The sequence below is a fragment of the Thamnophis elegans genome, chromosome 3 (genome assembly GCF_009769535.1).
Source record: "Thamnophis elegans isolate rThaEle1 chromosome 3, rThaEle1.pri, whole genome shotgun sequence".
Taxonomy (NCBI): Eukaryota; Metazoa; Chordata; class Lepidosauria; order Squamata; family Colubridae; genus Thamnophis; species Thamnophis elegans.
The window spans coordinates 1,627,224-1,771,402 of NC_045543.1; the positions used below are offsets into that span (position 1 = coordinate 1,627,224).

A 144,179-nucleotide genomic window follows, 5' to 3' on the forward strand; every position below is an offset into this window, starting at 1 on the left:
ACTGAAAACACAACGCAACGGTACAGAATGGACTTTACCCGTTATGAATCCCCACCCTAGTTCTGCTCTTAGCCAACCTTGAACGAAACTTGGACATCCTTGAATCGCCGCACAGCCCGTTTTTGTTACAACTAGGAGTTCTTCGACATTTTCAGGGAGGGAGATTTATTTTGGGCATCCACAGTAGGAAATAAACTCTGCTTCGCTCTGTGGGGCTTTCTTTTGAGTGAGCTGGCCCACTATACTCCCCGTTCCCCAATATTTACATACAATGGAAGCGAAGGTCTGCAACCTTTAAGTGCCAGAAGCTTTTGCAGTGAAAGCGAAGGCGGAGGGTGGAAACTGGCCGAGAGACAGGGACCGGGTAGCTGTGATGCCAGAGGACGGGATCAGATCGCATGGCTTCGCCTAGGACAAGAGTGGTTAAAGAGTGGCGCAGTGGTTAAATGCAGCACTGCAGGCTACTTCAGCTGACTGCAGTTCTGCAGTTCGGCTGTTCAAATCTCACCGGCTCAAGGTTGACTCAGCCTTCCATCCTTCCGAGGTGGGTGAAATGAGGACCCGGATTGTTGTTGGGGGCGATATGCTGACTCTGTAAACCGCTTAGAGAGGGCTGAAAGCCCTATGAAGCGCTATATAAGTCTAACTGCTATTGCTATTGCTAACAACAGTGGTTCCCAAACTTGGCAACTTTAAGACTTGTGGACTTTAACTCCCAGGATTCTCCAGCCAGCTCAAACTTGGCAACTTTAAGACTTGTGGACTTCAACTCCCAGAATTCTCCAGCCAGCAGAGCTGGCTGGAGAATTCTGGAAGTTGAAGTCCAACAAGTCTTAAAGTTGCCAAGTTTGGGAACCACTGGCCTAGGAGAACGGTGTATGCCGATGTTTGTGTCTGTTTGATTCCACTTCAGATAAGCAGCCAAGCAGAAAGCTTGTTGTCATCTTGGGTCCCTTTGCGGAGGAAAACGTGGGTAGTATTATTGCCTTTTCGCCTAGGAGATGAGAAATGGACCATGTGCAGAACCCCAAGAATTTATTGTGCTTAAGGCTCAAGCTATAGATAGAGGCTTCGCCTTGAACATTAAATTCCAGACAGACCCCGCTCACAGCTGGAGCCTTAGGAAGTACCAAATGTTGCATCTTCGTTGCGTTCGCTTCTTTCTCAATTATTTTTAATTTAGCTCCCCTCTTGCTTGTGGATTTCCAAGCATATGCCAAGCACAGCTTGCCACGCATCAAATGGTTTTCACTTTGCCGGTGCCTCCAAAAAACTGACACAGGGCAGGATCAGAAGCAATCAGCAGGGTTTTTTCTAAACTTGCCTGCTCTCATGGATGCCTCCAGGCCAGCATTTTCTCCAGCTCCCAGGACTGCAGGAAATGCACCTCAAATCAATTCTTGAGTCAGATGCTGCTCTCAATACCCCCCATTAGTCCCTCTAGGCGAAACTGAAGGAATTTCTTCTAAGCTAAGCAGGCCAGGAGGCTGTCTGGGAAAGACAGATAGGCAGAGAGGAAATGAGTTCTAAAGGGGCAGGTAATGGAAGACTTTGTTAAATGGTTCAGCTCTTGCTACAAGGCGAAGGGATTGAGTAGCTGTGCAACAGCTGTCAGCACTGGGCTATCTGATTCTTCTTCTAGCCTCGTAGCTCAAGTGAAGGAAGTTAAATAGTGCCGAAATAAGGCTTTTAGGTCGAGAGTTTTGGAAACATAAATATTAGTTGAAATTTAGCTTTCAGACAAGCCAGAATCTTACAGCCCTTTGAAAATTGATGCATTTATCATGGCACCAGCATTTTAGCTCTAAAGCCCATGATATAAATGCAGTGTTTCTCAACCGTGGCAACTTGAAGATGTCCGGACTTCAACTCCCAGAATTCCCCAGCCAGCAAATGGCCAGTGTAAGCAATCTGCATTTTTAAATAGTCCCCCAAGTAGAATTCCTATTCATCCCGATAATGAAAGACAAGTGGACTTTTCAGACAAGATAGAGAGGGGATGTAATTCTAATTCAGTAGCATCAGTCTCTTTGCGATCAGAATATCCATTTTTTGAAACTTTCTATTGGTTCCCAAACTGTAGGAACTGTTGCATTTGGAATGCTGAATTATCTGAACATGTTGATTTCGTCCCGAAAAGAAGGATAGGCTTGCAATTTTTGCAAACTATATTTTTTTTGGGCCATTTAATCACGGTTGAATCTAGATCAGTGTTTCTCAACCTTGGCAACTTGAAGATGTCCGGACTTCAACTCCCAGAGTTCCCCAGCCAGCGTTCGCTGGCTGGGGAACTCTGGGAGTTGAAGTCCGGACATCTTCAAGTTGCCACGGTTGAGAAACACTGATATAATGTGCCTGAGAGTTAACAGGAGAATAGATGATGGCCAATGATGCCTATTTTGGAATGAAATGGAGATTTTGGTGGAACGAATTCCCTTCTTTTCCCTACAGCTCCCACATATTTCTCCAAATACGGCTCCAAACTACAAGGTAAATAGTTGGAACGGATACAGGTTCAAGATAAAGAGAAGTAATCCTTCCTTTCTAGTCTGTGTTGATCAGATTTCACTTAAAATACAGGTAATTCTCGACTTACGACTATGAATTGAGGCCAAACTTTTCTGTGGTTAAATGAGACGTTTGTTGTGCGTTTTGCCCCATTTTAAGATCTTTTTTTTTTGTCACACTTGCTTAGTGAATCCCTGCAGTTCATGGTTGTTAAGTGATTCTGGCTTCCCTCTCGATTTTGCTTATCATAAGGTTGCAAAAGGTGATCACATGACCTTGGAGACCAGCAACGGTCGTAAATGTGAACCAGTTGCCGAGCATCTGAATTTTGGTCACATGATGATGGGGAGGCTGGAAAAGTTGTAAGTGGAAAGTGGTCATGTCACTTTTGTCAGACTGTTGTAACTTTGAACAGTCACTGTTGTAAGTTGAGGACTACCTGTATTATTCCACTCCTGGCCAGTGAACAGGAACCAAATTAATAAGCCATTGAAGGAAAAAATGTATGAGGAAAAATGGGTCATGTTTGATATGGGGAAAAGAAGACTGCAGGGAGATAGGATGACTATCTTCAATCGTGTAGATAGAAGCCATGTATTCTTCTAGAACAGTGTTTCTCAACCTTGGCAACTTGAAGATGTCCGGATTATTTGGGCCAGGATCTGGCATCTTTCACAATAATGAGGTTGCTGTTGTAATTAGGGTGAAGTCTGCTCAGAAACTCTAGGTCATTTTGGGCTGCTGTTAGCTTGTCCACTCCCTAACCGCCCCCCGCCCCCACCCCCAAATTGCTGGTTACACTTTCCTAATTCAGGGCACCTAAAGAGGAGGAACAGATCTAAATATTTCAATATTTTGTGTTTTCCATTACAAACTCAATATCAACACAATATACAGTAATTCTCAAATAAAACATTCCACGTGCATGCTAGTTTTAATAGATCAAAAACGTAAGATTAAGTTTAATTAGGTACAAACCTATATATGCAACTGTGACATTAAGACAGTGTTTCTCAACCTTGGCAACTTGAAGATGTCTGGACTTCAACTCCCAGAATTCCCCAGCCAGCGAATGCCAAGTTGCCAAGGTTGAGAAACACTGTTCTAGAAGACAGAAACAATGGTCAGAATCAAAATGGAATATTTGCTTGGGCAGCAATAACAATTTCGTACTGATAATTCCTGAACAACGATGCAGCAAGTTGTCTGAAGAGACGGCGGACTCTACTTGACTGGAGGCTCAAGTAGGCTGGGTGGCCACCATCCATTGGTGATTCCAAAGAAGTGGATCCCTGAAGTGCAGGGATATCAAACTCGAGGCTCGTGGGCTGGATTTGGCCCAACGGATGTTTAGATCAGGTCCGCACGCCCCGGCTGGAAATATCAAAAGGACTGGCCCGTTTTCAGCCTCCTGCAGCCCTCTGCCAGCCGAAAATGGGCCGCGGGGGTGGGTGGGAGAGATCATGCGGTCCTTCCATGGCCCGTTTTCAGCCGGCGCTGCAGGAGGTCAGCCGTCCTGCTGGCCCACAGAGGAGAACTACAGTGCTGATCCGGCTCTTGAGGAAATTTAATTTGATACCTCTGCTGTAGTGGAACTGGAATAGATTGCATTCAAAATCCATTCTTATATATGCAGATCTTTACTCCAAAATAAGTTCTATGGAAATATAATTTAATCCCCCATTTGTTTTTCATTTACAGCATTAATATACAGTTTATTTCAAATGCAACATCTAGAGATCTGCGCATAAAATAATAAAACACTATCCTCAAAATTTATAACCGCACTCTAAAACAAGGTCCACTTATTCTCCAGTCCCAATGGTGACAATGCTGTGCTGAATAAACAGCAGTGGCTTTCCGAAGTGGCAACAAGATGGGCATCGACCCAACCCTTTATCTTTCCTGCAGAACTTCCCATCACCTATCATCCAAAATAGGAAGAGGATATGTTCGTTCATCTTGAGTTATTTGTGAAAATGATAAAGGTGGGATACAAATAAAAATAAGTAAACAATCTGTTCTTCCATTCGTAGAAGCACACTTAGCAGCCAAGCTATTACTAATTTAGCTGTTGTAGGGACTTGATGGAACTAGTCTTGTGCAGATTATGCAAAATGTTGTAAATCTATAGCTATTTCCATATGCATTCTCTGCTTCTTTCATACCTCTTGTAGTTACTTATGCTTATCCCATGAGACTCCAGCCTCTCTTACTACTTCCCAGGTACTTCAATCATTGGTAGTCAACATCAGTTGTTGTTAAAATAGATTGTGTTTTACAATTATTTATATTTTTCCCGTGTGAAGGAAACCAGAAATCACTCAAAAATTCTGGGCTTTTAAAAAATGTAAACCTTTGAATGAATCCCTAAGAATGTAAATATGCCCACTGTTTCTAGAACTTTCCAGGGCTCCGTTTGCTGAGTTATTTAGAGATATGGATGGTATGTGATAACAGTAAAATATTTTTTCTTTTATTGGGAAAAAGAAAACTGAAGGTTTTATGCATGCTAAAAAAAGTGAGCGCTGTCTCATCTGAAAGATTAAAGCAGCTTTGCTTCTGCTAAAACACATTAAAAGTATGAAGACATTGTAATGCATCCATCCTGATCACATAGCACATTGAGTTGGAAGTGAGTCCAAATATTTATTCATTTATTTAAAAGGTTTGCATAGCTGCTTATCTCAAAACAGCTCTGAGCAACTCACAACAAACAAACATTTTTTTTTTATTTTGATCAATAGCCAGTTATATATGCAATGATTTTGCCAAGCTTGGAGGTACATAAAGAATTCTTATTAAATTAGGAATAAAATAAGAAAGAAATGCAAGTGCTAGTTAGATTATACAGTATTTCTATTATAAACTAAAATTGTATAATCTGAGGGGAAATTAACTTTTGCTTAGTAGAGTGAAGCAAAGAGAATTAAGCATGGTCTATTCACAATCAGCATATCTTGCCCCTAAAAGCCTGGTCTTGCTCTTTGGTTTAGGAATCCAGAAATGCCACAAGTGGCACTAAAGCAACCACGTGGCAATCAGTGGAACAACTTCCCTCCAGAGGTTGTAAATGCTCCAACACTGGAAGTTTTTAAGAAGAGATTGGATAACCATTTGCCTGAAGTGGTGTAGGGTTTCCTGCCTAGGCAGGGGGTTGGACTAGAAGACCTCCAAGGTCCCTTCCAAGTATTCTATTCTATTCAAAAGGGAGTGGGTGAGGGAGGGGAGTTGTCAATATTTACATACAAAATCTACTTTGATGATCTTGTTAAGGCACCAGGCTAAAAAAAACGGGAGTTCTAGTTCTGTCTTAGACATGAAAGCTGGCTGGGTGACCTTGGGCCAGTCATTCTCTCACAGTCCAACTCACCTCACAGCAGGGGTGAAATCCAGCAGGTTCTGGAGAACCGGTAGCGGAAATTTGGAATAGTTTGGAGAACCGGCCAATGCCACCTCTGGCTGGCCCCAGAGTGGGGAGGGAATGGGGATTTTGCAGCATCCTTCCCCTGCCACGCCCACCAAGCCACAACCAGAGAACTGGTAGTAAAAAAAATCTGAATTTCACCACTGCCTCAGAGGGTTATTGTGGTGGGGAAAATAGGAGAACGAATGTGTGTTGGATATGTTCACCACTTCGAGCCGCACCGTGGAGGACCAGGTGAACTGAATTTGGAAACAGAAGCCCAGATGGCATTGATAAAAGAAGACAAATTAATTGACTGCAGACACCTGATTGAAACGCCACCTCTTTTAATGGGTATTGGGAATAGAAGGGAGCTGAGCTCAAATCAGTTACACCTACCATTTTATTGATTTATTTCTCCACTTATATGGCTATCCATCTCAAAATCATGGTTACCAAGTATTTCAAAATAGCAGCATGAAACATTCAAAAAAAGGAAACACACACATAAACTTGGGCAAAAACAAAAATGCTCAGCTGCATCTTCTGGTAGGCAGACCAGTGGCATTTTGCCTTTTTGGACACCCCCCCCCCCCCCCAAGATAAAGGGGCAACAGAAGGAAGATTTCTAGATTAAGATAAGCAATAACATGGCCTGGGGCTGTATTGGTATAAAACAAGGTGACAAGACTGGAACAAATTGTAAATAATGTGGTTGGATAGAAGGTTAGATAATGTACTAAGTAGACTGAAAGCTAATGGATGAGATTATGTGTTTATACTGGGATTGAATGGCCATAAAGGCTTCACTGCGCTTTAAATGCAAAAACAATATATTTAAAAAAAACATGGCATGGGGGGCTGGATTATTTGAGGGACCGCTTCTCTCCAGGGACATCTACCCATCCCCTCAGGTGCAGCAGAAGAGTCTTGGGGCAGGTACACTTAGAGAGAGTCATCTGATGGAATCCAGAAGGATGGTCTTCTCTGCTGAAACGCCCGTCTCTAGAACATGATATTCACCGGGCCACATGGAAAGCTCCATGACAGACTCAGATGCTTGAGGCAAAGCGGGAACATCGGGGGAATCCAGAAGGAAGCAAACAGCTGGTTGTGCAGTCTGGAGAAGGGGAACACTTGCAGCCAATCAGCACCGTGACCCGACAAATGCGTGCACGACAAAAGCGCACTGACAAAACCGCAGCGCAAAAACCACGATGTCATCAACACGCCCACAACAGCGCACTGACAGAAGTGTGATTTAAGTTAAGGGTTAGGGTCATGGTTAGGTTTAGAGCGCGCTTCTGTCAGCGTGCTGTTGTCGGTGCGCTTCTGCGCTCATTCGTCGGTGCAGTTTCGTCGGGCGTCCTTTTGTCGGTGAACCAGTCAGCACAAACAACCAGCCAGTTGCAAGGTCTGGAGAAAGGGCAGAGCTGCAACCAGTAAGCACAGATGTTGTGACCCCAGGACCACACAGGTCATTGAGCAGGAAGAGATAGGAGTTCCACCACTAGTAGCATTGGGGGGGGGGGGGGGTGTATGCAGATGCTGGAGGGTGAGGTTGCCATAAAGGTTAAAGGTTCCCCTTGCACATATGTGCTATTCATTCCCAACTCTAGGGGGCTCATCTGTTTCAAAGCCGAAGAGACAGCACTGTCCCAAGATGTCTCCGTGGTCATGTGGCCGGCATGACTAAATGCCGAAGGTGCACAGAACGCTGTTACCTTCCCACCAAAGGTGGTTCCTATTTTTCTACTTGCATCTTTACATTCTTTCTAACTGCTAGGTTGGCAGAAGCTGGGACAAGTAACGGGAGCTCACTCTGTTATGCATTAGGGTCTGAACCACCAAACTGCCGAGGTGGCGCAGTGGTTAAATGCAGCACTGCAGGCTACTTCAGCTGACTGTTATCTGCAGTTCAGCGGTTCAAATCTCACCGGCTCAAGGTTGACTCAGCCTTCCATCCTTCCAAGGTGGGTGAAATGAGGACCCGGATTGTTGTTGGGGGCGATATGCTGACTCTGTAAACCGCTTAGAGAGGGCTGAAAGCCCTATGAAGCGGTATATAAGTCTAACTGCTATTGCTATTGCTATAAACTGCCAACCTGTCTAATCGACAAGCTCAGCGTCTTAGCCACTGAGCCACCATGTCCCTTAGGCACTAAAGAGTGCAGGTGGGTGAGCAAGGATCATAGGTAGGCCCTGGGAGACCATGGGCTGGCTGGCAAGGTGGCGTTGGGAAGCGCCTGTGGGCAGGAAGAGTAGCCAGCAGGTGCCGAGGAGTGTACACAGGCAGAGAATGCTGTGGAATATGAGATATTTGTGATTTCATTTTCTATAGTGGGGCTCCTTGGGAGAAAAAAAAATGGCGGGGACAACTTACTGAAGTGAGACTTGCAAGAACCCTGCTGGCTTTCCCATTTGGAAGCTGGCAAGGAGGTTTGCAAACGTTGATGTAACTGTGACTCAGAGCGACGTTGCAATCATGAACCAGGCACCTGGGACGCAAGCATTGACCATGGAGAGGCTGCGATGCTTGCAACTTTGCCCGCCACAAGTTCTCCTTGTTTGCTGCCTTCGTAATTTTGAGCAGCAGCTGAACTGTGCAAAACTGTGTTGGTAGTCCTCATTTAACCACAATTGGGACCGGCAACTCCATCACGTGATGTGGTCATTAAGCGCGATCTGTGCCTGATATGGGCTCACTTCTGCTAGGGCCACTAAAACCATTGAGCAGAGTTGTTAAAACAAAACATCCCACGACCCTGAGTTGTGATTTTTACTGCCAATTTGTCCGTTGACTCCTTGCTAGAAGTGTGCAAATTGTGATCCCGTGTGGGATGCCACGACAATCATAAAACACCCACAACCTCCACCACATGGCCTCAAGGACTCTGCTCCGATTGTATGAGGGCCAGTAGTAAAGTTATTTTTTCCTGCCCCATTGTAACTTTGGACAAAGCTACGTAAGGCAGTTGTTAAGCGAGGACTACCTGTACGGTTCTTGAATAAATGTGCTCTCCTGGTGACCGTATTGTATGGTTTTTAAAAAATGCTTTAAATTGTTTTTAACTTTTGTGTTGTTTGTATGGTTACTTCATTTTCTTGTTTTGGTACTGTTGTTTAATTGTAAGCTATCCAGAGTCATGAAGGTGGGGGGAATGCTTATAGAAATGGAATACCAACATACCTGCCACAATTAAAGCTAGATTTCTAAGTTTTGCACCCTTGTCTGGCCAATTGTCTTAGTTTAGTTTATTGGTCTTGTATGCCGCCCACTCCCGAAGGACTCCGGACGGCTAACAATAAACAGGGGAAGGGGATAAATAGACAAAACATTCATAGCTCAAGTTCTCAAAGTACTATGAGATGCTGATTATGCACTTGAGTTTTCTCAACACTAAGCTTGTGTGATATTAGCTGAAATAAGGACAGAGGTGAATACTTCCCTCCCACCCTTTCCAGTTCCTAAGAAAATAAAGGGCGTTAGGCAAGTGAGTAAAAAGAAGTGGTGTTTTGCAAAGGCCTGAAGAAAATCATCCCTGCAGCCTAGCATAACTCATCTACTTAAGACTATTCCATGAATGGCCGTATTTCTCCTGCTCCCAGTTTGAAAATCCTCCCACCTGGAAAACAAGACCTGTCCTGAGCAGCAGAGGAGGAGCGAGGAGGGAGGGCAGCCATGCATGAAAACATCTGTTGTAAATTCTGTGCTAACCCTTCTCGGGGAGATCAGCCGATGCCTTTTGGCCTTTGAAGTTCAAGGAGAGACCCATCAGCAGAAGTACACGCTGATTGATGAAGGCGATAGGAAAAGAGGGCTGGTTGTGAGGGGTCATTAATAATCTTAACAGAACCAGTTCACCATCAAAGTCAAATTGCTGCTTCAACCTACTTCCAGTCTAGTTTGGCTCTTACTGAATATTTAATTTTTATTGAATTTTCCTTATAAAATCTGCCTATGGCTCAGTTAGCTATGCCTAACAGGTTTCCAAATTCACTTTCTAAACGTTTTACTCAATATTTATGTAACTAAATGCAACTAGAAAACGTCTCCCCATTAGTTTCTCAGATGCTTGAGAAACACGCTGAAACTATTCAGAATAAAATGGCTGTTTGCTATCGCAAGGGAGGTGGGCATTTCAGCTTGTATTTTTTTCACTCCTTTCAGAACAAAATCAATGGGAAATCTATCAAATCTTGACAAATCTGTTTCATAATGAGGTACATAGCTTCTTTTTAAAAGCTATAATCTTGCTCTGTGATGAAATTTATATATATATATGATATTGCCATAATGTCTACGGCATAGCAATGATCTGTTTTGTACAAGCATCGGAGTACAGCAACCTTGTTTTACAATCCTGGAGAATCAATACATATTTAATTTAGAAATGTTGTCTTATTAAAGCCACAAACCTATCCCAGACAAAACTCTATAGTCCCTTACAGCAAGAGATGGATTATGGTTTTAAAAAGGACATGCATTCATCATGCAGTGATAGGCTGAAACGTTTCTTAAATTGATCCCTCTTCTTCTGAAATAAATACATTTTGATGTAAATGTTTTATATTTTTGCATACAAGTATAAAATTTGAATCTCTTTGGGCAGGTCATCAAAAATCTCCATGACAAGAGCTTAAATATATGCACTGAATGAAGGCGGAGGGGTGAAAAGTGGCCATTCTAGTTTTCTAGAATGGTTTAAAGCAGCTAAACTAGAGGACCAAACCTTGTCCTTCCTATCCCAACTCCTCAGAAGGCAAAATAGATGATACATGTTCCAACTCTACAGGCGATAATAATTGATCATTACAAGAAGAGATGCTATCTTCCTATGTAGGTTGCTTCCTGCCAGAAGGAAACAGTGGGAACTTTGGAGGGGAAAAAAAGGATACCCTATTTTTCGGAGTACAAGACACACCTTTTCCCCTTAAAAAAAAAAGGGTGAAAATCTTGGTGCGTCTTATACACTGAATACAGCATTTTTTCCCTCCCGAAACCCCACCCCCTTTGCAAAAATGGCCGTGCAATAGCCCTTAGGAGGCTTCCAGAGTGCTCCTGGAGGCTGGGGAAGGCAAAAATGAGCGAAAAACGGGCTATTTTTTGCTCGTTTTTGCCCCCCTATCCCCGAGGAGCACTCTATAAGCCTCCTAAAGGCTATGCGTGCCCCCCTTTCTTTCTTTCTTTTTTACAAAAAACGGGCTAGTTTTCACAAGAAACAGGCCGTTTTTGGGAGCTCTGTAGAGCAGTGTTTTTCAACCTTTTTTGTGCAAAGGCACACTTTTTTCATGAAAAAAATCACGAGGCACACCACCATTAGAAAATGTTAAAAAAATTTAACTCTGTGCCTATATTGACTATATATAAAGTGTTTTCCCCACGGCACACCTTACACTATGTCACGGCACACTAGTGTGCCGCGGCACAGTGGTTGAAAAACACTGCTGTAGAGTGCAACATTTTTTTAAAAAAAAAATTGCCTCTTCAAAATCTTGGTGTGTCTTATACTCCGAAAAACACGCTAAGTAGCGTAAAACACACCCAGACTTGGACCTGGTTGATTTAAATTAAAATCCATCTTCAGTTACAGAAAGTCATAGTGTGATTGGAGGCCAATCAGTGCCCCCATTTACTTCACTAAGTAGTTTTTTTCAAGGTGGGGATGAAAAGTAGAAATGTCCATGTTAAGTTACTTTAAACCTCTTTATAAATAGAGCATGCATGTAAAAAACGAAACCGTAAGTAGCAAACATGTTTATTGTGACGACATTATATATTAGGTATTTAACACCAATAACAATTTTATTTATATAAACAACAAAGCAATCTGCTCCAAAGATATAAACACCTGAATATACTTCCAACTCTTGGACCCAGATTGAGAAATGGAGATCCTCTGCCAAGAGACAGGTTGCATAAAAAGCATTTACATTCCTCACCATTTAAGCCAAACATTTGTCTCATTTATTCTAACGCATATGGAGACGCAAGAAAAATTAACTCGAAACAAGCTTAATCTTTATTCTTACCGCTAAGGGGAAGTATTTGGGTTATAAAATGCTAACTTAATGATTTTCCAGCTCCTTCTTTTGCTAATCGATCAGCTGCTTCATTTCCAGGAAAGCCAGCATGACCAGGAACGTGCATCTGTTGATAACAAGAGTCCAAGTTAATTACTCCAGACATAGAACAATGTGTGTTCTACAACTTATCTTCCTCTATGCCTTATGGCGCAGCATTCATACCAGAGGGCGTGACCCGTCAAAACCACGCTCGACTAAAGCGCGCCCGATTAAACCGTGTCGCTGATGTCATCAACAGGGCGACAACAGCCAGCGCGGAGAAAGAAGGGCGCTTTAAATAGCGCTTTGAAAGCAAGCCGATTCAACTTAAGGTAAGGGTTAGGTTTAGGGTTAGCTTTAGGGTTAGGTTTAGGGTTAGGGTTTACAGCGTGCTTCTGTCTCCGCGCTGTCGCTGCCCTGTTGATGATGTCAGCGATGCGGTTTAGTCGGGTGCGGTTTTGTGGGTGAACCCCAGAAGGTCCAAAGGAATATACACTGTATAGCTTGGCACAGTATATGAGCCCAGTCGCAGATTTCAAATAAATCTCTTTCATTTGGGTTGACGTAACTCATTTTACACGCTGCCATTTATCACAGCTGCTTTCATCAGCAACCTCTGGATTTCTTTCAAGCTTCAGTCAGTGTTTAGAAGGAGGTCACTCACCCACTGGATGTCCATGCCCTCCGAAAGCTTAGCCAGCCTTTCAAAATCTTCTCTGTTGGTTACATCTTTTCCTGCACTGGTTTTCCAACCGTTCGTCTTCCAGTTTGGGATCCAGTTTGTCACACCTGTCAAAATAAGTGATTGCTGCTGTTAAGACTCTAATTTGAACGCCTGCTTCAGAACGTTTGGAGCTGAAATTCTCCCCTCCCATCTGAAACAATCCCATGCAACTGAGCTGATCCAAGAGGCCAACAATTTGATAAACCAAAGTTGTTCAGTAAATAGTCCCCATTATTGGCTCAAGACAGTTTGTAATTGCAATTCAGACAAATCATTCGCGTTTGACTTGATTTGTTGACCCTCTATCATTTAGTTTGAGGACAATTGCTTTTGCGAGTCAAAACAGAATTGCTAGTATCAAACCTGACCTCTGGACATCTCGCTGCAGTTATTCAACCCTGACTCCAAATCAAAGCTTATTCAGACAACTTCTTCATCAACTCATTACTACCCTCTGCTTCCAAAAGCTGAAGCAATTTATTGATTTACTTAGTTACCATTAGCTACGTTTTCATCCATTTTCTGAGGCTCCAGTGATAATCTGATCTCCAACCTGAGCAATTCTGTATGCTATGGAATGTCGGACCATAGAGAAGGGCTGAATGAAGGCAAATTGAAAGATGCCTGGCAGGTCTCATGCCAGGGTGGTGGTGATGGTGGGAGGTGGGGCAGAAAGAGGAAGGAGAAATAATAACTGTAGCCTCCATTCATTTCCATTCTATTGTCAACAATGAAAACCTTGGCAAAGAGTATTTGCTACTTTTAATTAAATGGAAACACAAAATGCAGATTTATAAATGGTATCTAAAGATGTTATACTTTAGGAAATGGCAAAAGAAGATACGTATATAGTTGAAGACAAAAGTAAAAAAAATCCCTCAAGTCCAGCTTAAAATCTGATAGCCAGATGGAGACGTCCATAAAAAGCTTTAGGATAGAAATATAATTTTTACTTTTATTCACACAATAAACTTAAATTCAAGTGTAACTCCAGTCTGGAAACTATAAATCAATCTCTGAACTCAAGGGCTAATATAAGCATTAATACTGCCAGTCAAATTCCTGAATAATCTTAACTATTGCAAAAAGGAATTTGGGCAGCCTAAAATTGTAAAATGGTAGTAGACTCAATCAAAACCTCTTGATTTTACAATTTGGATTAAAAAAGCAGAAGCACAGCACCTGATTCCTAAATTGCAAACAGTACTTGAGAGTTTGGCTTCGAGTAATAGTTTTTAACAATGATGTTTTTTTTAATAATTTGAAGATAATTCAGCAAAGGATTTTTTTCATATTTATTTCTTAGACACCTCAATAATACTTTAAAACAATTGTCTGTCAAATTCACTATGGAAAAATATTATAGGAAGACAAAGGAGATGCTTGCTCATATGATATAGCAGTGTTTCTCAACCTTGGCAACTTGAAGTCCAGACATCTTCAAGTTGCTAAGGTTGAGAAACAATGTGATATAGGCTTGGTCTATTTTGGAGTAATATTCAGAAATCTATTAATACATTCTTGGATACAGCAGTACACTCTAAAGGTATAGGAATGGTTCTTTTCTACTGTATATATCAAAAATTTGGTATTTGACATTACATGAAGAAATAAATAATGGGGGGTAACCAAAAATGATGATTCTTTTACAATTGTTTTACAATATTGATACCTATTGGTTTTCTGTTTATGAACTAGCTCTTTGATCTCACAATGGGAAGGCTGATAAATTCTACTTTGCATGGTGAAAATTTAATGGCATTTTTACAGAATATGCCGTGTACGTATTTATCGGCATATTCAATGTCTTGGGAAAACTTGCATTAACTATACATTCTGTTTCATCATATTTTACTAGTATCTGCCATCTCGTTTTACTGTTTTCTTTTGTACAGGAAGGAGAGATGCATGTTTAAATACATGTAAAGGGAGGCCACGGGTTGGCAATTGGAACACGCTCAAGGGATTTCAGAAGCTTTGTCCACAACAGGCCACCATCTTTGTCCAAATATAAAGAGACACGCAACAAGAGATCCTCAAGTATGACATCACACAGCAAATTTCATCAGGACAATCGCCATAGAGTATTAAATTTCAGATCTCAACTTCTTGCAGGGATATTACGTATTCTTTCTTTTGGATTTATTGATGTGCTTTAAAAATACCACACTTTGTGGAGTATAAGACACACTTTCCCTCCCCTAAGAGGGTGGAAATGTTGGTGCGTCTTATACACTGAAAATCCTGCCCCACTTTTGTCAAAAACAGGCAGAGGGTTTGGGAGGCTTGCAGAGTGCTCCTGGGGGTTGGGGAGAACAAAAATGGCATTCCTGGGGGATTTGAGAGGCCAAAAATGGGCCTGTTTTTCACCAAAACGGGGCATTTTTGCGCCCCCTTGGGAGCACTCTGCAGGCCTCCCAAACCCTCTGCATGCCCCGTTTTTGCAAAAAACAGGTGAAAAAGAACGTTGGTCCTTCCCTGAACGTTTCTTTTCTGTAGTGAAGGTGGGAGAGGCTACAACAAGGTTTAGTAGAAACTAGGAGCCTAGAGGGAGAGGAGCATACTTAAGAAAAATCCCTCAGTCTCTGGACCAATCAGGCTGTGACTAAACTCTGCTGTAGCCCCTCCCGCCAAAACTACGGGAAAAATGGGCCCGTTTTTGGACTGCTGTTTTTGTTCTCAGGAGAACTCTACAGGCCTCCCACACCCTTGCATGCCCCGTTTTTTGCCAAAAACGGGCAAGTGTTTCATCTGCCAAACTCCCCATGTATCACATTCTTACCCTCCCCAGCCTCTAGGACCACTCTGCAGGCCACCCAAACCCTCTGCGTGCCCCATTTTTGTGAAAAATGGGACACACACAGGGTTTGGGAGGCCTGCAGAATGCCCCTGGGGACCGGGGAGGGCAAAAGCCTTTTTTTTGGGTTGTTGTTGTTTACCTCTTCGGAATTTTGGTACGTCTTACATTCCGGTGCGTCTTATAGTCCGAAAAATACAGTAAATAAAAAGGAGAAAAATAATTTCGAACATTTTTAAGTGCAGAAAAGAAATAGTTTAATGGACGTTGACCGTGTCTGGTGAGACAAGAGAATGCAGAATGCCTTCTGTCATCTGCTATCATTTTAAGCGGCTACTTCATTTCTCCGTGTCTAAAATACTTACCGTTAATGGTGAATTTGCTGTCAGTATAGATTGCCAGTTTTTTGATATTTTGACTCTTTGCTTGTTCTATCGCCTTGCAAGCGGCCTGAAGAAAACATTTGGAGAACATACTTCAGGAGTGAAGAAGATGAATAAACACCGGTTTGTTTTAGGACTGTAACCCACAAAATTGCTGTGATTCAATTGCAGTACAGGACACACACTTTATCAACAGAAATGGGCAAGTTCCCTCTGAAGGATGCAAACCAGTGGTAGTCAACCTGGTCCCTACCGCCCACTAGTGGGCGTTCCTGCTTTCATGGTGGGCGGTAGGGGTTTTGTCCGATACTGAAGCACTTTCCTTTTTTTAATTTAATTGACTTCCCTACTTTATAAATCACCATTACTGTGGAACCGGTGGGCGGTTAGAAAGTTTTACTATTAACAGAGACACAAAAGTGGGCGGTAGGTATAAAAAGGTTGACTACCCCTGATGTAAACCATCCTGATACAAGAGGAAGTTTGTAGCCCAGGGTTGAACTGAGGATGTGAGCCACCTTTGACTATTTACTGAGTTTTCTTATAAATATTTCATCAGCTCTTGCATCCTTAGGTGTGACTTAGGCATGGCTTTTCTTGCTGGAGATGGATGAAATAAATGTTTGTGTGACTATTAAAATTCCTCTGAGTTCAAGAAATTGTAGTTTTGTTTCAATGACAATAAATCCATCAGTGGACTAGATCACGCTCAAAACATTAATACGGATCCACTCCGGTGGTAAAATTCCCATCTTACGGCCCACCTGAATAAAATCATTTTTTTGAACGCATGTGGAAAAAGGAAGCTAACATTTTAGATCTGTTTAGAAGCGAAAAGGGGATTTGAAGCGCTTGTTTGCAACTCAACGTGCATCTTGTTTTAGGAATTGTTTAGGCAGCTGGGAAAGGCCCTGTAGGGCAGTGTTTCTCAACCTTGGCAACTTGAAGATGTCCGGACTTCAACTCCCAGAATTCCCCAGCCAGCATTCGCTGGCTGGGGAATTCTGGGAGTTGAAGTCCGGACATCTTCAAGTGGCCAAGGTTGAGAAACACTGCTGTAGGGGATCCTAGGAAAATATGCCACCGATTTAAGGTGTTGCAAACAAGTGGTTTGTATGTTCACACCCCTTTTTTTCCTTTTGACAATGAAGCATTGCACAATCATGAGGCAGAATCACAGAGACCGATCTAGCCTCTGAGAGAAGCCACTGAAAACGTCTTTTACCCATTCTCATGGCCTTCAGGAAAGCTGTAAAAACCTGGCTATTCCGGCAGGCCTGGGGCTGTTGACCTCATTGTTGAGGTCCAGCCCCGATCAGAACGAATGCATGTGGTTTTATGATTTTAAACTGTCTTTTTTCTTTTTTTCCTTCTTTTTGTAAGCCGCCCGGAGTCCTTGGGAATTGGGCGGCACATAAATTTTGATAATTAAATTAAATTTTATTTACTCTATGTCTTAAGTGGCAGGAGAAAAGGATTTCCAGTACCCTTAAAGCCTGGAATGTGTTCTTTCAAACAGCCCAATCTCAGGCTGTCTTTGTTGTTATAGGACCGTGATGGCAAACCAAAGTGGCACGCGGAGTCATTTCACCTGGCATGCGTGGCACCTCCCGTTCCTCTTTTTGGTTTCTGGCACACATGCGTGCACGACGATCAGCTGGCCTTCGTGTGTGCGGCAGTGCCAGAAGCTGCTATTTTCCAGCGTTAGCATGTCTGCTGGCCAGCTGATGGTTATACACACACGCACAACAGTAACTTAAAAGACTAGCGCATCCCGGAAGCCGAAAGTTCATTTCCCAGCCCTCGTGTGCTCACTGGGCAGCTCTACTTCCAGGTCGCCTCCCAGACGAGCACGTGTGTCCTCCCTTTGGGGCACTCGGTGCTGAAAAGGTTCACCATCGCTATTATAGGAGAAAACCAGCCCTTTTGAAGTGGGCCTTCGAAGATTCCTTGTGCTATTTGGCACCGAGGCCCAGGCTTTTGCCATGACATTCTCAACCAGATGAAATTGCTGGATCAGTGTTTCTCAACCTTGGCGACTTTAAGTCCTGTGGACTTCAACTCCCAGAATTCCCCAGCCAGCATAGCTATGCTGGCTGGGGAATTCTGGGAGTTGAAGTCCACAGGACTTAAAGTCGCCAAGGTTGAGAAACACTGTGCTAGATACATTTCAACGGCCAGTGAAAAATATTTCATTAATCCCATTAAATTCCCTGACCTCAATGCCAGCTCTAACATCTCCAAAGACAACTTCACCGGGCAGACTACTGTATAACCACAACCAAGCTAACACCATGCTGAACTTTTAGCATAAAAAAACCGTAGAGCCTAGCATGGTTTGGGAATATCGCTGAGCAGGAACCTCAGGTGCAGAGATACTGAGGAGTTCACAGGAAATGCCTTTCACAGGCTGATGCTGGTTTCTCAAGAGTTTTAACCGAGTCTGCTTGATGCCCAGGATTCACGCTCAGCGGGTTGGATATAAAAGCTTTCCAAACCTATCCTATGACATGTAAGTGCCATGGCAGAACACTGCATGCATATCTATCCCAGGGAGACTGGCGTGCTTTCTCCTCTAAATATTTGGCCTTTAATCAAGCTTACTATGATCATACATGCTTTCAGCTCCTCTTTCTTGGAAACCTCTCGTGGATTATTAAATAAAGGAGTGAAGGTTTGAGAAATATTCTGAGACTACGAGCTGGAGCTTTTAGCATAAACAGTGAAAGACTGGATACGTATCTCCTGCCTTCAGACCCGACTACAACATGTGAAGAACTGCCAGTCAGTGGGAAACTTAAGATTGAGTTAGGGTCCACAAAAGTTGCATCATACTGCAAAACTCTACTTCAATATTTTGCTTTTTTGCTAATCAGGAGTGTATAGCCCCATTTCAACTCCCAGGGATCTGAATGATGCAGATAACCGTGGCCCGTTTACTCTGGTTTCACAGCACTTTTTGTCAAGAACTAAAACTCAAAGTGAGTGTTTAGATTCCTGGTTAACTTTCAGAAGGTTTAATTATGGCTTATTTCTGAGCTATCTGGCTAAGATCCAAGTTTGGGGTGTTGATCTTGCTTTCAAACTTGTATCTGCTATTGCTGGATAAGATCAACCACTCTGAATAAGAATAGTACGGCAGATCAATCCCTCATAAACAAGAGTAAGACCGGATTCCTCGCAAACTTAAATAATTTGAATGGCCTCGTTGCAGAAGCTGAACATTAATTCAGTTATTGCTTACATTTATTTCAGCCCTTTGATTTGTTTGCCGTCCCTGAAGTCTTTCACTATTGTTTCTGTGGAGGACAGCAAAATCAATAAAAACAGCATGGTCAAAATGGGATTTCATACAAAAACAGTTGCAGTATAAATGTAGTCTTAGGCCAACCTTGGCCACTTGAAGATGTCCGGACTTCAACTCCCAGAATTCCCCAGCCAGCATTCGAATTCTGGGACTTGAAGTCCAGACATCTTCAAGTGGCCAAGGTTGAGAAACACTGTCTTAGACTAATATCTCTATCTCTATCTCTATCTCTATCTCTATCTCTCTATCTCTCTATCTCTCTATCTATCTATCTATCTATCTATCTATCTATCTATCTATCTATCTATCATCTATCTATATAGAATTGAATTTATATGCCGCCCTTTTCCCCAAAGGGGACTCAGGGCGGCTCACAATCCAAGTCAGGGAAAGGGGTACAGATAAGGGATAAAAAAGACGAACAGAACAGTACACAATTTAAAAGCATACAACAACCATACCATTCGAGGGGGGGGGGGGGGAACAGCTCTTTAGCCCCAGGCCTGTCGGAACAGCCAGGTTTTAAGGGCTTTGCGGAAGGTCTGGAGGGTGGTGAGGGTTCGAATCTCCACAGGGAGCTCGTTCCAGAGGGTCGGAGCAGCCACCGAGAAGGCCCTCCTCCGGGTAGTCACCAGCCAGCATTGGCCGGCGGATGGAATTCGGATGAGGCCTAATCTGTGGGATCTAATCGGTCTATTGGAGGTAATTGGCAGCAGGCGGTCTCTCAAGTACACGTACACACGTACACACACACACATATTTACTTCAATACAGACAGTCCTCTCTTAACAATGGGAATCGGGACTGGAAACTTCATTGCTAAGTGATGCATTCATAAATTGGGGGGAAAAAATCATGTGGCTATGCCAACTCATAATGGCAGTTCCAGTGGCTATTGTTAAGTAAATTGAATGCAGTGTTAAGTGAAATGTCACATCACCATGGCTTGCAACCAACAGCGGGTTTGCAGAACTTCTGTTGGTTTGAGGGATGTGTTACGCTTTGCATGGCAAAGTTTGCATTTTAGAAGCAGGTATGAGCCTTGTCTGCTTTGGACAGGGGTCACTTGATTTCCTTCTTCACTCTGAAAACTGCACTGCCAATTTGACTCAAGGTTTCACAATGACCAGCTATGAATCAAGTATTAAAAGGTTGTCCAAACATTTCTTAGCCTCTCCATCTAAACATCACATCCAATTCCTTTTTAGAGTCAATTGTGCATATGTTTGTAAAGCTATCGTGGAGATCGCACAATGCCTGCCAAAACCTCTTCTAGTAGATATAAAGGGGAAAAAAAGGTTTACTCACAGGGGATGACCAGGTCCCCAATATACACCTGTCCCAGCACGGGCCTCCTGGCGTCCGTTACTTGAGCAACATCCATCTGTGTAGACAACTGTATAATCTCCTATAAAGGCAGATTTGCATTAAAACAGCACCAGACAATGTCAAATTTCCTAAACAATTTAAATAGATTGTTTCTGGAAACTGCATTTACGTACAGATGATAAAACTATTTCAGAGTATGATATACATTTAGCCAGTTTTAGCAAAACTCTGTAACTTATCTAAGCATACTATACAATGGAAGCCAGAATTGAAAACTCTAGCTGATAAATTGCCAACACTAAATACACACACACACATATACATAGATATATACACATACACACACATATATACATACATACATATACACACACAGACACATATGCATGCATACATACATACATAAGGAAATAGTTCTATTGGGATTACCATGAATATTGTTTTAAATGTGGAGGAAGGTATCTAAGGCTAGAGCAGTGTTTCTCAACCTTGGCCACTTGAAGATGTCTGGACTTCAACTCCCAGAATTCCCCAGCCAGCATTCAGGAATTCTGGGAGTTGAAGTCCAGACATCTTCAAGTGGCCAAGGTTGAGAAACACTGATAACTTTCATTTTAATAATGATTAAAATTATCCAAACAGGTAGGAGATGAAAAAGTTCAAAAAGTTCAGTGTTTCTCAACCTTGGCAACTTGAAGATGTCCAGACTTCAACTCCCAGAATTCCCCAGCCAGCATTCCCAATCAACCACAGTATTGTAACGAACCACGTCTGCAGCTCTGGCCTCCCATGGGTGCGGCCAGCTGGTCGGGTCAGAGTGTGTCTACTATGCGCAGCTGTCTGTCGAGGGTGGTGGTGCTGGAAAGGGAGACGAGGAAGCCTTCAAAGGGCAACCCCCCGCCCCCCTGCATGAAAGGCAGGCTAAGTGGCAGTCATTGGTAGTTGCCAGATGGCTGGCACTGCCTCTGCTTGGCTCCCCTCTGTGCCCTGGAAACAGTCATGGTCCAGTGCAGCACACTGGAGGAGAGATCTGCACTGGTGAGACTGGCATGGATGGCATCCTCTTGAGAGGCCCGCGGGGGAAAAAGAACAGCTGAATGAGGCTCAGTTGGGATGCCTCCCCGGCAAGCAGGATGTATCTTCCACGTGCGCACTGCAACTGCAGAGAGCTATGCAGAGCAGACACACTCCGACCTGACTGACCAGCCACACCCATGGGAAGCCGGACCTGGATCCGAACATGTGGTCCGTTGCAATGCCGTGGTTGACAGCTGCCTCCTGCGAAGGGACCCCTGTGGGACCCCACAGGAGCGTGGCAAGTTGTCACAGGGTGAGTTTCCTGAGGAGCTGCCCCACACGAAGGTGGCAGGCCGAGATGCCATGGACCTGGTCTAGAAAACTAGCTCAGAGGGTTCCTCTCCCCTGTGGCTTTTGTCCTGCCTGCTGAAGTAGAAGAAATGCGTAATTCAGCTTCGGATAACTTCCCTCCACTACTGGAAAACAATGTGTACATTTACAATTGGATAACGTTTCTTCCCCTCAAGGCATACGCTGAGAAGTTCAACCAAACTATTTAAACTTCATTGCCTCTTGGCCCTCTGGAATGTAGGTCCTCCCTCCTGGGAATCTAGACTACCCCCCATCACACATTCGCAACAGTTTCCCCTTATTTGCTTGTTTGATCGTTTGCTAGAATTATTTTTTTCTATCTTCCCTAGTGTTTATTTTAGATACTTATAGAACTTGCAACATTCAAACCCCAAATTCTTATCTCTTACAGTTATTTCGCATAGAAGCAAGTCACTAGTACCCTGTTTTCCCGAAAATAAGACCTCCCTGGATAATAAGCCCAATCGGGCTTTTGAGAGCCTGCTTTAAAGTAAGCCCTCCCCAAAAATATTGCAGCACAGCAGCAGCCAAGAGGTGAGCACACTCACTGCCTCCTGCACCTCAAAAGAAAATAAGACCAATAAGGCCAAGGGCTTATTTCGGGGCGCAAAAGAAAATAAGACCCTGTCTTATTTTCGGAAACACTGTTCCAAACTTCTATAAGAGTTAAGGATATAAAATTTTTCATCCAGAAAAAAAAATACAAAACAGATTCAAAGGCACTATAACAAGTTGTAGAAAGAGAGGAGTTACCTATGTACTTGAATTCATTCTTATTTGCTGGAGGACTATAAGGAACATCTGTATATTTTACACGCTTATATGTATATTTCTTCTCTGAAGGCTCTTCGTATGATCTTTTGTATGATCTTGTATCACTTGACTCAGATGTATCCTTGTTATGTGTATAATTGTTGTCCCTTTCACCAAACTCTTAAGAGAAAAAAGAAAATTATACAAATATCAAATTGAAACGTTCATATTGAAGAACATCACTGGAGTTCCTCGTGTAAACATTTTAATTGGTTTAATTCTTACATCCATGTGCAAGTCTCATTTTTTTAAAGAAAAAATTCTAAATGTGAAAAATAACTCCCATATACAGTATTAAGAGATAATCCTTTGTCTTTATCAATTTATTAATTCAAAGATGAAAGATAACACAGATAATATTCATAATAGAAATAGAAAAAAATATGCAGAAGTTTCCATGCCTAACTTGTAACTAAAAGATAGGATTTGACTACCAATAATAATTTGAACACTAACATCAGAAAGCAGCATTGCAGCTAGTGCAAACAATTTCATCACTAGAACCATATTTAATTTACCTATTTATTTTGACACTGAATTGATACGATTGCAATTGTCTGATAAAAAAAGTACACATTTTATTCGTTATCCAAGAATATGTTTTTGGGGTGTTTTAGATCAGCTAAACAGAACCTGCTGTAGAAATGGCTGGAAATTCCAATGATTATGAAACCTAAAACGCATTGATGTCTTTAAAGATTACTTATATAAAGTGATTTTTGCTGCTCATAAGAGCCTGGACTCCCTTGGTTTTTGGAGGAGCTTTGAGAGATGAAATGGTGGTAGAAATGCTAAGAGTATTATTGGTGGAAGCCAAAGAGTAAACTTGACCAAGGAAGAGAAAGAAGCTTTGTGAAGGGTTACTTCATGGCAATCCACTCTTCTGCATCAATAGATTACCAGCCTATCGATTCAATCACTGCTGTCTAAGGAGGGACTACTAAGAATATCTGCAAGGCCAATGTAAGCATTATTTTATGCATCTGTTGGAAAAAGTAATTGGAATCACTTTGAGATGAATGGTTAACAGTTTAGATCCCAGGGAGGTGTTTTAAGACATTTTCTACCTCTATTATCTGTGAAGAATTTGATCCCCTCAGTCCTGGTAGAGTAGACATGTCCTTGGGATTGTGTGATCACTTGTGTTTTTCGTCTATGCCTCCTAGCTGGACAAGCTTCCCCCACCAAAGATGACACATGGTTGGGTCCATACAACAGTGATGCATGTGAGAGGGACTGGTTCCACCAACTTTGAAGGAGATTGTGGTCCAGCCTTTCCTCAAGGAACTATTGTTCAATTTAGCAGGATCCAGCACCCATCCATTTTCATCCAATTTTCTTAGGGAGGGCTGCAGATAGGCGATTGCATATCTTTCTTGCTAAAGTTATTTCTCAGCTTCTTTTATGTTGTTCAAATTTTTCATATTACTAACAACCGTAATATAAACTTCATTGGAAAAAGCTCCATATTTTAGAGTAATGGGATATTTGCTCACTACTTGGGACATGGACTGTCACAAGTTCAAAGGCAAAAACCTAGAAGAGGAGGAATTACCCCATTCTTGTTGTCTGTGCCAAATAAAAAAAATCCAAAAATATAGATTTAGCAGATTTGTTATCTCATTATTGTTATCTCAAAAACTGCAGTGTTTGGTGAGCCTACTGTCAGCACTATAAGGTAGACCAGTTTAGGGAACAGGCACCATATGAAACAGGCACCACTTATTGGTATATGGTACAATAACAGAAACTTTAAATCCTGACAAATATTCTTCTTATGCCAAAGACAATAAACACGGGTCAATTTTTCCCCTCCCTCTTCCCTCTAACTGGGTTAAGCTGATCCTTACACAACAGCTGTTACATTTCTTCAATGCCATTGCCATACTTGTCTATTTCTATTCTAACTTCTCCAGCTGCGTGTTTCCTCATTAAGAGAGGGAAATTATCACTACAGCAATACATTTTCCAGACCACTTTTGCTATTAGAAAGTAAGGCGTGATTGGAAACCCCTTAATCTTTCAGCTGTAACTTTTTATTTTTGTCAATTCCATCATTTCTCTTTTGAAAAGCAAGGTAACTTTAAGACTTATTAATGATTGCAATAATAATTTTGATTTAAAACAACAACCAAACTGCTTGTATCAAAAAATAGATAGACTGAAATTATTTTCTGGAGATACCACCTGTTCATTGGAGTTGTGAATGTCATTTGAATATACAGCTCATCCTACTTCACCTAGCATACTGTCTTTAATTATCAAAAAGCTATTTCTATATTTCTGCTATTCAAATTTAGAAAGTTGCATAGTATATACCTCTTGAATAAGTTGATGATCCTGTTGTTTCTTCGTTTATAAAAGCCCAGGCTTCTTTCTTTGTTGCAAACTTCTTGAAGCTGGCACACTGATATTTATGAACTTGTTCGTTACATTCATCCCTGTCAAAATACAGTGAGAAAAGGGCAGCATATTGTTTAGATCAGTGTTTCTCAACCTTGGCAACTTGAAGATGTCCGGACTTCAACTGGAGTTGAAGTCCGGACATCTTCAAGTTGCCAAGGTTGAGAAACACTGGTTTAGATTATAATACCACAAATTTCCTAAATGGAAAATCTTAGCTTCTTTTGAGGTTTCCTTTAGATTTTAAAATTGATTAAGGTGCTTTTTTTTTTGGAGGGGAACTGTGAAACGAAAACAGAATTGGAGAAATTTCTTCTGTAGATTTGCTTGATCTATTTTACAGTTCAAGTTATTTTGTATACCAGAAAGCAACATATTGTTCAGTTGAGAAAAAGGAATATGACAGAGATATGGAAAGCTCTAGAAGGCAATTTCTTACTTTTAAAACTGCGTATCAGCCCAAATCTCTTCTCCCCTTCCACAAATATATATTTGCACAAATAGTCAATATAAATCTATGAGTGTTTTATTGAACTTTTACACTGCCCATCTCACCTACGTGACTTAGGTCTTGCAATCTATACATATGGTGATTTCATGAATTCAACTTGGCTTTTTCTCATCTATAGGATGAAATTTTCGGTGTCACAACATACTGGTATTACCTTGAAACTGAATCTCAGTAAATTTGTTTACTGTAATTTCCATGTAAGTCTTTATCTATATTTCTTTTTAGAAGCCCAAAGTTGGCAACACCATCTTCTTGCGTTATTATAACATCTTTGTACGGTTACTTAAGATTGAAGGATATGACCGACTCCAAATTATCTGGTGAACTTAATAGCTCAGTATTTGAATATGGCACTAAATAATTTCATTGTTTTTTTTAAAAAACTATAAAAATATTGACTGGACAAATTAAGCATGGATGATGTCTTAATAAGCTTGGCAATCTCAAGAAAGTAGTAAAAGATCTATAGTGCCTACATTAACTCTCTCTGCTACTGTTATTAGTCCTGATAGGTATTTTTAATTGTAAAATGTTTGTCAATTTTTTAAATATTGATTTTATTGTACACCACCCAGAAGATCATTGGCAGAGTAGGGACAAAAAATAGCCAAAGAAACAAAGCCTGGGAAATAAGTTTCTTATCAGTCTATAGGAGTGCTGATCTGCCACCAACTTATCAGGTACTTAGAGGAGTCTGTGGCACAAGGAAACAACACTCTCTGACCTGCCAGCTAGCAACACCCCAATTAAATGAAATTACTAAAAACCAAACACAATCAGGCACCATATAAATACTATGCCCAACAGAACAGCCCAGGGACAGAGGAAGTCCCTGAGGATGTGCTCCAGGAGGAGTCTGAAAAAACAATCCTCTGGTCCCAGTGACTGATTTAGATTGCATCCTGCAACATCTGCAGTTCAGCGGTTCAAATCTCACCGGCTCAAAGTTGACTCAGCCTTCCATCCTTCTGAGGTGGGTGAAATGAGGAGCCAGACTGTGGGGGCAATATGCTGACTCTGTAAACCGCTTAGAGAATTCCCTATGAAGCGGTATATAAGTCTAACTGCTATTGCTATTACAGGTAATCCTCAACTTATGATCACAAACTGAGCCCAAAATTTCTCACTTTATAATTTGCTAAATTTGCTCCCTTTTTATGTCTTTTCTTGTTAAGTAAATCACTGCAGCTGTTAAATTAGTAACATGATTGTTAAGTGAATCTGGCTTTCCTATTGAGCTGAGGTGGTGCAGTGGTTAGAGTGCAGCACTGCAGGCCACTTCAGTTGACTGCAGTTCGGCTGTTCAAATCTCACCGGCTCAAGGTTAACTCAGCCTTCCATCCTTCCGAGGTGGGTGAAATGAGGACCCAGACTGTGGGGGCGATATGCTGACTCTGTAAACCGCTTAGAGAGGGCTGAAAGCCCTATGAAGCGGTATATAAGTCTAACTGCTATTGCTAATATGCTGACTCTGTAAACCACTTAGAGAGGGCTGAAAGCCCTATGAAGCGGTATATAAGTCTAACTGCTATTGCTATTGCTACTTGCTCTAAAATTGGTCTAATTTTTACGGTGGTGCAGTGGTTAGAGTGCAGTACTGCAGGCTACTTCAGCTGACTGCAGTTCTGCAGTTCGGCTGTTCAAATCTCACCGGCTCAGGGTTGACTCAGCCTTCCATCCTTCCGAGGTGGGTAAAATGAGGACCCGGATTGTCGTTGGGGGCAATATGCTGACTCTGTAAACCGCTTAGAGAGGGCTGAAAGCCCTATGAAGCGCCTATATAAGCCTAACTGCTATTGCTTGTCAGAAGGGGCGCAAAAGAGGACCACACGACCCCAGGACTCTGCCAACAGTCATAAATGCGAATCAGTTCTCAATCGCGGCCACCTGGCCATGGGGAGGCTGCAACGGCCATAGGTGTGATAAACGGTCCCTGCTCACTTCTTCCTGTGCCGCTGGGATTTCAAATGGTCACTAAGCGAGTGGTTATAAGTGGAGGCGTAAATGTATTCTGGGAGACAAAATATTTGCCTTCTTTCAGGACTATGAAATCTGCCTATTTCTTTCTCTCTCCTTCATCTATCCCAGTGTTTCTCAACCTTGGCCACTTGAAGATGTCCGGGACTTCAACTCCCAGAATTCCCGCCTGCTCTAGCCTTAGATACCTTCCTCCACATTTAAAACAATATTCATGGTAATCCCAATAGAACTGTTTCCTTATGTATGTATGTATTTATGTGTGTGTGTGTGTGTCTGTGTATAAGAGCCAAGGTGGCGCAGTGGTGAGGGTGCAGTACTGCAGGCCACTTCAGCTGACTGCTACCTGCTTCTAAATTGCAAACTTTGCCATGCAAAGCGTAACACATCCCTCAAACCAACAGAAATTCTGCAAACCCGCTCTTGGTTGCAAGCCATGGTGATGTGACATTTCACTTAACAGTGCGTTCAATTTACTTAACAATAGCCACTGGAACTGCCATTATGAGTTGGCATAGCCACATGATTCCCCCCCCCCCCAATTTATGAATGCATCACTTAGCAATGATGTTTCCAGTCCCAATTCCCATTGTTAAGAGAGGACTGTCTGCATTGAAGTAATTATATATATATATATATATATATATGTGTGTGTGTGTGTGTGTGTGTGTGTGTGTGTGTGTGTGTTATATTTATGCTGATAAATAAATAAAGGGAGACTAGTATAGATCTATTTCAAGCTATTTAGCTCTCATCAGCTAGCCATACCCTTACTGGGATTTGAACCTGGGCTATATTGCACACTAGGCATACTAGGCAAAGATCTTAGCCATTAGGCCTGTGCAATATAGCCCAGGTTCAAATCCCAGTAAGGGTATGGCTAGCTGATGAGAGCTAAATAGCTTGAAATAGATCTATACTAGTCTCCCTTTATTTATTTATCAGCATAAATATAACAAATGTAGCAAAAAGGCAACAGTAAAAAATATTGGGTTTCTGTCTGGATGGTCTCTTGTGACGAGCCGAAGGACAGAGAATGGAAGTGTGACCTTCCTCCCATAATTGGGGCTTACCAGGGGTTGTAAAAAATCTAATATATATATATATATATATATATATGCATATATATATGCTGGCTGGGGAATTCTGGGAGTTGAAGTCCAGACATCTTCAAGTGGCCAAGGTTGAGAAACACTGATTTAAAGCCTCAGATACCTTCATCCTCTTCAGTGGAAAGACAGTGGCTAGGACAGTGTTTCTCAACCTTGGCAACTTGAAGATGTCTGGACTTCAACTCCCAGAATTCCCCAGCCAGCATTCGCTCGATCCCATCTATTTACCTATTCTGAGAGATCTGAAACGTTACCGGGTGGGAGGAAGAGGTGCCATAGCTACTCACCAGGTGCCATAAACTCCGACTCTCCTACCTCTCCGCACCGCGTAAAACATACCGCCGTGGAGACCGAGGGCTCCGGAGCTGCTGGGCGAAAAGGGATGAACGATCAGAGCGATGATCCGGCGCCACATAACTACCCTGCCTCCCGCCGCTCCCTCCCATCTGCTCCGACGCCGCCGCCGCCTCCCGGGTCTCCCTCACGAGACCCCGAATCAGAAGCCCAGAATCGGCGCTTCCGGGGAAGGCCTCGAGCCTCCTCAACTGCCGCACCGGGGAACCGGATACGCAAGCCAATAGGCTAGAGCGGAACTTCCGGTTTCCAAGCCGACCTCACGTGACCGGTAGCCGCGCGTCGACCTTTGGCGTCTTGACTCGGAAGTGGGAGCCGGAAGCACGCGCTCCGCCCCGCTCCACCTCTATGATCTTGCCTAAGAAAGCTTTAAGAGCGAAAGCAGCTTGTGCGCATGCTTCGCAGTTGGACTAAGATTTGAATATACCTATAGAAGGACTAGGGGAGACATGATAGCAGTATTCCAGTATCTCAGGAAAGAGATACATGCCACAAAGAGGAGGGAATCAAGCTATTCTCCAAAGCACCTGAGGGCAGGACAAGCAGCAATGGGTGGAAACTAATCAAGGAGAGAAGCAACTTAGAACTAAGGAGAAATTTCCTGAGAGTTAGAACAATTAATCAGTGGAACAACTTGCCTCCAGAAGCTGTGAATGCTTCAACACTGTTTTCAAGGGGATGTTGGATAACCATTTGTTTGAAGTGGTTATAGGGCTTCCTGCCTGAGCAGGGGGTTGGACTAGAAGACCTCCAAGGTCCCTTCCAACTCTGTTATTCTGTTCCACCTGTGCAGATTAAGGCTCCTAGAAACTGGAGAGATGGTGAGTTCGAGTTCTGCCTGAGGCATGAAGCCAATTGGGTGACTTTAGCCCAGTCACTGCCCCCCCCCCCCCCCCAATCTTAGGAAGAAAGCGAGGAGAAACCACTTCTGAAAATCTTGCCAAAAGGACTCCAGGCAGTAATCCAGATCATTTCCAGGCTCCAAGGAAGGGAAAAGACTTTTCTCACATTCTATTTTAGCGTTCCAGTTCCAAACAAATACTCCAATTTCCCCCGTCCTCCAATTTCTCTTTTTATCCCTCCTAGTAAAGAACATAAATGAATAATTCAAGATTGCGTGATACGTTGTGCCTTTAAAGAGGCTAATTCGTTTATTTTAGAAAATTTATATTGCGACTCAGAGAGATATAAAAACCATATAAAAATAAAAAGAATAAAATAGTAAAATAATACACAAACTCTCATACAAAGCATTTAATGCAGTGTTTCTCAACCTTGGTGACTTTTAAGTCCTGTGGACTTCAACTCCCAGAATCCCCCAGCCAGCTCTGCTTCAGCTCTGCTGGCTGGGGGGTTCTGGGAGTTGAAGTCCACAGGACTTAAAAGTCGCCAAGGTTGAGAAACACTGATTTAATGGATTCCATCCCATTCTCTAATAAAGGCACGGCTGCCATATAATATTTGAAAAAGGAACGCCTATGTGGTTTCGCGCATGACAACCACCTTAAAACCGATCCTCGCTTCCCTCCTTTATTTATTTTTAAGCCGGATTTTCCCCGAGGAAGCTCCCAGAGCTTCTGCCCGGAATTGACTCCCGCTTAGCAAAACTTCACGAAGGCGGAGCTCTTCCGCGTTCCGGGCTTTTCCCATTGGCCCTTTCGGAGAGGAAAAGAGGGCGGAGCCAAGCGTTCTCACGCCGGGGGATGAGCAAACTTCACGAAGGCGGAGCTCTTCCGCGTTCCGGGCTCTTCCCATTGGTCCTTTCGGAGAGGAAAAGAGGGCGGAGCCAAGCGTTCTCACGCCGGGGGATGAGCAAACTTCACGAAGGCGGAGCTCTTCCGCGTTCCGGGCTCTTCCCATTGGCCCTTTCGGAGAGAAAAGAGGGCGGAGCCAAGCGTTCTCACGCTTGGGAATGAGCGGAGTTCTCGCGAGAGCTCTTCCTTTTTCTAGGCCGGCGCTGAAAGTGGTGGGTATGAGCGACCGGGGCCTGGCGGGAGGTGATGGCGCGTTTTTCCCTCGGAGGGTCCGCCGATGTGGCGCCCGGTCGGTGGAAACCTGCTTTTCTAGGCCGAGCGTCTGGGGATGCGTCCGATTCGCCCTTTCTTGGCTGCCGATGGCCTGCTGGCGGCAGGGACGGAGCCGTTGGGGAGGGGACGCTGTGGGGGAGGGGGGCGCCCGGGAGGAGGAGGAGGAAGCACAAAATGCCCGATTTCGCATCCTTTATTTTGCACAGTGACAGTGAAGGCTGCTACTTTGGCCTCGGTAGAGCTCAAATTCCCCCCAGGCTTCCAGGTTTGTTTAACGCTCGTGGGCATTCAGCCTCGGCTGTGGTTTCCCCAACGATGTTTATTCAATAGTCCAGTGTTTCTCAACCTTGGGGACTTTGTGGACTTCAACTCCCAGAATTCCCCCAGCCAGCAAAGCTGGCTGGGGGAATTCTGGGAGTTGAAGTCCACAAAGTCCCCAAGGTTGAGAATCACTGCAATTAGTACAATGACTCGTTTTGCTCTCCTGCATGGCACGTGGTGCACGGACTGACTTTGGCGCCCGTGTCTTGGTGGGATGCTGATGCAAATCAGCCTTGCTTAAAAGGCCTTTGGGTTTGACACGAGGTTAATTGTCGTTTCCCCCCCCCCCCCCAGCTTGCATTTCCCATATACTGAATAGCAACCTGGTCACTGTTGGAAGTTCAGATCCCCCCCCCCCCTCCCTACATGGCAGATTCTGTTGCATTCTTTAGAAAGCTTCTGTAGTGGTTATGTGAAATATCACAGAGTCTGTCTATAGAAGTTCTCGGCCGTCCAGGTCTTGGTCCTTCCAAAGGCGTTTCTTGTTAAGGCAAATGGATGTTGTTTTTTCCCCTTGGCATTTTTGCTTCTCATCCAAGGAGCTGCTTCAGTTCTGGAAGGGAAGAAGGAAGGAAAGGAGGGGAGGAAGGAAGTAGAGAATGGAGGGACGAAGGAAAGGAAAGGAGTGGAGGGTGGAAGAGAGAGAAAGAGAAGGAGAGATAGTTGGAGAGGAAGAAGATATGTGGAGGAGAGGTAAGGGAAAAAGAAAGAGGTAAGGGAAGGTGGGTAGAAGGGAGAGAAGAGGAAGAGAAAGAAAGAAGGACAAGAGAGTAGGAAAGAGAAGAAAGAGAGTAGGGGTAGGGAAGATGTAAGGGAAGCAAGAAGGGGATGGAGACAAGGAAGGAAGTAGAGAAGGAAGGGAGGAAGAAAAGAGAGAAAACAAGGTGGTGTCTTAGCAGGTGCGAAGGATGGTAAACAGCATTTTAAATTATACCTTATAACCTTTCAAATGGAATAATAATAATATAAGAATGGCAAAGAAAAATAATTATGTGAATGTATATCTATAATCTGTATGTAAGAGAATAAATGACAGTAAAAATATAAAGCATAATATAGGTAAATAATATTTGGTCATAAGTAGCTAAGTTTAAATAAGTAAAGAAATGTACATAAAAATGGATAACGAATAAGGAGATTTTGAATGAAAGATAGAAATGTATAGGAGGGAAAACACTAACGGCAAAGAAACCGATTACGATGGAACTTATTGTTCCTATGTTGTTTTTAAGTTATGTGTTTTTGTTGATGTGCTTATCTGTTTAAAATAAAATAAAAAATTATCGCAAAACGTCTTCAGGAAAAAACCGAAGTCCACATGCCTTTTTAAGAAGCATCTTTGGGATCATCTAGAATCAAACCTTTTTTTTTTCTTTTTGGTTTTGAGAGGGTGTTTTGGAAAGGATGTTATTGGACCACCTGGTTCGGGTGGAATGTTTCACAGTCACTTCTCTGAGAAGCTGTTCAGCACTGGGATTTAAACGTGTGTGTGAAGGGCTATGTGTCAATAAGGGCATCATGTACTTTGCAACTTGTATTGACCATGTACAATATCTTTATGATGAGGTAGGCTACCCTTGCAAGCTTTTACTTGTATGGAAACAGCACTTCAGAAATTATTATCAAGCAGATGGGTGAACTTACATTTTATTTTTTGTAGATCCTATGTCCTTAACCACATCACTGCTTTGTATAGTACTTCTATACTCATTGATATTGTAGATTACAATGTGCTTTTCCTTAACTTTCGGGAGGGACATTTTTTATTATGTGCTAAGGGTGTTCTGTTTTGTTTTTGATTGTAGAAAGGCCATGTTCAGTTCGAGCGCAAAGATTGTGAAGCCCAATGGCGAAAAGCCAGATGAATTTGAATCTGGCATCTCCCAGGTATGTGCTCTTTTTGTTGAAAATTCTAGGCTGAAAGAAATTAATGCAGTTCTAAAACATGACTAATGAGCTAGTTAATATTTATTTGGAGTTAAATAAATAAATGAACTCCAAACTCCAAAAATAATATTAAGGATTTGTAGTTATTTTATTATTTGTGTAGCCTAAATGAACAAGCAGTTGTACAATTTAGTAAAGTTTGTGTGGTTCAACTATCTTTAATAGAAATAGAAGTTGCCTTATGTATTTCAGTGTATTTAGGAGGAACCTGAGCTAATAGCTTCTAGACATTTCAGGTGAATGTGTAGTTCATCTAAGTATTAATGAAAAATAAAAATATCCAAAGCAGAAAGGCAAGTTATAAATCTAATAATAATATTCTCTTAAGGCCCTCTTGGAGTTGGAGATGAATTCTGACTTAAAGGCCCAGCTGAGAGAACTGAATATTACAGCAGCAAAGGTAATATGTAAACTTTGGTTGGGATTCTATGTCTTGTATGCATGGACCACAAAAGTTCCAGATGGTTGAGTAGGATACAGGACAACAGTAATCTAGTATATCCAAATATAGTGCCTAATGTTTGATTTTATAGTTCCTCCATCCATACCGTTGATTTACTTTTATCATTGAAACCTGGAAATTGCTGTAGCCTTGAATAAACTCCAGTGCAGGTAGTCCTCAAATTATGACCACATTTGAGCCTAAACTTTATGTTGCTAAGTGAGTTTTACTCCATTTTCTTGTCACATTTGTTAAGTGAATCATTAACTATTAAATTAATAACAGTGTTAAGTGGGACTCTGCAGCCATCATAAATGTGAGTCAGTTGTCAAGCATTCAAATGTAAATCCATGTAACCATGGAAATGCTGCAAAGATCATGTGTGAAAAATGGTCATAAGTCACTTTTTTCAGTGCTGTTATAACTTTGAACAGTCAGTAAATGAATTGTTGTAAAGCGAGGACTACCTGTATAGGCATTCTGTGAAGTCATTCTCACATGAGTGAGCCTAATGGAATATAGAGTTTTGTATTTAAAAAAAAAGTCGTGTGAAAATCAGAAATCTTAGCTCAGTGGTTCTCAACCTGTGGCTCGGGACCCCTTTGGGACAGGGGTCGCCTAAGACCATCGGAAAACACATATGTTCAATGGTCTTAGGAACCAAGACCCCAATTTTATGGTTGGGGGTCACCACAACATGAGGACCTATATTAAAAGGTCGCGGCATTGGGAAGGTTGAGAACCACTGCCTTAGCTGAATCAGCTTGTTTTCTTGCTGTGTAATTTTTGCATATTTCAGGTGCGTGTATCAATTTAAATGCTTTAAAAAACTAGATATTTTATACTAGGATAGGTATTGATACAATCTTAGGTAGCAGTATATACTGTGTGTGTGTGTGTGTGAACTCCTTGTGTTGTCAGGAAGTGTATTGAGCCAGTAAACACTCCGCTCCATCCATCTACTCTGAATTAAGGGATTACAGGTTCATAAAAAGGGAGTTAAGTAGGTATTGATAAATGCAATTTCCTTGCTACAAAACCAAGATGTAAAATGATTGTTTTCATTATGTTGGATTTGATCAGTGATGTATTCAAAAAGTTTGTCTAGATCTTTCCATGGGAATTTCTCTGAACTTAGTGTGCAAGAAGAGATGGACTGCCAGGTTACCCTTTTGCCTGTGTCCAAATTAAGATACCTTTGGATCTTTCGTGTTTATGGAAATAAAATTGCTAGTTTCGTACTTTCAAAATGTAAATCGTGTTCATCCCCAGTTCTGTTTTTTACTCAGGAGATTGAAGTGGGTGGTGGTAGAAAAGCAATCATCATTTTCGTACCAGTTCCCCAACTGAAATCGTTTCAGAAGATTCAGGTCCGGCTAGTTCGTGAGCTGGAGAAAAAATTCAGTGGAAAACATGTGGTTTTCATTGCCCAGGTAAGTGTTTGTCATAAATATTTGAACCTTTGGATTTCACAAAGTGAAGTTTGTGAAGATGATCGGTTTACTTATGAAATTTGTAGTCTACAGCAGTGTTTTTCAACCTTTTTTGTGCAAAGGCACACTTTTTTCATGAAAAAAATCACGAGGCACACCACCATTAGAAAATGTTAAAAAAAATTAACTCTGTGCCTATATTGACTATATATAAAGTAATTCTCTTGAATAGGAATCAAATAAACAAAAAGAAATTATTTTATAATTGTTCATATTTCTGTTTACTTACTCAGTGCGAAACCTGGGCCTGTTTTTCTGAACACAAAGCTGATATTCTGGCAGGAATCGAAGAAAGACACACACGTAGCTCTTCATCAACAGCTCTCAGTCTCTCTCTGTCTTTAGTTTTTATAGCAGTCAGGCTTGAAAAGCTCATCTCACACAGATATGTATCTTATCTTGCATATATCTTATTTTCCCCCACATTAGGTTGGCAGTATAGTTTCCCCCACATTAGGTTGTAATTCCCCCACATTAGGTGCAGTATAGTTCCCCCACAGACATACAGCCTTCAGCCATACAGTGTATTACTGAAGGCTGTATCCCTGTGTACTGCCACTTCGGTGCTCGGAACACCGAAGGAGATGCGCCGCTGGTAACACTTACCAAGTTGACAGTGCGCATTCTCCTCGCTGCTCCGGTCCTCCGCGATTGTTGCTATGGGCGCACAAATGGGACGTCAGTGACGTCCCTGCGTGCGCTACCTCCCGGCGGTCCCCGCGTTTTTAAAGTAAACGCGGGGCCGCAGGGACTTAATAGAGGCATCCCTGTGTCCCGAAAGCAACTTTCGGGACACAGAGATGTCCCGAGGCAAAAACACCCAGTGGGTGTTTTTCCCACGGCACACCTTACACTATGTCACGGCACACTAGTGTGCCGCGGCACAGTGGTTGAAAAACACTGGTCTACAGTATACGATTATTCAGTGCTGGGTCTTACTTCCCAGTTACTTGTGCCTTGTATTGTACTGAGAGCCTGATTTAGGCTCCGCAAAAGCTAATTTGCTGTAAAAATTGCCTGTCTCTACTATATGAGAAACACACTTATAGATATGCTGTTACCTTGTTTTAACAGAGGAGAATTTTACCCAAGCCAACAAGAAAAAGCCGCACAAAAAACAAGCAGAAGCGTCCCAGAAGGTATTGTTATCTTCTGAAAAGAAATATAAATATTCTGATACAACTATGTTCAAATCCTTCCATGCTGTTTATAAGTTAACAATGCTTGGAAGTTTGAGACATTTAAAGGGCAAAAGTATGATGTTTATTTGGTCTCAGTATGAATGGTCTGTAACAGATTATAGCACATGGTTTGCATTCAGGGAAATGTTGGGTCTAATCTATAATAATTGGGCAATAAATTACCAAATAATGATAAAGGCATCTGCCTAAGTCAGTAGAAATCGGGTAAAATTTGGAGCAAATAATAATGGATTACAGGTATGTCTCAACTTCCTAACACTTTTGGATCCTCGGCAACTACGTCACATTTACAACCATTTGCCGCATCCAGTGGTCATGTGACTGATTTATGGGGAGGTTTTTTTGCTAGAAACTGACATTTATTTAGTTTCCAACAAAAAAATGATCATTGCAGACAATGGATTTGCTTAATGATGGTGGCATTTGCTTAGTGATTGTGGTAAAAAAAAGTCATAAAATTAGGTAAGTCATATGGATGCTTCGACTTACAACAGTCATGACATACAATGGAAGTCCCAGACCCCATTATAGTTGTAAGTTGAGGATACTGGTAGATGAATGTGTGTAACCAAGCATAACATTATTTTGAAAATGTATCCATTTTTATTGGTCTATTGAAGGAATGGAAACTGCTATTAGAAGCTGCTGTTATATTTTGGTTGAAGCAGGAATGACAAAAAGCAGTTTGTTGTGTGTTTAGTTTTTTACGTTATACCTTAAACTGGGTTGGCAAGCAACATTTGGCAAGTTCCCAGAATAATTTTTTAAACGACTGAAGCCATCTGAAAACTCGGTAGATCTCAGTGGAGAAACATTAAAAACTTGCAGAATTTAGTACTTTGATAATATTTGATCATATAAAAAGCAAAACGTTTTTGTAGTCGGCTTGGAACGCTGTTTGCTGTTACTTAAACATTCTTTTCTTGCACTCTATGCCGGTGTTTCTCAACCGTAGCAGCTTAAATATGTGTGGGCTTCAAGTCCCAGAATTCCCTAGCCAGTATGATTTTTACATAATTTGGAGTAATGCGGAAATGGAGAGGATGTTATGCCTCTTTGACCATCCATTCTGACCAGCTGTAGATGAGCTTCTGCAATCAACTGTTCTCAACCTAATTGACGTGAGGTTGGGGACAATAAAAATAGTAATCAAGTAAATTCTGTAATTTACTCGATTGCTTAATTTGTTGAAATGGCCAGCTATATACATTAGATGGACAGACAGACCTGGAGATTGCACATCTGTCTGCAACAAGTTCAATTCATTGGCTGTTCTGGGAAATTATTATTTTGGCTTATATGTACCATTTCTGCCTTTTACATTGATAACACAGTACGAATACTACAGAAAACGGCAAACTTCCCAAGAACATTGTATTGAAAAGGCTGACTTGAACATTATGTCTAACCAAACAAGGATGTGTATTACATTTTGCTCTTTAGAGCCTTCTGTTTAGTAGCAGGGCAAATATGTATTCTCCGTCTGGTTCTTTCCAATAATAATCTTTCGTCTGAACTGAGGTTAATGGCTTATTGCATTGCTTATAAGCCAAGTTTATTAATAAGATATTTAGTCTTGAGTCAAAAGCTCAGTTTTAGCAACATGATACTTAAGGCTTCTTTTAGACCCTCCAAATGGAAATATTTGATCCAAGAGACTTCATGCATTTTAAGCTAACATTTAAGCTGAGGGTTGTAGTTTTATTACTCTAAATTTATTTACTCTAAATTAACCATTTGGATTCTGATCCTGGAGACTCCATTTGTAATTTCATTTGAATTTCTTTGAACGCAGACATCAAGACTAGTTGAAATAAAAATATAATTTTCTTCCACGCTCTGCTTAGTACAGTCTACTTCCCTTGTTACAGTGGTAAATGGGCAAGAATAGCCAATTGTTTCACTACAATTTAATTGCTACTTAAAAAATTGAATTTAATCTTACTGTTTAGGTCAGTGTTTCTCAACCTTGGCAATTTGAAGATGTCCGGACTTCAAGTCCCAGAATTCCCCAGCCAGCGAATGCTGGCTGGGGAATTCTGGGACTTGAAGTCCGGACATCTTCAAGTTGCCAAGGTTGAGAAACACTGGTTTAGGTAATGGAGTGTTGCTTTGGAACCAGAATGTCTGATTTAAAACATTCCCCATAAATAACCGGTTGTAATTTAAAAACTGAATAAATGTACAGGGGTATCCAAACCCCAGGCCATGCCTGTTTCAAACTGGGCTGTGTGAGCGATGAGCAAGTGTGTGAGAAGCTTCACTTGCCTGAGTGATGGATCCCTCTACCCTCTGCTTCTGCGAGTAGAGCACGCTTGATTGCAAGTGAAACTTCGCACACAAGGGGCCTCTGCTCACGCACAAAGCGCCATTTGAGTGCCTATGAGCCTGGCACTCATGCCACCCCCCAATGCCGGGCCACCAAGGTGGAAAGGTTTGGGGACTGTTGCCTTAGTAGTTGTGTAAAATTTGAAGGCACCGTAGCAAATGTTTCGTTCTCTTCTGTTTAGCCGCACGCTTACTGCAGTGCACGATGCCATTCTTGAAGACTTGGTGTTCCCCAGTGAAATTGTGGGCAAGAGAATCCGTGTAAAACTGGACGGCAGCCGGCTTATAAAGGTCCATTTAGACAAAGCACAGCAGAACAACGTTGAACACAAGGTAAGAGAAAGTTGGGGGAGTTTGCTTTTACGCCAATAAACTGCAGATAAATGCATAAAGCAGACTGTGGCAGATCATTTGATGAAGCCGATATGTTTGAAAATCAAAACTTGGTGGATGATCAAAGGACAGATTAATGTAAAATTGGGCCTGTGGTTGAGCTTTTTTGGAATTGCTAAAATATGGTACCTGCAAGGTTTACAAATGTTGGGTTTTTTTTAATGTTTTCTTTTTGGTTGAAAAGAGGAACATAAATCATTTTTTAGGCTATATAAGGAATGGAGGTGCCTTATGGCCTGTGTTAGAGGCAGTGGTGGGATTCAAATAATTTAACAACCGGTTCTCTGCCCTAATGATTTCTTCCAACAACCAGTTTACCAAACTGCTCAGAAGGTTTTACAACCGGTTCTCCCAAAATGGTGTGAGCTGGCTGAATCCCACCACTGGTTACAGGGATATATGGAATGTGATGATATGGAAACAGATCCTTCTGGAAAATTCTGAAATGTTTTAATTTTCTGCCAAACAATGCCATTAGCTTAGCCTTTAAACAGGCCTACCGTTAGTCTTCAACTTATGACACCAATTGGGACTGGAATTTCTGTTACATGCCAAGTTGGAGCTGATTTTACAAAATTGTTACGACAATTGCTAAACGAATTGTGTTGACCTTAATTGAATTCAGTCATTAAGCAAATCCAGCTTCCCCAATGGGCATGTTGCAAAATGTGATCACATGGATGTTACAGCCAGTCATAAATGCGAGCTCTGTTGCCGAGTGCTGGAAATTGCAATCTCGCGAGTATGGAGGCAATGCTACAGTTACAATTACAGGTTACAAATCATTTTTTTTCAAAGCCATCATAACTTTGAAATTGTCATTAAATGACAGTTACACATTCAAGTATGTCCCAAATTTCATCTCGAATATGTCCAGAATATCTCAAAATGCTTTTGGTTTACACTGTTTACATATTGAATCCCACCCACCCCTCCCGGAATGATAAAATTTGGAAGAAAAAAAATTCTAGAGTTTTCCAGAATCGTCTTCCTGAATTACTCCCAAAAATTAACAGACATAAAGTAAAAACCACAGTTTATTGTATCTCGTTTTGGTAACCTAATTCAGGCTGCTTCCTTTTGAGATTTTTCATATTGGAACTTAGATTAATATAATTAGTGTAAAGGTGACATATAAATTTATGTTTAATTAATGCTACTTGTGTAATGACCCTATCTAAATTACAGTTAATTTGTATTCATGGATTTCATATTTGTGAATTTGCCTACTTGCAAAATTCATCTGTAGCTGCAAAATGTAATACTTGGGGGAACCATATTTGATGCCCACATTTCTAGCTGAGATTTCAGTGTTTGCTAATATATTGTTCAGTGACTTTTTAGAGTGTAACTACCAAAAATAATAAAGATCATCTATAATCTGTCCTATTTGTGTAATGAGGTCTGTGAGTAATCTCTTTTAATGGATAGTCATAATACACACTCCCCCATTTGGATCATATAAACTCTACAACAGTTAATCGTAGGATGAAACTTGAATTGATGGGGGAAACGAAGGGAAATTCTACTTTGTCCGGCTTCAAATTCTGACTTTGTATAATACATTGTTGTTAATACTTTGAGATACAATAAATCAAATATTTTTGGTTATCAGTTGAATTGTCAAGTCTCAATGCTTCTTTATTTGAAAATATTAAATCTAATATAAAAATATTGGAGGCAGAGACAACTTCAAGCTTGATTCTTAGTGAATATCTGGACACTTTATTTTCTTGGCAAATTACAGATATTGTTATTTCTGCTTTGTATTTATTAGCTATTTTATTTCATGGTGTAGCTGACATCCCTGAGGCTTTCTGGTGGTTTATCATTTTAAGTACCAGCCAGATTTGACTATGTGATTCCTATAGTCAACGTTGATTCTGTGCTGCCACCTCCCATGGCTTAACGTTTGTCTTGTGCCAAATGTGTTGTTCCTTTAAATGTTCAGTGATGTATAAATTAATCTTAGAGTATTATGGAGTGTGGCCATCAGCTTTTTAAAAATGTATATGGTAATAACATATATAGTTTTTTAATTTCAGAATTGACATATCCTTTTTTCTAGTTTTCTTTCTTTACTTTCAAGTAACACTAATATTTTATGCTTCTCATTTTTGCTAACGTTTTGTTATTCTGTTTGCAGGTTGAAACATTTTCTGGTGTATACAAGAAGCTGACCGGCAAAGATGTTGTGTTTGAGTTTCCAGAATTTCAGCTGTAAAGTGCAAAAACTATATGTGGATTAATAAAAGTTAATTCTTCATATTTTTTTAATGGTCATGCTTTTTTAAGTATGAAACTTAAATTTCTATATATTTGGTTGTTGATGAAAAGATGCCATAGGTAACAAATTAATAGCTAGTCAAAGTACAGAATTGAAAGTCATTACAATTAATTCTACTGTGCCATCATATTGTGGTGCCTATTGAATAATATAATTCTGGGTTTGATATGTCCTACTGAGTGACAAGAGCCAAAGAACCTTTATGATACTTACCATAAAACATCAGAAACCTATCTTTTTATTTTAAGTATCTTAAAAGTGGAGGTAAGAGGGTTAAATTATACTGATTAAAGTATACATCTAAATATTCAATCCTGAAAATTAATATTCCAGGATTTGTAATGAAAGGAACTGAACGGTTCGGTTTAGTGTAAAACCTAAGGAATGCATCATCTCTTGGTTTGCCACCAATAAATGTCGCCTAAACATATTTCTAAATTACTTGGCTATGCCAAATGTTTTTAAATTGCTGCATTAGAAAAATACTAGAGCAACTTGGACTAAAACAACCTGATACAGTTAATGCTTCAATAATCTTTGGGTTATAGATCAGGTACGTTTTCACAAATTAATCCTATGCGAACGTTCTTAGAGTTGTGAAAGAGTGATTGAACCCAAGCAGGGTGTCATTAAAACAGTTTTTGAATTGATTTTCCTGAAAAGTGTAAAACCTCAATCCTATCCTCGTTTTCCTGCGGAGTTTGGGACTTCTGAGTGGATACCCGTGGGGCTATAATGTAAAGCATTTAGGGTAGCAATCCCCAACCTTTCCAGCTTAGCAGATAGGCAGGGGGGAGAGGATGGTTCCATGTGAGCAGTGGCACACAACTCAATTTGCACAAATAGTGCTTGTGTGTGCCCGCCACTCACAAATGGAGGTGTGTGCTTGCCTATTGCTTGCACAGCCTAAGTCGCAGCCTGGGAATTAGAGACCCCTTATTTAAGGTATGCAAAAAAAAAAGATTTCTCAAACTTTTTGTTTGGAAATACCTAAAAGTTGACTTATAGGTTTTGTTATATATCCTGCACTTAGTGGAAACAAAGCATCCCGTAATATATGCATTCCATCAACTTACAGTGATGTTAGCGAAAATGTCATCGTTCTATTTCTTTAAACAACACACAGAGTTGAACAGAGTTAAGATGTCACCCACATCTAATCTGCACACAACAGGATTCACTGCATCGTCACCAATAATAGATGATGCATTTCAAAACTCCCAGAGATGGGGAAGAAATCACTGTGTGTGGTAAACCTATTCACCTAATTTTCAAAGAGCTTTTTGGAGAATATGTATTGAGATGTTATCTTATATAAATAGGAGACTAGTAGTTTTGAAATATCAAGCAAGCTGAATTCAGGTTCAAAAGATTAGACACTAAAGCTTGGCTCCACCAATCCCTTCTGCACAATTCAGTTGCCTCTTAGATCATGCTTGTTTCTGGATTTATATTTAATGTTTTCGAGAAATCCTCACATATCAATATTAGATTTTTTAGACTAAATTAATCTGGGGTACTGAAAGGTAAAAAAAGGCTTCAGTGCCTGTCATTCACTAGCAAAGTTCACAGAATATGCAGCCCTCGTATAACAAACTTCCACAGTGTTTTAACGAATGCTGACAAGTTTTATTTATAGGGCTTTATTGCAAAGAATAATTGCTATAAAGCTGTGTTTCTCAACCTTGACAACTTGAAGATGTCCGGACTTCAACTCCCAGAATTCCCCAGCCAGCATTCGCTGGCTGGGGAATTCTGGGAGTTGAAGTCCGGACATCTTCCAAGTTGCCAAGGTTGAGAAACACTGCTATAAAATATCTGTCAATTGTGGATAGGAACATTAAAATTGATGCTTGTGACGGCTTTGTTCAGGTTTGAAAGAATTGTGAACTAAACGAACCATTTGAATTCTCATAATTGCAGATTATTTTGGTCTTTTTTTTTGTCATCACCGAGTGATCAAAGAACTACATTTGTGCATGTGGAGGTTTAAAAAGGGAAAGGAAAGATAACACTGCAAAGCGAACTTGTCCTCGTTCCCAGAACCGTTGCCAAGAGAAACTGCGAGCTCAAGTCAGCTGATACGTTTTTAGACTTCATGGGAAACTTCTGGAGCTGTGTGAGCCACGTATAAAAAAGCACCACTGGCTACTTCCCCCCCCCCCCATTAAAATGATTGTTTTGAAACAACAGACATAAAATGGGCAAAATTTGGCCACTTTACTGGATCATTAACAGTGTTAACTATGATTATAGTTTTAATGCAGACAAAATTCTTGATGGCATTGTGGGAAGTCTGTTTTCTGCCTAAGGTTTTAATTACTCTGCTGGGAACAGCGTAGAACCCAAGAGTCTTACATAGTATTCACTTGACCTTACCATTTTTATAAAAACCTCAAGGCATGAAATCAAGAATCTACATAAAAAAATTGAGTTCTTGAGCCATGGAATTTTATACTCGGGTATGCCTTCGTTTGGCTCAATCTATGAAACAAAAATACTCCAAGATCCAGCTCTATCTTGACTACGCTTTTCGTAACAAACCTGTATTTTATCAAATCCTTTGCTTTAATTGCATATTTTAAAAAAAGTTCTTTACTTAGGAATGGAGGATTGAATGCAATGCCTAGTTGCTTTTATACTTTACAGAGGTAGTTGTCGTTGAAGTTTTTCAGAACTGGTACAATTTCATTTTCAATTAGCAGTTTTAAATAATTGAGGTTTCAACATTCTAACCATATCTGTGTTTAAAACATATTCTGAAACAATCGTTTTTAAAGAGGCGTTTTCCTCTATCAAAAATGATGCTGTAGTGCTTCCTTTGATTCGCCCGTTACAATATACTCTATATTTTTTTTTAATCACTGGCCAATGTACGCCATAAACTTTCTAATTATTTTTCACTTAACATTTTTTTCGAACAAAGTCTTAATTTTAATTTGAAGGTTTGTTTCATTACACATTTCATCTACAGTCAATGTGTCCGCAAATGATAATTCTGCATTGTATTTTACAGTGGAAAATTAAAATGCTTGCTTGAACTTGTTCATGTTCTAGGTGTCAAATTCCCTAATCTTTGGCATCTTCCTAATTCATACAGAGTTCCCTGTGACTCTACGGCTGAAGTAGGCCATATGCCTAGAGATTGGGGACTAGCAATTATCATACCAATTTATAAAAAAGGGAATAGAAATGACCCAGGCAACTACAGGCCCATTAGTCTTCTAAGCGTTATTAGTAAACTGTATGCCAAACACCTAAATTATAAACTTCAAGATTGGCTAATTTCAGGGGGGGGGATAATCAAAGACGAACAAGCCGGTTTTAGAGAAGGAAGATCGACGGTGGATCATATCTTGGTACTCCACCATTTAGTACGAAAGAAGAAATTTTTATTAGAAAACCCAAATCATTACCAAAGTGGCTTCTTGAATAGTTCAGGTACAAATGATTAATATAGACATTCATATCCGGTCATTCCTAATGGAAAACCATCTGCAGTAGCAAAATAATTTGTGGACATCATCAGTCCCAATGCGGCTTCTACCTGGTTTGGCTGCAACTTTTCTCCTTAGTCTCCGGAAATAATAGCTGTTGAAAGATGAGGTCCAATATGACCTTTCGTTAAGTATTCAAGAATAATGAAAATCAAGGATTTGCTGAGGACGGGCCAAGTGGGATCTCATTCCTTCATTTTCAGTAGTAGACATTTCTCATCGGCATTGACAGTGTTTCTCAACCTTGGTGACTTTAAGTCCTGTGGATTTCAACTCCCAGAATCCCCCAGCCAGCAGAGCTGGCTGGGGGATTCTGGGAGTTGAAGTCCACAGGACTTAAAGTCACCAAGGTTGAGAAACACTGCTTTATGAAGAGAAAGAGGTGAGCATATGGGGTTGCCAGCAGTGCCTCTATTCATTTACTCTGAGACTATATACCCTTTACAAAAAATAACCCCACTTACTCTGTTTCTTTAAAACATGCATTAAGGCGCGGGTGTCAAACTTGCTACGTCATGATGTCACGTAACGTTTCATGACTTTTTTGCCTTTGCAGAGCTGGGGTGGGTGTGACCTGGCTTTCGTGTGACACATCCGACTTGTGAGCCGCCACTGCATTAAGGGAAATTACAAAACTACATGAACTTATAAGTTTATGTTTGGAAGCCGTGAACTTGAAACAATAGCTATTGACTGTCTTAAACTGTAGTGGGATAGATGAAATTATTAAATGCCAAGATTGAGGGGAACACAAGTCCAGGTGAATGCATGGACACAATTATCAGTTTTCTTCATGGAGAAAATTCCCAATCTTTTCTTTTATAATGTTTTATCAATTTCTCAAGGGTAGATTGTAGCTCTGGAATACCCCTGATGGGCTCCCATCAAAACACTACCCTGGTTTGTCTCTGCTTTTTCAAAATCAGCCAAGGTCAACTTGGTGCTACAAGTCTGATGTGGCATGCCATTCATTGTATACAATTGTATAAGCTATTAAGGGGTTTTTTGCCATGTGGGTTTAAGATAAAAGATAGGGAGGAACAAGGATATCTTCATTTAGATGTTTAATTCAAACATCTTTTTAAATTTTAGATAGGAACTTTGCACCTTATCTCAGTAAATTTAGAAGACACTTGTTTGGGGTAATATTAAGGTAGACTGGCAATCTTTTGGTGGATGTTCCCATAAACAGTTGGGCTTGCAGGATCCACAGGGGAAACAACGATGTTGCTATAGTATGAGTTTGGGACAAAATTCTGGAGGGCTCTTAGTGAGTTTGGCAATTAAAAAATACCTTTTAAGCCTATTTTACAACAGGTAATAGTTGTTGAAATTTTCCTGTTTCAATATTGGAAGAAAGCACATCATATTTTCAGTAACGTTCAGCAGGGGTTCGAGAAAATATGCAGAAACTTCAGATTGCCTACCAAGGAGAAGCATTAAACAAACATCAGGAAAGTGTCTTTCTGTCCCAGGCTGATGTTGCTTTGCAGGGGGGGAAAGTGGGGATTCCGCTCTTCTGTTTTCTAATGTAGTCTATGCCAGACTAGGGGCACTTTACTGAAGCTTTATACTACAGGCCGTTGAGTGAGCTTTTCTGAAATAATCCATAAAATCATCCACATTTCTTGCAGAAAGAGGTCCTGGTATCCAGGACTGTGCCAGTTTAGAATAGGTATGTTACTGGGTTTACAATATCTGCATATAATGTGTTAAAGAAGGAACTGTGCAGAATCTTTCTGTCCATGATGTTATTTTTCCTATGAGCTAAATATTCTGACTCTAGCCAAAATTGCACCAGCTAGAATTTGCCCCTGTGGGAAGTTATCACCCAGCCCTCTCCCAGAAAAATGAAATATCCTAGGAAATATTGAAAAGGCAGAATATTTCTCTGGAAGTGAAAAGAAAGAAACATGTTTTAAAAGACAGAATAGTTGCCTGTAGCTTTCAGTCCATCCCCAGCTAATGGGCCATTAAGAAGGCCAGGCTAGCCCACTTTACATAATAAAGACTTCTCTGCTGCAGCTGTAGGGGGAAGGGATATTATTCAACTCTCCACATGGCATCTGAGAACTCATCACAGCCTAGAGAGTAGCCCCCTGCATGGCACCATGGGAGTCTGACAACCAATCAAAATACATTTTTACACAGGAACCGGAAACAGAGAGGTGGGACTAAACAGGGTATAAAAAGCCTAGCAAGCCCCTCCTTCAGCCCTTCTCTTCTTCTCCACCAACATTGAAGCATGTGATCCCCTTTTCTGTTCAGGGCTCAAGCCATGTGGCCCTGTCCAACAATAAACCATCTTTCCAAGCAGCCTCCATGTCTCCAGTGTCTTTTTCCCCACTTGGAGCTGAACCCAGAAGGACATTTCTTTCAACACCCCTCTTACGTGTAACACTAATGTTTCTGGCATATCTTAGCTCTGGATCCTTATCGTCCTTCTGAATGTCCATGCTCAAAACCCAAGCAAGGCACTAAGGAAGACCTTTGCTCTGCTAGGATCCTATTCACATGGCTGCTATCTGACACTAGACGTGAAAGAGTTAACGAAGGGCTTCTTTCCATGGGAAGGCGAGAGAGAGGCGAAGAGAGAGAAGCCTCCTGCATTCCCAAAAATGCGCCCTGCCAAAAGCAGCCGTTTATATCATGGGTCCTTGCTGCATTCCCACACATTTTGCTCCTAATTAACGTCCTGCTGGACAGCTGAGCTGTTTCAAACAGGAAGCTGTTTACAGATAACGCTTGCAAACGTTGGGCCTGATTTGCTGGATGGTCGAAGAGCAGGAGTGGAGCCCACTTCAAATTAAACCCTATCGGGCTTTTGTAAATAGTAGCAATGAGGTCCATCTGTGGAGCAGTGCCCGTTCAGTCAGCAGCTCAGCCGGAGTGCCTCTTCTCTCAGCAGATCTAAGGTAGGTGAGATGCTAGGATGGTGGTGCCAGCCAAAACCCTGGTTTAAAAGAGAGGAGGCTGTGGAGCGTTTTTTTGATGGAAGCTGGATAAAGAGGAGACGACTGACTTTCAGATCAGGGCTGAGTTGGGGTCAGCCTGGAACTGTTGCAATGTAGGTCATCTAATGCAGTGTTTCTCAACCTTGGCAACTTGAAGATGACCGGACTTCAACTCCCAGAATTCCCCAGCCAGCGAATGCTGGCTGGGGAATTCTGGGAGTTGAAGTCCGGACATCTTCAAGTTGCCAAGGTTGAGAAACACTGATCTAATGTCACAGACCTACAGACAGGCTCATGTCTTTACATTTAAAAAAGTTGTTAAACATCCGAAATTAATTTATATAGTGTTCAGGATTGCACAGGAGTGTATTTTTTATCTTACGCCCTGCTATTATAAATGAGTTGTTTTCTTGGTGCAGACGTGTGTAGCAGAAAGAATAAGGAAAGCAGGAAGGTTGGGTTTTTGTTTTGAGGAACTATTTCAGAGATAGATAAAATGCTACAAAAGCGCAAAGCATAATCTTCACAACTTGTACAATATCTGGAACTGAAAAGTTCAGCTCTGGTTCTTCCCCTTAACGTACCTCCGCATTGTTAAGGCGTATAGAATATGGACTGTAAAGTGTTGGTTGAAGAATATGGAATATAGTGGTCCAAATTTAATTTTTCCTCTCCAGCAGCTGCTAGAGGTCTGGAGCATTCTTCCCTAAACCAGCCCTCTTCAAGTAGACAAACCATAAAATTATCACTTCCAAGTAGGCTATAATTTAAAGTCTCTAACTTTGAATCCTGACCTCAAGTTTCTGACTATACTTTGTGATCACTCAGGATTGAGTGTGAGATATCTGTGTGTTCTCACAAGCAAGCTTATTGTACTATATTACTATTGCTAACCAATTTTTGGAATAGATTCCCCTGCTTTGGAAAAAAAAATGTGGACCAATGTTTTGGTACAGTTAGCTAAAAATTAAGTGCTATTTCTAAATAAATCTATTTCAGGAAAAGGAACAAAACAGGAAGGCTACATCTAAAAAAACAAAAATAGAAGGTGGAAGAACTTTGAAAATAAATGAAAAATGCAAATAGATGGGCGGGCAGGCAAAGTAGGGAAATGTTATGGAGATGAAGAAAAGAATAAGAAAACAGACGGTCACAAAAAAGGATGAATTTAAAATATTGCAACTGTTTCTGTAGGCATTGAAAATTGCCTGTTTTCCCTCTAAGGTGAACAAATTTGCACAATGAATTATATATTTCCCACCTCCAGAACTTTTTTCAGTCTACAAAAGAATAAATAGTATGGGGAGGAGTTGCAGAGAAAATAGAATTCTTTGTTTCTTCCCATGCCTTCTTTCTTCCATCCTCCTACATATTTTATTTATTAAATTTATTCTTAAATACGTAAATTTATTAAAGCAAAATTACATTAAACACCTCAAGACACTGTCCAAAACACAGGTAGATTCTGATTTCTTGACTATCTGGAAGTATCTCTACAAACATCTGTTTTTGCTGGAGACTTGCTGAACAGGTCAGTTTTGATAGGCACAACCATGTATTTCCACAACCCTCCTGATATGTTGCATAGGGTATGATGGCTGATTCAATATATATGAAAGGCTGATGTCAGGAAAGGGCTTCTCTGAAAGTCTATTTCAGTTGATAAAATTCACTAACCTGAGAAAAAAAATGAAGAGATTAAGCAGTAGCTAATTTTTAAAAAAATATTCAAAAAGAAGAGTCACTTTTATCTTGTCACCTACTGCATGCTGGTTTATTTTATTTTTAATATCCAAGGCTGTTGGGTTCTTGCATCATGAAAGTGAGCTTGCTGAACCCATATAGTATGTGATTCACAACAGCTGAATCCATGCTGGTCCTTATTTAACATTGTTTTCTTGATTTGCAAGGAAGACAATCATAAATCAATTGATATGCACTCAATGATACATTCATTACAAGGTTCAGCTAATGTACTACCGATAGCTAGACTAAAATGTGGTACCTCAGCATATTGTGCAAATCAAGTTATTATTGGGATGATATACTTATATCATGTCATATATTTATATTTATTCTGTTATGTATACCATTACCCATACATGAAATATTTGAGCAGAAATTAAGACCAGTAATAGTGGAAATTTTAGCTTTGATACTAGTTTAGCAGTGCCAGAATGTAGGTATTACATCATTTAGAGTTTTACTGCGAAGAAATTGTATTGCCTACAAGTTTTATATGCCATCCTTGAAAATCCCAAACAAATCTCTTGATGCCCTGTTCCTAGAAGATAGTTCAGTAATATCACAAAATTACAAGTGTGTTATACAATCTGAGAACAGAGGACAGAAAGAGTTCCTGCCTTTCCCCCCCCCAATGCGTACAATGTTCCTATCTTTTTGGAATGCTATGTGAACTGATCAAAATTGGTAGAAATAACTGTAAACCGAGATCCCGTATGTGTTGCCATTTTTTCTTGCACAACTCTAGACACAGGTGCTTTTGCTTCATTTGAAAACAAGAAATTGCAGGAAAAAGCAATTTTATACATTTCCCCATCATATCATTCACAAAGATTTTTGTTTTCCCTTCAATTGATTTTTTTCCCCCAGCAGAGTGGAAACGTGTTCATGACTTCCCCAGGGAACCTTAATGTAGATCAATCTCAAAATGCACTAAATTAGGGGGAGGTGGTTGTGAGTATGTATGAAGGACCATTCCTTTTTTTTCTGGTGATTTTGAACAAGTATGTATTGAAAGAAATGTCCTTCTGGGTTCGGCTCCAAGTGGGGAAAAAAGACACTGGAGACATGGAGGCTGCTTGGAAAGGTGGTTTTAATGGTGTACAGGGCCACATGGCTTGAGTCCTGAACAGAAAAGGGGATCACATGCTTCAATGTTGGATGGAGAAGAACAGAAGGAATGGCTGAGATGCTGAAAGTCCCTGGTTTTATGCTCGCTCTGGCCTTTGATCTTGAACTTGTATTTTGATTGGTTGTCAGACTCTCATGGGGCCATGACAGGGGCAACTCTTTAGGCTGTGTTTTGAATCCAGGTTTGGTTGAGTTCTCGGATGCCATGTGGGGAGTGGGTGAAGGCTAATCATGCCTGAAGGGGAGCTGAGCTGAAGGGGAGAACTCTTTATTATGTAAAGGGACTGGCTTGGGCATCTTAATGGTGTATTGACAAAGGAAGATGGGCAGGAAGCTGCAGGGAGCTACTCTGCCTTTAAAACATGTTTCTTCCTTTTTCACATCCAGGGAAATAGTCTGCCTTTTCAATATTTCCTAGGACATTTCATTTTTCTGGGAGAGGGCTGGGTGATAACTTCCTACATATGGTATACCAAGCCAAACTCTTTTCTGTTGTTTTAAATGTGGATTATGAGATCCAGGGGAAAATATATGTGTGTCGCAAAGAATCTCGCTCTGCTGAAATCTGATTGTCCCTTCCCAATAAAACATATTACTAAAAAATAGCAACAGATTTTGCAACTTAGCAAGCTATCATACATTAAACATATCTTTTAATATGCTGTAAAGATTATTGTGCCCTTAGAAGATAGTGAACACATTAGGACTGTCTGAAGTATTTAGAATCCCTGTTAATGGTTTATTCATTTTTCCTCCCTTTAGGAGTAAGGGACAAGCTCATTATGAAGAGTGATCTGGTTTTCTTTGTCTCCGTAATTAGCCTTGCATTCCTGTCTCTGCCAAGATCTGGATATGCTCAGCATATTGCAGAGGAATCCTGCTCTGTTCAGATTCTGGTTCCAGGACTCAAAGGTAATATGCGTCTCTCTTCCCATAAATAGGTCAGATATTCTTTCTTCATTTTTATTGTTCTGATGGCATTCTAAGAGCCAAGGTGGCGCAGTGGTTAAATGCAGCACTGCAGGCTACTGCTAGATCAGCAGTTCAGCGGTTCAAATCTCACCGGCTCAGGGTTGACTCAGCCTTCCATCCTTCCGAGGTGGGTAAAATGAGGACCCAGATTGTTGGGGGCAATATGCTGACTCTCTGTAAACCGCTTAGAGAGGCCTGAAAGGCCTATGAAGCGGTATATAAGTCTACTGCTATTGCTATTCTAGTAATTATTAGCAGGCTTCCATTCTCTTAGTGAAATAGGCAAACTTTTCTCTTAATCTTTTCCTAGTTTGGGGCAATTGACCTATAATGAAAGGATCATTTGAGCTGCCGCTTAGATAAATAACCATAAAGGGCTTTGGATGGTCATAAACAATCCTTCCACAGAACGTGACCCGACAATTGCACGATAGACATATGCGCGCCGACAAAACAGCGCCGATTAAAACGCTACGTCAAAACCGCGCCCACAAATTCGCGACGTCAAAATCGCGCCGACAAAAGTGCGATGAAAAAAAGCACAATAACATCGAAATTTTTTTAGGGTTAGGGTTAGGGTTATAACGTACATGTACGCGTCCCACTATTTTAAAGGCCCAGCACACTCACTGGGCTGTCTATAGTTTGTTGATGACGCGATTTTGTCGGCGCGCTATTGTCGAAAATCAATTAGCGGTTTTGATGGCGCTCATTTGTCCGTCGAGGTTTTGCCGGCGCGCATATGTCTATCGCGCATTTGTCGGTGAACCTCCACAGAATTCCCAATAAACAACCACACAACTCTTATTTACTATACCGTATATCAGTGGTTCCCAAACTTGGCAACTTTAAGACTTGTGGACTTCAACTCCCAGAATTCTCCAGCCAGTCTTAAAGTCTTAAAGTTGCCAAGTTTGGGAACCACTGCCGTATCTCTTCCTAATTTTCTTGGATCCTGGCCCTGGAGACATTTTCTGCTTTTCTACTTTTCGTTCCTCGCTTATAAAATTTCATTTTCTTAGAACATTCTGATACCTGCACACCAACAAAAAACTAACAAATATTTTATAAGAGAATGGGTCTAATTTGCATAAAAAGAATGAAGAATTTAGAGGACTGTAACAGGCCTTATTTCTCTTTTTTCCTATGTCCTTATTTTATAAATATTAGCTGGTTTGTTGCCATTCATGGCCCATTCTGTGACTGCATTACTTGATCATTTATTATCATGTTTCAAAGGGGCCAGGTTAGATAAAGTGGATATTTTAGAAATGGTATGCTTAATTATTAGTGATTTACTCTTGAGTTCTCTACTTTAACTATGTCCTGTGTTTAGGATTGCCCACTCTGTAAAATATCAGTAACTTATTTGGATTATCTTAGTAGCTAGATCAATGATTTAATGCAGTGGTTCCCAAACTTGGCAACTTTAAGACTTGTGGACTTCAACTTCAGCTCTGCTGGCTGGAGAATTCTGGGAGTTAAAGTCCACAAGTCTTAAAGTTGCCAAGTTTGGGAACCACTGCATTAATGTATAGTCATCAACAGGGCTGAGTTCTTTTATCTTGAAAATAAGAATCATCACTGGTGTAAGCAAATGCTAATTTAATTGCAATGAAGTTGGGAGGTCTTATGATACAAAATAAAAATGAAGGACAACATGGAACCCTCCTACATTTAATGGTCAATTCTGAAGTAGAAACCCTTTGGGAATACAACTTTTTGTTCTTGTTATTTTTACCAAAGATCTTAGAGTAAACTGTCATGTATGGTATGCAAACTCTCCAAAAAACATCAGATTTCTTATTAATATCAATGTAGCTGAATGACAACTACAACAGATGCCCCAAGTTGGTGTTAGCAGCCTCTGTTAATTTTTCTTTTCACAATATTCCATTCATGTAGATTTGAGGGGTGTGTGTGTGATTCATATTTCCTTTTGTTGATGTCAGGATGTACTCTTTGTGTTCTTGTTAATTTTTTTGGTGAAGTTATTCTCCATTGTACTTCTCTATTACTTTATTTGCTCAATGAATCAGATGAAATAAATTAATTTTCTGAAAACAATAAATTTTTCTGCCACAATAAAACTTTGTTTAAAACACTGTAGTGCCTCGTAAGTGCTTCGAAGTCATCTTCATGAATTCATCCTAAAAGATGGACTCATAGTTGGGTCAGTTTTGCTAAAAATAGCTCCCTGTCTCCAAAATGTACCCTTGAATTGAATCCAAGCAGTAATTATAATACATATCCAAAACATTCCAAGTCAAAATGGCCATGACTGTTTCTTGTATTTTGTTATTTTAGGGTTATTCATGCAATTAAAAAGTACCAGCAATTTTTTTGCACTCATGAAAAAAAAAAACCCTGATTGACCTAGAGTTTATTTAAAGTAACTGAAATGACCTCTGCTTGTTCAATGCTTGAGAAGGGGGATGGAATGCTTGCTTCTGATTTAAATATTTAATTGAGTAAGAAAAGTGCTGTGTTTCCTATGGATACTGTACTTATTTTTTTAAGTTTTTAAACCTATCCTCTACATTAGATTTTTACAAATTGTATTATGTAGTAATTACGTCTACCATGGTCTCCAATTCAACTAATCCAGGAGACCAAAAACATTCTGCCCAAGGTGTTTCAAGTTTTTATCTGCAGAACACAGCCAACTTGAAACATTCTAATGGAACAATTTGTGGATGAGTCTTTTGTTCTAAGTGTTAAAACACAATATATTTCCTATTTCATGTACCTTTCTATTATTAAATCGTTATAGATCTGTAATATACAATCTTTTTTGCTGATATGCAAAACTTCCTTTCTTATAATGATGTTCTGCTCAAGTACCAGCTGGTCTAATAATGAAGGTTCTGGCCCAGAAACTAGGAGATTATAAATTCGAGTCCTGCTTTAGGCATGAAAGCCTGCTGGGTGACTTGGGGCAGTCACTCTCTCTCAGCTCAAACCACCTCACAGGGTTGTTGGGAAAAACAGAAGGACGAAGTATTGGGTCTGTTCTACAACTTGAGTTACTAAAAAGGGAGACATAATACATTTTAAAAATAATCTGGGTATTTGTCCCACAATAATTGCGAATCAGGGGCTGAGCAATTATGCAGAAGAAAAAAGCCTTTAAACATGAAGAATTGAGGCTGAGGAAGTTGTGTAGTATGAGTGGGAAAACAGAGAAAGCATTGATATGATTTGCAAACAAAGTTAGGATTTAGTTTCCTAAACTTTCTCATACAGATATTGAAAGGCTACAATAACCTTACATCCTGAATTCAATGGAGGAGGAGGAAGGAGCACAGGTGCTTCCCATCTGCTCCAGGAGTCTGTCCGTGGACATCTTCCCAGATTGCTTCCTTGCCTTTCTGGAATGCCTCTTCCTCAGTGAAAATCACTGATTTCCACACACCCCTCTTGTCTTGATCTTTCTTAGTGTCAAAGAATGTGACTCCTTACAGAAGAAGAAAAAATCGACAATAATATTTTAATAATAATAAAAGAACAACAAAGATTAGGGGACTGGAGACTAAAACCTATGAAGAGCGGTTGCAGGAACTGGGTAGGTCTAGTTTAATGAAAAGAAGGACCAGGGGAGACATGATAGCAGTCTTCCAATATCTCAGGGGTTGCCACAAAGAAGATTTGGGAGTCAAGCTATTCTCCAAGGCACCTGAAGGTAGAACCAGAAGCAATAGGTGGAAACTAATCAAGGAGAGAAGCAACTTAGAAGGAGAAATTTCCTGACAATTACAACAATTAATGAGTGGAACAGAAGTTACCTCCAGACTAAGTTGTGAATGCTCCAACACTGGAAGTTTTTAAGAAGATGTTGGATATCCATTTGTCTGAAGTCGTGTAGGTCCCTTCCAACTCTGGAAGGGACCTCCAAGGTCCCTTCCAACTCTGTTATTCTATTCTATTCTATTCTATTCTATTCTATTAAATGGGTTTTTTGTGTGTGTGTGTTTGCTTGATAATGGGTATCTACCCCATATGAAAATATGCTATTTCTTATTGGTCCAGTCTTTACATCTTGACTCCTTATTTGGAAATCACACAGGAAGTAGTGTACCTTTGTTTCCATATCGATTTGCAAAGTTGAAACTTTATGGTTAGAAAAACCACTGCTTTGCTCAGTCTGCCTGAACAATTGGCAGTGTTTTGCCAAAAAAAACAAACCCCGGTCTGCTAAAATCTGCCACATCAGGGCTAAGAATTATGCATGATTCTTGAGTTCTAGCAATAATTGCCCTTTTATCAAGGAAACGGGAATGCTGAGATATAAAACTAAAAAAAAATGAAAGCTCGAAGGAGAAAACAACCCCAAATTTGTCCATGCTTCAGCAGAGTCTCCCTAATTAAAAGCTGCAGTCATAATGGTGAAGGAGGTTGATGAAGAAACGCAGTGAAGCACAAAATGGCCAGCCTATGAAGACTGCGGCTAATGTAAAATCTCTAAAAAGTCATCAGTGTTTGAACTAAACTGCCAGGAGGGGAATGTCTCCCTGGCTTAGATGCACACTAATGAGATATACAGTCTTTCATCTGTTGGCTAAAATCCAACGTGTCCTTGACTTCTATGCAATCGGAGTCTTAGTACTGCAAACCAATCTTATTTCCTCTGGGAGGTGTTGGGAGTAGTTTCTGAGAGGACTAAGAAGTCGAACCAAGGAGCCACATCATCTGAAATGACCGTATGGCTGAGATGCTGTTACCAAAATCTAGACAGCATGATAGATACTGCTCTTCTGGCAACACATGCCTAGTGATGGGGAAGAGAGCAGCTGCAGCCTACTGCTCCCTCCTTGTTTTTAGCTAGACTTCCACACTTGCAGTAAGGTGAAGGAGGCTCTCACATTAACAGTGTTGAACTTTACGCTAAAGGATAATTCACCCTTACTTCAGACAATAAGGTAGCCTTATTGGGTAGGCTCCGTTTCTTGCTAAAGGTGACCTTGACTACTGCACTCCATACCCAGTATGTTCCTTATATTGTCATTCTTAAGGAGATTGGATTTAATTAGTATATCTGTGTTATACTCCTTAACTTGTTCTATACTGTATTATAGGTCAAGGAACTTGATATCTCAACATTTTTAAAAGAGAGAAAAAAAAAATAACAGAACAGGGACTGAGTAAATGCAGACGATCTGATCAGTAAAACACAACTGTTATTACACTAATTGTAGTAGCCTTGCCTAGATGAGTGATATGCCTGATGGTCAACCGGTGACCTTACAGCAGTGGTTCCCAAACTTGGCAACTTTAAGACTTGTGGACTTCAACTCCCAGAAGGCTGGAGAATTCTGGGAGTTGAAGTCCACAAGTCTTAAAGTTGCCAAGTTTGGGAACCACTGCCTTATAGTAATGATATTGCTTACTCAGAGGTGGGCTGCCCTTACGTTCACAAGCGGTTTGCTGGTAGTGAGTGAGCTTCTCTCACACACGCTCCTTTGGGAGTGAAACGGAGCTTCAAAGAAGCAGGTAATCAACTCAGACAGCTCCAGTGAGTAAAACAGGGGTGGTGTGAAACTCAGCTGGGCAGTGAGGGTGCAGGGAATGAGCCAGAAAGTTAGTTATCAATGGATAGCGTAGCACAAGGGCAGGTGTGTGCAGGCCCAACCAGAGATCAAAGCGAAGGGTTCGCCCAAACCCACAGGAACACGCAGCAGCCCACCACTGGTTAAGCAGCTGACCCCTGAAAAAACATTTCTGGAAAGAGTGGCTTATTATCTGAAACAAAATAATAGCTATCAGCTCCGTGATGGTCCTTAAAGTACAGTATCTTCAGATACTCTAACTAAATCTAATCTAGTCCTTAGAGGAGAAAATATAAGGAACGTTCTGGGTATGGAGTACAATCAATAGTTAGGTCCCAACAAATAATCAGGATCTAGCCAAGGTCATTGTCTGAAATAAGGATGAACGAGTTCTTCACCCTAAAGTTCAACAGTGTTAATATAATTGCATCCTTCATGCGAAAAAACTGGACTATCACTAGGTGGCAGGAAAGAGGGACAGAGGATTTTGATTTCTTCTTGCCATCAAGTTTCTTCAGAACCGAACTGAAAGCCAAACTATTTCCCCCTTCTATTAATTGAAACTTGTATGTAACTTTCTCTTAAACTTCCTTTTTGAAATCTGTTATGTTTCCATTGTCTATAAAGATGGAAGTTCTATAGCAAAACATCTATTTTTTCTCTTTAAAAAATAACACCTTCTAAATGTAAGCATTGCAGTGGTGGATTGCAGGTGGTACGCCCTGGTATGGGTTTACCGGAGCCTGCCCGGAGCACCGGATACTGTTCTAGCAGTTAGCAGTTAGACTTATATACCGCTTCATAGGGCTTTCAGCCCTCTCTAAGCAGTTTACAGAGTCAGCATATCGCCCCCACAGTCTGGGTCCTCATTTCACCCACCTCGGAAGGATGGAAGGCTGAGTCAACCTTAAGTCGGTGAGATTTGAACCGCCGAACTGCAGATAGCAGTCAGCTAAAGTGGCCTGCAGTACTGCACTCTAACCACTGCGCCACCTCGGCTCCTTGTTCTGTTCCAGTGCTCCGGAGGGCCCACCCGCCCGCACTCCTTACCTGTCTTTAAACCCTTTGGCACTTACGCGCATGTCGTTACAATGCCTGCACGATGCTTTGCGGAGCAGCTGGAGCATCGCGGAGGCATCGCTGGATGGTAAGATCCATACGTGTGCTGCGCACATGTGTGCATGCACTGCACACGTTCATGTGGAGGACACGGCGCCCCATTGCAACCGTACCGGTTGCAACGGGATCCGGGAACCCACCACTGAAACATTGATAGAGATGCTGAAGCAATGAGAAGACTACCTACAGAGACAGGACAAGCAATATGAATGGTGCTGTCATTTTCATTACAAGAATTAAATTATGAACATAATACCACTGAATTTTGAATAATTTGTTTGCCTTTACCTTATGTTTTATTACATAATAGGGGAAAATGGAGAAAAAGGGGAAAAAGGTGCTCCAGGCCGCCCTGGACGAGTTGGGCCTCCAGGGGAAAAAGGTAAATCTTATTTTAAAAATGAATTAAGCATTGGATTAATATTGTTTAATAATAAACGGAGAATATACTTTTTGTGTATATTTTCTTAATGCAGTGTTTCTCAACCTTGGCAACTTGAAGATGTCCGGACTTCAACTCCCAGAATTCCCCAGCCAGCGAATGCTGGCTGGGGAATTCTGGGAGTTGAAGTCCAGACATCTTCAAGTTGCCAAGGTTGAGAAACACTGTCTTAATGTCACAGTTGCATACATAGGTTTGTACCTAATTAAACTCAATCTTACGTTTTTGATCTATTAAAACTAGCATGCATGTGGAATGTTTTATTTGAGAATTACTGTATATTGTGTTGATATTGAGTTTGTAATGGAAAACACAAAATATTGAAATATTTAGATCTGTTCCTCCTCTTTGGGTGCCCTGAATTAGGAAAGTGTAACCAGCAATTTGGGGAGCGGGGGGCGGTTAGGGAGTGGACAAGCTAACAGCAGCCCAAAATGACTCAAGAGTTGCTGAGCAGATTTCACCCTAATTACAACAGCAACCTCATTATTGTGAAAGATGCCAGATCCTGGCCCAAATAATAATTGTTTCTGGAGAAGAGGAAAAATCACTGCTTGAAAGAATTAAAGAGTTAAGAATCACACTATCATCAGGAAAAGTTCTTTTGTGTTTGATAAACTGCAATTCCATATTTAGCCTTATCTCCAGAGAGAGAATGTTCCATAGCTTAGGTGCTGTTGCAAAAGAGGCATATCTTCTGGACCCAGAAGATAGGCAGAGGGATCTTAATCAGATGGGAAGGATAGAAAAGATTGGGAGAAACATCTCTCAAGTAAAATTTTCCAAAAGCAACATCGTTTGCAATTCTAATTTGTTGCCTCTGAAGCTTTAAGCTGTGAGAAAACGACACAGGCCAATAATAAAGACGGATTCATTTTATCTGAAGCTTTTTTGTGTTTAGAAACATGCAGCTGTGCAGTATTCTCTTCTCTGAATTATCATTCTCGTGTTAACTTTTTCTCTTTAGCGTGTATACTCCAAGCAAATATGATGCACTCTCCCTGGGGACCATAACTGGAAGTAATCCTTTCAACACAAATTCTTCCTTTCCTTTCTTTGCTCTTGCACATTCCGTTATTTTCAGCTTTAACTAGATTGTTTTAATTAATAGAGACAGATACAATGTTAGACGTTCATAAAAACAGAAGTCTTTTTAATTTTCCTTTGATTGTTTTTATATTATAGGAGAAGTGGGAGACAAAGGGCAGAAAGGCAGCATGGGGCGACATGGAAAGGTTGGTCCCATTGGCTCAAAAGGTATATTCTTCTTCATTCTGTATTAAGCTTTGAAAAATATATTAAGTTGAATTCTCACTGTGTGTGTTTGTGTCTGTGTACACGTCCCCGTTTCCCCCCAAATAACCCCAGCTTGATTTTTACACATGCACCCAATATAAGCCCTACCCCCAAAATAAGCCCTAATAAAGACCCCACTCACTCCGTTGCACCTGGTTGCACAAGGTGGGGCAAGGCGCACGTGTAAAAATCAAGCTAGGGTGGGGATGGGGGGGTGAGGCTACCCCATGTGCAGCCAGGCCTCACACACCCCGACACCTGCCACGCCTTGCCGGCCCAATTTTTTCTGTGGCTGCTAGCCGCCACTTGTGCGCATTGTGCCCGACCTCCATTTCACTGTCAGAGGCCTTCAGGAAAGGCCTCTGCAACCCAAAATCGAGCTCCGGATTGACGTGTGCGCCCCCTGACTTCTGTTTCACGGTCAGAGGCAACGTCTGAGCTCATTTCTCGGCTGCAGAGGCCTTTTCTGAAGGCCTCTGATGGCAAAATAGAGGCCAGGGGCGCTGGATGCAAGCAGTGGCAAGCAGCTGCAGAAGAAATGGGCTGGCAGTGGCCACACGGGCTCCTACTGGGCGAGACTATTGGTGCCGCCACCGTGGGATGAGACAGTGAAGACATCCCCCCAAAATAAGACATAATGCCTCTTTTGGATACACACAAACACACACACACACACACACACACACACACACACACACCAGGTCTTATTTTCAGGGAAACATAGTGTGTGTGTGTATAAATTTTAAAAAACTAACTTAAAAGTCACGTGTAGGCTTAGAAATAAAAATAAATGTATGAATTTGAAATAAGATAAACATATGAATTTGAGTTTGTTGATATAGGTCAGAGAAAATTATAGATATTATTTCTTCCTAATTGGCGCATTTTTTGGAGTATAAGATGCACCAGAATATAAGACATACCAAGATTTTGAAGAGGCAAATTAAAAAAAAGTTTTTGCACTTTGCAGACCTCCAAAAAAGGGCCTTTCCCCCACCCCCACCCCCACAAGGGCATGAATAGCCTTTAGGAGGCTTGTAGAGTGCTCCTGGGTGGCAAAATTGAGCAAAAAACAGCCCACTTTTTGCTCATTTCTGCCCTCCCCAGCCCCCAGGAGCACTCTGGAAGCCTCCTAAAGGCCATTTTGGTGAAAGGGGCGGGGTTTCAGGAGGCAAAAAATTCTGTATTCAGTATATAAGACACACCCAGATTTTCAGCCTCTTTTTTGAGGGAAAAAGATGCGCCTTATACTCCGAAAAATACGGTAACTGATTTATTAACCCTGCTAACCAGTATATTTTAAATTAGTATCAGGAAAAATGTAATATGTTGATTAAGGCTTATTGTCATATGCTTCAAGACTTATTTTTATGATGGGTCATTACATGAGCAGTTCCAGTTCATGTGTTATCATACTTCAACATTTTAGTTAAGCCCACAAGGTCCCTTATTCTGCATCCAGGATAGATAATAACTTACTGGAGTCCTCCCAGCTTCACTCCACTTGTGGTTTATCCAGCATTTGAGCTCTGCAATAAGATGGGACCCAAGGAGGACTTGGCTTCCAGCTTCTACTGATTAACAGAGTTGGAAGGGACCTTGTAGGTCATCTAGTTCAACCCCCCTGTCCAAGTAGAGCGTACACCCTTTCTGACATACGGCAGTCCAGTCTCTTTTTGAAAGCTTCCAGTGATGAAGCTCCCACAACTTCTGAAGGCAACTTCTGTTCCATTGGTTGATAGCTCTCAATCATGACTACAATCCTGGTATAGCTAGGGAAATGTGTGAGATAATGCAAGGGCGATATTGATTGCTTCTCCAGGCAAACCTTTGTATTCTCACACATTAATACAATGTTTAGAACAGCCCAGACAGTCATTTATTTCGCTTACTTTTTCTTGTCAGCCAGTGTGAAAGGTAGATGGGATTAGCACTTTTAAGAACACGATCACTAGGACACTTACACATTGGCAGGAAATATGATAGGGTAAAGGTATCGAAACTCCCATCTGCCAAAACATGCTGGAGGGAGCCTGGCTTTCTCACTAGCCTCTACCAGATATTATTCACTTTTTAATCCAGGAGGAGATGAGGAGCCCCCATTTTCCATTTCCTCCAGTATGTAGAAAGATGTTTGAAGAGGTATGCCCTCATGAACTGTGTAGTTGGGTAGGATGAAGGAAATCAGGGGAACATCTCCAGAGACCTGCTGAATTGCCAATGATATTTGGATTTGAATTCTCACTGCGCTTGGGAGAGTTCCAGGTTGCAATATTATATATCTATTCATATTCTTCCAAAAATTATTCGTCTGTATCTATATGTCTGCCTGTCTGTCTGTCTCTGTGTGTTATCCAGTACTTCTAGTGTACACACGCCACTGCCAAAAGCATTTTGAAAGGATACCTGCAAAAACCACAGAAATAGGTTTATAGATAAACAGTATTATTAAACACTCATTAACCATTAATATTATCAATGCTAGGGACGCACTAAAAAATCGTGAAGCATCTTACATTTTATTCCTTAGTTGCAGGAATGTATTTTCTTCAAGAAACGGACAATTTAATTCAATGAAATTACATTGTTTATTTTTAATTTCAAACACATTTATGTGTGAATTACATTTTCTTTCATTAGGCATTACTTTCCCAGTTATCTAATATCCAAGCTTGATAATGTATTGACACTGGATAAAATCTCATTTGCTGAGAAGTTGAATTGTCTTTTTTTTTTTTAGGACAAAAAGGAGATAATGGAGATATAGGTCCACCTGGTCCTAATGGAGATCCAGGTAAATTATATCAGAACTGGCTGACTCTCTCTCAAGGCCCATTTGGCAATGTAATAATTCTGAAATTAAGTGAACAATGCTAGCGTCTTATAAATAGGCGTAAGAAAGTATGACAGGGCATGTTAGGACTATGTAATTTCTACACATGTGCAAGTCCTCCTCCCATGTTCACTAATGCAGTAATCCTCGAGTTACAACCACAGCTGAGCCCAAGATTTATGATGCTAAGTAAGACATCTGTTGAGTGAGTTTTGCCCCATGTTATGACCTTTCTTGCCACAGTTATTGTTAATCACTGCAGTTCTTAAGTTAGTAACACAGTTATTAAGTGAATCTGGCTTCCCCATTGACTTTGCTTATCAGAAAGTTACAAAAGATGATTACATGACATTGGGACACTACAACCGTCATAAATATGAATCGGTTGCCAAGCACCTGAATTTTGATCATGGGACCATGGGGATGCTGCAACGGTTGTGTGAAAAATCATCATAAGTCACTTTTTATCAGTGCTGTTGTAACTTTGAATGTCACTAAATGGACTGTTGTAAATCAAGGGCTACCTGTACACTTGAAAAAGTTTCTTGTTTTCACCACAGATTCCTATTATGGAGGAAATTACAGGAAGGAATCTTAGTGAGAACTTTAATGCGCTCATGTTGCATCAGAACAGGAAAGCCCTGCTTACACACACTTAACAGAGTTCTCTGTTCAGAAAAAAAGGTTATTATTCCTGTGGGCCTTCTCCATGGGGAACCTGTGTAGAGAAGAGGAGCACTTGAAGCCGGAGTAGAACCATCAGAATATGAATTTATATGACTTTCAGGACTGATTGTTGGTGAACACAGAAGGAAGAGTATTATACGCAGTGTTTCTCAACCTTTCTCAGCAAAGCTGTCTGGGGAATTCTGGGAGTTGAAGTCCAGACATCTTCAAGTTGCCAAGGTTGAGAAACACTGTATTATAGTAATGCACATACGCTATATTGCCAAAAGTATTCGCTCACCCACCCACATAATCAGACGCAGTTGTGAGCGAATACACTATATAATATAGTGTATATGTGGTTTATTTGTCCAAATTGGGTTGGGCTTCATGGGAAAAGAAAATGTTCCATTAAGGAGGCCTTTAGACTGCGCTTATACTTTTTAGGTATTCCTTGTGAATGTGGCCAGCTGCGAACAGCCATTGGTAAAATGGATAACCAAGTGACCCTGCTGACCACGGAGCTGAAGTTCATTAAAAAAGGTAGGAATGTTTATGGAAACATATCCCCCCCTCCTAAATATAAGGAATTGCTTTCCAAAGAACCTGGCTTGCCTTTCAGTTGGCCAGCTGTGTCTGTCTTATATGGAATGCATTAAGTAAGTTTATAGAAATCCAAGTGGTCACTTTTCAGCCCTGCCCTCCCCCGCAGCTGTTGCTGGTGTGCGTGAGACAGATAATAAGACCTACCTGCTGGTGAAGGAACAGAAGCGCTATGTGGACGCCCAACTCTACTGCCAAGGAAGAGGAGGGACACTGAGCATGCCCAAGGACGAAGCCACCAATAACCTCATTGCTTCTTACATCAACCAAGCTGGCCTCAGCCGCGTTTTCATCGGCATTAATGACCTTGAGAAAGAAGGCAGCTTCGTCTACTCCGACCGATCCCCCATGCAGACCTTCAACAAGTGGAGCAGCGGTGAACCTAATAATGCTTACGATGAGGAGGACTGTGTAGAAATGATCACCTCTGGGGGCTGGAATGATGTGGCATGTCACATTACAATGAATTTTGTATGCGAATTTGATAAAGAAAATGTTTAATAAAGTTTCCCCCTGCCAGGCTCTCTATATGCATTTCTTTGAGGGAGGGTGAATAATTTGGGCAGCCCAACCATTGTAACCAGTACTCCAATTTCTGGATTGATTTTATATGGAAGTCGGTTCCTTGTTTATGAGATCCTTTCTATCAGTGTGTGAAACTATCCCAAGATAGTTTTATCCCCATCCATCTTTTAGTCACATTTTTTTTCAAGGAATCCCTCCATCAACACATACATAATTAAAAAAGTTTTATTAAAATTTCTCTTTCTTTTGTGCAGGCCTTGAGTATGGACCTTTCCCTCTATAGGTATAGTGGGGTACAGGTAAGAGACAGGAATGTAGGAAATAAACCTTATTTATTAGATATGGCTATTTATCGTTACCCATTATGGAGAAGGAAGGTATTATTTCTCATGTGTACTTTACTCTTATTTGGCATTGAGATTTGTTTTTGTTATTAATAAAACCATTTATGGTGTTTGGAAAACTAGGAAAGCTCATTTTTTCAAGATGACTTAGAAGTAACTCCTCTTTTGTCATTTTACCTGCAGAAAACATGAATCCAAAGTATGTTCAGTGATTTTGCCTCAAAAAAATTATATTTGTGTGTTTGTGTATCAGTATATACACATGCAAGGGAATCACATTGTTTAGCTGTCCACGCAACAGGTAAAAGTGTGAAATATACAATATCTTGCAAGGCTGAAGGTATGTGGCTGACTAGGTAGGTTCATTCCTGTGCAATATACAAAGTGTAATAAAACTATTTTACAATAGCAAAGCTACTCAGAAATCCATTAATTTTTGAAATGAAGATTTTTATCATTTTCAATAGGAGTTTGCCAAAGTGCTTCCCAGCTGATTACCGCTGCGGTGAATAGACTGTGATCTGGATAGAAATTGGCACACAGGAACATAAAAAAACTTTTAAATGCAGCATTGAGAATTTATTGAACAATGGTAGTAAAATGTAAATATCAGGAAAAGCAATAAAAGATGTTAGTTTGCAAACTAACCCTAACCATAATTGCTCCTAGTGTGATGGGATATAAGATGTTTAGAAATATATATTAGAATTGTACAGCTGTAAATATAATCTAGGTATTTCTAGGTATTTCAAATATCAATTCCCCTTAGATGGAAAGAGCAGTGATGACACAATTTGCATTCCTGAAATAAATATGGCCCATATTCAGGCAATGCTTAGCTGTTTGAAATCACTCGGCTTAAACTTAGTTCTGGTCCAGAATTTTGAGATAAATAAAAGACATACAATTCATTTAGGATATTTAAATAATATGTCTATGATTTCCTTTTTTACACAAAAAACTTACTATTTAAACAAGAAGTCATGTTGATGTGGTTTCATAATTGTATCTTCTGGAGAATAGTAATTTTTGAAATTTAGCACACTAGTTCTTCATATTCTCTAGTATGTTTAATATTTAACATTTAAAATATTTGCAGCTGTAGATTTCCTGGGCTGAATTAATTTAAGTGAACAGTCCAAGTATCATTTAATAATTTATAACTTGACAGTAGGAAATTAAAAGAAACAAGATTATAGAAAGAATAAACTATTTTCTTGATTTAGGGTAGCTGGCATGCTTATATCTATATATGGTTGGGTTTAAAGAAAAGAATTTAAGCAGATCTCTGATATCCATGTGGTTTTATGATGACGAGATTAGACCTGCGAAGTCTAATGAGCAGCAGATGGCAGCAAGAATTTAATGTTTTTTAAAATCTATAGGTTATTATATAGTACAATAGTTGTTGTAATTTTTGTATCCGAGGTCTGATAATATAAAAATTTTAAATGGTTTGCTTTTATTCTTGCCACTGTAGGCAAGGAGAAGCTGAGTATCACCCATCCTGGTATTAAACAACAAAAATCTGAATGAATTTATCTAATGTTAACCATTACTCCATCTGAGACTAAGATTAGTTACAACTGTAAATTAACTATTGTGAAGTTCAGTATCTGTAATTAGGATGACTGAGTTCTTAATCCCATGACAGAAGCACATTCAGCTGAATGTAATGTGCTTCTACCTGGGTTACAATTGAGGAGGTGCACGTGAAATGACTGAAATTAAAATTAAATTTAGCACGTTCTTATTTCATCAGCACAAATAAATCCGTATGACGTCTGAGACAAATCCCAGCTGTAAGAAATGGATATTAATGTAATTGGCTTCCCGAGGTTGCTAGTGTTGGAAGTAAACTGGGATACGTTTATTAATATAAACGAACTACAAAATTAACTCCAGCATGCAAAAAAACCTTAAAACTGATTAACTGTCTCTGCTCGATTTTTGGGGAATCCAGAACCTTACAGCTTCCTTACCACAAACAGTATCAGTGGCTTATAATTTCACAGCAGCACAAGGAAACAAGTCAGTTAATGATTTTGTAGACCTGTGTATGGATAACAAACTGCATATGCTTATTTAATAAACATAATTAATAAAGCTGTTCAATTTGAATATTTGCTGTGATTGATTATAGTTCTGGTTTAGGTTCACTTTATTATCTATATTAAACGTATCTACGTTAACCTACATTGTTATGGCATTTCTAAATAAGTCACTGAATCAGCTGGGTAGATTAGATAAACAAAACATTTTCAGTTAGCACCACTCTTCCTTGCTTTTCTCCACTATATACCAATGAGTCCTCACAGACTGTTTCAATGTGCTGTTATAGGCTAGTAGTACAGATGTTAGATAAGGACTCGGGGGACCCACAAAGCAGATTTGATGAATGGGCAGATCTTTAGTTCTCAACTTATCTCACAAAGTAATTGTGAAAAGTGAAGTTCTATGTACTAGTGCTATTTAGTGCTTCAAATTCATTTCCGTAAAAGAGCTTCTGGGAATGTGAACATAATTAAAGGAGTTATATTTTTCCCTGGATCATATGACAGTTCCAGGCGACAAGGTCCAAGAAAAAAAGGTAATTTCTTTAAAGAATTGCAAACAAGATGCTCAATTGGCATTTCCATGTGCTCCAAGCTTCTTTTTGGAACAGAATCTGAAATGCTTTATAGCCCACTGATGTACACCAGCTTGAGTTCATATAGAAGAAAGATATAAAGGACCAAAGCATTTTAAAAAAACCCAGTGGGATACTGATTTCAAAAAAATAAAATTTAAATGGCTAAAATAGAATATTTGTATATTTAGCATAATATAGACAAACTGGCAAGAAGTTCCAGTAAATGATAATTAAGAAACTTTCAAATCCTTACAATCAATGGTTCTAAGAGGGAACATATATTTCTAAAAAACCTATTGCTAGCAACTAGCACATGCACAGACAACAATAACTTTGTTTCTTATATGTTTGCTTTCAAAATAATTATCTTATGTATAAGAGAATAAATTTTTTTTATCTTATTTTGTTGTGAGTTTTTCTTTTGCTCCCATTTATCTTTCTGTTAAAGCTAGAATCTGACAGTGTACCACTAATAAATGTTAAACAGAATTTACCTGGTAACTTATTTAGTATCACAAAATTTGACTTTTTCTTCTATAACAAATGGTTCAATTTTCATATGTATATTATACTTTCCGTGTAACAATTCCCTTTTTGCTTATATTAAACATTACAGTTTGGCAGCAAATCCAATCTTTTAAATGCAATGCTAGGATAAGAACTTGTAAGTTGTTTCTAATTTTCTAATTGTCCCTTTGGACCCACAGGAATTCAGAATGAATCTGTGGAGATCTGAAATCCCATTAATTGCAAGAATTCCAATACTGTCACTTGAAAAAGCTTAGTCCAGGCTGTGACCACAAAACACTGTACAACCTTTGAGTCTACAGTGGTGGGTAGTGAAAGAGCTGGGGGGTTCCAAAGTGCAAGGGAAGACTCGACAGTCCAGATCCACTCGGGAACCTGCATTACTCTCACATGTGTCTGTTCTCTGGATGCAGTTCTATAATGCAGCTGTCTGAAGATAGTTTGCATTGTAATATTGAATTCTGATTGTTTTGAACATGAGACAATAATCAGAAGGGGATGCTGCTGCTGCTGCTTTTATCCGCATCCCCTTTCCCAGAAAGCTGATACGTGTTGAAGAAAGGAGAGCCGCTGCTTTCAAAGGTGCCAGGTTTTAAGTCCTACGACTTCTATGTCTAGGAAAATCCTCACAAGTGGAAAAACCAAGTTCTCTCTCTTTACTGATGCTTTTCCAAACGTGTGAATCAGATGTTTGGTCTGGATGGTAGAGAAAATGGAAGCTTTCAATTGCCAGTTTCCAAACTCACAAATCAGCTGATCCTCAGCACTGGAGATTTAAATAGCGGTTAAGATAATAAAGTTTGGTTTGAAAGAAATCGACTTTTCCATTGTCTAAATCAGAATGATTCTGGGCCGGGGTGAGTTGCTGCCAGTTTTACTACTGGTTCGCAACCCCTTCGCACGTGCTCTGTTCAATGTAAATTGTTCTTCGCGCATGTGCAGAACAATTTACAGTGAAGTGCGCATGTGCAGTCACTAAAAACCAAAATGGTGGCGGCCCAGCGGTGGTGAGGGAACCGGTTCGGGGGCGTGGCAGGCCTGGGTTACTGACGGTTCTGCGGCCCAGGCCTGAATCCCACTACCAGTTCGGCTAAACTGGGAGCAACCCACCTCTGATTCTGGGCCTGGAAAAGAAATGGCATCACCTACTAGGTGGCTCAGTGGCTAAGACACTTGATCAGACGGGTCGGCAAGTTCAGTGGTTGGAATCCCTAGTACAGTTCTCTGCATAAGCAGGGACTGGACTAGATGGCTTCCAAGGTCCCTCCAACTCTTGTTCCTGTTTACTGTTTACCAGCTTTTCAACAGGTGCTCAGCTGATTCTAATATTTCTGAAAGGCGTTTTAGCATGACTCAGGAATTGGCAGCTAACCATAGTTCTCTGATACACCAGCATTAGGTCCCCTTGTATGCAATTCTCCTCCCTTCGTATTGCGCTATTTTTCTCAGCTATCTGAAGGATCTGCCGCTAACACCTCTCCAGGTTGAATCAGCCCTAAATGTGGAAATCAGTGCACGCCACCCAAGTTGAGCCATGTGCAATATAATCATTTATGTTGCCACATTGCCCTCTAGTGCCCTTGGGTGTGAAAACCAAGAAGTTTGGGTTTATCACAAGTAGTGGTGAGTTAAATGCTTTGAAATCTGTCAAGGAACTTTTTGCTACTTCATGGGAATGCTGATTGGATAACCGCTGGCTATCACCATCTCTAGTGTATAGGTACGTAAGAGAGGAATACTTACAACCCAGAAGACAGGCTCACTAAGCCTTATCAAACAAGATGAAATTCAACGGCGATAAAAACACTTAGGCAAGAAAAACCAAATGTACAGGTACAGAATAAGTGATACCTTGCTCAATAGTAGTAACTGTGTGAGGGATCTTGGAGTCCTATTGGTCAACCATTTAAATATGAGCCAGCCGTGTGCAGCAGCTGCCAAAAAAGCCAACACAGTTCTAGGCTGCATCAACAGAGGGAGAGAATCAAGATCACGTGAAGGGTTAATTCCACTTTATAAGGCCTTGGAAAGGCCACACTTGGAATATTTGCATCCAGTTTTGGTCGCCATGGCATATAAAGATGCTGAGACTCTAGAAAGAGTGCAGAGAAGAGCAATAAAAGTAATTAGGGGGCTAAACACATGAAGAACACGTGCAGGATTAGGAGTGAGGGGTCAAGAGGGAGTCAAACCAATTCTCCAAAGCACCTGACAAAAAGCAGTGGAAGAAACTTATCAAGGGGAGAACCAACCTAGAACTAGAACTGAGGAGAAATTTCCAGACAATGGAAAATTAACCAGGGGAAGGAGGAGCTTCCTCCAAAATTCGTGGGTGCTCCATCACTTGAGATTTTTTTGAAGATATTGGATAACCATTTGTCTGCAATGGTAAAAGGCAGTGATAGCAAACCTTTTTCACCCCGGGTGCCAGAAGAACGAGCGTGCGTGCTATCGTGTGTGCTCGGATGCCCACCCCATAACTTATGAGCCAAGGTGGCGCAGTGGTTAAATGCAGCACTGCAGGCTACTGCTAGATCAGCAGTTCAGCGGTTCAAATCTCACCGGCTCAGGGTTGACTCAGCCTTCCATCCTTCCGAGGTGGGTAAAATGAGGACCCAGATTGTTGGGGGCAATATGCTGACTCTCTGTAAACCGCTTAGAGAGGGCTGAAAGCCCTATGAAGCGGTATATAAGTCTACTGCTATTACTTAATGCCCCCCTGCACCATGTGCCCTGTGCATGCGTGCGTGACACACACACAAACCCGCTGCCCCGCACATGGCTTTCTTAGAGCCCGGGAAGGGCGAAAACAACCTCACCTGCACCCCCTGGAGGCTGGAAAGGACCCGTTTTCTGAATTCCGGTGGGCCAGAAGGTCCATTTCTAGGAGCCTGGGGAGAGAAAAAACGCCCCTCCCTGCTCCCCGGACACCCTTTGGAGGATGGAAAAGACCCATTTTTCCGACTTCCGGTTTGCATTTTGGGCCGTTTTTTTGCCCTCTAGAGACTTCAGGGAATAGCAATAGCAATAGCAGTAGACTTATATACCGCTTCATAGGCCTTTCAGGCCTCTCTAAGCGGTTTACAGAGAGTCAGCATATTGCCCCCAACAATCTGGGTCCTCATTTTACCCACCTCGGAAGGATGGAAGGCTGAGTCAACCCTGAGCCGGTGAGATTAGAACCGCTGACCTGCTGATCTAGCAGTAGCCTGCAGTGCTGCATTTAACCACTGCGCCACCTTCTAAGGAAGCCTCATGAAGCCTCTGGAGGGCGAAAAACGGCGCAATGCACAAACTGGAAGTTTGGGAACGGATTCTGAGTTGCCCGTAGGGCCGTTTTTCTCCCTCCAGAGGCTTCAGGAGGGCGAAAAACAGCCAAAAATGAAGATCGAAATTAGCTGGCTAGCCCGCGCATGTGTGCTGGAGCTGACAGGGCAATGCCTTGCATACCATAAGAAATGGCTCTGCATGCAAATTGTGGCACGTTTGCCATAGGTTCATCGTCACGGGAATAGGGTCTCCTACTTGAACAGGGGATTGGACTAGAAAAACCTCAAAGGTCCTTCCAACTGTTGTTTTGTTCTTCTTTGTTATGTTAAGCGTTAGAACATTATCTTACTTGAAAAAAAGATATCATTAGAGAATTTTTTAACTTATTTTTAAAAAAATTGAACTGAAAACTAGCATAACTTTGTCATTTTACTTTAGTACAGTTCTGTGTCTTTTACAATTGCAAAATAAATACATGGATTTCCCTTACTGTTTTTTTTAGAATAGAGACTATTAACAGAAGCTTAGTATTTAGGAAGTATTTTCCTCAAAATCTTCTGATACAAAGAAAATGTGATAAGCATTATTAAAATTGGGATAAGTGGTGTATGCTTTTTTTTAACTGATTATGACATTTAGAACATGCTAGATATCTTAAAATACTGAATACTTTCCTGCTCACAAAGTAGCTGGTAGGTGATGACTTGTGCCAAAATGTTTGCCATCAAAACCTGTTTCCAGGTAAGAAGACTTGAAGCTCCGTGGACTACGGACACCCCAACCCTGCAATGCATTCTATTTTGAAGTTTTATTAAGTATTTTTAAAAAGAGCTGGATCAGACTGAACCCATCCAAGTCACAAACAGAAAACTCAGTAATAAGATGATCAAGTCATGTCTTATTTTTGTTTGCTATTGAACAAACCAGCATAAAGTGGAAGTTAAGGTGTCAGATCAATCTGGTTCTGATGTTTCTAGGTGATCTGATCAGTGGGACTTCTTCTAAATAGCTATTTTTTCAGCAAGTCCCTTATAGCATCATATTTCTCTCTGCCTTTCACTGTTTCACTACAACCCATTTGCAAGGAAAAGAATTGGTAGACAAACTAAAACTTTATAATTCCCTTGATCCTTTCAGAGCCAATTTCTTCTTCTCATCATACTCCAGGCATCAGCATTTTACCCTGGACCCAGATAATAGGGAAACCTTCCTTCTCATCTAGGCTGCTACACAATTGATGGGGCAAATCCAAGGACAAAGAAACAAATATACACTATATTGGCAAAAGTATTCGCTCACCCATCCACATAATCAGACTCAGTTGTGAGCGAATACTTTTGGCAATACGGTGTATGGAAATACCTCTGCAAACCTCTGCAATTCTTAAATTAAGATAAAATCCATAAAGATCCCAGTGTCAACATAGTTTACGTTCCTCAAATACAGATCTAGGTATCCTATCATCTGCACTGACAGCTATAGGAAGACTGAGCTTTTAGGGTTCCTAGACATATGCCCAGAGGTGGGTTCCTACCAGTTTGCACCTATTCGGTAGAACCGGTTCGTCAAATCTACCGAACTGGTTACAAGAGGTTCCACCAGTGGACCCGGAAAGCAGGCCACACCTACAGAAGAGCTTCCAAAAATGTTTGAAACCCACCACTGGTCCTTGGATATGATTGTTCTACACTATCATGCTCATATTTATAAAACTCAGTGCCTCTGTGAAAGGTAAGGATGACTACTGCGTTTGTGGTGCAATCAGAACATTGCGTGTGTTGAAGTTGTTTTAATGCAAACCAAAGATGCCTTTTAAAAAACAAGTTTACATCATATTCTTATGCATGCCAGTGCTGTGTGTGAGGTCATTTAAGGTGGTTCTGACAAGTGTCGTCGGCATCTTCATATCCGGTCACATGGGCGGCAAGCCACTCCCATCCGGTCACATGGGCGGCAAGCCACTCCCACAGAGGAGGCCACACCCACAGAGTAGGTTCGAACAATTTTTGAAACCCACCACTGCCTATGCCGTACATGTCTCTTTCCAGCAGTGGGATTCGCTTACCTTCCCTACCAGTTTGCAGATGTGAGCGTTAATGCACAGTGCTCGCACATTACATCGGGGTGGGGATGGGGTTCGCCGCTACTGGTTCATCTGAACCGGAGATTCAGAGGTGGTCTGAATACCACCTCTGGTTCTTTCAAAGCATAATGACTTGTCCTTGGTGCTTCTTTTTTTTAAAACTCATTTCTGCCAACACTTCTAAAATGTTTATCTAGAGTGAAATTATTGGCTGTCCCATATGACCTTGAGCAAGTCAGGTGGTAAAACTGTGCGAAGAGCATGGAAATTAAGAGACAAGTGCATTAATCTTCAATGCATTAATTAGTTAGAACATCAATCAAGACTACTAATTAAATTTCAAACTGCATTTGCTTTTGGAGTTTTATCTATTAGAAGGATGGCAATTTAATTAATGTCTTCTGGTGCTTGATCAAATTCTACTCATAAAGGAATACTCGGATGGGTATACTTATAACCCAGGTCCTCTGGTGAGCAGATGGATGCATGGTTCCATTAGTTTTTGTGACAACGCATGTCAGTTGTTGGCCAATGTTTCCTTCCAGGTGTTTTCAGTCTCCTTAACTCAGCCCCAAATCCTAGTATTCCCTGGAGATTCCCATCCTAACAGAAATGCAACCGCTTATATTGCATTGTCCAAGTGACTGTCGAGACCGTCTTCTGCCACATACCTTCCTCAGACCAATAAGATCGGACAGGATGGGCCTTCTCTGGGTGCCGTCAGCGGGACAATGCCGGCTGGCGACGCCTAGGAGTAAGGCCTTCTCTGTTGCCACTCCGGCCCTGTGGAATGAGCTGCCCCCTGAGATCCGGGCCCTCCCCACTCTCATGGCCTTCCGCAAAGCCATTAAAACCTGGCTTTTCCGGCAGGTTTGGGGCTGTTGACCCCTTGATTGAAGTCCAGCCCCCTCCTGATTGGGTGTTTGTTGTGTTTTCCTTTTTAACCTTGTTGTGTCCAATTGTTTTTAATAATTCTTTTTAATCTTTTTTCATTTCTGTAAGCCGCCTGGAGTCCTCCAGGATTGGGCGGCATAGAAATTTAATAAATGAAATGAAAGGTTCCACCACAAAACCGCGGACGACAAAATCGCGGTCGACGAAGGCGCGTATGTGACGTCATCACAGCGCGACGAAAAAGATCGAAAAATTTAAAAATAAAGCGAAAACCTTACCCTAACCCCCCAAAATCTAACCCTAAACCTAACCCTAAACCTAACCCTTAACCTAACCCTAAACCTAACCCTAAACCTAACCCTTAACGTAACGAAAAACCTAACGCTAACCCTTAACCTAATGCTAAACGTAACGCTAACGCTCTAAACCTAACCCTTAACCTAACCCTAACCCTAACCCTTAACCTAACCCTTACCTTTATGTGAATCGGCTTGCAGTAATTTAATTTTTATTTCAATTTTTCGATCTTTTTCGTCGCGTTGTGATGACGTCACATACGCAATTTCGTCGACCGCGCTTTTGTGGAACGCGGTTTTGACGGGTCACGGAAATGAAATGAAGTGCAGCTGAGACAGCCTGAAAATGGTTTTAAGAACTGGAGAGTGGTTCTCCCCCCCCCCCCCCCCGGTAACTCAAGCTCAAGACTTCCTGTTCAGACAATTCATGCCAATTAGAGGAAAAGACATGCTTGGTGACAATACCCAGCCTGGCTCCAGTTGGTCAGACAGGTATATTGTGGGTCTATCCCAGTGGTGGGATTCAATTATTTTTACTACCAGTTCTGTGGGTGTGATGTGGCTTGGTGGGTGTGGCAGGGGAAGGATATACTGCAAAATCCCCATTTCCATCCCAGTCCAGAGCAAGGATACTGCGAAGGGGTGTTGCCTTACCTGAATGGTCTTCTCTGTGCTCTGCGGGAGAGTTAATTCTATAGGAACTGTTGCAGTTGGTATGTTCCTCTCTCCCTCTTTTCCTCTCAAAATTCCCAGGATGTTCTCCCTCATTTTACCTACAATACCTATTAGACAATAAAGACAATTTGGTGTCCTTAAGTGCCTTTTAAATTTTGTTATGCAGTGTACAACTTCATTGAATATAACTAAATATAACACATAGAACATCCCAGTGTACACTTTCTGTAGAGAGAGAAGTTTCCTAGTAATGGACTCCAGCACAAGCCCAAAAGTTTGGAGCAATAAACCTTTGGTCCTGGTGACCGACTCAGATTGGATCCTGCAACATTATTCTGGGACACATCTATTTTCTTTCACTTGCAAGTGTGAATGAATGAATCAATCTATTATGAGTGAATGAATTAATCTGTTATGAATCTTAATGGTTATGCAAAGCTTAGCCGTGGAGGGATTTTTTTGACTATGATCATAATACGGTTTAGTCTAGGTTTATCTCAGGATATATGACAATCTAAGCAAGTTTCAAACAAATTTATGTAAAGATATAATTAATCAAGTGCTAGAATAAACCATTTAGTGATGGTTCAATAATCATACAACGTAACTAGCTAGTTTCACACAATATACATATCCAAATGCAAATAATATAATTTAGAGTAATGTGTCAGTCATTCTCTAAAAGAGATAGTCCAAAATCTTACTATTAAGATTTTCTGCTCCAATTGCTACCTCTTCAGGAACTCACACAAATGGAGTATAAACAAAGAAAAATTAATTTACACGAAGATCTCTAAGCATTATGTATATATTTTCCCTTCTTTGTATGTTATTTTAAGATCACATTTTGTTGCAAAGTCAGATTCATTTAACAACCACTTACAATTGTCTTGCTTAGCAATAGAAATTTTGGGCTTAATTGTAGTTGTAAGGTGAGGATTACTTGTATTTGGAATTAATCAAATCAGATTCAGACACTGGAATCTCTTAATAGTTCAACAGTCTCTAAAATCATAGACATCGAAGGGTCTTACTTTGCATATTAAGAACATCAATCTATCCATGTCTGCTCCAATATCCCTGATGGGAAACAGATTTTGAGTTAAATCAATGCATCTACAAAAATTATGCCGTTCTTTTTCTGAATGTGCCACTTTTTCACAGAAATCTATCAAGGAAATACATTCTATTCTATGTGCAACCAGCCAAAAACTAAGATCAGAACAAAGATTACATTTTTGATTTAATTTAAATTAAACTCAGTGAGGTTGATATGAGCCCCAACAGGTTTTAATACTTTGTACTGATCTCCGGGGGGTCTGATGGCTCAGTGGTTAAAGATTCTACACTTGACAGCCTGGGTTTGACACCTGAGTTCTGCACGATGGGCTGAACTCCTGTTATTTGCCCCAATTCCTGTACAGCTAGCAATTCAAAATCATTCGAGTTTGAGTAGATAAATAGGCACTTCAAAGGGAAGGTAACAGAGCTCCATGTGCCTCGGCATATAGTTATGCTGCCCACATGACCACTTAAATGTCTTCAGACAAAGCTGGCTGGCTCCCTTGGCTAAGAAGCAGAGATGAGCACCACCCCTAGAGTTGGATTCATCTGGAAAGGAGAAACTTTTACCTTTACTAATCTCATATTAAAAACTATAGTTCATGACACACCAGGTTTTGTGGAACTTGCAGGCTGAATGGTAGTTTATGTAAAATGTAATTTTTCATTATTCTAGTGCAGAAGTGGCAGTGAAGCAAAGCACACAAATTCTTCAATTTTACCACTAACCATATGCATATATATGAACACAGCACATATTGTGACCATTAAAATCACTTGCCTAGTTCAGCTCCCTGGGCCCTGACATTGGATATGTATTACTGCATCCTGATTCATCTATGCGAGGACCTTTTGATTGGATGGGCTACGTCTGTTGTGAAATCAGGAGACAGGATGTGTATACAGATGCCTATATCCACATGCTACATAATACGTATGTTAACCTCTCAAGGGAAACACTGGGAGGAAAAAAGAAACAGAATGAGCGATGAACCCAACCTTCCCACCCTATCAACAATTCTGCCTCCAGACTTCGGATTTCCCATGGTGGGTGATCCTGATATTGCCATGCCAAGAACAAGCTCCACAGGCAGATGTTTCTAGACCAGTCCTTTCTGGAGGATATAAAATGGAAAGTGTTCAGGAAAGTAATAAATATTGAAATACAAAGCTATAAGACTTGAAACAGCGGCAACTATTTGTTTTTTATAGGAAAAATAAAGAATACAGACTGTCCCAAGAAGTGCTTGTTAGATGAGCTCAGGAATGCAAAACTTAGGCCACATCCCTAACAGGAGCAAATCTGTAAATAATAGATCATCGATATACTGTATAACGGAACAGTGATTATTTATTTTACCTCCTGGGATAGAGTGAATTGTTTACCACCATATTCAATATAAATGCACATATTCAAGTCCTTTTTTTTTTTTCTAGATTTGGATTTATTGTTTTGTTTAACTTCACATTTGCTACTCCAAGAACCATCTCATCCCAACCATTATCTCCTACATAAAAGTAGGTTTAGAAGGAAAAAAAAATAGCACAAGTCTGCCACCTGGAGTGAGTCTTCCATAAGACCAATATATGACCTTGATTAATGACTTTATATATACCGTAATACAATTGATGTATATCATGCTTTGCTAAACATAAAAATCCCATGTATGTCCTTCAGGCAAAACATAGGGAGGCCAATGGGTCCTCGATTTGCAAGTTTGTTAAGTGACTGTTCAAAATTACAACAGCGCTAAAAAAACTTTTTTTATAATGATTTATAACCATTTTTCACACTTACAACAGTTGCAGCCTCCTCATGGTCATGTGATCAAAATTTGGATGTTTGGCAACTGGTTCACATTTATGACGGTTGCAGAGTCCTGGGGTAGCCATGGGAATCACCTTTTGCAACCTTCTGACAAGCAGTTACGGTAATGGGGAAGCCAGATTCATTTCACAACCAGGTTACTAATTTAACAACTGCAATGATTCACTTAACAACTGTGACTAGAAGAGTGATAAACCTATTTAACAAATGGCTCACTTAGCAGCATAAATGTTGGGCTCAACTGGTCATAAATTGAGGATAATTTGTATGTAGCTTAATTTTGCAATATAAGAGAAGAAAAATAAGAAAAATGTAGAGAATCTTTCTGTCCAAAAGAGGTTGCATCCTACATTTTGAAAGAAACAACAGAAAGGATAGGAGAAATGAGCATAACAAGAAAACAGATTTGTTTCATTTTTAGAGGAGGACTTGTTCACCTTACCACTATATTTGACATTAATTCTGTTCATCTAGTTTTCTAAGAAGGTAAACAGGATTCTGCTTTGATGTTGACGAAGTGTCCCTTTATTAAGAGTTTCCTTATAACTTAAATATCTTTGAAGCCCTCACCTGTCCTTGTATTAATTTGTTAAGCTGCCCTGAACTCATGCAAATTCCAGGGCTGACTGGAAATTTGTCAGTGCGTTCGAAGGATGTTATGAAGCTCATGTGAGTTTTGGAAAGTTTTGGAAAGATGAGCTAATTAACTGGAAGCACTTTGTTTTTCAAGGATTTACAGAACAGGCAGTTTTACACAGAAAGGAATTCCTCTTCATCTCACAACTAAATATTCTTCAGGTTCTTGTACAGGAAAAAAACAGAACGCCATCACTCCTCCTCCATTACTTTAAGAAGCATCTATGCTGCTTCCTTTCCACAGTGACTATAGGAAGCACACTGGTGCATGGAGAATGAGGGCAGAGAGGCACCAGTTAGTGGCTGTTTTTGCAGGCTCATCTCAGACTCAGAGTTCTAATCCTGCCTTAAGTATGAAAGCCGGCTGGGAGGTTATAGCAATAGCAATAGCAGTTAGACTTATATACCGCTTCATAGGGCTTTCAGCCCTCTCTAAGTGGTTTACAGAGTCAGCATATCACCCCCACAGTCTGGGTCCTCATTTCACCCACCTCGGAAGGATGGAAGGCTGAGTCAACCTTGAGCCGGTGAGATTTGAACCGCCGAACTGCAGCTTAGCAGTCAGCTGAAGTGGCCTGCACTACTGCACCCTAACCACTGCGCCACCTTGGCTCTTGGTTATGGACCAAGCACTCTCTCTGAGCCCAATCCACCTTACAGGGCAATTAAATAGGAAATAGGAGGAAACTCCATTGATTATTAGGTATGTTCACCACCTGGAGTTATTTATAAAAATAATAAAGACAGGATCCAAATTGATAAATCTTCAATAAACACTGCCTGGAAAAATTCCTGAAGTTACAATGACTGTCCTTTCTAAAGTCATGTTTTTAAATCAAGAGCTTCCAAATATTGTACCACTACCTATTCCCTTGGTTTTCTGTACAACAAATGGTTTCCATTTTTACAAAATCATAACAAAGACATGGTAAAGCATGTAATATAAATCAAAGCTTGATGATGGCTTATGCACACCAAATGTTGACAACTACTTTGATACCCTTTCGGTTAAGGCAATTCATATTACGAGGAAGTCAAATAATATTTAAGCAGTATAAATTCTAAATCAAAGTACGACAGACTCTTTAAAAATATTCAGGAAGATATTTTTGGATATCTGAAATATTATCTCTGAAGTTTTCTGAAACACAATTGGTTTTAAATTATTTTAACAAGTCATCATTACAGTAGCTGATTAACAAAATAATTCATAGATGGCTGTACATTAAAACTGCATCATATAACCTAAGTTTTCTGGATTGTGTAGGGGAGCTGAAAAGAATGATCTAACGATCTTGAAATTTTTGTTGTTTTAAACAACTATTTCTTATCTGCTAAGGCATGCTAGCAAAACACAGAAGATGCATATACACCTACATAAAGTTTAAAAATAAAAAAACCAAAACTGGTTTTGCAAAATAATAAAAAAAAATATTCTGGCAGCCCTCCCCACTTTTTCCTCCAAGTTACTAATTGTTACTTGCATATTTTTACACTAGTTTGAACTTTTTCATCTCCTACCTGTTTGGATAATTTTAATCATTATTAAAATGAAAGTTATCAGTGTTTCTCAACCTTGGCCACTTGAAGATGTCTGGACTTCAACTCCCAGAATTCCCCAGCCAGCATTCACTGGCTGGGGAATTCTGGGAGTTGAAGTCCAGACATCTTCAAGTAGCCAAGGTTGAGAAAAACTGCTCTATAATCTAAACTTCTTCCCACAGTCTTTTGTTTATATGCATAATTATTCCTAATTGACTCACTAGAATCATTGAGACTTGAAGTTTAGATTATAGAGCAGTGTTTCTCAACCTTGGGCACTTGAAGATGTCCGGACTTCAACTCCCAGAATTCCCCAGCCAGCATTCGCTGGCTGGGGAATTCTGGGAGTTGAAGTCCAGACATCTTCAAGTGGACAAGGTTGAGAAACACTGATCTATCTATCTATCTATCTATCTATCTATCTATCTATCTATCTATCTATCTCTCATTGTCTGTCTCTCTCTCTCTCTTTCTCTATCTATCTATCTATCTATCTATCTATCTATCATCTATCTATCTATCTATCTATCTATCTATCTATCTATCTATCTATCTATCTATCATCTCTGTCTATCATCTCTCTCTCTCTTTCTCTATCTATCTATCTATCTATCTATCTATCTATCTATCTATCTATCTATCTATCTATCTATCTATCATCTATCTATCTATCTCAGTGTTTCTCAACCTTGACCACTTGAAGATGTGTGGACTTTAACTCCCAGAATTCTGGGAGTTGAAGTCCAGACATCTTCAAGTGGACAAGGTTGAGAAACACTGATCTATCTATCTACCTACCTATCTATCTATCTATCTATCTATCTATCTATCTATCTATCTATCATCTCTGTCTATCATCTCTCTCTCTCTCTTTATCTATCTATCTATCTATCTATCTATCTATCTATCTATCTATCTATCATCTATCTATCTATCTATCTATCTATCTATCATCTATCTATCTATCTATCATCTCTGTCTATCATCTCTCTCTCTCTTTCTCTATCTATCTATCTATCTATCTATCTATCTATCTATCTATCTATCTATCTATCTATCATCTATCATCTATCTATCTATCTCAGTGTTTCTCAACCTTGACCACTTGAAGATGTGTGGACTTTAACTCCCAGAATTCTGGGAGTTGAAGTCCAGACATCTTCAAGTGGCCAAGGTTGAGAAACACTGTATTAGGAGTTTCTCTCCCCCCTCCCACAAACAACCCCCCCGACTCTAAGCTTGCCTTGCAAGGGAGGCGCGGCTCAACCTCTGGGCTGTTTCTCCATCCTCACTTTCTTTCCCTTTGCTGCAAAGCCTTGGATTTCCTCGTCTCCCCATCCTGGACCGAGGACCAAGTTTCTCAGGGCTCCGCCTGGACAAGCCAAGGACCAGCAACGTTTCAAACTCTTTCTTGGCAGACTTCCCCGCGGGCGAAAGATGACAGTAGCCGGGGACCCGAGCAGGCTCTCTTACCCATCTGCAGAGCGAGCAGGTCCTCCCGGCTTCCTGAGCGAAAGCTCCGCGCTGGAAGAGGCAGCTTCTCCTTCTTGCCTCCCACGCCCCCCACCCACCATCCCCGTCTCCCCCCAACCTAAGGAGGTTTCGAGGCAACCGCACCGGCTTCCCCCCGGCGGGACCCTCGGTGTAATCTCTGAGTCACAATCCTCCCCCTCGGCGTGACGCTCAGCCCGGTGGGTGGAGGTGGAAGGGGGCGAGACGGAGCTGCTCCCCGGAGGGCTGGTGGTGGGGGGGTAGGGCTTGGGGTGGGGGGCATCAGTGTGGCTGACACTATGAGGTAGGGGGCTGCTGAAGGAGGGTCTTTCAAAGGCAGAGGCTGAAGCTCTTCATTTTGCCCCCCCCTCCTTTCTAGATAGGAGATCTTCTTTTTCTTTGGATGCCTTTTCTATCTTTCCTCTGCGTAAAGTCGTAGTAGCCCTCTGCGTAAAGTAGTAGTAGCCGATTCAAGCATGATCGGAACAGCCCGGCCTCGGGCGGTGTACAGCTTAACAGAGTCCATCCCTGTCCGGACCATTTGGGTCTACCGTAACGGGGATCCATTCTACCTGGCGAGGAAGTTTATCATCAACCCTCGACACGTGCCCAACTTTGAAGCCTTCATGATCCAGCTGAATGAAGGGGTGCCAACCCCCTTTGGGGTGCGGAAGCTCTATACCCCCCTGCAAGGGCATACCATCACAGACCTCCCGGAGCTGCAGCAGGGAGGGAGATATGTGGTGGCTGGCAGGGAGAAGTTTAGGAAACTAAAGTAAGTATGAAGAGCGGACCCTTGCAATCGGGAGGAGCTTAAAAGTTTGGCAAAGTTTCTTTTTTCTCTCCTCAATTTTATTAGGTAACAGTCCAGGGAGTACAAATTTCAAAGAAAATCTTCACGGCTGCTAATTTTAAACCTTTATCCAGTATTGTCAAAAGAAAAAAAAAAAAGATGCTGATAGGGGAGTTTAGCATAAAACTGAAAATATTAGTGGGAAATTCAAAAGTCCTTGTTGCAATTAACACCCCCCCCCCACGCATTCTTGTGCTAGCTGGATGAACTGCATTTGCCTTTGCAATATTCATTAGAATATAGTTTATAGTTTATAGTTTATTTATTTGTATGCCGCCCTTTTCCCTGAGGGGACTCAGGGCGGCTCACAAGTTAGGGGAAGGGGAGGACAAAACAAGTTATGAACATAAAACAATACATTGTTAAAAGAAAACACAACTATCATACCATTCGGGTGGGGTTAGGGTCTTTAGCCCCAGGCCTGCTGGGACAGCCAGATTTTAAGGGCAGTGCAGAAGGTCTGGAGGGTGGTGAGGGTACGAATCCCCACGGGGAGTTCGTTCCAGAGGGTCGGAGCAGCCACCGAGAAGGCTCTCCTCCGGGTAGTTGCCAGATGACATTGGCTCGTTGATGGAATTCGGAGGAGGCCTAATCTATGGGATCTAATCGGTCTAGTGGAGGTAATTGGCAGTAGGCGGTCTCTCAAACTGATGCAAGTGGATTTATAGCTTGCCTGATATACCTGGTGCTAGGGAATAGAATAGAATAGAGTTCTTTATTGGCCAAGTGTGATTGGCCACACAAGGAATTTGTCTTTGGTGCATAAGCTCTCTGTACATAAAAAGACAAAGATAAATTCGTCAAGAATCTTAAGGTACAACACTTAGTGATAGTCATAGGGTACAAATAAGCAATCAGGAAACTATCAATATCAATTGTAAAGATACAAGCAACAAAGTTACAGTCCTGCAGTCATAATTGGGAGAAGATGGGTGATAGGAAGTATGAGAAGACTAATAGTAATAGTAACACAGCCTTAGTGAACAGTTTGACAGTGGTGAGGGAATTATTTGTTTAGCAGAGCGATGGCGTTTGGGAAAAAAATGTTCTTGTGTCTAGTTGTTTCTGGTGTGCAGTGTTCTATAGCGTCGTTTTGAGGATAGGAGTTGAAACAACTTATGTCCAGCATGCGAGGGGTCTGTAAATATTTTCATGGTCTTCTTTTTGACTCGTGCAGTGTACAATTGTCCTCAATGGAAGTCAGGTTGGTAGTAATTGTTTTTTTTCCTGTAGTTCTAATTAAATGCACTGAATAATGGTTTTAAAATCCCACTAAACTTTCGGCACACACAAACGCTCCCATTTTGACACTCTGCCGAAAAGGTTCGCCGACACTGGATTAGATCCATGATTACACACTTAAGTAGCCACGTAAGCTGGCTTAGTTTTATCTTTACCACTAGCAACTGATGATGCTACCTACCTAGTTTTTGCAAGAAAAGAATCAGTCAAGCTCAGCGCCAAGTACCCTCTCAGTTTTATTTTTGGCCAGAGTTTCTGCCATTGATTGTTGTGTGATTCCAAGCTATTGATTGGTTCAGAGAAAAAATGGGTAATTCAAGCAATTCGCTAACCAAGCTGTGTGTTTTATTAATGCAGCCGACCACTAGAGTGCTTTTACATTCTTTCGTTCTTTCTTTCTTTTTGCTGAGCAAGGAAATTAAGAACAGAGGTATCGCAATATAGGCCAATAAGTAGATCTCTACCTTGGGTCACATACTTTCTGGTTTTTTCTTTAAGAAAGTAGAGAGTGATAAAAACTTTGGTTTGGCTTAAATGCTAATTTTGGGGCGAGTTGTAGTGATTGGCCTGCCTATAAATTAGTGGCCAACGGGTAAAATCATTTGCTTACCAGGAATCTATCAATTGCCGTTGGATTGAAAGAATCATTTTTATGACGATGTTTCATTGTTCACTTGGTTAAAATATGTTGTTACTATTAAACTGGGAACTCCAATACACTCTATAACAGTGTTTCTCAACCTTGGCAACTTGAAGATGTCCGGACTTCAACTCCCAGAATTCCCCAGCCAGCATTCGCTGGCTGGGGAATTCTGGGAGTTGAAGTCCGGACATCTTCAAGTTGCCAAGGTTGAGAAACACTGCTCTATAATCTAAACTTCTTCCCAAGGTCTTTTGTTTATATGCATAATTATTCATAATTGACTCACTAGAATCATTGAGACTCGCATCCAAGTTCAGGTAGTCCTTGACTTACAACAGTTCGCTTATTGACCATTCGAAGTTACAGTGGCGCTGAAAAAAAGGGATTTATGACTGCTTTTCTCAGTTACAGTCGTCGTATCCCCAGGATTATGTGATCAAAATTCAGACCCCTGGCAAACTGGTTCCTATTTATGACCATTGCAGTGTCCCGGGGTTATGTGATCATTTTTTGCAAGCTTCTGACAAGGTCAGTGGGGAAGCCAGATTTTCCCTTAACCCGGTTACTAACTAATCAGCTGCAGTGATTCATTTAACAACTGTTGCAAGAAAGGTCATAAAATGGAGCAAGACTCACTTAACATAACTTTTTGGCTCAATTGTGATCATAAGTAGAGGACCATCTGTAAATGCAAACTGGGCTGCAGATTTGTTGAACTGTAACTTTTTACTGAGTTTGCTGAAACGTGGTAACCCTGAGTCAGTGAGATTTGAACCGCTGAACTGCAGGTAACAGTCAGCTGAAGTGGCCTGCAGTACTGCACTCTACCCACTGCGCCACCTCGGCTCTACAATTCCCACTGTAAGATAATGTTTTCTTTTGTAGTGACATGCTTACTGTGTGATACCTGGCCAGTCTATTTACAGGGCAAAATTATGGAAGAGAATTTTTATAAAATGATGTATTGCTGGTATATGACACCAGATAAGCTGTCAAAAATATGCAGGGAAATTTCAAATATTCATTGGAAATGTAACCAAACTGAGGATATTTTTTTCATATTTGGTGGACATGCAAGAAAGCTAGGAAATACTGGGGTCAAACATATAGTCTGATGCAGAAGATTTTAAAAGTTAATTTGCAATTGAAACCAGAGGTTTTTTTGGGGGTGGTGGAGGGGTTTAATGGACAGGCAAATGGACATCATCTTATGGAACTCCACTTTTATATATGGTAACAGCAGTGAGACTTTCATGTGCACAAAGGTGGAAAGACCTACAAATACCTATAATGGAAGAATGGATGGTGAAGCTGATGTGCTGTAATTGGTGGAGATGATGAAATTGACAGCTTTGACTAAAGAAAACACTGACTTAATTTAATTCTACTCGGAAACCACTTTTGGGACCTTGTGAGACATTGAAAGAAATGAAATGTTAATTTTGGGATCTGATGATTAGAATTATATAGTATTATAAGAATAGGATGGGTGGTTGGGAGGGAGGGAGGGAGGAAGGGAAGGAGGGAAGGAAGGAAGGAAGGAAGGAAGGAGAAAGAAAGAACCTCAGACTTCATGCAGATTTTCAGAATTTGCTGATGAATTTCCAGATACTAAATGGTCAGAGTTCCTTTTCCATCATAGTTAGCTATGTCTGCTGTGTCTTCTATTTCATCAAAAAGTGATTAATCTCCATTGCTCTATGTTGTCATGGGTCTCTAAACAGAGCCACAAAAATACGTGGTGGTCCAATTCCCATGACATGTTTAACTTGATAAGCGAGTGAAGGTTTTGTGTCTCCTGAGAATAACAAAAAGCCTGTTGACAAGTGTCCTTAAGGAAGTTGGATTTAGCACAGAATTGATCCAGATGTAATTCCCCATCGTCATCTAACTCCCTTCGAGTCATGCAGACTATTTATCTGAGAATTATTTTCAGAGCTTCTGATGGGACCTCAATTCCTGGGTAGTTCGTCCCACTGCATGGCCCCCGTCTCCTCCACTGAGGGTCCCCAAAAGTAGAAAGCTTTGTGAGAGACCTATGTAAAGAGTGATAAATAATAAAAACTGACTCTGTAAAATAGACTTAAGTGGGACTTTATTATCTGTTTAGCCTTTAGATCAAATACATTTCTCCTGCTTAGACTGTTCATCATTTTGGGGATAATTAAATAATGTTGAAGTTCTGTGGCTTATACATTTTTTAAATGTATGTAAAGCTATGAGCAATGAAATTGTTTTTGTTGAACTGACACTTGTTAAATGATGATGTTTGAAGTAAACCAACACTTCAGCCCGAATTGTTTACTGATGCGCATTGTTAATTTAGCTTTATTTTATTTTTTTGCCTCACAGATATTTTCCAAGAAAAATCTATTGTGAGAACCCTAGTAGTATGGTGCGTGGATTTTAGTGGGCTAGTAAATAGTAACATGTCTGCATACCGCAGTGAGTCAGTTATTAGAAACTGGTATAGGTTAGGATTAGGATTAAGATAATGAAATATGTTAAGATTTAATTAATCTGGATCAGACCTATGTATCTCCCTATTAAACCTATTCTTCTAATGTTCATCACTACATACTGGTACATTTTGTCTCTAGTAACCTACTTTAGTTCTGGCATTTGATTGAAGAGAATCTAGGTCCATGGAGCTTCTACATAAGGCAAGATTGCTGCATTGGACCAGATTTCTCTTTTGGACCCTACTTACAAGTTGATTGTCAAATTAATGAGAATGTGATGTATTATACTTTTCCGCAGTTACTCAGATATAGGGACAAAGAAACCTGAAACGAAGAAGAGGGATGAGGTGGTGAGTATCTCATCAGTGCCATGTTCAATAATTTTCTGAAGGAAAACCGTGACTCCATTTTATCAATTTATCATGGACCAACTTAATTTAATTCAGCATGTTAAGGTTTAGTAAATGAGCTGAAATTATTTTACTACTTTATATAGAGCAGTGGTTCCCAAACTTGGCAACTTTAAGACTTGGCAACTTTAAGACTTGTGGACTTCAACTCCCAGAATTCTCCAGCCAGCAGAGCTGGGAGTTGAAGTCCACAAGTCTTAAAGTTGCCAAGTTTGGGAACCACTGATATAGAGAGTTTACATATTTAGCCTACATTTGATTACAACGTAGAATAGTAACTGTTCTACAATAACTGTTTGGTAAATCATAATATATGAATTTATATATATATTCTCTTCCAACTTGCTGGATTTTTTTCTTTCTTTCCTTACACATAGTCTGCACATAAGGAATGTCCCTGCATTCAGCAACTGCTAGGATCTGGAATTGTTTCTGAATGCAAATAAAAATATCCTGACTGAATCAGTGATTGGAGCTCAGGAACAGACGTGGATAGCAGCAGTTGTCACTCCCTGAATGTCCTCCACACAAGAAATAGCTTTTTTTCCCCCCTTAGCAGCTTTCCCCCACAGCCCAATTCTGTCTTCATCTAGTCACTTCTGCCAATAATAGAATTGGAACTCTGGTTTCTGATGAAAAAGAATGTTTTACAAATTGAAAGTAATTGCAATTTATAAAACAACAACGTGGGGCTTGATGTGTAAGAAGTATAAGTATCATTCAGTCTGGATCAGTGGTGGGTTTCAAAAATTGTTGGAACCTACTCTGTGGGTGTGGCCTCCTTTGTGGGAGTGGCTTGCCGCCCATGTGACCGGATATGAAATTATGAATTAGTACTTAGGTCGGTCCAAGTAGCTATTCAGAAACTCTGGCATTGAAGCATGCAAGTCTTAAAGCTGTCAAGTTACAAGATCCTTGCCAGTGGTGGGTTTCAAAATTTTTTGGAAGCTCTTCTGTAGGTGTGGCCTGCTTTCCGGGTCCACTGGTGGAACCTCTTCTAACCAGTTTGGTAGATTTGACGAACCGGTTCTACCGAATAGGTGCGAACTGGTAGGAACCCACCTCTGGTCTGGATAATCAAAACAAATTCTTGGATAAGATTTCTTAAATTGTAAGGGAAAGGTTTTAGCAATACATTCTAGCCAGGATTTGAATCATTAGAAAGGTACCCACCTTTCAAATCTGGCCTTGTCCAGAGCTGTGCAGATATGTAGGGCAAACATGAGCTGGCCTTTAAGATTCTGGAGTCTTTCTGTCTCTTGCAGATTCGACCAGTAGTCCATAGTAATATAAAAGTTCCTTCCAAATGGCAATCAATTTATAATAAACCAAGAAATATTAAGTGAGTATTTACTTTTAGACTTATTAAGACTGTAAGTTTCTTAGAGTTCTCACATTGCTGTTTATGTCCAACTGAAAAATGATATATGAAGATGGCTTGAAGGTTGGGCTAGAATTCAAATCCCCGTTCGACATAGAATAATAAGATCGATAAAAATGACAAATTCATTATCTGGATGACTAGATCAGTGTTTCTCAACCTTGGCAACTTGAAGATGTCTGGACTTCAACTCCCAGAATTCCCCAGCCAGCATTTGCTGCTGGGGAATTCTGGGAGTTGAAGTCCAGACATCTTCAAGTTGCCAAGGTTGAGAAACACTGGACTAGATGACCAACCCATAATAACTTATTAAACTTTTGGGCTACCTGACTCTAAAATGACTCTGAGTGGCTCACAACAATCAAAGAAGCAAGTTTGGGGCTAATTATGCTTCTTTTTTACTTGCCTCCCAGGGCTTTTTCTGGGGAGAGGGGAAGATAGTTTTGCCTCCTGGACTCTGGAGCTGGGTGGGATCAAACACACAAAAAAACCCCCATAAGCCAATTTTCTCCAGTCTGGTATCTTCCAGGCATATTTGTTTATCTGATGGGCAACAGGCTTGCAAGCAAATAAAAGAGGTCAGTTGGGTTTATATAGGAGCATCCAGACCAGTGGTGGGATTCAAATAATTTAACAGCCGGTTCTCTGCCCTAATGACCATCTGGGTAGGCGGGGCTCGGTGGTCATGTGACAGAATGGGCGTGGCCAACTCAATGTCACTCAGGTCGATGGGCGCTTCGCCTTAGCTGTGACAATGTAATAAGGGTTAACCGGAGAGGCAGTTTCTGTAAGCAGAGCAATGAAGATGAGGCTAGAAACAACACCAGAATGTTTCCTTCCTGCCTTCCTTACAGGATTAGCCCTGTAAAGTGGGAAAAAAATAAAATAAGATTTCTTCCAACAACCGGTTCTCCCAACTGCTTAGAAAGTTACCAACCGGTTCTGCCGGATAGGTGCGAACTGGCTGAATCCCACCCACTGATCCAGACATTAGTTTTTCCTTGTTTTTTATTGCAACAAGACTCCAACTGGACCACTTCAGCAGGCAGCAAATTCTTTTTTATACAGAAGATCCTGAGAAACGCCTTCTTTTCAGTACTTACCTTTCAGTAATTTATTCTCATCTCACTTTCCTGAAATTACAAGGATAAAGCTACGTTGATAAAGTTAGCACTAATATAAATCTTAGTGTTTCAGACTTCTGGGATGTATGAAAAAGAAAAGGCAGGGGCAATGTTTTACAATGTTTGCAAATGGGCTTGACTATGCCTTTCTTATGATCAGATAGTGGATCTTTTCTTAAATGTATGTAAGTGCCTCTAAAATTTATTTCAACGAAGAAACATTAATATGTGTATAATGACAGTTCCACTAGATGGCCCCAAATATCTTATAAATGCAACTTCCATTGCTTTAGAGTCCCGTTTTAAAGAATCAGCCAGACACAAATATTTGGCCTGAAACCAGATTTACATAATTGATTGAGATGGTTAGTGAATACATTGTGATTTTGGTATGTTGCTGTACTAAGAACGATATTGGAATGTTTTTCCTAGATAATATACAACAGTTTAAATAATACTCAAAGCAACAATCTACAGTTGCTGCAAATAGTTTCAGTGATATATTGCTATAGATAAAGAAGTAGGATGTGAAACTAAAAAGATGAATTTGAAACTAGATGAATTTTCCAGAACTGTATAGCACATTGGTATCACAGTATTCTTCAACCCTTGAGGTTGAGTTGTATTTAATAGTTTTTCATGTAATGGAACAGATACACACTTAAGTGAAATGCTTAAGGGATTAACAGCAGTATTGAGAACAATCCTTGGCATAACAAAGCTTATTAGAAATTCCCTTTCCTTACACACATGTATGACTGTGAAAGAAAAAGTGGAGGAATAGAAGGTCTATACCTATATGTATATTTCTTTCTATCTATCTATCTATCTATCTATCTATCTATCTATCTATCTATCTATCTATCTACCTACCTACCTACCTACCTACCTACCTACCTACCTACCTACCTACCTACCTACCTACCTACTTACCTACCTACACTATCTATCTATCTATCTATCTATCTATCTATCTATCTATCTATCTATCTATCTATCTATCTATCTATCTATCTATCTATCTACCTACCTACCTACCTACCTATCTATCTATTTTTCTATCTATCTATCTATCTATCTATCTATCTATCTATCTATCTATCTATCTCTATCTATCTATCTATCTATCTATCTATCTATCTATCTATCTACCTACCTACCTACCTACCTATCTATCTATTTTTCTATCTATCTATCTATCTATCTATCTATCTATCTATCTATCTATCTATCTATCTATCTATCTATATCTATATCTATATCTATCTATCTATCTATCTATCTATCTATCTATCTATCTATCTATCTATCTATCTATCTATCTACCTACCTACCTACCTACCTACCTACCTATCTATCTATTTTTCTATCTATCTATCTATCTATCTATCTATCTATCTATCTATCTATCTATCTATCTATCTATCTATCTATCTATCTATCTATCTACCTACCTACCTACCTACCTACCTACCTACCTACCTACCTATCTATCTATTTTTCTATCTATCTATCTATCTATCTATCTATCTATCTATCTATCTATCTATCTATCTCTATCTATCTATCTATCTATCTATCTATCTATCTATCTATCTATCTATCTATCTATCTATCTATCTATCTATCTATCTATCTATCTATCTCTATCATCTACCTACCTACCTACCTACCTACCTACCCACCTACCCACCTACCCACCTACCCACCTACCTACCTACCTACCTACCTACCTGATAAATTATCCAAATTCACTCCTTTTAAACAAATATTTTTGTATTCACATCTCAATCATAGTTTCTTAGGAGCATAAGTCCCATTGATTTCATTTTAACCATATCTGGATTAGTGTAGTATCAATCCCACAATACTTCCATATATAATTACAGGTTGAGGAAGAAACATTTTCTAATTCAGGCCTCAGTAGAAAAATCAATTGATTTTATTAGCTTTTTAAAAGAATTACACTTTATTTCCTCTGGGAATTGTTAAGGACATCTTCAGTTGGTATAGAGAGAAAATAATTAAATTTTCAAAAGCCAAACCTTTCTTGAGTTCTTCAACTAGACATATTTATATTGTTGAAATATGAACATTAACAACCTAAGGAGTTTAGAATTTATTCAATAAATTAAGATTTAAAATTTATTACTGGATTTGGGTGTATCCTTCATGAAATACCATCAATGTGATTTGCTTATGTATTTTGAGCAATGTATCCTATTAAATTTAGGTTTATGTATGTTTGTTTTTGACAGTGTTTTCACAAATGGAGATCTCTTCATATCACCCATGAAAATCCTTATACCTAGATTTACACTAAATAATTGGAACAGTGTCCTCGCCCTTGTAAATGAAAAAGTATTTCCTCGCTCTGGGTGTATTAATAGGTAAGCTAATCTTATAGTAAACTTTTATAAGAAGAATGACCAATGGCAATTAAGATAGGTGGCTTTTAATAACCACAACCAAACAGATCACACAGATCCAACAAAACCACTTCCAGGAACACATTTCCCTATAATATGAGTGGGGGGAGGCAGGGAGAGATACACTAGAAGCAGTTGATTGATTGATTGATTGATTGATTTCGATTTATAGGCCCCCCCAATCCCGGAGGACTAGATGGTTAGATGGTTAGCTTCCTTAGATATCGAATTATAACATCTATCCCATTGGAATTCTATGGCCCCATATTATGGTAATTTTATCATGGTTTTATCTTAATTTAACATTTTGTCTCCTATCTTATATTGTCCACATATCTTTTATATGCATATCAGAGGTGGGTTGCCAATTCAGGCCCAACCAGCAGTGATGTTGTGAAGTCTCGCCCAGACGCATGCGCAGAAGTGTTGTGTGTGAGGATGCTCGAACCAGCAGTGAAAAAATTAGCAACCCACCTCTGATGCATATATATGTATGTATGTATGTATGTATGTATATGCTGATGCTTTATTTAACCTACGTTTGTATATCAGTGATTGCATGACCTCAGATGCCGTATAGTATAAAGCACGTTAGGGCAGAACAAGAAGCAATGGGTAGAAACTAATCAAGGAGAGAAGCAACCTAGAACTAAGGAGGAATTTCCTGACAGAACAATCAATCAGTGGAATGACTTGTGAATTCTACAACACGAAACATTTTAAAGAAGAGATTGAACAGCCATTTGTCTGAAGTGGTATATGCTTTCCTGCCTGAGCAGACAGTTGGACTGGAAGACCTCTTAAGATCCCTTCCAACTCTGTTATTCTGAGGAACTTTTCAGTTTTGTAGACCATAGTTTGGAAGAATCCATTGTCTAATTTGTTTTTGCTCTTGAATATTTAAAACTCTTGTCAGTTTGCATGCAAGTTGAAGGAACACAGGATTTCTACATGATTTCTGGGGTGCATCTGGGTTTGGCTTACAACTTAAGTAACCGCATTTCTTTGCAGCATTGCCAATGGATAGCACTGCAATTTTCAGGTAAACTGTTTTTTTCTTCTTCTCTGTACTTGCCTTTAACTTGCAGTAAAGATCTAATCCTGATTTACACTAAAAGGTATTTTAATGTCTATTGCTTTTTTCTACCCAGCCTAAAATTTGGAGTTGAGTTACCAATTTCTCAATATTAGAGCCAGAAAATTATCTCTCCATTTGGTCATTATATTTCAATATATATCATATATTTTTTATTGTCATTGTTTCTTAATTCTCTTTTTATAATAATTCCATTCTGTTCCTTCTTGGATTCGGAGGTCCCTCAAGTTTACCAGTTCTTCTCTCTGTTTTGGTTTTACATAATTGAAGACCAAAGATAGAATTCAAAATATAAAAATAAACATTTCATGGTGAGTAAAGTTCATAATGTCGTTTAGGTATACTTATACCCATATTAATTTCCTCTTCTTTGTAGATTGTTTACTTTAAATGGTCAGCCTATACATGGACCTGATCAATTAGAAGATAACCAATTTTATGTTGCATGTGGCAAAGAAAGATTTCTGCGTTTGCCATACTGGCAACATCCTAAAGTTCCAGAAAATATTCGTCGGTAAGCTGGGTCTTATCTAAACTGATCTTATGTAGCTAGTTGCTGAAAACCAGCTCTAGCTGAGCCAAAAAACTTATTTTTCCTAGAGTTAAGATAAAGATTTATGATTACTTGGATTGTATGTATTTTACAGGAATTGTTTTTCTAAAATGAAAAATATGAAGTTGATCTGCAGATTTAACTGTTTAAATCCTCCTTTAACCCAAAGCTTTTTAAATACACCCATTTGTCTCTATTACTTCCAATTTGTTTAATATTAATTTGCTGGAATAATAAAGTACTTATTTAAACATATATGATAATTTCATTGTTAATATGTCAATAATATTGTGTTAAAATATTCAAATATTTTTTTAAAACAATGGTATCTATCTCATTGTTGCTGTTCCTTTATTTTTTAATTATTGAAGGCGTACTTCTAATTAATATATTAGTCACTGATTTTATTATTTTGTTCCATATATGCGATATAAAAAAAAATATTACAAAGAAAGCTCTAATACCCCTTCCATTCCATAAGGCACAGATACCATTTTTAAAATTTCATACATTCCACAATGTATAGATTTGGAGATGATTCCAATAGGGAATTCCAAAAAAGCAACACTCTAAATCTCTTGTATTCCAAATATTTATATTAAGTGGGTAGCAGGGAGTTCTTCTATTGTCTTTAAGACATTCTTTGTCCTTCATGAAAAAATTAGATTGATTCTACTAGGTAACAATAGAGACAGTACTCTAAATAGACTGGAACAGCCTTTAAAATTGTGGAAATTCATATTAAGTTAGGCTTGTTTTAATCAATTTTATTCTGTAATATTTCTAATAGTGTCTCTTTTTTTAACCTTCTGTTTTTAATCTCATGGAACTGAACCATCCCTGCTAGATTCTTCCTTTCTAGGATCAAGATCAAGTCATCTTAGTTTGATAAGCTGTAGTAAAGCAGATGTGTTCAGATCTTTGGTTGGGGGGAACCACTTAGTAATCCACTCAAAATTATCCAGAGATTCACAGCTAACTATTTTCAGTGCATTCAATTCAGTTCATTGCTGGAGATTCAGCTTCAAAAACATCTATTCTTTATCATGATCTTTATGATTCACAGAGCTGCATTAGGAAGTCTCCAGAGCTTGGTGAGGGGAATTTTAGTCCTTGATCTCCTTGTTTTGTTAACCATTATTATATAGTTCATTGTCTTACAGAACCTGTTTTGCTAAGTGTCAACATTGCAAAAGTAAATTTAGGATGAACACAAACTGAGGGTTTTTTTTTTTTTGCTTCAGTGAAGATCAAGGCAGTACAGTCTTGTAATTATTGTTCACACTTGTTTCTCTCACTTTGGCCATTTTGGGGAGTAAGTTCAAAAGCAATAGACTCGAAAACCATCTCACTCTGATTTAACCACCAATGAATGCCCCCCCCCACTTCAGTACACAATCTTTGATGTTTGCAGAAAACTAAAAATCACCTAAATTGTTCCTTACTACATACCATATTCAGCACACACTTTCAGATGGAAGGAAAGTCCCATCTATTAAGTTTTGAAACTGCAAGTAATAAGAAACAGAAGAGATTACATAACAGGCAGCAGTCTTGGGTTTTGTTTTTTTTAAAATGCAGCAAAATGGATTCATTTTTGTGCGGAAAAATTCACAGATTTGTCTTCTGCAACTGCTACAATTGGTAAAATGTATCTGCAATAGGAAACCACCATAAAATATGGAGTTAGATAAGGTGATCCTTATGAAGTAAAAGCCCATGAAATATAAATGTATAACTTTTATGATGCTGCAAGATTCTTTGTTGTTTAGGTCCTACTTGATGTCACCCAAAAATTTCTTTTCTTCAGATGAAGAATATTTGCCCACTAAAAAAAAACACAGCGTAAAAAGTATGCAAACATGTTTTCTTCTAGATTGGGGGCCTCCTTAATGTCACTATACAGATAATGTCACGAAGTAGTGGAAATTGGTTAAGAAATTAGCGGTTTATATAAGTGACTGTTTGAATATCAAGTGACAAATGTAACTTGAGGAAAGAATATGGAAAGCGGATATTTCTTTATAAGCTGGTGATTACACAAATATTTTCATGCTTCTCGGTAACATATCATATTTTTCCAAGAAGAATGATAAAAGTAGCCAAACAAATACAAAACGTAAGTGTTAGTTTATAGTGTCTAGAAATGCATGTTGATGGTTTGAAATCAAGAAGGGTGGAGATAAGGCTGTAGTTACTTAATGAGGTAGTTAGAAAGCTGTTAGGAAGACTAAATTACAAGTATATCCAGCCTAAAACATTTTAATTGGTTTGGCTCAGCAATTTTAAGGTATAGACTAGGACTCCTAGGCACGGACAAACATAAAATATCAATAAGATGAACTAATTACACAAGATAATTTCTGCATTCTCAGTGAAACTTTTATGGGGCTGAAATACATAGCTGTAAGTATGAGATTATCAAATGATATTTTTACTCCACACCATGCCAGTTTGTTTATTTATTAAAATATTTTTTTAAAAAAAATCAGGTGAGACAAAGACAATGTAGGGTAACAAAGCATCTAGGAAAAATTGTGCCTATAGGCCATATGAAGAGAACTTCCAAAAATAATGGATGGATTGTAATAATAACACTAGCGCATGTTAAAACTTAGTAGTTCAGCAACAGAGGTGGGTTCCTACCGGTTCGCACCTATTCGGTAGAACCGGTTCGTCAAATCTACCGAACCGGTTAGAAGAGGTTCCACCAGTGGACCCGGAAAGCAGGCCACACCTACAGAAGAGGTCCCAATTTTTTTTGAAACCCACCACTGGCAAGGATCTTGTAACTTGACAGCTTTAAGACTTGCATGCTTCAATGCCAGAGTTTCTGAATAGCTGCTTGGACCGACCTAAGTACTAATTCATAATTTCATATCCGGTCACATGGGTGGCAAGCCACTCCCACAAAGGAGGCCACACCCACAGAGTAGGTTCCAACAATTTTTGAAACCCACCACTGTTCAGCAATGAATGGCTTCAGAACATTCCAGAATGTTCCCTTCCCTTCCAGACATTACCAGAGTCCTCTAGAACATGATGTTTTGCGGGCGACTTGACAATTTCTCAAGGTAATTGCCAAACTACAATCTGGAGCTGGTTTGCAAAGTCCTGGGAGTGATCTGGCTCTGAAAACAGACCTGTTTCATTCAGAACTTTGTGGGATCTGAAATGTTCTGTTCTTTTATCTATATGTATTGCCCATCCTGAACAGTAACTGGTTAGGTCGCAAGCAGTCTGAACCGTTTCACATCGGAAAAGAAAAAGGGGAAGGAAGTGCTTTCAGGACGGTATCTAGCAGTAAATAAATGAAAGATTACCTGAAAGGTAAAATTTAGGAAGAAATTTTATGTCCAAAACCTAGATCATGCCCTTAAATTAGGAATGAACAATATTTAGTGCTGAAATGTTTAGGGTATGGCTCCAGACTTCTGTCAAAAGATGTCAGCATATTGAAAGTTTTAGAATGACCTATTCATAAGTGTCAAGGGAATACATGATGAATAATTATACTATATTAATTTTATTTAATTTAACTACATTTGTACACATTTAGTTTTTATCCTGGCTTTATTGATTTTTCCCCTTAGCCCAGGCTCATGAAAGATTGCATACTATTGCAAATTCTTAAATCCTAAGATGTCTCTGAAAAGGTTTTCTATTCTCTCACCTTTCTACTTCTTTAAAAAAGTGCTCACAACTGAGATTATAGTAGTTTCTGACCAACTAATCTGAAAGTTATTTATGAATCTGAATGGTAGTTCTTACTCTATTAAATAAAGATAATTACAATAATATGATTTACAGTTACACTTATAAATAATTATTTAGGTAAATTGTCCTTTGCCTTTTAGACATTTTTTGAATTCACCAGAACCTCCAGAAAAGCCCTCTCTGAAAAAGGTCAGAATTTGTTTTAAATACTATGAAAAATGCAGTGCATATATAACATTAACGCTGAATATTGCTTGAGCTGAATATTGTCTTGCAGTTGAGCTAATTGTATGGGCGAACTCTCAGTCTAAATGATTTTTAGTTACTACTCTTACTATTTTCGCATATCATTTATTACCGTACGAAATATAATACCATAGCACCACAGCACAAAGGTTGTTCTTCCTGGTTCCACCACAAAACCACACTCGACTAAACCGTGTCCGACTAAACCGCATCGCTGACGTCATCAACAGGGCGACAACAGCGCGGAGACAGAAGCACGCTGTAAACCCTAAACCTAAAATTAACCCCTAAACCTAAACCTAACCCCCCTAAACCTAACCCTAACCCTAACCCTAACCCTAACCCTTAACCTAACCCTTAACCTAACCCTAAACCTAACCCTAAACCTAACCCTTACCTTAAGTTGAATCGGCTTGCTTTCAAAGCGCTATTTAAAGCGCCCTTCTTTTTCCGCGCTGGCTGTTGTCACCCTGTTGATGACGTCAGTGACGCGGTTTAATCGGGTGCGGTTTAGTTGAGCGCGGTTTTGACGGGTCACGGTTCTTCCCTTATGGCAATGCAAAAAGCAAAATCTTGGTAAATCCCCAAAATATAATAGCCAATACTCCTTGATTAGTTTCTATCCGTTTCTTCTTGTCCTGCCTTAAGCACTTTGTAGAACAGGTTGACTCCTCTTCTTTGTGGCATCACCTTAGAAGGGGTTGAGGTCATGTTACCTCCGGGCTACAGTAACCACCCAAAGTTTGAGGGCGGGGCATAAAAATCATTCAGCCCCTTGTACCTTTGAACAATTGATGAAGAAATGGAAAATAGATATTTTCTGACAAAGGAAAGAGCTGGGCCATATGTTCTCATTCTTCAGTCCATTTCTCTTTGTTACCTTTTGACCGTGAGCTGATGTATTATGTGCTTGTATTTTTTTACTTCTTCTTTTTACTTATCATATTTTTTTATTTTACTTATTTTGCCTTCAAGTCAGTATAGACCCTTGGTGATTGCCTAGACTAGTCCCTCCATTTTCTTGGCAAGGTTTTGGAAGTGGCTTGCCCTTGTCTCCTTTGTGATTGGCCCAACGTCACCCAGTGTGCTTTGAACTCAAAGCAGGCACCCCCGGGCTTAAGAGAGAACTAATGCTGGGTCTTCCCACTTGCGATCTGACACCGTAGCCTCTATACCTCACTGAGACTCCAGAGCAGAGAGAGGGAGAGAAAGAGGGTTCTGAACACCAAAGAAATAAATCCATCATTTTCTATTTCTATTTCTATTTATTAAATTTATAGGCCGCCCAATCCCGAAGGACTCCGGGCGGCTTACAGAAATAAAATTTTAAGAAAAAGGTTAAAACAGACAAACAGAAAAGACCAGATTAAAAGAAACACATCATGCACCCAGTCTAAGCGGGGCTGGACCTCGGTTAAGAGGTCAACAGCCCCAGGCCTGCCGGAATATCGAGGTTTTAATAGCTTTCCTGAAGACCATGAGAGTGGGTAGGGTCCAGATCTCTGGGGGTAGCTCATTCCATAGGGCCGGAGCAGCAACAGAGAAGGCCCTCCTCCGAGGCACTGCCAACCGACATTGTCTAGCTGATGGCACCTGGAGAAGGCCCACCCTGTGCGATCTTATCGGTCTTAGGGAGGTGTGCGGCAGAAGATGGTCTCATAGATATCCGGGTCCTGAGCCATGTAGGGCTTTAAAGGTAATAACCAGCACCTTGAATTGTGCTCGGAGACCAATAGGGAGCCAGTGCAGCTCGCGGAGGATAGGAGTAGTATGGGTGTACCTTGGTACACCCAATATCACTCACACGGCTGCATTCTGGACCAATTGTAGTCTCCAAACACTTTTCAGGGGCAGCCCCATGTAGAGCGCATTACAGTAATTTTGGGATATGTATTTGTTGCAGCCTCCTATAGAAGCACCTAAGCAAAGCGATCGCAATGTGACCCCCATAGAAGTATCAAGACAAGGAGGAGGAGACAGGAACTCCGTCTATTATGCCAAATCAAATAAAGCAAGTCAAGGAAGACAGGCTCCTAGACCTGAGTCCCCCAGCGATGGTAACATGACATAATGTAGCCGGTGCCTAAGATTTCAGAATGACATTGGGTCTTTTCCTACTTGCACTTAATTGCGGCACAGATTTGATCTGGGAGTTTAGTCGTCCTTCACTATACTAGCATTAAAGTCATGTTTTCCCCTTATTCCAGCTTCAAGATGTATAAAATCTATCAAGCTTTATCCCCTTCATTTTGGAGCAGTGTTTATCAACCACAGTAACTTTAAGCTGTGTGGATTTCAACTCCCAGAATCCTGCAGCCATCATGATTGGCTGAAGAATTCTGGGTATTGGTCCAGAGAGATCCAGTCCTCGGCTGCTATTTTGGGATGTGCTACAGGGCTCAATACTCTCTCCACTCCTTTTCAACATCTGTATGAAATCACTGGGCTTCATCCTTCCGAGGTGGGGCAGTGGTTAGAGTGCAGTACTGCAGGCCACTTCAGCTGACTGCTATCTGCAGTTCAGCGGTTCAAATCTCACCGGCTCAAGGTTGACTCAGCCTTCCATCCTTCCGAGGTGGGTGAAATGAGGACCCAGACTGTGGGGGGCAATATGCTGACTCTGTAAACCGCTTAGAGAGGGCTGAAAGCCCTATGAAGCGGTATAGAAGTCTAACTGCTATTGCTATTGCTATTCACCAAAGATTTAGGTATTTACAGTATGCCGATGACACCCAACTCTATACCTCTCCTCTTGGTCACCCAAGTGGTGCTGTGGCTACTCTCTCGCGGTGCCTGGAGACTGTGGGATCCTGGATGGAGGAAAAACAGGCTTTGACTGACCCTTGGCAAGACTATCTTTGAGTACCTGGAGCTCCAGGATCTAGGACTTTGTCATCTTTGACTCTGGATGGAGTGGCACTGCCTCATTCAGTTCCGGTCTGCAAATTTGGGGTTCTCTCTCAAAAGCTATTGCTATTGCTATTGTGACGCCTGATTGAGGAGCAGGTGGCTGTCACAGCTAGGAGAGCCTTTGCACAACTTTGTGTTGTGCACTAGTTGTGGCCTTTCCTGGATCAGGATTCCTTGCACTTAGTCATTCAATAGCAATAGCAATAGCAGTTAGACTTATATACCGCTTCATAGGTCTTTCAGCCCTCTCTAAGCGGTTTACAGAGTCAGCATATCGCCCCCACAGTCTGGGTCCTCATTTTACCCACCTCGGAAGGATGGAAGGCTGAGTCAACCTTGAGCCGGTGAGATTAGAACCGCTGAACTGCAGATAACAGTCAGCTGAAGTGGCCTGCAGTACTGCACCCTAACCACTGCGCCACCTTGGCTCTTCAGTTCCTAGTCATCTCATAGTTGGACTATTGTAATGAGAGCTAGATGGGGCTATCCTTGAAGAGCATTCAGAGACGAAGACGGTGCAGAGTTCACTGGTACAGGCAGTTTTGGGGGCCCCAAGAGTAGCCCCTATAACACCACTGCTCCAAAAGCTGCATTGGTTGCCGGTCTGCTTCCGGGTAGTAATTCAAGATGTTAGTGATGACCTTTAAAGCCCTTCATGGCATGGGTCCAAGTTGCTTGAGGGAGCATCTCACCACACTGGGATTGACCCATCCCACTCATGCTGGCAAGAGGCGATATGCTGCGGGTTCATTCAGCCCGATTATTCTGGCTGGTGGGGTCCGGGAGGAGGGCCTTCTCTGCTGTTGCTTTTGCCCTCTGGAACATCTTGCCCCCCTCCAATGTGGCCCCAGCCCTCCTATTCTTTCCTGAGGGCCTTTCGTAAGGGCCTAAAGACCTGGCCCTGCCAGTTGGCTTGGAGCCCCAATGGGGGAACAGCATTGTTGATTGATTAGTGATTGATCAAGTAACAACAGTTTCTACCTCTCCCCATTCTACCCTGGCCCTCCCCACGTATCCTTGATTTTAATATTGGTTTTAATTTATTCTTGTTTTAAGGTAGATATATTTTTTTTATGTCTGTCTCTGCCTCCCAGAGTTATCTCATGGTAAGAGAGAGGAGTGGCCAATAAAATTTATGAATGAATGAAGAAATAAATAAACTACAAATAAATTGAAGTCCACATACTTTAACATTGCTGAGATTGAGAAACACTGCTTTGGAGAGGAGTCAAATATTGGCAATGATTAGGAACAGGGACAACAGATATAAGATAAGGACTGCCAGTGAAAACAGAAATTTTCACACAATATTCTTTCTGAAGGGATGGATAGACCACAGTGGGAAAAGGCCCTTTGTAATTGTACTTGTATATTCTTCTTGTGCTTGAGAAATAAATATAATTGGTGCTTACGTCAAACTATTTTGATTAAATTATATGTGACAGTAAGTGCAAAACAATTGTCTCCAAATGCAACATTCGCTTTTACACACTTCACAGTTAGTTCTATAAGCTCAACAGAAGAATTTGCTCTTCAAGAATATTAATTCTTGTTCATACCCCTTTAAATTTTTTCCCTTAAAATCAGTTGTGCAAAGAAAGAAAAGAACCTCACAATTTACACTTAGTATAGGCACCTCTTGAGGAGTTTAAGTGACTACTTAGAGCTACAAGGTTGATTTAGTTATACTTTAATTCTCAAAATATGTAATATCATCATTCTTTAAGAATTGTGTAGCAAAAAATTCTCATTATATTTTGCACAACATTGGTAGCCTCTTCAGACGCTTCTCATTTGCCATTGAAATTTGGCCATAAAACTCATTGCCAAATTTCACTTATTAATGGCTTAGATCCCATATTCACTTACTTCAAAGCTCATGTTAGGAACCGGAAGTTGACAAATGAAAAATATCCATTTTAAGATTCAAAGATGAATTACATTAAAATTTCAGATACATTTTGGAATCGTTTGTATCTTAAAATGCTCTCATTTCTTCTCTGGGATAAACCTATCTGATGATTGTGTATTTGTGCTTAATTATATGAAAAAGTATGTCTTTTCTTGATTTTCTGGATTTTTGCATATTTCTGCTGCCGCTTTTATCAAAATTACACATGAAAAGGGAATTTGCGTGAATAAATCACCCAAAGGTTTCAAATTTGTTTCATTTTTTAAATAAACAGAGTCATCTGACATGTAATTTATCAGAGTGAAAAAGTTAATCCCTCTTCTTGTAATTTGGTTGATGTAGTTAAAGAGTTAATTAGGACCGACAAGTACTTCAGTAAATTGTCAGCTGATTTGATCCAGCTTTACATATCTTACACAAACTTTGATTTTTCCTAGTGGCACATTGTGCCCTACTCAAAAGAAATTTCTGAAGACTTCCATAGAAATAATATTGATACCTGTCTCTTTGGAAAAAATTCAAAATCTTATATGAAGCTTTGGAATCCACCAATCTATAGTCAAAGACATGGCTTTAAAATGAAAAGATTTGGAACAATAGGGAACAGCTATCCTGTCAAAATCTCTCCCAAGAGCACAGCATAAAATTGTTCGGAAAGTCACAAAGGACCACAGAACAATATCCAGAGACTTGCAGTCTTCTTTAACCTTTGTTACAATGAGTTTATAGAACTCCAACATCACAAAAAGAAAACAAACTGAGAAAACATGAAATTCATGCGAGAATAGCAAGACACAAATCATGGCTCATAACAGAACATTAATGCTCACCTCAAGTTCGGAAGAAAAATATCTGGATGACTCCAGACTTGTGAAGCAATGTTCTGTGGACAGATGAATCAAAAGTACAACTTTCGAAGCTACATGAGGTTATGGCTATTGGAAACCAAACATGGTATTCCACAAAGAGAATATCATACCACTTATCAATCATAGATATCATCATAATTTAGGGACACTTTGCTGCTTCAGAATCTGGATGTGCCACTATTTAAAGGAAGTGGAATTCTGTTTGTTTTGGAAGATTACAAAGAAGAATATTAGATCTTATGTCTCCTAAACGAAGTGGAAACCATGAGGTAGTGATCCCAAACATACAAGTAAGTCTCCAAGAACATGGATAAAGAAAAACAAACTAATTGTTTTGGAATGAAAAGTATCAAAGTCATAAACACCACACAATTGTTACAGCAGGCACTGAAGTGAATGGGCCACACTAGAAAACCTTCAAATGCTACTGAAATGAAGCAGTTTGCCATGGAGAATTGGCTAACATTCCTACTTAGTGATGTGAAGGACTGAACATTTGGAGGCAGTTATCAAAGTTAAGAGTGGTACAACTAATAACTGAAACTAAAGGGGCAGTAACTCCCTCATATTGATACATCACATGTTAGATGACGTTGTTGATGCTTTCATTCTCTTTATGCCTCAGTAGATCCACATGAAGAGAGCCAGTTTGGTTAAGGGATCAGACTAGAATTCGGGAGAACTTGAGCTCTTCCCACCTGAGACACAAACTCAGCTGGGTAGCCTTGGGCCCTATGTCTCTCCGACCTGGAAAAGAGGCTGTGGCAAGCCACTTCTGGAAAAAAAAACATTGCCAAGAAAACTCAAGAATTACTCTTCAGATTTAAAGGCACCAAAAAATAAATGTAGCTGTGATGAAATAACAAAGTGGATAATGCTCAAGTATTTTTTTCCTTAAAAGTGTAAGATGATGCCCTCTAAAGTACTATATTATACTATCACAATATTGAAAAATTAATAACTGTTTAAAACACAGTGTGTGTTTTTCTTATAGGAACCTTCTTATTGCAATGAACAAATGCACTTTCACCGATGTGTGTACTTTTGTTGTTTTTTTTTATTATACACATTTTGGTTCTTTGTTTTTAGAAAATAGTTGCAAAAATTCAAAGCTTACAGTGGTTCCTTTTTTTTGTGCATTTGGGTTTTAGGCAGCCCATATTGGATCAATTTGCCTTGAAATACTAATTGAAAACACACATACAAAATAAAGCTGAACAGCTTGTAGCAGGCAGCTAAAAATTTAGGAATTTAAATATTTCTATTATTTATCAATTCATGCTTCTGAAGCTGAATAATATCTCCTTTTGCTTCCTCATTTACTAATAAGGATGATTTTTAATGTAAAAAAATAGTAACCCTAATAATTATTATTAGACAACTGTTGCTTAAAAAGTGAGGTTCAAATATATGTTAGCTACAAATAACGCTTAGCAAAATAATGTAGCTGCAGTTGTTTATGTTAGTGGTTTCATAGAGTAAGATAAACAGTTTTTTTAATTAATTTATTTTCAGAGCATAGTGTCTATATAGCTCATAAATCCCCAACAGAAATTGAAGGAGCTCGTGAGATTCAAGAAGACAAAAATGTCAAAGTGGAAATACCCATTGATCAGGTCAGTTTAAAATAGATTTTTTTTTTCTGAATGAATTTATTAGCATTTTTATTCCCAATTGCCCTTGTTCGTTTTTCTTTTAGGACTACTAAGGAAGTCAGAATGTTTCTGTAAAGAACCTAACTTCTTGCCAACTAGATTTCCATTTCAGATTTTAAGTAGCAGGGTTTTTTTTAGTAAGGGGGAGGGAGTGTTCTTTTAAGTGAACAAAAATGATAAGAAAATACAGTATGTATACTCAAAGAAAACAGTCTATGCTATATCTTCAGAAATAAAATATTATTATAAAATCTTTAGAAGTCTCTGACTTTGTAGATTCGTCTCTGACTTTCGCATTATTGCGTACCAGAGGTGGCTTCCTACCAGTTCGTACCTATTCGGTAGAACCGGTTCGTCAAATCTACCGAACCGGTTAGAAGAGGTTCCACCAGTGGACCCGGAAAGCAGGCCACACCTACAGAAGAGGTTCCAAACTTTTTTGAAACCCACCACTGTTGCGTACCTATTGGCCTAGTTCAAGACTCTTGAACACTGACTTATAAGATGAGAAAATACGCAGTCATGCCTTGTTTAATTAAGATGATTTCCAGATGAATGACTTTTCTTACTAGTCTAAAGATGCTATGTAACTATTCCATTTTCAAAGAGGGGTGTTTATATTTTTGCTGCCATCTACTGGCCAGGTATGGTTATACCCCGTATTTCAAAGAAGCAGCAGTAAACAGTATATTTTATAATTGTTTTTAAAAATTCTGCTGGTTGTTTATTGCCCTGATTTTGATAGTCCATTATTAAAAAAAACCTTTTTTTCTGACCAAACACAATCATTAGTAAGAAGTGGCTTTTTGATTTGCTTTGTAGAAAGTAGAGAAATCAGTTTTTAAAAGCTAAATAGAGCATGGCTTATTTTCTGATTGTGATAAAATTATGCCAAAAAGCTTATGCTTTGCTTTTTTCTGGTCATGTAAATCATAACTGGATTTTATTCTAATAAAGTCTGTTGTTGAGGTTTTCTAAAACAATGAAATTTATTCATATCCTGGGATTACAATAAAACGTATTAGTTTTCTTACTGGTTTTTCAACATTGGAGAGTAATATAGGTGTTTAAACTCCAGTGCTTTTAATGGCAATAAATCACTGCTTGCCTTCCCCCCACTTATTTGTGATAAAATAATATAGGGTAAATTTCATTTTACTGACTTATTCTCAGGCAAATCTTAAATAGATTTTATTTCTAAGCAAAGCTATAGTGGAGAGTGTCCAAAATTAGAAAAGGTATTTGCATCCTGGAATTAGAAAAGAAGAGGTTACTTTTTGTTAATTGTTTTTACAGCATTTGAATTCATATTGGTTATTTCAAATGAAATCTCAGGTGTAAATCCTTTTTTGTCAGTTTGTTAAAAAAGTATTATGACATTTTCAACAGTTTTTGTGTTTATATTGCTACTCGAAAGAAAAATAGCCGGCTGCCTTTTTTTTTTTTCTTAATCTGTAATTTTAAAAAGCTGAAAGTTGCTTACCTTTGTTTATATAAATCTGTACTGGAATTTATGTTATCCAAGGTTCCAGCTGAGATCATCCAGGATGAGGAGATTTATGCAGATCCTGGGAGTATAAAAGAGCAGGTTTGTTTTATTTTGTTTTTGTTTTTGTGGTTGTTTTAAGCAATAGTTTAGTTTAATTTACTTTATTGTCAATGAAATTAAATGCCATCTTCAGTGTACATCATACATAAGAAAACTATAAAACAGTATACAAAAACACACATCCTTCACATGCTATACAATTGAATTGAAAACCCCTGATACTGCATTAATAGTACACTATACAGTAGAATTCAACATAGTTACTGCCCTGGGATAGAAGCTGTTTTTCAGCCTCTTTGTCCTTGCTTTTATTGTCCTGTACCGTCTGCCAGATGGTAATAGTTAGAAAAAAAGGGTGCCCAGGATGAGATGGATCTTTAAGAATGTTTTGAACTTTCTTAAGGCAGCGGGAGCCATAAAGCTCTTCCAAAGAGGGGAGGGGGCAACCCATGATCCTCTGGGCAATGACGTTGACCCTCTGGACTGTTGTCCTATCTGCCACTGTGCAATTGGCAAGCCATATGGAGGTGCAGTAATTTAAAATACTCTTCATAGTGCAGCAGTAGACGGTCACCAGCAGTTTTCCATTCAGTGGTTGTTTCTTGAGACGTCTCAGATAGTAAAATCTCTGCTGAGCCCTTTTGACCAGGGCTGCAATGTGGCAGGTCAGGTTTTCTTTTATGATAACACCCAAAAACTTAAAACTGGCCATTTGCTCCATTGATAACCAAGAGCTTGATGTCTGATCTCTTCCTTCTGTAGTTCTCTATAAGCTCCTTGGTCTTATGGGTGTTAAGGATAAGGTGACCAGATGTCCCAATTTCAGCGGGACAGTCCCGCTTTTGAACAATTTGTCCCGCGCCCCAGGTTTTTTTTAAAAAGTCCCAATTTTTTTTAAGTTACGAAAAAGCCTCCAGCCGCCTTGAGGCTCTCCTAGCAACTGGGAGCGTATATTCTTCGAGCCGAGCGCATTCCCTCCCACGCGTCCTTGGGAGCTGTTGCCAATGGCTGAGGGAGGAGAAGACTTTACTCCATGTGGAGACCGTGGGCTTCCCTCGAGGATTTTTTCTTCTTCTGTCGCTTTGAGCAGCCCCTCCCTCCCCCCCTCTTTCTCTCTCTCTTTCGGAGCTGGCGGGCTGCCTCCGAGGCTGTCCAAGCTCAGCCCCTCCCCTTCCCCCCCCCCCGGACTGCTGCTTCTCCTCGGCTGCTCGGGGCTTCTAAATTGGCATTGTGTGTTGTTTGGGGAGGGGATTACTGTGCCATAGAAACACAGTGTATGTCTCACGTGGCTGATAACCTGGTCTCTATACAGAAGAGGTAATTTTAAAAACTTCAGAGCGAATCCAGAAAGAGGGGAGAAAGAGGCTGAAGGAATGTTTGCACGGGGGGGAGGGGATTTATAAACGGCCCAGTGAATCCAGAGGAGGAGTGTGTGTGTGTGTGTGTGTGTGTGTGTGAGAGAGAGAGAGAGAGAGAGAGAGACTATCACTAAGTGTTGTAGCTTCTGATTCTTGATGAATGTATTCTATTTTATTTTTCTTTATGTACACTGAGAGCATATTCACCAAAGACAAATTCCTTGTGTGTTCAATCACACTTGGCTAATAAACTATTCTATTCTATTCTATTCATTTCTATTTCAATTCTAATAGGGAGTTTAGCTTCTCTCTCTTGAAAATGTAAGCTACCATAAGGCATTATAATGCAAGCTAGCTTTAGCTTTCAAACAGTTCATTTAGTGACCAAAGTTACAATGGCATTGAAAAAAGTGACTGATGACCATTTTTCACACTTATCGACCATTTTTCACACTGAGCGACAATTTTTCACACTTAGCGACCGTTGCAGCATCCTCATGGTCACGTGATCAAAATTTTGATGTTTGGCAACAGATTCGTATTTATGATGGTTTCAGTGTTCCGGGGTCATGTAATCGCCTTGTGTGACCTTTTGACAAAATATAAAATTTTTAATCAAGCCCCCCCCCCCACCGCCCCGTGAATGGTGTCCCTCTTTACCAATCTGAAAATCTGGTCACGTTAGTTAAAGACCAAGTTATTGTCTCTACACCACGAAAGCAACCGGTTCATCTCATCTCCATAGTCAGACTCATCCCCTCTGGAGATGAGTCCCACCACTGGGATTATAGGGAATAATATATTAGATATGTAAAAAGAAATCCTGATTATAACATAAACTTTTTTTTTCATTTTAAAACCAAAAATAATTTAGCAACTAAAATCATTTAGGATATTTGTCATTTGCATTTACTGTTCATAAGAAGCGGCATTCAGGGTTGCTCACAAAAAGCGAAAGATGTAAAGGTTTTTTTAAAAAAAAACAGTAGAAAAAAGTTACTTTTCTTTAATTCATGATGATATAGGAAAACTTTGATTTATTTCCATCTTTTATGCAAATATAACTAGAATTTATCTTACCAAGGCTCCAGCTGAGATTGTTCGGGAAGAGACAATTGATGCTGAGAATATAAAGGAACAGGTCAGTTTGACTTTCGTTTTTTTTTATAATATAAGAAAGCAAACATAGATATCTAATATGGAATCTCGGTTTTGAGTGCTTGCTTCCTAATTTGTTAAAAAAGGGAAATGAACGTAAAATAACCAAAACTATTGGTGATAATTGATCTAATTAACAGCTGAAAAAAAAAACCCAGCACAGATTGAAGGGTAGCAAAGCTTCAGATGTATTGAAATCTATGTGCTTAATAATTAACTGTTTGACGGTTTAGGCAAATCCTGGAAGTGGGCACAATAATATGATTTCTATTTAATTGTCTTTCTGTGTTTAACATAAAAATATATAGTATACATTATGCATAATTTCGATTTCATTTCTACCTTACTCAAGATAGTCACAGCTTTACACACACACACACACACACACACACACACACACACACACACCTGTTGAATCTATGGAGATTCCCAATCAACAGGTCAAGATTGTCCCAAAGGTGGTTTTCCAAAAGGCAACTGGAGTTTCTTGTTTTTTTTCTTTGAAAACATTTTTTTTTTCTCGTCCAAGGACTGAAGAAGTTTCTTGGAGGAGCAGCAAAAAGTTTTCAAAGAAAAAAAACCGAAGAAGGTCCAATTGGCCTTTGGAAAAGCATTTTTGGGACAAGCTGTCGAATCCTAATATCAAAAATAGTATAGCCCGCTTCCTCCCCTCAGTTTCAGCCATTTGGGACATGCATACAACATCACGTGGAACAGGGATGTGGTTTGCATCCCAATGTTACAACACTGCTTTGACCAATTTGTCTCTCCTTATATGGGTGCACAAGGCTACATAATTCAGCCCTGGCAGATAGTCATCCACTGAGGACAGAAGCAATCTCTTTATGGAGAGAGAAATCATTATGCTTGCCCTCCAAATGATTTTATCCATAGCAATTTTGACCACTGTCTCTCTGACATTCCTCAAGTATCATGTAGAGGAGGGTGGACAGTCTTTCTTGCCACAGTCATTAAGTGAACCACTGCAATTGTTAAATTAGTAACATATTTGCTAAGTGAATCTGGCTTCTCCGTTGACTTTGCTTGTCAGATGGTCACAAAAGGCGATCACATGACCTTAGGGCCAGAGGTGGTATTCTGCTGGTTCGCACTGGTTCGGGTGAACTGTTAGTGGCGGTGGCGGTGTGAGGCTCCACCCACCCAGACTTCATCACAGACCTTCTGCGCATGCTCACACGCGTGTGCATTCCTGCTACCAAATCACCAGTGAAGATAATAGGATACCATTGCTGCTTGGGGCACTGCAATAGTCCTAAAAAGAGGCCAGTTACTCAGCATCCAAATTTTGATCACGTGACAATGGGTATGCTGCAAAGATCCTAAGTGTAAAAAAAAACCTATGGTCAAAAGTTTGAAATAAGTCATAAGTGTGAAAACCTAGAGTCATAAGTGACTTTTTTTTCAATGGCCATTGCAACTTTGAATGGTCACTGAATGAACAATTATAAGTCAAGGACTATCTGTGTTTGGAGCAAGTGGTTGCAGCCAGGTTACCCCTTTCAAGGTTATAACCAGCACACAGTATAGGACTAATGTTACTTGACTGCTTTGGGCCGTAAAGTATGAAAACTAGCGCTTAAGACACAAGATTGTTTCGGCTTTTATTCAGAGCTTTGTCTAGCCTGTTATTCTGGTGTATATCTAGGTACTAGTTTATAGTTATAGTTTATAGTTTTATTGATTTGTATGCCGCCCACTCCCGGAGGACTCCGGGCGGCTTACAATAAAACAAGGGAGGGGGAATAATACACAAACAACATTAAAATATACAACAATCACAATCTCCGGGGGGCGTTTATTGTTCATTGCAAGATATTTTTTGAATAACAGTAACCCAGAATTGCAAGATATTTTTTGAATAACAGTAACCCAGAATGTTGTTTATTATAGAACGTACAATAAAATAAAAAGCTGTACTCAACTATCATAGATAAGGTGTAGCAAATGTTACCTCTTGGATTTGAAGACTAAAAAGTGGAAAGGTTAATTCTTACTGCTTTTTTCCTGTAGGCAAAAGAAGGTGAGCAACTTCAGGTCAGTGTTAATTTTTTTTTTCCAGTTGTTAAAACTTATGAAATGGCAAAATCTGAAGTTCTTGAGTTAGGAAATTTTGCTTTTTGCTTATGCTTCATGGTCTCTTTATAGTGGCCAAACTGTCACGGAAGCTAATTAGGGTCACCTCTGATTAGTACATGAATAGGAGATTACCTTGAAATCCCTGGCTATAAAAATAGGGAAGTAAAAATAAATCTAGAAGAAAGCTATTAACTTATTATTCCCTTCCAAATTGCACGGATCTGTCACTAGGAGTCTAGCTCAACTCCAAGGAGACATTAATTTTTTTTTCTTTACGGTAAGCATTTCTTCAGGTGAGTTAGTTTATTACATCAGAAAGTAAAACTCTTGTTTTTTCATATTGCTTCCATCGCAGAACAGAGAAAATGGACTTTTATGCATCTCACTGTTCCATATATTTATTGTGATCTCAGATTAATTTCAAAGGGAAAAGGTGGCTATAGAAAAGCTAAATTACAGTCTTACCTGCCAATTACAATTGATATATCAGATTAGGGAAAACATTGACAGGATATTGAAGAAGTAGTCCGCCAAATTTAGCTCCTACTCGAAATCCTTCTTTTTCTTATCAAATATTTATAATGTATCAAATTTAAGTTACTACTGTGATACAAATAAAGGGAAGCCTTTTCCATGGTTCTTTAAAAATTATAATTTTTACACAGCCCCAGGTTTGGTCATTCCTTCATGATATTTGGAATAAACAATAACATATTTTTCATAGATTTGAATAAGCAGGAGGTTTCTTTTAAAATCCTAACTCAATGACCCTATCTAAAAAAATAACTAAAGATTTTATTCTCAGGTAAAATTATTTTTCTTCTGTTAAGATTCAGTTTTAGAATAAGAAACTATTAAGTTTCCATTAACTATTAATAGTTAATAACTATTAACGTATAGATATAGGTCTTTTCAATGTGTCTAAATTTTCTTATATTATCTATAAAACATATCTGTAAAACATTTGCTTTTGCAAAGTTACAAAACATTTGCTTCTATTGGGTTAAGCAAGGAATGTGGTTTAAATACTTGCTAAAATCCATAGGAATAATTTATTACTATTGATTGCTTCAGCAATCCACTATCAGTGAAAGAGTATCTTTTAATTAATAATGCCAAATCTGCCAATAAAGTGCATATTGCTTGATGAAGCATTTTGTCTCCCACTGAAATTGTGTGACTTTAAAAAATTAAATCTATATTGATTTTCTAATTGGTTTTCCATGCACTACCCACAAATCCTTTTAAGTGAATATCTCTGCTTATTTTCAGAACACAACTTAGTACCTTACAGTTATATATTTTAGAATTGCTACCAAAGATGATCTGATATCAATTCACTGGAATTGTTAGGCATCAGCTGAAATCTGAAGAGATGTGTAGAACTAACTTGCAATTAAAGTTTTTAATCCAGGCTTCATCAGTGTCTCTGCTGTGTGACATAAGAAGGCCTTAGTAAATTTAGCACCACTATAAATCAGATCAAATTATTTTGCACTTAAAATTTCTGACTCAAAACTTTTGAGTTCAAAATGGTGCAAATTCAGAATATTTTCTACATTATTGGAAAGGCTAGGATCTTTGTCAAGTGAAAGAAAAATCATATGTTTATTACCAGTTAACCTAGTCCTCTGTACTGTAGTCTTTTGGGAAATCTGCCATTTCTCAGGGACAGGAGCTGCAGAAGTTTCAACAGGGAAAAAAAAGGGGAAGAGCCAGGAAAGGCAACTTTCCTTTGTGTGCTTGTTTGAGTGTCTGTATGAATAATGTATATGGCATTATATAATATTAATGACACATATATTTTGCATAATATATCATATTAACACATAATCTTAATACAAAAATTGTAATATATTTCCATAGTATTTTAATAGTGTGTGTATGTGTGTGTGTAGGGGGCATGATAGCTCAGTGGTTAAAGACACTGAACTTGTCAGCTGCAAAGCTCACTGCCCAGGTTCAAGACCTGAGCACCTTGCGACGGGGTGAACTTTCATCCTTGCCTCAACTTCTACTCACCTAGCGATTTGAAAGCATGAAAATGTGAGTAGATAAATAGGTACCACTTTGGTGGGAAAGCAATAGCGTTCTCTGAGCCTCAGTGTATAGCCTTGCTGGCCACGTGACCACGGAAAGGGTCTTTGGACAATGCTGGCTTCCAGAAATGAGTACCATGCCTTAGGGTCAGACATATCTGTAGAGGGAAACGTTTACCTTTACCATTATGTGTGTGTATGTATGTATATACTATATGTGTCTGTGTAGACACACATACTTTATTTTTTTTTTTTAAATGTATGTAGCCCATCTCACTGATAAAGTGATTCTGGGCGACCTACAATATATTAAAAAGGTACAAAAGATAATATAAGGTGATTAAAATTAAGAGGATTAAATAATATATACAAATAATATATACATACTGAAAACAAATATATACATACTGTATTCATAAACACACATACACATATGTATACCATATATGTATATAATATGTACTATCTATAAAAAATCTTGCTATTCGACAGGACTTTTGTGATCTCTTAATGACTGATTTCTGTTACAGGGGAGAAAAGGTGCTTTCAAAAGAATGTTTGGATTCTTTTTCAGTAGATCAAGGAGTAAAGGTACGTCAAACTTACTCTTTCAACATCGTAAATGCCTTCAGATATACAACTTCACCTCGCAACTGATCAAGTATTATTACTGCATTCTTAACATCAACAATCGATATTGTGATAGAAGCTCAGGAAAATTTCACCGATAGGCAAAGAAGTTATATTCTTTTGGCTAATTTCAAAGTTATGTGTTTTGAGATTCAGGATGGATTCAGTGCTTTTTCATATAGCAGAGTTTGTGGAATTCGCTGCTTAAAAATTTGGTGATGGCCAAAACTCCGTATGGACTTAACTGGAAGTAGACATACTGAAAGAGAGTAAGGTTTGTCGGTCACTGATCTTCCTCTTTCCCTCCCTCCCTCCCTTTGTGGGACAGTGTATTTTGTGTACCCCTTGCAGTGTGTGAGATGCCTGATAAGCAGTGTGATGCTGTTTTCTTATCTTGCTCATAGGCTGTCCAACAGGTAGACCGGAATTGTGGATTAGTTAAGCCCATGGTCTGATCCATACAGCTTCTCACCTCTTAGCTCTTTGCTGTTATAATTAGTAAGAGGTTTACACCTGTAGTCATCTTGGCATTCTTTGGTCAGTGCTGAGCTGTGGGTATTTTGTAAGATGAGGCGGATCAATGTGTCCTTCAGTGTGCGCCACCTGACCATTATTATTATTATTATTATTATTATTATTATTATTATTATTATTATTATTATTATTATTATTTATTTGTCTTGTATGCCGCCCACTCCCGGAGGACTCCGGGCAGCTCACAAAAGACAAGGGAAAGTGGGGAACAAGACAAAGACAACATATTAAAAACAAAACCAACATTCACAATTTCCGTGGAGGTAGATGCTTCTCAGCTCCCCCCAGCCTGCTGGAACAGCCAGGACTTGGTGGCTTTGCGGAAGGCCGGGAGGGTCGTAAGGGTCTGGATCTCAACAGGAAGCTCGTTCCAGAGGGCCGGAGCTGCAACAGAGAAGGCCCTCCCCAGGGGGGTCGCCAGCCGACATTGGCTGGCAGATGGAATCCGGAGGAGACCCAACCTGTGCGATCTAATTGGTCTGAGAGAGGTAATCGGCAGGAGGCGGTCTCTCAGGTACCCAGGTCCGATGCCATGTAGGGCTTTATAGGTAGCAACCAGCACCTTGAAGCGGATTCGGAGACTAATAGGTAGCCAGTGCAGCTCGCGGAGGATAGGTGTAACGTGGGTGTACCTTGGTGCACCCACAATTGCTCGCGCGGCTGCATTCTGGACTAATTGGAGTCTTCGAACACTCTTCAAGGGCAGCCCCATGTAGAGCGCATTACAATAATCCAGCCTTGAGGACACAAGGGTGTGAGTGACTGTCTGAAGGGCCTCCCGATCCAGGTAGGGTCGCAATTGGTGCACCAGGCGAACCTGGGCAAAGGTCCCCCTGGTCACAGCCGACAGATGGTGTTCTAGAGTCAGCTGTGGGTCCAGGAGGACTCCCAAATTGCGAACCCTCTCTGAGGGGCGTATAATTTCGCCCCCCAGCCTGAGAGATGGAACAGTTGGACAATCTTTGGGAGGGAACATCAGAAGCCACTCGGTCTTGTCTGGATTGAGTGCCAACTTGTTTGCTCCCATCCAGACTCTAACAGCCTCCAGGCACTGAGGCACTTATGAAATATATTTTTCTTATTCCCTTCTAATATTCTGCTACGTCACATCTTCTTTAGGGCATGCATTAGCAGTCAGTTAAAGATCTCTGATATGTGTACGTGTGTAATTATTACATTAATTCTTTATATTTTTTGTGGACCCATTTAACATTTTCTTAGGTTTGCTCCAAAAAATGAATAGTATGAAATGGAGAAGAGTTGTGTACCGCCTCCCGTGGTAGCTTGCGCAAATGCGAGAGCCGAGTTGGCACAGTGGTTAGTGGTTAGGGTGCAGTACTGCAGGCCACTTCAGCTGACTGTTATCTGCAGTTCAGCGGTTCTAATCTCACCGGCTCAAGGTTGACTCAGCCTTCCATCCTTCCGAGGTGGGTGAAATGAGGACCCAGACTGTGGGGGCGATATGCTGACTCTGTAAACCGCTTAGAGAGGGCTGAAAGCCCTATGAAGCGGTATATAAGTCTAACTGCTATTGCTATTGCTCATTTGAGCCATAGGTAAAAAGTCCATCCAAAAAATGGCCTCCCGGTCATCCAGTTGCAGAAGGTGAGGTAAATCTTGTGCCTTTGAAAAAGCAGCTGGGAGGGGCACATAATCCCAGAATTTAAATACACCACAGAGAACAACGGAGCGACCTTATGGATGCTAGCAATCACTGCTGTGTGGTTTATGCAAAACATTCGTGTATGAACCTTTCGACACATGCAGCAAATAGTTTGGGGTTCTAAAACATGCGAGTTTATATGTTTTGCTCCAGACGGGGATCGAAATGCAGTTCTGGGTAGAAAGGTTCCATGTCTTTTGCTTTAGTTGTGGTTGTGATTGGAAGTAGCCTTACTCCTTCTCTTGTCTAGTAAAGAATAAAGCCATCATAAAGAGAGCATTTATGTCCCTCCTACTATTCACATAGGTTGGTTTTGGGGGGGGGGGGCTGATCTGAGTTGAGTTCTGGGGCAAGGCACTTGGGGGGGGGAGCTATTGTGGCTCTGTCTCTGGAGTCGGATTGAAGATGGATCCACACAGAGGGAGAACTTACCGCGAGGGACCATTGGATCCAGCCGGGGAATGGTATCTCCGCTCGAAGGGTAATGATTGGAGGTAAATATCTGGTTGCTCTCCTGCCTGCCTCTCAGGCAACCTCCACCACCTTAATTTAGTTTACGGGTAGTCCTTGGCTTCTGACCACAATTGAGCCCCATTTTACGACCTTTCTTGCCACAGTTGCTAAGTGAATCACTGCAGTTGTTAAGTTAGTAACACAGTTATTAAGTGAACCTGGCTTCCCTGTTGACTTTGCTTGTCAGAAGGGGATCACGGGACACTGCGACCGTCGCAAACACAGGACAGTTGCCTAGCGTCTACATTTTGGTAATGTCCCCATGGGAACATTATGCAATGGTTGCAAATGTGAAAAAGAGCCATAAGTCAGGTTTTTTTCAGTGCTGTTGTAACTTCAAATGGTCATTGAACAAATGGCTGTAAGTCAAGGACTACCTGTATCAGAGGTGGGTTCCTACCAGTTCGCACCTATTCGGTAGAACCGGTTCGTCAAGTCTACCGAACTGGTTAGAAGAGGTTCCACCAGTGGACCCGGAAAGCAGGCCACACCTACAGAAGAGGTTCCAAAAATTTTTTGAAACCCACCCCTGGTCCTTGGATATGATTATTCTACACTATCATGCTCATGTTTATAATGCTCAGTGCCTCTGTGAAAGGTAAGAATGACCACTGCGTTTGTGGGGCAATCAGAACATTGCGTGTGTTGAAGTTGTTTTAACGCAAACCAAAGATGCCTTTTAAAAAACAAGCTTACATCCTATTCTTATGCATGCCAGTACTGTGTGTGGGGTAATTTAAGGTGGTTCTGACAAGTGTCGTCGGCATCTTCATATCCGGTCACATGGGCAGCAAGCCACTCCCATCCAGTCACATGGGCAGCAAGCCACTCCCATCCAGTCACATGGGCAGCAAGCCACTCCCACAAAGGAGGCCACACCCACAGAGTAGGTTCGAACAATTTTTGAAACCCACCACTGACCTGTATGTATATATATATATATAGCTTCAGTTTTGATTCAAGGTCATGTGATGTGATGGTGAGGGAGGGAGGGAGAGAGAAGAGAGAGAGAGAGAGATTTCTCTTACCTTGTCCCCATTTCACTCTGCAAGATCAAAAACACAGAACTTTGTATTCTCTCCTCACTCCTTTCTGTTAAAATATTTATATGTTATTCTGAATTCAAGGAAGGACAGAGTAAGGCTAAGGATACTGTCATGCGTTGCTGCACATTAAGAAGCATAATCTTTAAACTGATCTGGAATCCCGGTGTGGTTGTTATCTGTCTTGTTCTTTATCAAGGTTTATGAGTATCGTTATCATAGGTTTTAAAAACTAAGATCATACATGATTCGAGTCATATATAATTAGAACGTTGTTGTTAATCCTTTCCTATCCATAACTATTCATAATTAGATATGTTCTATACCCGTGATGGCGAACCTATGACACACGTGCCAGAGGTGGCACACAGAGCCCTCTCTGTGGGCATTCGCACCGTCGCCAGCTGCTCTTCCAGGTTCCGACATGCACATGTATGCCAGACAGTTGGACCGGAGCACATGCATGTGTCGGCCAGCTGGTGTTCCGGCACTCCGGTGCTCATGCTCTAGTTTCGAAGCTTGGTGGTGAAAAGATTAGCCATCACTGGTCTATACAGTCAAAAGTCAATAAAGAAAAATAGACATCTTTTTGGAAGTCTTTTTGGAAGCATTTTCCATTATCCATTGAATATTAGCATTGAGTTTTCAGTGGCCCTGCCTCTTCTGAATCCAATTTACATGTATCAAATTTTTCATTTTATGTATTGTTGAAGTCTGGATTGTAAAATCTTAGTATTATCATGCTGTAATGCAGTGTTTCTCAACCTTGGCAACTTGAAGATGTCAGGAGTCAGGACTTCAACTCCCAGAATTCCCCGGGGTTGGGGAGGTCTGAAGAGTGCAAAACCTTTTTTTTAATTTGCCTCTTCAAAATCTTGGTGCGTCTTATACTCTGAAAAATATGGTAGCCATTTTTAGCGGCTTCCCAGAGATCCTCGTACTTCATTTTGTACAATGAAAACAAATTATCAGTTTATTTCATATCTTGTTTTACCTTCAACTTTAGCATTTTTGGTAGTGTATTGAAAAAAGTTGAACTTTCAACATCAGTTTATCCTGAATTTATGCTTGGAGCTTAATCATGGCGTGCCCCCAGTCTGAAAGATTTACCTTCAATTCAAATTGTGATCCTTCTGTTATTTTGGGGTTGCACCTGAGTATTAATATTGCTGACTGCTCAATTTCATCTGTGACTTTCTTGTTTGAGATAGAAGGTGCTCTGCTAATATTAATCATTTATAGAATGTATAGTGCCCACTTCCCAATGACTTTCTGTGGCTTATAGTTAAAAAGTAAAAAAAAAGGAGAAAAAAAAAACAGCATATAACTAGAACCCAATTCCATCAGGGACTCAACCTTCACTCTGCTCCAAAGCCAAGGAGAATAGCCTGGTAGCTTCCTCAACATCATTAGGGTGGGAGCATCCAGATCTCTGATAGGAAGTGACCCACTTAGATCAATTAATTTGCTTACTCCTAGAATATCAATATTTATTTAGTGCTGTACATGGGGCTGCCCCTGAAAAGTGTTCGGAGACTACAATTGGTTTAGAATGCAGCCGCGCGAGCGATACTGGGTGTACCGAGATACACCCATGTTACACCTATCCTCCGCGAGCTGCACTGGCTTCCTATTGGTCTCTGAACGCACTTCAAGGTGCTGGTTATCACCTTTAAAGCCCTACATGGCCTAGGACCTGGATATCTACGAGACTGCCTCCTGCCACATACCTCCCAGCGTCCGATAAGATCTCACAGGGTGGGCCTTTTCCAGGTGCCGTCGACTATACAATGTCATCTGGCGGCTCCTTGGGGGAGGGCCTTCTCTGTAGCTGCCCCGGCCCTATGGAACGATCTACCCGTAGAGATCCGGACCCTCTCCACTCTGTCGGCCTTGCGAAAGTCTACAAAGATCTGGCTATTCCAGCAGGCCTGGGACTGTTGACCCTTGATTGAGTTCGAGCCCCACTAAGGTTAAGTGTGTGTTGTGTTCTTTTAACATGCTTTGTCTTTGTATTTTAAATTTTTTAGTATTTTTAAAACTGTTTTTATGTAAGCCGCCCGGAGTCCTTCCGGATTGGGAGGCATACAAATTCATTAAATCTTGAATCTTGAATCTAGTTATGCTTAATCTTTTCAGATCTGCCATCAAGCTTGCCTTTGTTTATGATTCTGACATGTTCCAGTGATTGTGTGTGTGGGTCTGTCTGTGTCTGGGTGTGCGTGTGCAGTACACAGACCACAGATTTGCTCCCTTGCGTTCTATTCAGAGCTTATGATCATTTCAAAGTTATGACGAAGAGAAAACTAGGCATGAACATTAAGTAGTAAAGAGCCTTAAATAATTCAGTTACTGATTCAAAGAAGTTTTGCTTCACAATGAAAGAGGCAAAACCCTCGCAGCATCAATCCTCCCGTTCTGTAATTCAAGAACTTCAAAGCTTCCCACCCCCCAAATGGACGTTGCTTTATGAACCGATCTCTGTTAAGAATGAGGCTCTCTTTTAGACTATATTGTTTATTTCTTCTGAAATCGTTTCCAATATTAAGTGTATGTTAAACTTGTAATCTAATCCACATATTACTTACATCAGCTGTTTCATTTATTTTTGAGAATTACTATCTCTGTTCCTATCATGGCTATTACAATTGTTTTTGTCATTGGAGAGGCTAAATAGGATTCCCCCCTTTTTTAAAAAAAAGTCATAAATGTCTTACTGTTAAATTCAATAACTAGCATCATGAATATGCTGCTGCAGATTTCCAGTTTCAAAAGATTAATAGGCTGTTTGTTAAAAGAAGATGAATAGAAATTGAGAAAACGTAGATTTTACAAGTGCATAGCTTTTAACCATAGAATTTAATGCAGGAGTGTTTTTATTATAGGACTTAATTCCTTTTGGAATATAAGTTTATGTGTAATATACCAAAGGCAAAGATTTTAGAGCAAAAATGTCAGAGGAAGAAGACATATATGAGAGACTAAAATTCTAACAATAAAAAAGAAATCACCAAATTAAATAAAATTTATAACTAAAGGAAAAAAAGAAACATTTTTTCTTATCCATATAAATTAAAAGTATAGAAAATTACTCTTGACCGGTACATTCTATGTAAATTTTTTGCTTATGGTTGAATATCTGTAATGTTTCATTTCTTCTTTTTCATTTCTTTCCCTTTTTGTTATATAAATTTACGTATTCATTTTATATTTTATTTTTTCAATAAGAAATAAGATTTGTTCTCCATATCAAGTTCATGAAGTCGGCAAGAATTACTAAACATATAATGTTTACTTTGCATTGTTTCAATTTTCAATTTTCATTTTGCCTTTGGGAAGAATTTACTTTGTAATTCTGTTGATTGTAAAATAATTAGTTTATTTGATCAAACTCAATGAGAAAGTTAATATCGCCTACTTCTAGAAAGTGGCAGATAAGTAATAACTTATCTGACAGCTTATTTATTAAATACAGTATATCTAATTTTCCCATTTGCAATCTACTATATTTAATCGGATGAAAGTAAAATAAATACACCATATATATGCTTTTCCTGCTTTCCATATAAAGCCTTCTAACCTTCCTTTCTTTCCTCTTAATTAATTCATTGAAATGTCTCCACATTCGATCCCTAAATACAGAGCCATTAAAATATCCTAAAGTTAATTTTATGATATTCAGAACTTTATGTTAAAATTCATATAGTAACAACAACAGCCTGTTTACTTTTCCTTTCACATAAGGTTTCATTTCTTGGTTGATTAGGTTTAGGTAAATAACTGAGCATTACAAATGTAATGAGAAAAATATTTTGTACTCTCAATTACTTTTCTTGGTGAAAAGGTATAATTATAGGCACTTAGTCCTGAGTATTATTATTTCATTTCTATTGCAGATGTAGTAGTAGTACATTGTGTCAATATAATTGCCTAACATACAGATTAAAATATCCTGCTTTTATTTCCGTTGCCATATTGTGGAAACATTTCACATTTCCCCCAGGCTGCAGATATTCAGCGATTAATGGGCATGCCATTTCCAGGGAAGTGATAATATGTGAAATCTCATTTGTCTTGATAGGCAAATGCCTTCTTTTATGTAGATTTAAGACTTCTGTATACTGGATCAGGCTCGTTAATTGATTTCATTTAATTTCTTGTTCTGTGCAATCCACAGAATGAGGGTTTCTGCAGTTTTTATAAAGAGAATTTTATTGTATCCTGCTTATTGTGCCAATGTATACGAAAGATGCATCCTTACTGGACAATAAACTCTAAATTCTAAAATGTGTGGAAGAAATCCTATTTAGAATGTGTGGAAGAAATCCTATTTAGAAACCAGAATGTCTTATTGGTAAGCATAAATTGGTGCTAGAAATGCATGCCGTCTTTAAAGGGTTACATATGTTCTTGCTCTATGTGTGGTAAAAATGTATTTAATTATGGTATCATATGTTTGCCTACGCTGCATGGAGCGCTGAGATATTCAGAAAAATATGGAAATGTGAGCCTGGGAATAAAATAGAGTTTTATCATGAGTTGTCAGATGTAGGATTCTGCCTCGTTTGCTGATCTTGGTAGAAAGTTTATAGGAAATGAAGAAAGAGACTGCGGCCAGAAAGACTTCTGCTACATGTAAGTCAGTGATAATGAAATCATGCAGAACTGTATTAAAACGTTTCTTCTAAAGCTATTTTGGTAGTCGATCTAGAAAATTGGAGACAGAAATCCAGGCTTTTTCGTTTAGTCGCGAAGGACTTAAAAAAATGCAGTGGTGTGTTATCTTTTGCCATGACACACAGTTCAGCTTAGCCAGTGCTTCAGTATCCATATGCAGGTGGTTCTCGACTTACAACGCTGAGTGACTGTTCAAAGTTAACAACACTACTGAAAAAGTGACTTATGAACATTTTTCACACTTGCGACTACTGCAAGTATCCCCATGGTCAGATGATTTATATTCAGATCAGGGATGAAATACTATCAGTTTTGACTGGTTCGCCTGAACCGGTAGTAAAAAATGCTACCGGTTCGGGCGAACCGGTATTTCCAACAATCAGCTGGGCGATGATCGGCTGTGATGCATTATAATAGCTAGAACAGTGTTTCTCAACCTTGGCAACTTGAAGATGTCTGGACTTCAACTCCCAGAATTCCCCAGCCAGCATTCGCTGGCTGGGGAATTCTGGAAGTTGAAGTCCAGACATCTTCAAGTTGCCAAGGTTGAGAAACACTGAGCTAGAATCATCGGATTTCCTGCTTTTGTAGCTAATCAAAATCGCGTGGCACAGTGGATCCACCCCCAGCTCTTCTACTTACCTTGGAAGGCTTCAAAATGTTCTTTTTTTGGCACTGTGTGGGCGGGCCTCAAGTGCGCATGCGCACGAAGTGTGCGCTCGGTAGCAGACTCACTGAACCAGTAACACACTTCAGAGGATTACACCGCTGATTCAGATGCTTGATAACTGACAGATATCTATCGCGGTTTCAATGTCCTGGGGTCATGTGATCATTTTTTGCAACGTTCCGATCAGCAAAGTCAATGGAGAAGTCAGATTCAATCTTAACAATCGTGTTACTAACTGCAGTGATTCACTTAACAAATGTGGCAAGTAAAGTCGTAAAATGGGGCAAAAAGTCTTTTAACAAATACTTCATTTAGCAAGAGCCGAGGTGGCGCAGTGGGTAGAGTGCAGTACTGCAGGCCACTTCAGCTGACTGCTATCTGCAATTCAGCGGTTCTAATCTCACTGGCTCAAGGTTGACACAGCCTTCCATCCTTCCGAGGTGGGTGAAATGAGGACCCGGATTGTTGGGGGCGATATGCTGACTCTGTAAACCACTTAGAGAGGGCTGAAAGCCCTATGAAGCGGTATATAAGTCTAACTGCTATTGCTATTGCTATTGCTAAGAGGAATTTTGGGCTCAACTGCAGTTGTAAGTTGAGGACTACCCATAATATTTTTTCTCTCTGCTAACACTAGCTAATAAACAGCGAAGGGGTGGGAATCTTGTAATGTCATAGCAGAAAGTCGGCACTATTAGACATGAAAGAGAGAATCAGGCAGGCAGCTGACATTTCTGGCATCTCCCACAAAGCCTGGTCCTTCTGTTTGAAACATTAATTCTAATCTTAATGATGATTTTTAACCTGGAGATGTTTCCTAGTCTAGCAGAGGCTTAAAGGTTAAAATGGGATAATTCCACATTCAGTTCCATTAATTTTCTTGGAAGAAGGGCATGCGATCTTGAGATTATCGGATAAATAAACATCACAGAATGTGTATATAGGATTCTTATATTTAATTTCATGTTTTTCTCTGGATGTTTTGACTTCCTGTAGGTTTGATTTTCTTGCAACATTGAATATTCCTAAATCTAGATGTTGAAATCATATTATCTATTATTGTCTATTAAATACTCCAGCATTTTTTCCACTAAACCTCCCCCCCCCTAGTTTTCAACACTTTTTAAGTAAGTACCTCTGAAATGGGAGTGATAATATTTACATCCAGTGATTCCGTTATAAAAGATTCTGAAAAAAAACCCCAAACTTCTTTCTACATCTAACAGATAGTGTTGAATGTGTAACGGCAGTGCTATTTCATGAAATTATGATGTGCTTTTACTGAGAGGTATTGTGCCATATTCTACTTTTCATTCTTACTGATCAATGTAGAATGTAAAACGTGGATAATATTTTAATAACAATGGCCATTTCACAATTGTGCTAATTGCTTCTTCACCTAAGAGAAACAGTTTCCTGCCGTAGAAATGAATAGAATTTGCTTTACCATGGGAATAACGTGCACACAATTTTTAGATATAAAGGAAAGCGATGAAGAACAAGATAGAAAGAAACAAATTAAGGATCACCCTCCAGAAAACGAATACTGGGATGCCTACGGGTATGACTGAAGGAACTATTTTAAACATCTTGCCACCTGTTCTTATAAAGGTATAATATAAAAGTTTGATATTTCAAAGATACTTTCTCATGTATTAAGCCTGCCAGATCTGCTTTCAGAAGTCTTCGTTATGAATAGAAGGTAGCAAAGAGAGGTGGAAAATTCTACTGCTATGTTCTTGTCAACAGACTTTTTGCAACTCAAATATGATACTCCTATCATACCTCTTAGCACATACCTGAGAAAATGATCTAGATAAAACTTCAACCTGTAATAAAAATAGAAATTAGGATTGATATTAGTATAGTAATAGGCAGTACATTCCTATACATTTATATTGTACTGTACTATACTATACTATACATTATATTTATTATATTTGTAAAATTTAATGGGATTTACTGCAAGTTAAATAGCTGTAGAATTAGAGAGGTATAATACAAAGCTAAAATAAACACATATCATAAATGAGGACTTATTCTGAAATAGTGGCATATAGGATTACCCTGTAGGTATTAAAAGATAGAGCACTATTTTTAATGTGGATTAGTTTGCATATTCTTTTAGGTTAAAATAATTATTGCATTATTCAAAATTAACCTGATCATTCTTGCCATTGAAGCATATTCGTTAGGCTTTAAGTAAACATTACAGGAAATATTACATGAGAGTTAATTCGTATTTACAATCAATCTTATGAACTAATAATAATCCATTCTTTTCTTTTTTAGGTTTCTAATCTTACAACCCTTGAAAAATCATGTTTATTGATGATATATTCTATCTTTCAAACACAATTAAAAATGTAAACTTTAGCAATGGGTTGTCTGATTTATATTTTTGGGTGCATTCCTCCATAAAGGTTTGGTAAGAATGAGCACGTAAAATACCTGAACAAAACTGCAATGTACAGTGATTTTCACTATACAAGTTGTTGATGATTAATTCTTTTGTAACTTCCTGATGAACTATCTTTCTATGTCTCCATAATCAGCAAGCCTGCTGTGTAATATAATTGCACTTGAAAGAGAATCGCCATCTCATGAAATGAATAAACTTCATTATTAAATCTGATAATTGAAGAAAAAACATTCAAATATCCAAACAGAATAGCATCTTTTCCTGTGCTTTGAGGATAAAACACACCAATGTTTTAGGAATACTCTAATTTGATGCAATTTATAACATCTGAATTTTTAGAAACTATATTGTTATAGAAGAATAAATACATTTCACATCAGTTAAATTATTAGTTAATAAATTAATAAAACCAATCTTGAAAGGGAGCTAAGAAAACAATCACAGAATGTTAAGAAACAAAATCCTCCCAGATCTCATAAGGAAAGATATGCTGCTAAATCTAATTTTAAAATTGTAACTGAAACGTAATTATACCCCGTCAATTCATATTAGCAAAAAACTACCAGTATATAAATAATCATTGTATCTAGAATCATCTATTTCTCTCCCTCCCTCCAGATCGTAATCACAGTTTTTTTCAGTGATAGCTGTTGGTATTTTTCTTTGTATTGTATTTTAGCATATTACATTGTTTTTTGAACCCACAGCCATTCTCTTATAAGTTACAAATACTTGTAGAACCAGCCAAATCCAATTAAGCCAGTTTAAGTTAGAGGGACACAGTGGCTCAGTAGCTAAGATGCTGAATTTGTTGATCAGAAGGTCGGCAGTTCAGCGGTTCGAACCCCTAGCACTGCATAACAGAGTAAGCTCCCATTACTTGTCCCAGCTTCTGCCAACGTAGCAGTTCGAAAGCATGTAAAAATGCAAGTAGAAAAATAGGAAGGCCTTTGGTGGGAAGGTAACAGTGTTCTATGCGCCTTTGGCTTTTAGTCATGCCAGCCACATGACCACAGAGACGCCTTCGGACAGCACTGTCTCTTTGGCTTTGAAACGGAGATGAGCAGCGCCCCCTAGAGTTGGGAACAACTAGCACATATGTGCAAGGGGAACCTTTACCTTTAAGTTAGAGACATGGAGAGCTTTCGGAGCTATTCATTGTTACAATATTTTTGACAACATTTCTATCTACTCATTCTGGTTCAGTTATTTATTCATTTTTATTCTATTTGCATCCTGCCTTCATTATTTTTATAAGTAACTCAAGGCTGTGAGTTACTTGTAAAATACACCTTCCTCTGCCTGTTTCCCCAGTTTATAGATATAGAATTTAAACCACAATTGAATCTACTTTTTCATGGATATTATAACTATGGGAGGAACAATTATTACTGCCAAAGCCAAGAAATTTAAAGGAGGAGGATCTCATGTTCTTTCTGTGATGGTTTGAGGAAAAGCTCTTTTTACATATACTTTGTACTGCCCATATATGCTTATTTGACCATTTACTCCAACACAATTAAAAATTTGTCTCTGAGAAATTTGGTAGGGTGTAGAATGATTAATGACTGAACATCATCATTTTTCAGAAATATCACAAATGAAACCTTGTCAAGTTGCCTTATTTAACCTGCGTCTATATTCTTTTCCAGTGAGGCTTCTTGTGCCATCCTTAAATATATTTGTATTAGGCTGCAAATTTCTCATGTATGGTATAGGAGGCCCAAAAGCAAGGCCTTTTGATAACCAAGATGAAAAGATTGGAGATGTTGGAGTTATCATATCGGATGGTTAAATGGATGGGTGGATGGGTGGATTAGGATTATATCCTATCTTTCAAGAATTCAAGGTGGTACACATGGAACTACTTCTTCCTAGGCTGATCTATAATAATGTTCTGGGCTTCCCCAGTAGCACAAAGCTAAGTCCTCGTCCCAATAAATCGTTTTTATTTAATTTACAGTGAATTTCTCTCCAGCAAAGTCCTGGCCCTCAGTCTTTCAAGATAGTTTACAACTACCGACCTTTAGTGGCCAGGCCGATATCTTCCAGACACCGCAATACTTTGCAAGGATGTAGGAATGAACTAATTGTCTCCTGCAAACACCCCTCCCCTTTTGCTTCTCTTTTATTCCCTATGGGAGGGGCCATTCACCGCCCACCCGTGGCTTTACTTCCAAGTCGACCCGTGTTCCTTAGCTGTTCCCTTCATCTGGCAACCCTACGCATGCACACACTGGGAACTGGCTCCAGGTGTTCATCTGCCTCACTGACGTCTGACTCCGAAGGCGGCTGATAACTGTCAGACGGCCCTGGCCCCATCTCTGTCTCCGACGCAGAGCCCTCATTAGCGCTTTCCCCAGACTCCAGGACTGGCCCATCTTCCTCCCCAACCTCCTCACTTTCCAAGCCTGCTACCAGCTCTGCTGGTTGCTGGCAGTCCACAACAAAGACCAGTCCTGTGACGTATTGTCCTGAGAGACCGTGACCGATCCAAATTAGTAAATTTCTTTACGCGTCCTTGTCTGGGGAGGCTAGAACCTGAATGTCTGTCATGCAACCGCTATTCTTCACAGGGATTCCAATTATAGCAGTGCTTTAATGCTGAAGCATTCCAGTCCTTCCACTCAATGATTGTGGGTCTTCCTTCAAACAAATTTGATGAAAGGAAACGGCCACCTATTTGTGTAAATGTTTCTACCAGAGACCGAAATAAGCCACAGAGCTATTTATGAACAGGGGAAGAAATTCTGAGTTAAAACTACAATGGTGAAAAATAATAAAAGACTTGAAATGTTCTGCTTCATAAATATCCCATAAACCTTTATAGCTGCCCCTCCTTTCATGTATCATCTTTCATTGATCCGTCAGCTTTTCCAGTTGCATCAAAATTTCTATTTCCTTATCAAGCATTGCATATGGCAACCTGTGAAAAGATTAAGGATGGAATCACACAGATACCTATTACAAAGAACAGGGTAGCTTCTGCCACGCTGTGTTGATATCCCTTATTCCCCCTGACTGTTAAAAATATATTTAGCAATAAGCCAGCAATCTTTAGTCTAGCCTGATGCTTTTTTGCTTTGCCGAGGTAACCGCTGACAGATCAACAAGACAAGGACATCTGGTTTCTGAGGAAGGACTATCAAGATAGCCCCCAGTCATTTCTGAAATGGATTTTTCTGAAATTATGGTTCACTGGCAAATTAAAGCATTTTGAAATATTGGTATGTCTAAAACTGAACTGTAGTGAAAGGCCAGTGTGCTTTCTTTCAAAGGAGAAGGTAGAATGTATGTGAATGAGGGACAGGCTGATCTAATTTTTGTCTAGCTTTGCTGGTGATCTGTTAACGTATTTGGGGATTTCTAATGTTCTGCCAATCTGCCATTGTTTTTCAGCATTTGAAGCATTGTTATATCTGTCAAAAATAACAGTAAGGGTAACTTTAGGAAGATCACTAATCAATAAAGTGATATTTCTTTCAGCTCCCTTATCACTCACCTCAATGTCACCTCTAGAACCCTTTTCAATGCATTACCCATTTTTTAATCTCGTACCTTTTCTAACAGAACTAATATTGTCTGTTAAAGTCTAAGTCGAGTGGATTATTTAGTGCCTTTCATCAAAATAAATTCCTGGCACCCCTTGTTGAGTTAAAAAGCCTTGTGGAAAGAGAGCCATGTTGATCTTATGGTAGCCAAAATCAGGAACCTTTTCAGACTCAAATGTTTTATCAAAAGGTTTAGGCATTCATGACTGCAGCTCACTTTATCAGACGCAAGATGGAAAATGCAAGATGGAATTAATAGAGTTGAAAATTCAATCTTTTATTCATTCAATCAATCAGAATAGAGCTGAGAGGGACCTTGGAGGTCTTCTAGTCTAACCACCTGCTCAAGCAGGAGACCCTATACCCCTGTCCAATCTCTTCTTAAGAACTTTCAGGGATGAAGCAACCACAACTTCTGAAGACAACTTCTGTTCCACTAGTAGTTAATTGTCCTCACTGTTAGGAAGTTTCTCCTTAATTCCAGATTGCTTCTTTCCTTGATGAGTTTCCATTGTTTCTCATCTTGCCTTCTGGTGCTTTGGAGAATAAGTTGACCCGCTCTTCTTTGTGGCAGCCGTTCAAATACTGCTATTGTGTCACTCCCCCCTCCCCCGTGCTCCTTTTCCGTAGACTACTCTGGACTAGCTGCTCTGATGAAGTAAGTTGCAAATCATGAAAGGTGTTGGTTATCACCTTTAAAGCCCTACATGGCTTAGGGCCAGAGTACCTTCCAGACTGCCTACTGCCACATACCTCCCAGCGACCAGTAAGATCCCACAGATTGGGCCTCCTTCAGATGCCGTCAGCCAGACAGTGTCGGCTGGCGGCTCCCTGGAGGAGAGCCTTCTCTGTGGCTGCTCCGACTCTTTGGAATCAGCTTCCCCCAGAGATCCGGACCATACCCACTCTCATGGCCTTCAGGAAAGCTGTAAAAACCTGGCTGTTCCGGCAGGCCTGGGGCTGTTGACCTGATTGTTGAGGTCCAGCCCTGATTAGAATGAATGTATGTGGTGTTGTGATTTTAAACCTTTCTTTCTTTCTTTCTTTCTTTCTTTCTTTCTTTCTTTCTTTCTTTCTTTCTTTCTTTCTTTCTTTCCTTCCTTCCTTCCTTCCTTCCTTCCTTCCTTCCTTCTTTCTTTCTCCTTTTTGTAAGCCGCCCGGACTCCTTCGCGATTGGGCGGCACATAAATTTTATAAATAAATAAATAAACAATAAATAAACCTTACACCTTTTTATAAAATGTGTTAATTTGAAAAGGTGCTACCAGGCTGTTGGTCTTTGTGCTACAAGCAGCAATTTCTCGCGGTCTCTCTCTAGCAACAGGAGACCATATTTTCTGCCATACACGCTCAGTGCCCATGGGTTGAAGACTCTGCATTAAATACATGCTTACACTGAATGTGCTCCTGTGCCATACGGCTCCAAGCGGCTGCTAGCATTCCAAAGGCCTGAGAGATGCACTAACTAAGCACTGTATTAAGAACGGGGTGGGCAAGATAAGAAAGGCTGCTTGGCAGTTTCACAGGCTGCAAAAACATACATTAAAATTTCCCATTTGGAGGGTTGATGCTCTATCTCAGGAATGCAAAATGTGTTTTCCTTGATCCCTTTTGCAGCCCTCCCCCCCCCCAGCCTGTCTCGGAATGATGGGGGTGGGGGGATTCCAAAGTTTGGGCCCCCCTTTTGGTAACAAATTAAATGCCTTCACTTTTCCCCCCCTCATGTATTCTGAATGGTACTTTCCCAGCGAGTCTTCATATTCTTAATTTAGCGAGTCCATTGTGATTCTTGAAGAGAAAGATTGAAATGTCTTGGGGGGATTTTGGGGGAATTTCCCTTGAGAAGATGTGATAAAGCAGAGCACTGCTCATATCTATTGTGTAAGTCACACATTCGGATAATATTAGTGAGGGGGAAAATAAACATATGAGTCACCAATTACGCAGTAGGAATACTCATGTGATAGTAGAAAGGGATGCAGGATCTGTTTTCATTTTTTTTATTTGCACCTCCAGCAAATGGCCAATTAGTCTTGATGATGATAAAACTGCTAAAGTGTAAGGCATAACAATTCTTGCTCAATGAGGTGTGTGTCTTTCACTCCTGTCCAGTTCAAACCCTGGCTGCTGGCTGACTGATAACCCTGTCAGTTTGTGATTAAAACCAGTTACATCATCACGTACTTCATGACAAGTCATCTAGCTCCCTTCCAGACAAAACAAACATTTTGGATAAGTCTAAACCAAAATGTTATCTACAGAGAAAAGAAATAAACAGGAGGATATTGCTAAAAATAAAGTGTTACAAGTTTGGGAGAATACAGAATTGCTTGGTGAGTGGTTTCTGGGTTTGGCCAAGTGTGCTAAGAATTTGCTTGCTCAGTGATAGGGAAATTTCAAAAATTATATCTTTTTTTTTAAATAGATGGTGTCAGGTGAAATAATGCACCAGAAAAACAGTCCTCCCTTGAAAAATACAGAAATAACCAATGCATATTATGTACCTAAAATATGAAGCATTATTTCTACAGAAGGATAATTTTTAGGATGGAGATCTTCTGAGTTGCATTCAGAAGGGAAACAAGTCTAGGCACGTCAACAAATGTATTTATATATGCTTCAGTTTGGAGACAGTTTATTAATTATACAGCATTTACAAATAGAAATGGCATTAGTGGATCTCTCGTAACTGACTTTTCTTTTTTTTTTCTAGCCAGATAGTTCAGGTTTTTTTTTCTCCTTTGATTTTTCTTTTCAATCAACGTTTGGTGCTAATTCATTTCTAGTATCCAAGGGACTGTTCTGCTTTTAATTTTGATTTTGCAATTGGATTGGCAATTTGCAGAGGAAAAAGTAGCTGACTGACAGATAGTGTAACCCACTGGAACATATAAGTCCACAGAATATGCTCTCTCCTGCTGATCAAATGTCCTTTTAGTTACTTTGAGGCATATTTATAGACATATATACATATTGGAATTACAGGCATACAAACACAGATACATTTTGAGAATATTTCCTACAAAGCATCTGGGAGGGCAAAAGTGTTTTTTCCCCCCAAAGAATGACAGTTATAAGAAAGCTTCTTCTTTAGTGTGATAATTGAGCCATTGACATGATATTAAGGCAGACCCTGAAAGGTTAGGACTTTGCTGATAAAGAAATATGCAAAGATTACCCTGCATATCTCACTGATTTCAATAAGACAGTGAAGAACAGTCTTTAAACTCTTCCACTAAAATCATTGACCTGTCATTAAAGTGTGCTCAGCTTTCACTGGACCCTGTATTTGTTATCTATAATGCAGTGTTTCTCAACCTTGGCAACTTGAAGATGTCCGGACTTCAACTCCCAGAATTCCCCAGCCAGCATTCGCTGGCTGGGGAATTCTGGGAGTTGAAGTCCGGACATCTTCAAGTTGCCAAGGTTGAGAAACACTGGTCTATAATGGAACACCTGGGATCAAAACAGAATGAAAGTTTTCGGTAACTCCCAATAACTCCCTTGAAGAATTGTCTGGTCGGAAGGAAAGTCCTGTTACAGTCAGACCTGCCAAATGCGTTTGCCATCTCGATGTATGAAATAACAGCAGGCTTAGCTGAAATATTTCACTTTGATTGTGAATTATTGGGATAAAGGTCATCAATTGCAAATATAAATAAGCTCTAAGAAAAATGACTCGCCTGCACTGCACCCAGTGTTGTATCACTGGGTTTCTATGATGGATCAATGTTTCTTAAACTGGGCAATTTTGTAATACGTAAACTTCAGTTCCCAGAATACCCCCTGCCAATATGACCATAGTTTAAAAGAATTCTTCTGGGAGTTGAAGTCCACACATTCTTTGCTTTCTATCCAGATGATAGTTAACACCTCTCTCCGGGAGGGAACCTTCCCGCTCCTCTTAAAGGATGCGGTGGTGAGACCCCCTCCTGAAGAAACCTTCTCTGGACCCAGCCATTGTGAGCAACTATCGTCCAGTCTCCAACCTTCCCTTCGTGGGGACGGTTGTTGAGAAAGTGGTGGGCTTTCAACTCCGGCGGTCCTTGGATGAAACCGATTGTCTGGATTCCTTTCAGTCGGGTTTCAGGCCTGGTTACAGCATGGAAACTGCTTTGGTCGCGCTGATCTATGATCTCTGGTGAGCCAGGGATAGGGGTCACCCCTCTATCCCTGTGCTCCTTGACCTCTCAGCGGCCTTCAATACCATCAACCATGGTATGACCATAGTTTAAAAGAATTCTTCTGGGAGTTGAAGTCCACACATCTAAGGCTACTTTCTATGCTTCCCTTCCATGGACTAAATTCTTCCTCAACCAGATCTGGAAGCATCTGAACATTTCACTCAAGAGTATGCATCCTGTTGAGGATTGAGATTCAGCTAGATATTTCCTATTGCGCTGGCCCAATAGGGAATGAAGAATTATAATATGATCGGTACAAAAGTCAAATAACGTGTTTCACAAGATGAAATATTATACAGCATTATTATTGTCTGAATAGATTATTCTAACCAGAGAAGTAAAACTGAAAAGCGTTCTGTGTTAAATACATATAAGGCACAATCTTCCCGAAGTTAAGCTCTGTTAAACTTTATTGATTTCTGCAGTGATAAAGTAAGCGAAGTTTAATTCATCACTAAAATCTAAACGATATAAAAGTGCTGGATTTTTCCATGCGTATACATATACAGATCCTCAGGTTTTAATTTTAATTTCATTGGGACTATTTGCTTTGGCTCTTAGAAGCAGTTAATTAGTCTGTCATACAAGATTAAGACAGACCAGAAAAAAATGGTGTGAACATTTAAGTGAAACTAAATGTAAAATAAAAATCATCTTAGCAAGTTTAAATTGTGAATAACTTCAACAGCTCAAAATTGTCCAAAGTCAACCTAGGTTCATCTTCATTTCTACTTATCTCAAAATGCTGGAAGTATCACAACCCAGTCAATGCTGACCAGGGCTGGGTTTCTCGCCCCGTTCCAACCGGTTTGGTTGGAACGGGGCCGGTGGCGTCCTCGTGCACGCGCGCGGTGCACACATGTGTACTAGTGTCTGCGCGACGCTCCAGCTGCTCCTGAAGGATCGCGCAGGCGTTGTATGCGTCCTGCGCATGTGTGGAAGCGCAGAACTCGTCAAAACCAGGTAAGCACCGCGGGCGCGCGGGCGGCCCCTTCGCCGTTCCCGGAAGTTACTTACTTCCAGGTTCGCCGACCAACCGGTTCGCAGGGACCGCCGCGAACCGGTTGAAACCCACCCCTGATGCTGACCTATAACAGACAAAGCAGAGAGACTCCATTCTTATCCTCTGAACCCCTCGTCTTGTGGAAGTCTAACCATCAGTCTCCTGCGACTTCCATGTGGAATACAAAGTAAACACAAAAAACCTTCTGAAATTTCTCCTTGTTTAGAAATGACCAACATCAACTATAGGTAGTCCTCAACTTACCACTACAATTGAGCCCAAACTTTCTGTTCTTAAACAAGACATTGGTTACGTGAATGTTGCCTCCTGTTATGACCTTTTTTTGCCACCATTGTTAAATGAGTCACTGCAATTGTTAAGTGAATCTAGCGGTGGTTAAGGAAATCTGGCTTTCTCCGGTGACTTTGTTTGTGGGAAGCTAGCTGGAAATGAAGATCACATGATCCCAGGACAGTGCAACTCTCATCAATACCCGTCAGTTGCCCAGTGCCTGGATTCCGATCACATGACCATGGGGAAATTGCAACGGTCGCGTGAAAAATGAGCATAAGCCACTCTTTTCAGTGCCATTGTAACTTGAATGCTCGCTAAATGCGGGTTGTAAGTCAAGGAGTACTTGTACTCTGTTTTCTCCATAATAAAGAGGAGGTAAAAACGGGCATCTCAAGAACCCCTGCATTCACTGAGAAGCGTCTGCAACCTGGTGATTTTTCCAGGTTATGGGTTCTCCTGATAATACATCTTGGGGGGGGGGGGAGATGTGCTTGACCTTAGAAAACATTTACCGGTAGAAGGTTACTGTCAGCACCTCTTCATTGAATAATTAGGAAAGAAAACCATGAGAGTCCATTGCTAGAAATCAAGTGTACTTTTACTAATTATAAATGATTAGAAGCGTAGCAAAGCGAAGACTGATTATTTAGGCGCGAAAGCGAGTGATATATAAAATAACCCATTCCCCACCCCTTGGCATCCCAGTTGCAGTCCAATCATAATTCTCCCAAGTGTCAGGTGTGAGATAACTTCAAAAGGCATCACCAAGATGGAATGTCGGTGCCGTTGGCCTTGGCGGGAAACCTCCTCCGCATGCGCAGTAAAACAGGCAGCAGAACTCCAGAATCTTCCTCCAGCACAATTAGTAAACCCCTCCCAAATACCATGCCCTCCCTCCCTGTTTCAATGGCAGCCGAAGCAGCAGCAAAGCAGAGGCTGACAGTTACCACAGAAAGACCAAACAGTTCTTACCAGTCTGAACTGCTAATTTAGAGAGAGCTCTTGACATTAGTCTGAAGACCCCAGGAAATGAGAACAAGGACCCAAATTGCCCTCCTCTCTTTTAGAATAGAACCTTCATTTTCACAGAGTTAGTGATGTAATAAAGGCACATGACATTGCAAGAGAGATGGATTCTTTTATTTTATATGCCTAGTTCAGGAAACACTTTTGTTCTGCTGTCCACCTCGAGATGTTTTTTCTCCCATACCTTATGGATCAATTAAAACAAATGTTGACCTTTTCAGGGAGGGCTTGACTGATCAATCACTGGCAAAAGAATTCCCTGGCAAAGGAAAAGCTTTTTTTATTTTTTATTTAAAAAAAGAAAGATCTGGTTTCCATTGTTTGAAGGGGGAGAATTAAAAAGTCACACGAATACTTTCACATTATTCGGATTGACTGAGAAACGCCGTGATGACTAATGTTCCTTCTCATGCCATTCAGTCCCCTTGACTCCGAGAAATCAATTTCTGTCTTCATTTTCCCCGTTCCCAGTGAGTTCATAAACCATAAGACACTGAGGCCATTTCCACAGCAATGATTTATAGAGCCTTATAGCGTCATCCGGCCATCGCTGTGGCGATATATCAGTAACGAAGACAGGATTTCTATTAACACAGCAATGGCTGGATGATGTTGCAAGATGCTATAAATCAGGAAGGCAGAAAGGGCCCGAGGCCTTTTTTGCATGAATGTCTCCAAGCTCTGGCTTTCTGTAGTAGATAAAAAACACCACGGCTTAGTAGATGAGCTGTCTGTACTATCACATCATAGAATCCGAGTCATTTTGTTTCTCTGATCCAGATCCGTAGGTAGCTCCCACTAAGACCCACTATCTACCAGCCTTCCCTCTGCAGATCTCTCCTCCTGTTTTTTGGGGCAAGGTAAAAATATGTGCTGGCACATCTAATTGTTAGCCAAGAAAGTCCTTTAGTAAAGGTTGTGGCAGTGAATGAGGAAACTACATCTTTACAATCATCCTTTCGGCAGAAAGAAATTAAAAGCCTCTCCCCTCCCCTTCTGCTTTTGGTAAATACATTATAAATCTTGGGTTATCAGAGTAGCTGGGATTGGTGGGAGGAAAGGGCACAAGCCCTGTTTCACTTCTTGTTTTACAGCTGATCTTTGCAAGGTGAAGAAGGAATGAAATAAGACCACCTTTCTGGAAGAATGGAAGCGCGCCTGGCTGCCCAGCATGGAGAATTAAACCAGTGAAGGGTGGAAATGAAGCCCAGGGCTTGTAAAAAGCCGTACAGGAAGTTAGAGCAGTGTTTCTCAACCTTGTCAACTTGAAGATGTCTGGACTTCAACTCCCAGAACTCCCCAGCCAGCATTCGCTGGCTGGGGAATTCTGGGAGTTGAAGTCCAGACATCTTCAAGTAGCCAAGGTTGAGAAACACTGCTCTATAATCTAAACTTCTTCCCAAAGTCTTTTGTTTATATGCATAATTATTCATAATTGACTCACTAGAATCATTGAGACTTGAAGTTTAGATTATAGAGCAGTGTTTCTCAACCTTGTCAACTTGAAGATGTCTGGACTTCAACTCCCAGAACTCCCCAGCCAGCATTCGCTGGCTGGGGAATTCTGGGAGTTGAAGTCCAGACATCTTCAAGTTGACAAGGTTGAGAAACGCTGAGTTAGAGGATTGCAAAAAGCTTCATCGTTTCTAACACAGGAACTGACTCCCGAGTTATGGAGAAGCCTTTAGGGGTATGTGATTCCCTTGGAGCTTTTCTAATAGAGATCAGTTTGATGGGAGGAATTGGGGTATTTTTTAAAGTGTGCAAACAAATGCAACAGAAAAGCCATAAAGATGGCTTGGGCATAATTTGGGGCACTATGTTTAATGTCTAAATTAATGAGGCACTGCAGATCATTATAACCCATTTCTACAGAGACCCTATTCTTCTAGATTAAGCTTGCTACAGATAATGGGATATATTGTAGAATTCTGCTCCATTGATCAAGGCAGTAAGAGCAGATTCTGAAAACCTGACAATGCTTCCCCTTCTCCCTCTCTTATACCAAAGAAAGTCAAGAGGAGGCAGTCTTGAGTTTCTCGCTCACACTTTTTATTTTGCCTTCCTAGACTGGACTCATGTTTTACTAACGGTCTTTGCATATCTTTTCCAAGGTCATCTCAGTGCTTCTCTACACCTATGAAACAATTCAAGGTATATGCATCTCTGATTAATTTAGCTTTATTGTTCTTCTTATTGAGCTTTTGTTACGTGACCCGAAAAATGCGCGAACGTCAAAAGCACGCCGACAAAACCGCGGCACTAAAACCGCGATGTCAAAAGGACACCGACAACAGCGCACCGACAAAAGCACGCTGACAGAAGCGCGATTTAAGTTAAAGTAAGGTTTAGGGTTAGGTTTAGGGTTAGGTTTAGGGTTAGGTTTAGGGTTAGGGTTACAGCGCGCTTCTGTCGGCGCGCTGTTGTCGGCGCGCTTCAGCGCTCATTCATCGGTGCGGTTTTGTCGGTGCAGTTTTGTCACTGCGGTTTAGTCAGACGCGCTTTTGTCGTTCGCGCATTTGTGGTGGAACCTTTTGTTAGGACATACTTCAAGAAAAAAAATCTGATTGCCACTATTAGGATAAACCAAATCAGTCTTCTATTTTCTCAAAAGACTTGATGACCCATAAATACTTTTTGGAATCCGATATCAACCTCTGGAGGTTGCTCAGGAGAATGGTGATAGCTGAAAGACATATATCTCTTTTTCTTTGCTGGGCTCCATGTCCATCTCTAGAGCCGAGGTGGTGCAGTGGTTAGGGTGCAGTACTGCAGGCCACTTCAGCTGACTGTTATCTGCAGTTCAGCGGTTCAAATCTCACCAGCTCAAGGTTGACTCAGCCTTCCATCCTTCCGAGGTGGGTGAAATGAGGACCCAGACTGTGGGGCCGATATGCTGACTCTGTAAACCGTTTAGAGAGGGCTGAAAGCCTATGAAGCGGTATATAAGTCTAACTACTATTGCTATTGCTATAGTAATCCTAAGGCAAGTCTACAATGTTCCCAGTTGGTTTTTGCAAAATTAAAAACAACAAAACATTTTTAAAGCGTTGGTTTCTTGAGTTTCAGATAATCCTACAAGGTAAACCAAAAAACAGCATAAAATTCATTTGCAAGGCCAATACATTCAGAGAACTAATAGAGCAGAAGTTAAGATTTCTCTTCCACCAGATTTCACCCTCAGTCATTTGATCCAGGGGTGGGATTCAGCCGGTTCAGGCGAACCAGATGTTAATTTTACATCCGGTTTGCTGAACTGGTAGTTGGAAGGACTCGCCCCAGAGTCTCCACATGGCCCGTTTTGGATGCCAGATAAGTGCAGGGGCCATGTGGAGGGTCTGGGAGAACAAAAATCAGGCCTTCTGGAAGTTCTGGGAGTCCGAAAACGGGCCTGCTTCTGGTTTCTGGAGAATCTCTGGAGCCCAGGGAGACCGTTTTCACCCTCCTGAAGGCTCGGGGAAGCCTCTGGGGCATCTGGAGGATGAAAAATGGGCCTATCGGAAGTTGGGAAGGGGACTTGTTTCCGGTTTCTGGAGGGTCTCCGGAGCCCAGGGAGGCCATTTTCACCCTCCTGGAAAATCAGGAAAAGTCTCTGGGGTCTGAGGAGGATGAAAATGCCCCCCCCCGGCCTTGGGGCAGGAGGCTGAGTAGGTCATACCCATCATGGCCACGCCTACACCCACCCAGCAACTGGGCAGAGAACCAGTTGCTAACATTTTGGAATCCCACCACTGATGAGATCCCAATCCAAGCTAACCCAAGATCTCTTTACTGAAAAGTAATGAAGCAGAGACTTCCCAAAAAGTTGCACAATACAACTACATTCTCTCCCACATTCACCTTCTTTCGGTAGGTGAACGAAAGGGCAGGTACATGGTGATTGTTTTTCTCCTTCAGTTCTCTAGAAAGTCGGCTTTCTTGGGCAAGCACACACACTTCCAAACAATCATAATGAGCTGCACTTTCCCAAGTACAATTTTAGAAAAAACCTTATCCTGTGTAAATGTGAAATTCAAAAGCATCCTTGGGAGTGGGATTATTTTTTAGCGTAGCCCTGTTTCCCATCTATTTTATTCTTAACTACAGGAATCTAAACAACAACAATAACAACAACAACAACAACAACAACAACAACAACCATCAGGGCACTTGGTACCACGTCCAAGAATTTTATAAGATATATCAACAAATTTCAGCTTCCTGCAATAACACCAGCGGAACTGCAAAAAACTGTGCTACTCGGAACATCTTATATTTTAAGAAGGTCCTTGGTTGATACCTGGGATGCTGGCAGCAACCCGTATCAACCATTAGCATCAGCCAATGCTATTTGTGACACATCTTTAAACGTTCAGTTGACTGAGTTTCATGTTTAACGAATAATAATAATGAAAATAAATTAGGCTGGATTTAGTGGATTCTGAAAAGGTATCGTAGGCTGTCAAGCTGGGGGTCTGTTTTGTTTCAAAAATGTGATTCCGCAAAAAGTCTCTAAATTCCAGTTTTTATTTTTGAGTTTGGCTGTAGACCATCAGTAATTTTGACCCTTGGGGGACCCTTGGCAGGAGAGGAGGCCTGAGATGATGATGATGATGATGATGATATAATTGTGCATAGGGCGTAGAAACTTCTAACCCTTTTGCTGGTTCCAGATGTACAAAGCTCACCTCTTTCAGCATCTGACACTAAATTAATATTGGGTTTCACTGTTAACATATGACAATGATTTGTGTTTGTTGCAAGTAATATTTTTCCTTATATTTCAGGCTTGAATTTGGAACATAATTTATTTAGAAGAGCTAGTATCCATTTGAATGAAATAAACCTGCTGCCAACAAGCCTTAATTTTTCTAGAGAGTGTTACTGAAATTTTCCCAACTCTTTAAGTAGTTGTTGCTAACTATCAACACTTTTGAACATGCACACTGCACATTTTATTTTCCGAATGCCTTCATGATACTAATTAAGCCTCAAATGTTGCCATTATTGAGTTGGTAATGTGCCAACAATCACAAAACCTCATAAGAAGCAACTTCTAAACATGCACATTTTTTTTAAAAGAAGAAAACGATCAAACAAGAAAAGGAAGCAGATAAAAGGCTGTGTCTGAAGCAAAAGCTGTATGAAGAGTGTTATCACAAAAACATCATTTTCACACTCTCTGTGTAGAAGGAAATTAAAATTCAGCCGTTTACTTGCAAAAGATGTGGCCCACGGTGTGATATTACTGTTTGAAAGAGCTAGATGTCTCTCAGGGTAGGCCTCAGTCAAAACTTAAGTTAGCAAACATTTAATGTATACATACTAAATTTATACTGGATTGGCAATCCGCTACAGCACATTTTGATATCACAAATCCTTATTTGTTCCCCTAATGACTTCTATGGCATATTGGCCAGTTACCATATCTGCGTTAAGGCACCAGGCTAGAAAGCAGAAGACTGTGAGTCCTTAAGCCATGAAAACTTGCTGGGGGGTGACTCAGCCCAGCCCTCCTCACAGTCTCCTTGTTGTGGGGAAAATAGGAGTAGGAAGATCTGTGTTGGATATGTTTTGCAGCCTTAGATTGTTTATAACAATAATAAACAAATAAGTATGATTAGTATTTTGATCATACTTAGATCATATTAGACATTGGGTGGAAGAAGCAAATGTACTAAACTGTGATTGTTTGCATTTTGTGGGTATAATTTCTCTCAATCACTCCAGGTTGGGAGCTGTTGAATCTACGGACATGATGGCATCTTGCCAGTGACGTGCGGTGAGCTTTATGGCTGGTGAGGCAGCTTTTTAGACTTGTGGACTTCAACTCCCAGAATTCCACAGCCAGGCATGCTCAATTCCGATTTAAAGCGACAGCATTTTCCCCCCTTGCAAAATAAGTTTTCCTTCATTCTTTTTCTTCTCCCTCCCCCTCCTTCCTCCCTCTCTCCCTTCCTCCCCCCTCTCTCAGACAGACACACGCACACAGAGAAGTTGGATCCCTCTCTCACTCACTCTCAAACAAACACAAACACAGAAGTTGGATTGGATATATTTTCCAAAGGCTTGAAAGCAGCTCCTCTGCCATACCCCCCCCCCCGCTTCCCCTGCTGCCTTCCGATCGGAGCCTTTGATTGCAGGTGAATCACCTTGCCTTTTCAAACTTGTAATCAGTGAAGCTGGGCTTATATACTTTTATCCAGTTGTGTGTGTGTGTGTGTGTGTTTGAAAAGGCAACGTGGTTCTGCATTGCAATCAAACTTTTTGAATTCCTCCCCCCTCCCCACACACGCACCTTTTCCAGCTGTTTCAGAGACAATTTCAACTCTGCTTCTGCCTGCCCTGCCCTCCCCTCATGAAAGGCCAGAGCTCTGAGTCAGACTGAGCTAGTTGCTCCCAGAGAACTCTAAAAAGCCTCTAAAAATGCCCTCTACAGGAGGCGAGAGAACACGTACCTCCTTTGCATATGAAATTTTTTGCTTTTTAACCCTTGCTTAACTCTTAAAAGGCAAAAAATTCCTTATGCACAGGAGGCCCCTATTTCTCTCGCCTCCTCCTATAGTTAACACTAAGCACTGTTCCAAGTCACTGTGACTTGGAATCTGGCAGCAACTACCTTGGCTTTAATTATTTTTAAAAAAATCTTTAAAATTCTTTCCTTTTCCTCATGACTGGTGAGGCCACGCCTCCCCTGCCTCTAGTGACTGCACGTCCCTGCATCTTGCAATCTTACCTGTGAATCTGAAGGAAGGACCTTCTTTTTTGGTCATCACAGGTACATCATCACACCCCCTACTCCACCTGGGTTAGGGAAAGCTCAGAGTCACTGGTCCAGCATTGACAAAATAATCCCTTACTAAAGGGAATATCACTGTTCCTCCAGTTGCCATTGGGTGTCCAACTGCAGTTCCAAGTGATGGTTGTTATCTTTCGCGTAAGCCTTTCGCGTAACAGAGCCTTGATATCGAAGAGAGAACCTTTTCTAAACTGACTCTGCCTAGATAACCAAGTGGGCCCATTTAAGAATCAATAGCAATAGCAATAGCAATAGCAGTTAGACTTATATACCGCTTCATAGGGCTTTCAGCCCTCTCTAAGCGGTTTACAGAGTCAGCATATCGCCCCCAACAACAATCCGGGTCCTCATTTTACCCACCTCGGAAGGATGGAAGGCTGAGTCAACCCTGAGCCGGTGAGATTTGAACAGCCGAACTGCAGAACTGCAGTCAGCTGAAGTGGCCTGCAGTGCTGCATTTAACCACTGCGCCACCTCGGCTCATCAGGGAGGAGGGGCAGGGGAGGGAGCCATTAACATGGGCCTCTGGGAGGTTTTTGGGACAGACAATGAAGTCAGTGGTTCCTATACTTGGTATAATAATTTCAATGCCAATGTATATCTTTATCTTACATATTTTTAATATGTGTAAACTGCCTAGAATCCATTAGGGCTGAGGCCGGGATAAATTTCACAAATAAATAAATATTGACATATTACTACGTCTGGTGGCACGGTTTATTACTAAATTTTGTTATTTTATGAAGGAATTTGAAAAATTGGCCAACACATTGTAATCTTGGCAATTAATTTTATTGCTAGTTTTATTATCCATTTTCCCAAAGACTTATAAATGGGTCCAATATAAAAAAAATTCAACAGTGTCTTAGAAGCATTTGTAATACATAAAGAAATTAACAGTTGCCAGATTTATTATTTAATAAAATACTACAAACCTAAAATACATCTGGGAAATAAGATTTTGAAGTTTTGAAGAATGCTTTAGTTATGGATTATTGTGTCAATGTTTGATCTTTGTTTCTTAATTATATTCATAAAGTAATGACAAGCAGAATACTTCTATCTAGACAAAAGTATTTTTAGGAGGATAGAAATTGACTGGATATTTGCATTTTATTTCTTTTTTATGATTAGATATATACTAAAACAGGTTAACTTGTTTTTTTAATTGCTATCCAATCTTTGTTCATTATTGTTATTACAATAATATAATAGCAACAGTTTGTGGGTTTTGTTGATATATATTATTATTATTAGTAACAATGTCAAAATGGCAAATGTGAAATATTTCAGATACCATGGAGCTGCATTTGCTAAAATCCACAGTCAATATGAATAAGAATAAAGATAAATATATGATA

At 40.1% G+C, this 144,179-nt stretch overlaps 4 protein-coding genes across 7 annotated transcripts; 3 read left to right on the top strand and 1 right to left on the bottom strand.

The window, feature by feature from the left end:
* Positions 1–11,657: 11,657 nt before the first annotated feature.
* RNASEH1 (ribonuclease H1) lies at positions 11,658–29,310 on the bottom strand. Its single transcript, XM_032212475.1, has 8 exons — positions 29,013–29,310; positions 25,042–25,163; positions 22,663–22,842; positions 20,500–20,599; positions 19,129–19,183; positions 15,867–15,951; positions 12,645–12,769; positions 11,658–12,065 (listed from the first exon to the last, which is right to left on the bottom strand). The coding sequence occupies exons 1-8, from the start codon at positions 29,138–29,140 to the stop codon at positions 11,979–11,981; spliced, it is 882 nt and encodes a 293-aa protein (XP_032068366.1). The 5' UTR covers positions 29,141–29,310; the 3' UTR covers positions 11,658–11,978.
* Positions 27,282–68,223, top strand: COLEC11 (collectin subfamily member 11). Of its 3 annotated transcripts, none has more exons than XM_032212477.1 (7): positions 27,282–27,323; positions 51,607–51,756; positions 58,792–58,863; positions 60,109–60,180; positions 62,960–63,013; positions 64,166–64,261; positions 64,413–68,223. In XM_032212477.1, the coding sequence occupies exons 2-7, from the start codon at positions 51,627–51,629 to the stop codon at positions 64,820–64,822; spliced, it is 834 nt and encodes a 277-aa protein (XP_032068368.1). In that variant the 5' UTR covers positions 27,282–27,323; positions 51,607–51,626; the 3' UTR covers positions 64,823–68,223. The 3 variants fall into 3 exon arrangements, with proteins under 3 accessions (XP_032068368.1, XP_032068367.1, XP_032068369.1); XM_032212476.1 differs by lacking the exon at positions 27,282–27,323 and adding an exon at positions 47,650–47,931; XM_032212478.1 differs by lacking the exon at positions 27,282–27,323 and adding an exon at positions 47,650–47,931 and having other exon boundaries at positions 64,431–68,223.
* RPS7 (ribosomal protein S7) lies at positions 30,976–41,503 on the top strand. 2 transcript variants are annotated; one of them, XM_032212479.1, is made up of 7 exons: positions 30,976–31,045; positions 33,233–33,314; positions 33,703–33,774; positions 35,106–35,249; positions 36,384–36,448; positions 39,022–39,172; positions 41,379–41,503. In XM_032212479.1, exons 2-7 carry the CDS (start codon positions 33,240–33,242, stop codon positions 41,454–41,456), a joined length of 585 nt encoding a protein of 194 aa, XP_032068370.1. In that variant the 5' UTR covers positions 30,976–31,045; positions 33,233–33,239; the 3' UTR covers positions 41,457–41,503. The 2 variants fall into 2 exon arrangements, with proteins under 2 accessions (XP_032068370.1, XP_032068371.1); XM_032212480.1 differs by lacking the exon at positions 30,976–31,045 and adding an exon at positions 31,347–31,371.
* A 14,380-nt stretch (positions 68,224–82,603) lies between the features above and the next one.
* Positions 82,604–105,682, top strand: DCDC2C (doublecortin domain containing 2C). The gene is made up of 9 exons (XM_032212971.1): positions 82,604–82,902; positions 87,626–87,677; positions 89,003–89,079; positions 92,501–92,632; positions 94,144–94,281; positions 96,093–96,165; positions 100,187–100,340; positions 105,490–105,590; positions 105,674–105,682. The coding sequence occupies exons 1-9, from the start codon at positions 82,604–82,606 to the stop codon at positions 105,680–105,682; spliced, it is 1,035 nt and encodes a 344-aa protein (XP_032068862.1).
* The last annotated feature ends 38,497 nt before the right edge of the window (positions 105,683–144,179 follow it).

Bases quoted from the DNA above. Each gene is read 5' to 3' on its own strand.
- RNASEH1 (XM_032212475.1), bottom strand. From the start codon at position 29,140: ATGTGGCGCCGGATCATCGCTCTGATCGTTCATCCCTTTTCGCCCAGC. The intron at 19,184-20,499 runs GTGAGTAAACCT...TGTCCTCCACAG, and splicing joins TGGGGACCTGGTCATCCCCT to AAACAATAGTGAAAGACTTC. The intron at 12,066-12,644 runs GTGAGTGACCTC...TGTTATCAACAG, and splicing joins AGGGCATGGACATCCAGTGG to ATGCACGTTCCTGGTCATGC.
- RPS7 (XM_032212479.1), top strand. From the start codon at position 33,240: ATGTTCAGTTCGAGCGCAAAGATTGTGAAGCCCAATGGCGAAAAGCCA. The intron at 33,775-35,105 runs GTAATATGTAAA...TTTTTTACTCAG, and splicing joins TGAATATTACAGCAGCAAAG to GAGATTGAAGTGGGTGGTGG. The intron at 35,250-36,383 runs GTAAGTGTTTGT...TTGTTTTAACAG, and splicing joins ATGTGGTTTTCATTGCCCAG to AGGAGAATTTTACCCAAGCC.
- COLEC11 (XM_032212477.1), top strand. From the start codon at position 51,627: ATGAAGAGTGATCTGGTTTTCTTTGTCTCCGTAATTAGCCTTGCATTC. The intron at 58,864-60,108 runs GTAAATCTTATT...TTTATATTATAG, and splicing joins TGGGCCTCCAGGGGAAAAAG to GAGAAGTGGGAGACAAAGGG. The intron at 64,262-64,412 runs GTAGGAATGTTT...GTCACTTTTCAG, and splicing joins GCTGAAGTTCATTAAAAAAG to CCCTGCCCTCCCCCGCAGCT.
- DCDC2C (XM_032212971.1), top strand. From the start codon at position 82,604: ATGATCGGAACAGCCCGGCCTCGGGCGGTGTACAGCTTAACAGAGTCC. The intron at 82,903-87,625 runs GTAAGTATGAAG...ACTTTTCCGCAG, and splicing joins GAGAAGTTTAGGAAACTAAA to TTACTCAGATATAGGGACAA. The intron at 87,678-89,002 runs GTGAGTATCTCA...TGTCTCTTGCAG, and splicing joins CGAAGAAGAGGGATGAGGTG to ATTCGACCAGTAGTCCATAG.